Source organism: Nycticebus coucang, chromosome 14 (assembly GCF_027406575.1).
Source record: "Nycticebus coucang isolate mNycCou1 chromosome 14, mNycCou1.pri, whole genome shotgun sequence".
Taxonomy (NCBI): domain Eukaryota; kingdom Metazoa; phylum Chordata; class Mammalia; order Primates; family Lorisidae; genus Nycticebus; species Nycticebus coucang.
The window spans coordinates 27509903-27654081 of NC_069793.1; positions in this window are offsets into that span (position 1 = coordinate 27509903).

Here is a 144179-nt window from a genome sequence, read left to right on the forward strand (position 1 = left end):
CTATTTTTTTTGTTATCAACGAGGATGAGTCCTTTACATTTTTTTATTATGTATTATCCTGAATAATTTAGCAGTTTCATTTCAGAACATATCATTTTATCTTTGTGTCTTCCAATGAGAGGGGTGGGGAAGGAATTTGAGAGATAAAATCCACCAGTGAGAGTTTTGGGTGAATGCATTGCACTTATAGACTGTCCTTATTCCTAAATTTTTATTATTCCTGATGTTGTCAGTCCTGAATTTTAGCATTATTAAGCAAGTTTGTAAATTAACATCTTTTTTTAACATTTAAAAGAAAAGTTTATTTCTAGCTCTGAAAGGACAAAATCATTGAACAAAATCATCAAATGCAGCATTTAACGTCCATGTAACAATTAAATAATTGAATAGGATTAAGTTAAAAATAAAGAGCATGGTAAAATTTGAAAACACAACAGAAAAACACTACTTTCACTTAATCCCATCTCTATCTAAACAAGGAAAAAGAAGTCCCCTTGTTACTAACGTCTTCATGATTCGGTCACCTTGTCTTTAAAAATGTGTTTAATGATAAGATAGCTTTGAGTATAAAATAAGCAGAGTATTCATGGTATGAATGAAGCGCTGATTAGAAAGAACTAGTAAAAAGGATATGCTGAGAACACAGGAGAGGGGAAGACCAAGAAATATGTCAAAGGAAGCAACAAGTGCCAGAGCCCCAGGGTCCTGGTGTCTTCTTATTTGTTGTGTCAGATAAGAAGGTAGAAAGGATTTAGATTAGATGGTGGGGATTTAGATCCTTTTTAAGATTGGAGATAGGGAATTAAATTAATCTTTTTTTTTTGGAAAATGAGAGGAAGGTCAACTGCTAATATAGATACAGAAAATAGTTGTGGTAAGAGGACTCAGGAGAGTGGAGAGGCTTAAAATAGTAGCTATGGAGAATGGGAAAGAAATATATAGGAGGCGGCGTCTGTGGCTCAGTGAGTAGGGCACCGGCGGCCCCATATGCCAAGGGTGGGGGGTTCAAACCCAGCCCCGGCCAAACTGCAACAAAAAATAGCCGGGCGTAATGGCAGGCGCCTGTAGTCCCAGCTGCTTGGGAGGCTGAGGCAAGAGAATCGGGTAAGCCCAAGAGTTAGAGGTTGCTGTGAGCCGTGTGACGCCACGGCACTCTACCCGAAGGCGGTACAGTGAGACTCTGTCTCTATAAAAAAAAAAAAAAAAGGAAAAAAAAATAATTAAATAAAATAATAAAAAAAAAAGAAAGAAATATATAGGTAAGCATAACAATTTCCAACAGTGTTAGCATCCTAGTTAAGAATTGCAATTGTGGTAGATTGCATTAAATCTCCCAGTACTGCACTCTATTTTAACAAGATCATGCTCTTACACACTTGAGCAGGTAACACAGCCATACTCTCCCATGGTGGGTGGCAGGTACTACCTGGGCCTGGCTGGTGACGCCGTTCAGCTTTGGCTAATAAAATGTTAGGAAAAGTGAGGTAAGCAGAGGCTGGATGCACATTGTCTTTTCCCTTCCTTGTTAAAAGAAAAGACTTAAATAGCACTGGTCCCAACAGGATGAGCCTTGCAGAGCAGCTCTGAATCCAACTCAGAGCCTGTAGCCAGACTCAGTTATCCTGAGGCCAGAGCCGGAGCCAGCAGCCTGCTGACTTCTCACCTACATCAGCCAAGTTGTGCTCAGCTTGCAAAGCTAGGAATATTAAAAATGAAGAATTACTATGCAATCCAAAATTAAGGTGGTTTGCTAAGCAGGATTATTGCAGCAATAACTGACTAATAAAGAAACCATGAATAGGCACCAGTACCCAAATATGTAGTTACTTTATTCAAGAGTGTTTATGAGGCATGGCATAGAAATGGGAAAGGAGAGATGGGTTGATTCAAGGTTGTGGTTTTCATGAATGAGGGACATGGGGACAATTGATAAGAGAATGAGTCAAGTTATAAACAAATCTCTTTCCCCTTTAGTATAGAAAAGAAGTACTAGGTATTTGGTTACCTGTTCTAGTAAGTGTTCCTGACCTATTAACTAAAAAAAAAAAAAAAAAAAAAAAACTTTGGAATTAAAAAAAAAAACACTCAACATCAACTTAGTTTTCATATTTCTCTCAAAGTTATAGTTCTAAAATATAAAACTAATCATGGAATTTTCTTTTTTGCAGTTTTTGGCCAGGGCTAGGTTTGAACCCATCACCTCTGACATACAGGGCCAGCGCCCTACTCCTTTGAGCCACAGGCACCACCTGTAATCATGAAATTTTCTATCAACTTGTTGTACCTGGGACTAACCTCCAAATCTCTGTCATACTTAGTCACTGCTAACTGAACTGCTTGACACTCCTTTGACCTCCCCCTCAGACATTCTTTCATATGATCTATGTGAGAGCATCTTCCTGATGGCTCCAATGCTTTTATTTATTTATTTTTTCTTGGTATTCATTTTCCACATCAAACCATTTTCTACTAAACATATAGATGTAAGCGTAATCACACACACACATACGGACAGAGACTCCTAGAGAACCCTCAATTCCAATATCACCAATTTATGCAACACATCAACATTAAACTTGGATAAGCCAGCCTGGTTTTATCATTTATTAAAATACTGAATTACTTACATACTTCTTGGTAAATATACAACACCTTAAACTTTCTGAATGTCCTGTCACCCTGGCTATCCTGGCCCCTCCATGAAGCTATCTGTTCCCTGTGATCAATGTAGCAAGTGGAGGGTCAATTCTTGCCAAAATTGGAGGCATCCAGGTGCTTCTTCAGCTCAAGGACCAGCATCTTCACTGGTCAGTCTCTGTACTTGGTTCTTTGTTAATAGCATTTAAAAAATCTTTCTGAAAGCTTGCAATTATGAATTGAGCTGCAATAAACACTCTGGTGCAAATGTCCTTGTCGTAAAATGATTTTTGTTCTTCTGGGTTAGATGGTAATGGGATTGCAGGATCAAAGGGAAGACTGACTTTTAAGTCTTTAAGAATTCTCTGTACTTCTTTCCATAAAGGATGTAGTAGTTTACAATCCCACCAGCAATGTAAAATTGTTCCCTCCCCTCCACATCCACGCCAGGATCAGTCTAAGTATACCATGGAGAACTATTCAGCCATAGAAGAAGATGGAGACTTTACATCTTTTGTGTTTACCTGGATGGAGTTGAAACACATTATTCCTAGTAAAGTATCTCAAGAATGGAAGAAAAAGTGCCAATGTACTCAATACTCCTATGAAATCAACTACATGCCCACATGAATGATAAAACACAAATATAGTCTAGCAAGGGGCAGGAGAGAGCAGGGAGCTGGGAGGGGAGGAAGGAGGGTGACTGGTGGGATCTCACCTAATGCGCACAGTGTGAGGGTGCTCAGCACACCCCGTGGGTGAAGGGCTCACTACAACTTGAACTTTACCTTATATTTGAAAGCAATGTAACCTAAACATTTGTGCTGTCATATTAATTTGAAATTTTAAAAAATCAGTGAAGAAAAAGATGACACTTATTAAATGCTAATAATAATTGAAAAAAAAAACTTTTCTGATTCTTTGTCAGACACAGTGATTTTCTGGTTCCACTCCAATATTGGGAGGTGTCTAGAGCTCGGGAATTGCATAAATGAAAATATATAAAATGGAAATAGTTATGACTTCGAGGAAGGATTTTCCAAGTGATCTGAAAAAGAAGAAACTTCAGGAATATGAATTATGAACCTGTCATTGTGATATGAAAAGGATGTGTCTCTCACTCCCTGACAAGGGGTTAGTGGCGATGCTGCGTACAGTCTTTGATCAAACACACGTGATCCCTAGTTATAGGAAGACACTGCCTGTTCAGTTTAAAAAATCGACAGTTGCTTTAGAACATATAAAGTTAATGAGAAGAGTGGGTAAAGCTGATCAGTACTGTGGATGGTACAGATTTACAAGGTCCCACAAATGGTGGAAAAAACTGTTCTCTGGCTGATGAAATTTGCAGTTGTGAACAGCTATATCCTTTACTCCTTACATAAGGAGAGTGGAGAAAAAAACGCAGACACACCTGTCTTACAGAAGAAATTTCATCACTCAGCTTGTGAGCAGTGTGAGGAACAGAAATTTAAGAAAGAGGGGAACACCATCATCTTCTGACACTGAGGGAAGGCTAAAGGGGAAGATGCATTTTATAATGCAAAATGAAATAACATCCACAAAGGATTGTATGGTTTGCAGAAGAAAAAATGAGCTGGGCAGCGCCTGTGGCTCAGTCGGTAAGGCCCCGGCCCCATATACCGAGGGTGGTGGGTTCAAACCCGGCCCCCGTCAAACTGCAACCAAAAAATAGCCGGGCGTTGTGGCGGGCGCCTGTAGTCCCAGCTACTCGGGAGGCTGAGGCAAGAGAATCGCTTAAGCCCAGGAGTTGGAGGTTGCTGTGAGCTGTGTGAGGCCACAGCACTCTACCGAGGGCCATAAAGTGAGACTCTGTCTCTAAAAAAAAAAAAAAAGAAAAAATGAGAAAGGTGAAAGGAGAGAAATCATTTCGACTGTGAGACGTGCAAGAGGAAGCCTGGACGTCATCGTGGAGATTGCTTCAAGAAGTATCACATTCAAAAATTTATAGACAAGAACATTTTAATTATTTCATGTAACCTAAAATAGATACTAAAATCATCAGGTGAGTTCATATTTATATTTTTCTCTTTTAAAACTGTGGGATAATTATAAGTGATCCACCATCTCTTTCCTGCCCAAAATAAATAAGAGCTGGGGAGTACGCGCAAGTGGCAGAAAAATTGGATTGGAAGGGGGTTTATATCACACTGTAAATAACCTGGCAAATACTGCTAACATTTTCAAACTTGAAAATCTGTGCTTCTGTCTATCCTGGGAACATGTTTGCTTTTTAAAATTAAGATAGGGTCTTCCTATTTTTTTTTACCCCAAGTATACAGTAAAAGTTAACTTTTTTAAATATTAAAAATGAAAGAGTCAAAGAAGTCAAAATTTATCCTTAACTGCCAACAGAATAGATCTATAGTGTCCCAAGTAAAATTTAGAAATATCAACACATAAATTTCAAAATATTTGCCCTCCATTATGTTTTTTTAAATTATCTAAAAGTAAGGGTGCCATGGTTCATGCTTATAATTTCATAACACTGGAAGGCCTAAGCTGGAGGATTTATTTATTTTTATTTTTTTTGCAGTTTTTGGCCGGGGCCAGGGGCCAGGTTTGAACCCACCACCTCTGGTATATGGGGCCACTGTCCTACTCCTCAAGCCACAGGCACTGCCCAGCTGGAGGATTTCTTGAAGCCAGAAGTTTAAGATCAGCCTAGGCAACATAATGAGACTCCATTTCTATTAAAAAAAAAAAAAAAAAATGTATCCCAGGCCTGACTCAGGTACTTGGAAAACTTGAGTTAGAAGGATCACCTGTGATAAAGAGTTTAAGGCTGGAGTGAGCGACAATCCTGCCAGTGCACTCCAGCATGGGTGACAGAGTGAGACCTTCTGTCAAGAAAAAAAAAATTACATATAGAAGTGCATATGTAAATTTTCAAAGTTACCCAATAAAAATCAAATATCTAATTTGCATTCTACTACAGGGCTGGTCGGTGGTGCATTTTAATTTGGAAATAAATTGGTTTTATCTGTGTCCCAGGTTTTTCTGAAGATGGATGGAAGTTCCAGAGAGCAAGATTTATGAAGACGGGGGAGAGAGCCTGGATAACTGTCCTATTCCATTCAGCCTGGAGTTTAGGTCATGGCCATTTGACCAAGTTAGGAACCTCCTATCATCTTCATGTAATATTTTGAAAGCTGCCTGTTTAAGAGAAACACATAGAAAACCTTTAGTGTCTGAAATCCTTAGGAAAACCACTTGTACAATCTACTACACAGGGAGTTACTGACAATTTCAATCCACCAAACTCACTGCAAAGCATATGCTTCAAATTCAAATAAACTTCCATGTCCTTCAGCTGTCCGAAAATGGCCACTCCAAATAATTGCCTTGTGTATAATTCTAGTTTTATTGTGTAGCTATATTAAAGAGTTTATAGATTTACATATTGAAGCTTTAGCCTCAGGCTTTAGTGACTTATCGCTATGTCACGGCTCATATCCTTTCTTTAATACTGTGTTTCCTAGAGATACAACTGATCAAGTCACAAGCTGTATGTCACAGCTGTCACTGTCCAGGACGCTCAGAATCCAGGGCTCAGGTTCATTCTTCAAGGACTTTCTGCTATGACTAGGGTGCCATCATTGCTTTTTCTGCTTTCTGCTATGACTAGGGTGCCATCATTGCTTTTTCTGCTTTCTGCTATGACTAGGGTGCCATCATTGCTTTTTCTGCTTTCTGCTATGACTAGGGTGCCATCATTGCTTTTTCTGCTTTCTGCTATGACTAGGGTGCCATCATTGCTTTTGCTGTCACAATTTTCCAACATAATGAACATAAGTTTTCTGAATCATAGCTTTATTATTATTTTCAACTTCACTCAGCAGAAACTGATATCTGAAGTCCAGAACCCCAAATTTGGAAAAACTAAACAGTAAGTTATCTAAAAAAAAAAAAAAATCTCTTTAGATCACATTCACACACTTCTGTCAATGACACATTGCAATTTACTTATGCTGTGCTTGAATTTTCAGTTTATTATTTATTATTCTTTTGCTCTGGGGAGCAGGACATTAATACTTGTGTGTGTTAGTGTGTATTAGGAGTGTGGTATGTAGAGAAAGAGAAAGTAAAGACTTCTTGAGAAATTAAGACTACAGGATGAATGAGACTGAGACATGAGGGTGAACATTTAGGGGAAATTATAGTTTTACAAAGACAAGTTTATAACAAGCAACCAAAAAGGGCAAAGATGCTGTAACAATAGAGAGCGTATGTAGAAGCAAGGGCACATGGAAGAAATAGCCATGTTCACAGACAGGCCCTGAATTGCCAGGAGGAAAGCGACCATGCACAGAAAAGTCCGTGTGTTGGAGGAAGAGTCTGTCAATGTCTGTTCTTCTTCTTTTTTTTTTTTTTCAGTTTTTGGCCGGGGCTGGGTTTGAACCTGCCACCTCCGGTATATGGGGTCAGCGCCTTACTCCTTTGAGCCACAGGTGCCACCCAATATCCATTCTTTTAAAGAAAACTTATCTTCTAACAATCTGATAATCCCTGTCCCTCAAGCTGCACCCCTGAGATGGGCAGCAGATTAAATTTCAAATGGTGAGCCATAGCAGAAAAACAAAGCCAGAGGTGGGGCAAAACTGGTGCACATCTCTTTTACCAGGAATTTGAACAGAGGTGGAGTCTTGATCTCAGTTGCTGTAACTGGTAGAACTATTTTCAGCTATACTGAACACTTAAGAAGAAGAAATTGGTCGACAGAGAAAGGCAAAAAAATGGAACAGACAGAAGCAGAGAAAAATTAAAAAGTGCCCCATGAAAGATAAGGGGAGTTCCTTGTTCTGGCTCAAGGATGCTTTTTCTATAATTGTTTTCTGTGAAAATTCTTATATTTTTATAATAAAAGGTTGTACAATAAAGCAAGGAAGAATATAAATAGTGTTAATCTTTGAATAGCTAAAAAACAAACTTGTGTTCCTCTGTGATTCATTTTCCTGAAAGAAACACACACACACACACCCTGATAGAACATGTTTAGTGTTTTAGAAAAGAATTAAGTGAACAGACCTTCACTTCTGATTTCCTGTTGTATATACCACTTTCTACAGACAGGAGAATGTAATGCCTTTTCTTACCTATACTAAAAGACAGATTAACAAGAGAAAAGCACGTTTACTGAAACAAAGTTTTAAATGACATTAGAGCCTTCATAAGCAATGACCCAAAGACCCAGGGAAAGTTCTCTTTGTGCCTCAATGAAGCATAGACAGCCCTGTAGAGATGGGATTGAACAGAGGGTACGGTCTAATGGTAGTGGCCTGACGGGAGAAACCCAGAAAGAGATCTGTGTTCAAAGAGAAAAAAAAATGAGGAGAGAGGGACCTAAAAAGTCTTTTCGACTAGTTTTGGGGGAGAGGGGTCAGAAGATAGGAAGGCAGGAGACGTTTGGAAAGACTTGCTTCTGAGACTCCTTCTGAGGCTTCCCAACCACGTTTAAGGGCTGCCTATAGTATGCAGCACGCTAAGGTTCCCAACTTTGGGGCATCATTTTCTAAGCCCCCAAAACATCAAGAGAGAATATCTGGGGAATGGCTATGTGTGTCACAATCACCAAGACAGGTCTTTCTTTTAAATGTGAAATTGATCTATGTTATAACAATTAATCTTTCACTAGAAAAGCTAGTAAGTATGAATTAGTTCTGTGCTTTTATCCATTGAACGTACCTAATATTGAAGAAGCTCTAGCATTCTGACATGCGAAAACAATTAATTTGTAAATCGATTATAAACAAGATAAGTTTCCAAACTCTGAAAATCTCTCCCCTCCAAACCAGCTTGCTACTGACATGCTGCAGCCACAAGTAGCAGGCGCGGTGGCTCACGCCTGTAATCCCAGCACTGTGGGAGGCTGAGGAGGGAGGATTGCTTGAGCTCAGGAGTTCGAGGCTTATCTGAGTGAGAGTGAGACCCCGACTCATGGAAAAAAAATGGAAAAACCCAGCAGGGCGCCGCCGCGAGCACCTGTAATCCCAGCGGCTTCGGAGGCGGAGGCAGCGGGATGCCCACAGCCGGAGTCTGAGGTTGCAGTGAGCTAGACGCCATTGCCCTCTGCTCAGGGCGTAGGGTAGAACTGTGTCTCGACAAAAAAAAGGAAAAAAAAAGAAAAAAAAATGATCATCATTTTCTCTGGATTTTAAAAGATTACTCAAGGTGAGTTTAAAAAGTGATTAAGACATTTGGTTGAACTATTTTTAAAAATGTTTCTCAAACTGAAAACCACCATCTTGGCTTGAATCACACACAGAAATCCTCCAGAATAATTTATTTCTCAAAATAAAAATGCAGGATTTGATACTGTTGACACCACGATTATCAGAGAGAGGTACTGCATAAAGACAAGATTAAACAGATCCAGGTTTGAGTTGCTTTCATTCCAGTAAAATAGAAGCCTGCTTTTGTTCATCTTAGTTAGGGATGGAGGTTTGCTGATGTGTGTTCCCTCATCCCGCTTTCTTTTCCCCATGGCTGATATCATTGTCAATCATGGCCCTGGATTTCAAGGAGTCTAAGTGTTGCCTCAACATTCCATGAGCTTTTATGAAGCTACTGTTCAGCAGTGTAGGCAGAAGATATTAAGTGTTTGGTATTGACCCATGATGAATAATGAATAATTTTTTCATCATTTTTCTCTTGGGTATGGATTTCATGAGAATACATAATTTCCACCACTGAATCTAATAAAAAGGGCAAATAATAAATAGTTACCACTTAGTACATAGCAAATTTAACTCAAACATTATGCTAAGACCCTATCCTTTCTTTTATTAATCCTAAGAATGCTTTTATGAGATAGGTACTGATATGTCCATGTTTGCAAAGAAGGAAACCAAGACTTGGAGAAGTGAAATAACACTCTCAAGATTACTGAAAAAAATACCTGGCAGCCAATATTTGCTAGTAGTTTGTTCTGTAACTATCTTCACAATTACTCTAAACTGCCTTTCCGCCACTGCTGCACAGTCCGGTATTCAGAGCGGATTGCCCTTGGCCGAGAAACATGCATCGCAGTGGCCTCATTGTGTAGCACTGGGAAGGAGCACTTTCTCATTAATTAAAGAAAATTCCCTTTTGGCAAGAGCAGGCCCCACTGTAATGAAAATGGAGCACGCACAGTTCTCCAGTTTAATAGGGATACTTTCAGCTCTGAGGACCAGGAAGGAGGCCGCCCTGTGTTATTACTGATGGCCTCACTCAGTCACCGGAACAATCATCAAACACAGAGGGCCACGTTCTTGTTCTTCACTCTCCACTGCCAGAGTAGATACAGTGTCTTGGGTTCCTTTCAGCCACAGCTGATTCAAATAGTCATCAACTGCTATTGCCTGAAGAACAGTAGTTATGGGGCGGTGCCTGTGGCTAAAAGGAGTAGGGCACGGGCCCCATATGCTGGAGGTGGTGGGTTCAAACCCAGCCCTGGCCAAAAAAAAAAAAAGAAGAAGAACTATAGTTACTACTTGGTTCTCTTAAAAAGGTAATGGTGGTCCACATGTTAATCTTGCCACCTCTAAAATGCTTTATAGATTAATAAAGCATTAATTAATTAAAGAATTAATCTAATGCTTTATAGATTAATGACATCAGGTATCCTTGATTTGGACAAGGGTTTTATCAAATCCATGTGATTATTGTAAGATGTAACCCCCCAGTACGTCTGGAGTGCCAGCATTTCCTACTGCGTTCCCATTGCTGCTTTGAGACATCTTCATCTCGTGTGATTCTGTCATTGTTCTGTAGATGTCAGCAGGACATGAACCACATGGGCTCAGAACAGTGGCTTGCACGTGAAAGTCAACTTATTGATATGCAATAGAGACTATATTCTAGAATTACACAGTGAAAACCAAGAGACCAGGCTTCGGGATTCCTCCTAGTCTAAAAATAAACATGTAGATTTACACAGGACTGCACATGTCTTGGGGAATGCCAAAATGTAATTAACATATATTATGTGGTGCCATCTAGGTAATACTTCGTACTTCCTCAGTTACTCCCTATAAGAACCCAATATAGCGGGTACTATTATTGTCCCTGGATGAGAGAAATAAGTCCGTGAGATACAGGGCCGCCTGCTTAACTAGTGTCTGAGTTGAGATTTACAGCAATCTGATACACGGTTCTGAGCGTGAGAGATCGTGCGGGGCCCTTCTCAGTGTTCCAGATCTGCTCCTCTTTTTTCTACTTGGTTCCCCGTACAAATGCTAGTTTAGATACTAATCCTGAGCATCTCCATTTTGTAGGGGCACAGAGTCTGTCTTTTATTTGGATTGTTCTATATGAAAACCATGCTCCCGGGCAGCACCTGTGGCTCAGTGGGTAGGGCGCCAGCCCCATGTACCAAGGGTGGAGGGTTCAAATCCAGCCCCAGCCAAACTGTAACAAAAAAATAGCCGGGCGTTGTGGCGGGCGCCTGTAATCCCAGCTACTCTGGAGGCTGAAGAGAATCGCCTAAGCCCAGGAGTTGGAGGTTGCTGTGAGCTGTGTGATGCCGTGGCACTCTACCCAGGGTGATAATGTGAGACTCTGTCTCTACAAAACAAACAAACAAACAAACCATGCTCCTTTGTTTCACTTGAGGAAAACTGCATCATACTCCAAGGAAATCCCAACGGTTTTAGTGATTTTTATCCCTTCCACCCTACAAGAAAGAATCATTTGGGTAAGCAAAACTTTAAAAAGTCCAGAGCATTATCTGCTATTAATAACTTTCAATAGAGTTTTAATTGTAAAGAATTAGAACAAGGTAAAGGCTCTAAAAAGGAATAACTAGGAGTGAATTTCTACTATCAGCCACTATAATAATCTCAGTTGTGTGGTTTTACAGCTTCCCAGGATTACGTTGCAGTGCAGCACATGAGCTTTTATCTGAATGCTCTTCCATGGCCACATCAATCTCTTGACAGTACAGTACGGGAGATATTAGTTTGGGATCAAAAGGACATGGGTGTGGGGCCTAGTTCTGCTATTTAAATGCTAAATAAAAATATTTAGCATTTATAGTGAACTAAAAATATTATAACTCCTTGAAAAGAAGAAAAATAAAGAAAATTACAGTTCCCTACACTGAATGGTAACCACCACACACACACACACACACAGAAACCTGAAATACCACCAAAAAAGTCAATAAAAGTAAAATATTAACCTCTGATAAATTTCTAATGTCTAAGGCTCAAAAGGTAGATACACAGAACCATCATTTCACTTCCCAATTTAATATCCTCTTGTCCCATTCTCTACATACGCTTTCACTATTAGACTTATTTATACCATCTGCTCCTATTTCTTTCCTATAAAATTGTTTTGCATCTGTTTTTGGATCATGACATCTGATTTTTGCCTCCAAAATCCTTCCTAAGTAAAAAATATTATATGTCACCAAAAAATATTTTCCAAGTTGTAGGGGAAGAAGATTCTTACAAACAATACAATTAGACAACTTACTTTTAAATTACGACTTGAGCAAATTTCACAAGCCCCGTATCTTCTAGAAGCATGCCTGCAGTCTTAAATAATAGAAGCATAAAGTTGCTAAAGCTCGTAAGCAAGTCCAGTTTCAGCTGTATGAAACGCTAGAACAGTCATGTTGAAGATACAGACATAAAATGTTAATCACTGCAACTCACATGGAAATTATCCCACAGTACAATGAAAGAGCTTTAGAAATGAAGACTTCACATAAATGGAGGTGAGAGTTGTAGAACTAACAGCTCAATTGCACGTGAAATCCTTATGCAGTTGAAGGATAAAATGACATGTATCAAAACTTATAAGAAACTGACTTAACTATTAAATTTCAAGACTTTTATTTGGGGAGTTCCTTTAGGACACTACTTGTTACCTTGTTGTATTATAGTAAATTTGTTTCTCTTATATTAAGATACAAAATAGAAACTTAATTCTGTGACTCTGTTCACTCTCCCCCACCCATCCCTACTCCACTAACAGCCAAAATTCCAAAATTCAAAACACTAGAAACCATTGGTATTTTTTTCTCTCAAAATTCTTATTTGTTCTAATCTTTTGCATTCTGTTTTACTTGTGACATGCACGGACATTTTTCTAAAAATATTATGCATAATTATTATAATGGAGTGAAATAATAAAGAAAAACCTGTGACATGATTGTCAATATATAGCAGGCAATCGTGTCCACTTCATGCAGTTGTACTGAGGATTATGTGGTTTATTCATATTAAAATGTTTATTTCAAATTGTATATAAAACTAGCACATTGTACCCCACAATTGCATTAACGTACATAGCTGAGATTTAATTAAAAAAATAAAAAATGCTTAGATTATTTTGCACCTAATATCCATGCAAAATTTTTCAATGTTAGCATTTTTTCTTCATACAAGTTAAATAACTCTATTTGTTAAAGCCTAAAACATCAAAGCTTTATTTTTTGCATTGATTAAAATAATTTTATAGCCATAAAAAAATAATGTCATGGCACTCTTTAAAAGATAACAGAAAGAGATTAACTGATAGAATTAGGGAGCATTTCTATTGCTAAATTAGTTATCATGAAATAAGGTGCAGTTGCCTTTCCTACATCTTACAGAGGGGATTGAATTGTGATGCATATTTAAAAATTATTTTGTCTTTGTCATGAGTGATTCAGTGTTTTTCATTTGAGGGAATATTAATCAGCATCCTTTTTTCTCAATTCATGTATCATTCCAAATATATTAAGGATTTTTCCCTCATAATGTAAATATCATGTTATCTTCAGTCTCAACATTGTTTCCAAGTTCAATTTGAGGATGTTAACTGATAGATATTTATATTCTGCTGTCATGATACATGAAAGTGACTCAGAAAAAAGGGAAAGCTTTTGCCTTCCCAGATCTTAGATGCATTTTCTAGTATTTTGATTGTATTATCTTTCTATTGCTGCCAAAACTAATTATTACAAATTTAATGGCTTAAAATAATACAAATTTCTTACCCTTCAGTTATATATATATATCAGAATAATAATACCGGTCTTAAAATGGGGAGTAATTTAAAAATGGTAGCAAAGGTGATTTTCTTTCTGGAGGCTCTAGGGGAGAATCTGATTCCCTCCTTATCCAGATTGGTGACAGAATTCAATTTTTATTGGTTGCAGAACTATCATCCCTATTTTTCTACTTGCTGTCAGCTGGGGGTGGTATCCAGTTTCTAGAGAGGCTTCTTCATGTCTTGGTTGGAAGCCCCTTCCTCTATATTCAAAGCCAGAAGCAGCTCACGGAGTTCCTCTCACAGTTCAAATCATCTTCCTACCCTCTACATCCATCTTATCAAACATTCACAGACCTACCTGTCTCTCTCTTCCCCCTTTAAGGACACATGAATACCTTGGGCCCGTCCCAAGAATCCTATTTTTAAGTCTGGAAACTTAATTGCCTTTGCATGCATTTTTTTTTTTTAATCTTATGACATAGCCACAAGTTCCATTGATTATAACACAAATATATTTGGGGGAGCATTAAATCTACCTGCCATACTGTGAAGGATCTCCCAGACCTCTAGAAAGAAAAAATATGGTGCCTAAAAAAGGAGACAGAAAGTTTCACCCATAAAAGCTAAGTGAAGTAATGCATCACAAGAATCTAAGCAAAGAGTTTTGTGGGTTTGTCACATTTTGAAGACTATATTTAGAGCTCTGAGTTTGTCAACATTCTAAATCAGTTAACCAGTGTGCAGAATGCTTTATTACCAAAATGTTTTGTGTGTGATATAATCAGAGGCAAAGCTGTCTGATCCATCTAATGGCTATTTCAAGGAATAGTTTGAAAGAAACAACATTTATCAAGTTTTTTACGTTGTACAGGTATGGTTCTAAATGCCTTCTGCTTAATCCTTACTGTAATTCTAGAGGGAGGCTGTACTATTTTTAATGCCATTTGAAAAAATTAGGAAATGAAAGAACAGAAAGTTGATGCAATCCATGATGAGTGGAGCTGAGATTTTGATCTAGGGAGACTACCTCTGGATAAATTCTAGCCATTAGAACTTTCAGTAATGATGAAAATATTCATATCAGCATGATCCATTAAAGTAACCAATATATACAGATGGCAGTGGAGCAGTTGAAATGTAGCCACTGAGACTGGGGAATCATTAATATTATTATTATTATTTTCTGCTACAAGGTGTCCTTCTGTCTCCCAGATTGGAGTGCAGTAGTGGAATTCATAGCTCACTGTAACCTTGACCTCCTGGGCTCAAACAATCCTTCCATCTCAGCCTTCTGAGTAGCTGGGAGTATAAATGTGTACCACCAAGCCTGGATAATTTTTTTATTTTTTTAGTGGAGACAGGTCCTGCTATGTTGCCTATACTGCTCTTAAACTCCTAAGTTCAAGTAATCCACCTGCCTTGGCCTCCAGAAGTGTCAGAATTACAGGCATGAGCCATTCTAATTTTAATTATTTTTAATTTAAAGAGGCTTATGTGTCCAATGGCTGGCCTATTGGCTGGTGTAACGCTTACTTGCTTCACAGCAGAGCATTAAGAAAGCACTTTTCCTGACCCTTCCCTCATAACCATATGCCTGCAACTCAAGTTATGCTTTCCATGTCTGAGTTGAGAAATAAGACAATCCTAGCATTATAAATGTCTATATTTAACAGTTTATCTCTTGTTTTGATTTGTGGAATTAAAATAGAAAAGAAATCTGCTTGACAGATCCTTTTATCTTGTCTTTCACTTCTGTTTGGGTGAGAGAAATCACTTGTGGTTAATACGCAACTCTGTAACACAACACCATGATGAGAATTAGCATTTGTTTTTCTTTGCAAATGGAAATTGCCTTTCTTTTCTTTTCCCTTTTGGCTTTATTGTAGAATATTTCAAATGTACAAAGATGTAAAAAGAATAGCATATTGAAACACTATGCCAGCTTTAAAAATGATCAGTTCATGGCTATTCTTTTGTCTTCTGACTCCCATTCCTGAGCTAGAACATAGGATGTGCTTCAATTGATTGCAATTATTGTACTAATTGGTGCCCAAATGGTCTCAATTTTGTTTAGTAAGGAGGCCATACAATTGGCTGATGATTCCTTTCATTATCTGTGTTTTATTCTACCAACTGCATATTCAGGTTTACTTGTTTCATCTAACTTTGGGTTTTAGAGATTTTTAATGTAAATTAGTTTTATATTGATGAGAACAATTTAGAGTTCTAAAGTGAAATATAAAAAGAAAACATCAGAAAACAACTCGCATTTCTGTTTCCCTGTGTATTTTTCGTTTCCCCTTCAGATAACAGTTTTCATATTACAAGGCTTATATTTCCATTAAAGTATATAAATAAATATGCATATGTATTAATTTCTTCCACTCTTAGATAAAAATGTAGGTTAATAAACATTGCTTTATTCTCCTTCCTTCACTTAAGAATATTTCCTGGTAGTGATTTTGTTGTAATACATAGAGCTATTTCTCATTCCTCTCGCTATAGGTGACTATTTTTTTTATTGTGTCTATGAGCTGCTTTTTACTCAACAAGGTCCCAGTATTAATTGATATTTTGGGTTATGTTACAAATAGGTATTCTAGTTATGGTGTTCATAAACCTTCTCACATTTTTGCCAGTAGGAGACTCTTTTTCCTATATACCAGGACAAAATGGAAGAACTCTAATTCCTAATTGTTTGAAAAGGCAATTTTCTTCAGAACGCCTTGTCATTTTAGGTAATATGTGGGAATGTGATCATTCAGTACATTAAGATACACATACTCTACACACACACACATACAGAAGTTGTGGGTGATGTGTGCAAATCATTTCTAACTCTTGATCTCTTCCCTAGATTGTAAGCGAGAACTTCATATATAAGGTAGGCACTAGTGCTTTGATTTGGGAAGCTTCAAGACTATGGGACTGGCATGTTACTTTATATACTGGTCGTGTGGAGGTCAGGAAGTGATCTCTATCAATGCGTCCACCTCCCTCTGCACCATCACGTAAAGCAGAGAATGCTGGCCTCTCTTATTCAATCCCAGACATAGTGGGGCCATTTGCTTGAAGACAGGACAGGCCTTTGGAAAGGCCTCATGCATGAAGGAAATTGCCTGCATTGGTGTTCTCTTCTCTTCTCACTGTACTAGGAAAGTACCCACACCACGCACTTGGTATTACTTTCTCTTCTTTCTTTCTTTTTTTTTTTTTTTTGATATCTTTATCTGTCTCTCTCTAGAATCTACCTATCAGTGGTTCCCTCTAATATAGCGAAAAGCCAAGTTCATTCCTGCAAAGAAGGAAGCCTTTTCTTCTGCCACTTGGCAGCCTGTATGCAGCCTTGGTGGTAAATGTGATTTCCTCTACACTGTAGCTTTCTGGTCATACATCCTCTCATGTCAGCAGATGTCATGAATTGCTCTTTGCTCTGACTAAAGCCACTGAAGGATGAATAGCTTACGAAAAATCGTTGCTCTATGTGGTCTGCGTGACTTACCAAATTTGTCTATCTTGTATGGCTAGGGATCCAGGTCTCTGCACCAATGTATTACCTTAGGCCTCTAAGCCTAAGATACATCCCCTATGGATGTATCTTCCTCACAAATCCAAATAAGGTCATTATTCAGACCTTAGTGCTAGGAATACAAGAGACCAGTGTGCATAGGGAAAATCAGTGTTTAATTATTGGAATAAGACCATCAGTGCTTTTATTGTCTTCTGCAAAAAAATCATGCAAAGAATTTGGCTATTAGGCATAGGAAATTCCCTCTTCCCATCAGTAAAGAACTACAATTGGTGTATATTATGTGATTCGATTCCACAATAAATTATAAGTTATAAATTATATATTACATAAGTTATAAATTAGCCCTCCTTTACCTCCAGCTAGCTAATATATTCCTGAAAATCTTATATTACAGAAATATATCCTAGAAGATCAACTTTTATTTTATAATGATTAATTTATAACTTAGAAAAATATGTTCAGTGTTGTAGAAATTAGTGTTTATAATTTATGCTTCATTTAAAATCATGAATATTAAAACTAAATATAGTACATTGCATAACGGCATACCAGAGAACTGTTTCAGCTTCAGTCATTGGTTACATGTTACAGGTAACAAACTGAAGAAGCAGGCTCATGCCTAGAATCCCTGACCCAGGAATGAAAACTTTACTGAGGGTCTTTCCAAAATAAAAAGAAACAGGCAGCGTAGCATTAGTCATACCGTTAGATCAAAGAAATTCTATAAAATACAATTTCCTTATCTACTAAGTAAGAGAAAAAAAGGCTGCTTTGTTAACCAGTTTGATGAAAATATTTCAAATTGTATATAAAACCAGCACATTGTACCACATGATTGCATTAATGTACACAGCTATGATTTAACAACAACAACAAAAAAAATGCCTGCTTTAAAAGAGCAAAATATTAAATCTGCCACCATACCTGTGTGGAAGTTCTTTATACAGTATTATCATGAAAGGAAGGTCTGGAAAATGTAGGGTTTCCCGTTAGTGAAATAATGACTCTAATTTTCCTGCAGCTTTGGCTCTATGCCTACCAATAGAAAGAGGTGTGTGGACTGAAAGTAAGGAAAATCTAGGTAAAAAAAGAAAAAATAGCGACTACCATTTACTTACTCAACTTGAGCAAAGCATCAGCTCAAGTGAGAAACAGCATGGAAATCTCTATGTCAGTGCCTTAATTTATTTAAGTGTTTACTTTGCGGTAATAGCTGAACATTCCTTATAACAAGCACAGACAGCCATAGTAGTGATCATTACATAAGTGCCTATTATGTTGCCTCCATGTACCAATATTATCATTGTATGCAACCTTGCCTGCCCTGCTCATAGTCTTTACACAAGGGACTCTTTTCTCTCCAATATCCCCTTTGGTAGTCAAATTTTATATCATATCATAAATAAATGTCTATTCTTCTCAAATTTTATATCATATCATAAATAAATGTCTATTCTTCTCATGTCCTTAGTAAATGGGAAAAGTATGGTAGCCTCACCCAAATACAGCCAACCAATAACCTATACACATAATCTTATAATCCTTATAGAAAACAAAGTATGTTGTGCCCACCAGATTCTCTCTCTCTTATGAAATTGAGCTTAGAAACAGAATTAAAATTAAGCAATTATTAGGAGAATTGAAGCTGAAATATCACAATGAAAAATGATGCTAGAGGCTCAGTGCCCATAGCTCAGTGGGTAGGACCCCAGCCACGTACACCAGAGCTGGTGAGTTCCAACCCAGCCCACGCCCGGCAAACAACAATGGCAACTACAATAAAAAAATAGCCAGGCGTTGTAGCAGGTGCCTGTAGTCCCAGCTACTTGGGAGGCTAAGGCAAGAGAATCACTTAAGCTCAAGAGTTTGAGGTTGCTGTGAGCTGTGACGCCATGGCACTCTTCCGAGGGCAATGGTTAATATGACTTACTGGTCAACAAAGTGATAGATTATTAGTAATAAAACTCTTTCATTTATAAATGACATAAACCTCATTTAAATTGGCTAACACAATGAAAAAGTCCTTAGAGAAAGTCTAGCTTAGACAGGACTGAATCCAGGTCCTGAAACACTCATATCAGGACACCTTCTTGTGTGTGTGCTTCCCTAAGCGTTGACTTCATTCTCCAGCTGGTTCACAATGAGAACATCTAAATTGAGATTGAACAAGATGTCATCGCCCAGGGACAAACATGATGATGTTGCCATAACCAGCTTGAATGAGTGTTGGGCAGGAAAAAAAGCAGAGGTGACTTGTTTTAAATCAGTTGTGGTTATTTTTTAAAATTTATTATTGAACTATGTTGTTGAAGTATGATTGACATACTAAAAACTGTACATATTTAATGCATACATCTTGGTTAAGATATGCCCTTGAAATCTATGCTATAAATTTATGCATCATCTTCAAGAGTTTCCTTGTAACTTTTTGCCCATTATTACTTTGTCATAACAGCAATTAAAATAGGATTTACCCCCTTAGCATATTTGCAAATATACAATACAGTATAGCTAACTATAGGCGTGTTCTTGCGCAGTAGAACTCTATGACTTACTCATCTTGTAAAACCTAAACTTTATACTCTAAACAATATGATCCCATTGTCCCTTCTCCCCAGGCCCCGAAAGCCACCATTCTGCTCTTTGCTTTTAGGAGTTGGACTATTTTAGAGTCAACACCTAAGTGGCATCACATACTGTTTGTCCTTTTGAACTTGGCCTGTTGCATTAGCATAATGTCATCTAGGTCTCTCTATCGTGTTGCAAATGGCAGGATTTCCTTCATTTTGAAATCAGCATCTGGAAAATCTAATCTTCATTTCCCTGTTAATTGCAAGAATTATTTGTAAAATCCAATACATGGAAGTAACCTAAACTCCCATCAGAGGATGAATGAATAAAGAAAATGTAGCTTATGCAAAAAAAGGGATTATTATTTAGGCTTTTAAAAGAAAAAAATGGCTTTTTAAAAAGGTTACAAAGGCTATATGGCTGAATTGATGTTATATTTTTAAAAAATTACTACTCTGACTTATATTCAAGTGAACTATATTTCTATGTTATCATTATTTTTATTGTTGGGGATTCATTGAGGGTACAAAGAACCAGGTTACATTGATTGCATTTTTTAGGTAAAGTTCCTCTTGTAATTTTGTCTTGCCCCCAAAAGGTGTGGCACACACTGTGACCCCCCCAACTCCCCCTCTCCTTCCATTTCTCTCCTCTTCCCTTCCCCCACCCCCCACCATGTACTAGGTCATTAATTGTCCTCATATCAGAATTGAGTACATAGGATTCTTGCTTTCTCCATTCTTGTGATGCTTTACTAAGAATAATGTGTTCCACTTCCACCCAGGTTAATACAAAAGATGTAAAGTCTCCATCTTTTTGAATGCCTAAAATGGTATACATATACCACAGCTTGTTAATCCATTCCTGGGTTGGTGGGCATTTAGGTAGGCTGTTTCCACATTTTGGTGATTGTAAATTGGGCTGAGATAAACAGTCTAGTACAAGTGTCCTTAGGGTAAAAGGATTTTTTTTTTCTTCTGGGTAGATGCCCAGTAATGGGATTGCAGAATCAAATGGGAGGTCTAGTTTGAGTTCTTTGAGGGTTCTCCATACTTTTCTCCAAAAAGAATTAGTTCGCAGTCCCACCAGCAGTATCAAAGTGTTCCCTTCTCTCCACATCCGCACCAGCATCTGCAGTTTTGGGATTTTGTGATATGGGCCATTCTCACTGGGGTTAGATGATATCTCAAGGTGGATTTGATTTGCATTTCTCTAATAATTAGGGATGATGAGCATTTTTTCATATGTTTGTTAGCCATTTGTCTTCTGTTCAATTAATTTATAAATACTAATTGAATAAATATGATGTGCCTAATTCTTATCTAAACTCTGGGAATCCTGTGGTAAAGACAGAAATATAAATAATGAACAAGTAAATAAGCAAGACAGCTATGTGGAGAATTAAAATACAGTGGAAGGATAAAATGACGAAGCGATAACATTTTTATCGGGGTTATATCTTCTGAGGATTTGATGTTGAAGCTGAATCTTATCAAAAAGAAACCATTTACCTTATTCCAGGCATATGGAAGAAGTAAGGTAGCACTTGTTTATTTTATTTAACTCTTCTAGAGCCCTAGATACCATAAATAAAAAGTTGCTTCCACAATAGTTTGTACTCACCACATTATATGAAACCAAATTTTCATACAATTACCTAGTCATCATCTTTCTCCTCCATCTGAAAACGTAAGCTCCCCATTGATAAAGATCTTAGTTTTTCTTTTTGTGTCTGTCCATGTCTAACTCTTGGTATGTACTTGGAAGATGTTTGCAGAATGAAAGGCTAAATACAAAAAAAAATTGATACTATTGAAAACGCACTTCTCAAACTTTTCTTAAAACAAACAATTCAATTCTCTTTGTTTATTCCAAAAGGGAAATGCAATCAATGTTGTAAAGGATTGGCAATGCCATCATTGCGAGTGTTTGGGAAATCTTCCAAATCTCGATAAAAAAAAAAAAAATCAATCTTCCTTCATTATAGAGCAATATAATGAAAGTAACCAAATCTTTCTGGATGCAGAATTTTGCAATTTTAAAAATGTGCCTTTCTGGTCTGTTTCCATCAGCACAATTTAGATATCAAATTCATAAAGTGTCAATGGAGAAGTCTCAGAATGGTGACGTTTCTGGCATTTGCTCCTCGTTCCTGATTTTAATTTTGCTAATTTCAGCTCATCCTTGCTATTGCTATTTGAAATGGCTAGAAGTAACCATTGTGCAAGAATGAAAATGGTTACGCAATTTCTGGAGTATTTTTCCTCTTGAAATAAGTATTACTCATTGTGGAAAGTATATGGAAATAGGCTTAAAATACAGAGGGAGAAGGATTTACAGAGTTCAATTACACGAATGCAGAGATGGAAGGGAAACGGGTCACTGAAGGAGCTGCTTAAACCTATGTTAGTGACGTAGATGAAGCCCTGGGAAACAGGCTTTAGAGTGATGCTAGATCTAGTTTATTGTGGTTAGAGGTCATCTTTGGATGAACACTAACTAGGATGTGGGGAGGAACAATATGGGAGAGTAAAGATTAAAAAGAAGAGTTGACCTTGTATTGTATTGTTAAGAAAGGGAAGAGAAGCTTTTGGTTACGGAAAAAATTAATTGCATCATACTTAGGATTGAGAAGAGAAGAAAGTCTGACTGGGGAGTATAGGAAAAATGTGTGCATGTGGGAACGTTCACACATGCTGGCAAGGAATTCCCCAGGGATAAAAGAATAATAGGGAAGCACCATCCCTAGCAGCTCCACCTCTGCGTGGAAAGTTAAGCGAGAAGGTCGGCATCTGTGGCAGCTTACTCATGACAGAATGGTGACACGCTCGGTTGGGGATAGGGTACCACGCTGCCATTTGAGGAAGGGCTTCAGAAGCAAGTTTTTAAAAATGATTTTTGTTTATTATGGATGCATAATAGTTGTATATCTTGTGGGGTACCTGTGATGTTTTGATACAGGCATGCAATGTGAATTAATCCAGTCAGAGGAAATGAGGCATCCATCACCTCAGGAATCTAACACTTCTTTGCGATAGGAACATTCCAGTTCCACTCTTTTGCTTATTTTACAGTATCCCTAACTTATTGTCAACTATAGTCACCTTGTGATGCTATCATCTATCATTTCTTCAGTCTAACTATCTAACTATATTTCAGTCATTCATAATCCTCCCTTTATCCTCCTTCCCCTTCTGTGGTTTCTAACCTCTAGTAACTCTCATTCCTCTCTCTGTCTCCAGGAGATCAATTGTTTTTAATATGAGTGAGGACACATGAGATTTGCCTTTCTGTGCCTGACTTTTTGTACTTAACATACTGTTCTCCAGTTCCAACCACATCATTGCAAATGTCAGGATTTTACTCTTTTTTATGGCTGTTTAATCCTCCGGGTGTATAGGTACCACAATTTATTTTGTTGCAAATGACAGGGTTTCATTGTCTTTTGTGGCTGTATAATATTCCATTATGTATGTGGACCCTAATTTTTTCCCACTCATCTGTTGATGGCCACTCAGGTCAAGTCCATGTGTGACTATTGTCAGTGGTACTGCAGTAAACTGGGAGTACACACATCTTTTCATTATACAAGCAGCATGTTCTTCTATGTTGGGAAGGAGGACTGATTGTAACTATTGGCTGCAGTGGAAAGTTTCTTCTAATAAATACTGAGAAGACCATTATGAGAAAGGGAATACTATAAGAGCCAAACCTTTAGCAGAAAATTATGAAAGTGGGTCCAGTGCATACGAAGAGGGAGTAGTGAAAAATATAGCAAGCTGGGGGAGAATCTGTGTAGAATAAAAGAGGAAGCAACCATTGATGTCCATCTAATCCTCACGTTGGTGGAATGCAGCCCCTACCTGTGAGGGACAGACAGCAGGTGCAGGCTGGCAGCCTGGAAGAAAGCTCACAATGTAATGCCCTCGCCACAGAAGGGAAGCCAATTTGAGGCGGCCAGTGAACATTCATGAACCCCCAGCACTTAATCCACTTGGCAGGAAACTTGAGGTTAGAGACTTTTCCAGGCCTGTAGCATGGACACAACCTGGAACTAACAACCCAAGGTAACCTTTGTCCCCCTTAGCCTTATTAGCCTGGTCAAAGTCACACTCAACAGTGGCGTGAAAGTTTACAATCGCCATGGCAACCCCTGAGAGTGACTGTATAATGCTAGAAATGAGGAGGGCCCTAAGTTCTAAGAAATCTCCACCTATTTCTAAAAGTAATAAAGAATATTCCTCCCATTGGTTAGCATATCATTAGTTATAGATGTAAGAGTAGAGATGAGTTAATATTCCAGAGTCTTCCCCACTCAAGGACGTAGATCTATCTGTCTTTGGCGATGTACTTGGTTTTGCTTTTCTGCCCTTGTGATAAAGACTGTGTGAACTGCCCAAGTGCATCTATGTTTGATCTGTCCCCGACTTGGTCCCAGACTCTAATCTTTGCTTCTGGAAACCAAGGCCCAGGGAAGTCCAATCCATTCCTGACAACCCTTCACTACCTTGAGGATTCAGAGAGATGATTTATATGAAGTCCTAGCATGATAGGGACATAGCAACTACAAAATTGATGCAAATAGTCATATGAATGATTTCAGAGTTATAGTGCATATTTTAAAATTAACAGTATTTATATTTCTTCATCGCTGGACAATGATTGCTTCTGACTTACAAGTCCAGTGTGCCATTAGCAAAGCAGCAATTATGACAGTTTTTATAGAAAAAGAATCAATTCTGTAGCCTCAGATCTAGGACATTGTTTGGCCTGGCTTTGGTCTTGTTTGTTCGTGTCTGAATGCAAAAACCTATATACTTACTCTGTGCTAGAACATCTGCAAATGTATAGAACAGAGCATTTAATTTAACCAAAACGCATTTAATTACATAACAGTGCATATGCTGCTATAAATGAGGCACATTTGAGACTGGGATTCCAAATATCAACCACAGGGCTTGCTACTCAGCACATTTTTTTTTTTTTTTGAGGATTTTCTCCGTGAAATACAGACAAATTAAGTGTTTCAGGTGTTGTCCAACTTAGCAGGAGGAATTATAACAAGCAAACAAATAGCAGCAGCTTTAGACAGCTAACTCTCTTACGAAGACTCTTCTTTAGTCGGGAGAAGTTAGACGGTGACTTAATGACCACGTAACTACACAAAAGAAACAGGGTTGTGGAATATCTCCTCCTCCTCCATGCTCTTTAATTCCACCGTCCTACTGGTAATTTTAAAACCGTCCTTTTCTCTAGTAACTTCATTCTCATCATTCTTTATGCTTTTAGACTACCTGTATTATTCTGAGTTTTTGCTTGTTAGTTTTGTTTTGTTTTGTTTGGGTTGCCCTGGGTACTCTGCTGAAGAGAGTAATACTAGAGATTATGAATGTCTAAAGAGCTCAATATTATAAGGTATGATAAGAAAACACTTTAAGCCAGATAGGGTGGCTCAAACCTGTAATCCTAGCACTTTGGGAGGCTAAGCTGGGTGGATTGCTCAACTCAGAAGATCAAGACCAGCCTAAGCAAGAGCAAGACCCTTCTCTCTACTAAACTTTGGGCATTGTGGTGGGCATCAATAGTTTCAGCTACTTGGGAGGCTGAGGCAAGAGGACTGCTTGAGCCCAGGAGTTTAACGTTGCTGTGAGCTGTGACACCACAGCACTCTACTGAGAATGACAAAGTGATTCTCTGTCTCAAAAGAAAAAAAAAAAAAAAAACTTTTGTATTGTCCACCTCCATTTTCAAATGTCTTTTGTCAGATATTCTTTGTCCTTTCCTAGAAAGTGAATTAGATATAATTGTTAGCTTTCTAATGACAGAAGTCCCACAGTTTTCAGGTATCATAACAACTGTTTTATTTTCAATTATTAAAATAAGGCTTTTACTGTCTCAGACAATTTGAGGCTTTTCCCTGCTTTACCAGCTCACATTTGACCAGCACCGAGGAAAGTGAGGTGATGTGTTCTTTCTCTCTCCATTTTCCACCTCTCTTTTGCTCATCTATGTCTTCCAATTTGGGGATGAGAAAAGGACAGGGAAAATTAAACATTTGTTTAATAAGTAATTAAATAATTAATTTAAATTAATTATAGGTCTTTCTTTTCTTTTTTTTTTTTTATTGTTGGGGATTCATTGAGGGTACAATAAGCCAGGTTACACTGATTGCATTTGTTAGGTAAAGTCCCTCTTGCAATCATGTCTTGCCCCCAGAAGGTGTGGCACACACCAAGGCCCCACCCACCTCCCTCCTTCCTTCTCTCTGCTTTTCCTTCCCCCCCACCTTAATTGTTATTAATTGTCCTCATATCAAAATTGAGTACCTAGGATTCATGCTTCTCCATTCTTGTGATGCTTTACTAAGAATAATGTCTTCCACTTCCATCCAGGTTAATATGAAGGATGTAAAGTCTCCATTTTTTTTAATGGCTGAATAGTATTCCATGGTATACATATACCACAGCTTGTTAATCCATTCCTGGGTTGGTGGGCATTTAGGCTCTTTCCACATTTTGGCGATTGTAAACTGAGCTGCAATAAAGTCTAGTACAAGTGTCCTTATGATAAAAGGATTTTTTTTTTCTTTCTTTGTGGTCAAATAAACAATGTCCTGCCAAGTTAGTCACTTTGAAGCATTCCTCTGGGACCTTCCTTGCTAGGAAATATCCTCTGCACATCATTCTCTGATGTAGGCAATAGAAAGTCCAACAAGTTCTTCTGACTTCCCCTTGGCTACTGACTCCCAGTTGTACCCTCCAGTGAACACAGCCAGAGGCCACCTCATGTGAGGGCCTCTCCAAATGTTTCAAAACCAGCTACATTTTGCAATGCCCATGTGGCCATGCTGTCAATCAATGTAAGGAGGCTTGGTCCTATTTTTTGTTCTATTCTCTCCAACACCTGACATCAGAAGAGCTCCAGCCAGCCTCCCTTCCTACTTCTCCAGGGTAAAGTCAGACACAGTTCAGGAAGTCTGCGTTCCCACTAAGCTCTACCAAGAACTCTTTCCATACACGTTCAGGGAACAACATTGCAGAGCCTTTGAGTTTGTAATTCAGAAACCTTTCATCATTCTAGTAAGAGGTCTATGACTCCTCTTCTGGAAAACTTTCTCTCCATGTCTAAGAAGTTATTTTTCTGCCTTTCTCCCTGCCTAGGGGATGGAGAGTTTATTAATCTTTTGCTTCACAGAGAAAGGAGGGAAATTCCATAGTGCTTTTTACTCCTGGGAAGTCACTTTGAACAAAGTTCACATTCAATGAATTTCCAGCCTTCCTCGTGGGTTGTTCAGGTCATACTTACCAGCCCAGTAGAACTATGTCTTAACAAATCCTGAAAAGATGTGTGTGTTTTACTTCTCTTTAGAATGTGGGCATTTTTGAACACCTGTTTCAGAGTTGATCTCTCAAATAAAATCCCCAGAAATCAGCAATCATCTTCTGTCACATACAGTCACAGCTGTTTAATATTTTCCCGAATCTCACAATGTCTTGTAAAGATAGAATTCTTCCTTATAAAGTCAGTGTGGCTTGATATATTGGGCATTACAACAATACATAGGGTTTCAAGTTTATTTAGATGGTTTCACTGACAACAAATGGAAATATCTACAATCTATGTTTCTTTCTTTTTTTTTTTTTTGTCAGACAGATATTAGAAAGGGAGTACCTCAGGCTAGGCTCCCCAAAGCAGACAGTGAAGCAAGAAATGAGACATTAATAAGATACCAGGGGACATGGGGGAAGTGAACTAGATGCCAAGCAAGGTAAGCAGTGCTCCCAAGAAGGCAGCTCCAGCCTGATCCCGTGGGACCCAGTGGGCATGAGAGTGCAAGTTGTCACAATACTACTCCATCTGAGCTTTATATCTCTGGACTTGTCAGCTGCTAGTAGGGCTGAGTGGGATGATAAAACTCCCAAGCATTGCTAGCTCTTTGCACCTTCAGGATTTTAGAGGATTTGGTAAAAGCACTAACAGTGTCCTACTTCTTATAATGCTAAAAGGAAAAGTACAAGAAAATCCTTTTTCTGTTATGCTTATTAATTTGTATTGAATATTAATATGGATACCAAGGAGTCATATTTTGGAATGAAATTTCCTGAGCTGCTTCAACTAAAAGTTTATAGAGAGGCGGAGCAAGATGGCAGCCGAGTAACAGCTTCCTTGCATCTGGGCACCGTGAGTCTGGGGAGATAGGACTCCAGGCATCTCTGGCTGGTGGGATCTGCCTATCATCACCCCTGAGAGGATACAGGGAGTCAGCGAGAGACTTCTGGACCCCAAGAGGAGGACTAAAACAGTGGAAAACCGGCAAATGGTCGCGTGTGTTCAATCCGTCTAAACCCGCCCACAACTCATCAACTAACACAGAGAATGAAGAATGCCTTCCTGCTCTAAAATTCTGTGATTCTGTAAGTATTCCCAGGAGCTACTGTGTTTGTTTTTTTGTATGGTCACTATACACTAGACAGGTCTAGTATTTGGACTTCAAAATTATCTGCTTAGAAGTTTGTCCATTTGGAGGCGGAGCAAGATGGCAGCCGAGTAACAGCTTCCTTGCATCTGGGCACCGTGAGTCTGGGGAGATAGGACTCCAGGCGTCTCTGGCTGGTGGGAACTGCCTATCATCACTCCTATGAGGATACAGGGAGTCAGCGAGAGACTTCTGGACCCCAAGAGGAGGACTAAATCCGTGGAAAACCGGCAAGTGGTCGCGTGTGTTCAATCCGTCTAAACCCGCCCACAACTGTAAGTTCAGTAGCAGCGAGACTGCAAACCAGAAAGGCCTTACCTGTGAACTGTTTTGATGTCCTTGGACTTGGCACTGAGTTGAACTGCCTTGGGGAAGGCCTGAGCGGGAGTGCGAGAACTTTGGCCGTTGTCTAGGGCCCCAGTCTGACCCGCTGAGCCAGACAGAGCTAATAGTGTTTGGCGGTGGGTCACACGGATCCATTGTCAGCGATCTGCCCCGGCAAGCTCCGCCCTCAGGGTCGCAGAGCTAGAAACGGGTGGGAGCTGGTAACCCAGCAACCAAGTAGCCTAAGGGTGGGGTCTGAGCCGCCTTGCAGCCCTAACCCTCAGGGGCAGAGTGAGACCGGTTTTGGCACACTGAGTAAGTGGATAGCCACTTCAGCAGCGATTCCAGCAAGAAAGCTGGGAAAGCTTCTGCTCAACAAGTTTACAAGTTCGAAGTGCCTTTTAAGTAGGCTGAAGAGAGATTCAGGGTGTCTACCTGCTGGGGTTTGAGTAATCAGCAGCCTCCAATCGTATCTGAACTGTGACTAACATCTCATACCCCAGAAGACCACGTGTTGCCCAGACAATATTCAATAACATATACAAACTGCTTTGGTTTTGGTTGTGTATTTTTTTCTTTCTTTTTTTGCTTGGTTGTTTTTTTTGTTTGTTTATTTTGACGTTGCTGATATTCTTTTGTTTTTTTTAATTTCAATCTTTTCCACACAGATCCCTTTTTCTTTCTCAATTTTCCTAGTTTAATTATAATTTCCCATTGCTGCTTTTTTTAATAACTTCAACTTCATTTTTGCTAGTGTTTCTACCGATATAATTTGGTTTTTCACCCAATTTTATCCCTGTAAAGTTTTCTGTTTGCTTCTTTTGGTTTGATTTATAGCATTTTTGTCTTTCCTCTCTACTTGGTGGAGGTGGGGTACTGTGTCTGATCAGGTTAGCAAAGAGCTGCTGACCTCAAGGGAACCACGCAACTGGGCACCCCCAGAAGGTGGGGTTTTTTAAGGTTGTGTCAAAGTACCCTACTGTACACCTATATTGCCCTGTCTCCCTCTTTCTGTGCCTCTCTTCTTTTTGTCAATATTCGTTATACCCACCCCCTCTCCTTTCTCTATCTTTCTTTTTTTCTTATCACTCGGTCCTCCTTTCTTTCATCCCCTTTTTTTTTGCTCTTCAACCTTCTCACCCTTCTGGTCCTGTAACCTTTAGTCCACAGGCACAAGAACTTAAAGAGCAAGAGGAAGTGAAAGGAAAATTAGGGCAAGCAAACAGATAAAAGAAATCACTCATGAGGAAGAATCAGCAGAAAACTCCAGGCAACATGAAGAACCAGTCTAGAACAACCCCACCAAGGGACCATGAGGTAGCTACTGCAGATGATTCCACCAGTATAGAAATGTTAGGAATGACAGAAAGGGAATTTAGAATACACATGTTGAAAACAATGAAAGAAATGATGGAAACAATGAAGGAAATTGCTAATAAAGTGGAAAATAACCAAAAGGAAATCCAAAAACAGAATCAAATAAGAGATGAACGATATGAAGAATATAAAAAGGATATAGCAGACCTGAAGGAACTGAAACAGTCAATTAGGGAACTTAAAGATGCAATGGAAAGTATCAGCAACAGGTTAGACCATGCAGAAGAAAGAATTTCAGAGGTAGAAGACAAAGTTCTTGAGATAACTCAGACAGTAAAAGAGGCAGAAAAGAAGAGAGAGAAAGCAGAACGTTCACTGTCAGAATTATGGGACTTTATGAAGCGTTCCAACATACGAGTTATAGGAATTCCAGAAGGGGAAGAAGAATGCCCCAGAGGAATGGAAGCCATACTAGAGAATATTATAAAAGAAAATTTCCCAAACATCACCAAAGATTCTGACACACTGCTTTCAGAGGGATATCGGACCCCGGGTCGCCTCAACTCTAACCGAGCTTCTCCAAGACACATTGTGATGAACCTGTCCAAAGTCAAGACAAAAGAAAAGATTCTGCAAGCTGCCAGGAGTAAGCGCCAGTTGACCTACAGGGGCAAATCCATCAGAGTTACCACAGACTTCTCTAATGAAACTTTCCAAGCAAGAAGACAATGGTCATCTACCTTTAATCTACTTAAACAGAACAATTTTCAGCCCAGAATTCTGTACCCTGCTAAGCTAAGCTTCAAAATTGACGGAGAAATCAAATCATTTACGGATATACAAACATTGAGGAAATTCGCCACAACAAGACCAGCTCTACAGGAAATACTTCAACCTGTTCTGCACACTGACCACCACAATGGATCAGCAGCAAAGTAAGAACTCAGAAATCAAAGGACAGAACCTAACCTCCACACTGATGCAAAAGATAAAACTAAGAAATGGACTCTCACCAAATAAGACGAATAGAATACCACCACACTTATCCATTATCTCAATAAATGTTAATGGCTTGAATTCCCCACTGAAGAGACATAGATTGGTTGACTGGATTAAAAAACACAAGCCATCCATTTGCTGTCTGCAAGAAACACACCTGGCTTCAAAAGACAAATTAAAGCTCCGAGTCAAGGGTTGGAAGACAATTTTTCAGGCAAATGGAATTCAGAAGAAAAGAGGAGTTGCAATCTTATTTTCAGATACATGTGGATTTAAAGCAACTAAAGTCAAAAAAGACAAAGATGGTCACTTTATATTGGTCAAGGGAAAACTACAACAAGAAGACATTTCCATTCTAAATATTTATGCACCCAATTTAAATGCTCCCAGATTCTTGAAGCAGACCTTACTCAGTCTGAGCAATATGATATCTGATAATACCATCATAACAGGGGACTTTAACACACCTCTTACAGAGCTGGACAGATCCTCTAAACAGAAATTAAACAAAGATGTAAGAGATTTAAATGAGACCCTAGACCAACTATGCTTGATAGACGTATATAGAACACTCCACCCCAAAGATAAAGAATATACATTCTTCTCATCACCCCATGGAACATTCTCCAAAATTGATCATATCCTGGGACACAAAACAAATATCAACAGAATCAAAAGAATTGAAATTTTACCTTGTATCTTTTCAGACCATAAGGCACTAAAGATGGAACTCAACTCTAACAAAAATGCTCAACCCCACCCAAAGGCATGGAAATTAAACAATCTTCTGTTGAATAACAGATGGGTGAAGGAAGAAATAAAACAGGAAATCATTAACTTCCTTGAGCATAACAACAATGAAGACACAAGCTACCAAAACCTGTGGGATACTGCAAAAGCAGTTTTGAGAGGAAAATTCATCGCTTTAGATGCCTACATTCGAAAAACAGAAAGAGAGCACATCAACAATCTCACAAGAGATCTTATGGAATTGGAAAAAGAAGAACAATCTAAGCCTAAACCCAGTAGAAGAAAAGAAATATCCAAAATCAAATCAGAGATCAATGAAATTGAAAACAAAAGAATCATTCAGAAAATTAATGAAACAAGGAGTTGGTTTTTTGAAAAAATAAATAAAATAGATAAACCATTGGCCAGACTAACTAGAAATAGAAAAGTAAAATCTCTAATAACCTCAATCAGAAACGATAAAGGGGAAATAACAACTGATCCCACAGAGATACAAGAGATCATCTCTGAATACTACCAGAAACTCTATGCCCAGAAATTTGACAATGTGAAGGAAATGGATCAATATTTGGAATCACACCCTCTCCCTAGACTTAGCCAGGAAGAAATAGACCTCCTGAACAGACCAATTTCAAGCACTGAGATCAAAGAAACAATAAAAAAGCTTCCAACTAAAAAATGCCCTGGTCCAGATGGCTTCACTCCAGAATTCTATCAAACCTTCAAGGAAGAGCTTATTCCTGTACTGCAGAAATTATTCCAAAAAATTGAGGAAGAAGGAATCTTCCCCAACACATTCTATGAAGCAAACATCACCCTGATACCAAAACCAGGAAAAGACCCAAGCAAAAAGGAGAATTTCAGACCAATCTCACTCATGAATATAGATGGAAAAATTCTCAACAAAATCCTAGCCAATAGATTACAGCTTATCATCAAAAAAGTCATTCATCATGATCAAGTAGGCTTCATCCCAGGGATGCAAGGCTGGTTTAACATACGCAAGTCCATAAACGTTATCCACCATATTAACAGAGGCAAAAATAAAGATCACATGATCCTCTCAATAGATGCAGAAAAAGCATTTGATAAAATCCAGCATCCTTTTCTAATTAGAACACTGAAGAGTATAGGCATAGGTGGCACATTTCTAAAACTGATTGAAGCTATCTATGACAAACCCACAGCCAATATTTTACTGAATGGAGTAAAACTGAAAGCTTTTCCTCTTAGAACTGGAACCAGACAAGGTTGTCCTCTGTCACCTTTACTATTCAACATAGTGCTGGAAGTTCTAGCCAATACAATTAGGCAAGACAAGGAAATAAAGGGAATCCAAATGGGAGCAGAGGAGGTCAAACTCTCCCTCTTTGCTGACGACATGATCTTATACTTAGAGAACCCCAAAGAGTCAACCACAAGACTCCTAGAAGTCATCAGAAAATACAGTAATGTTTCAGGATATAAAATCAATGTCCACAAGTCAGTAGCCTTTGTATACACCAATAACAGTCAAGATGAGAAGCTAATTAAGGACACAACTCCCTTCACCATAGTTTCAAAGAAAATGAAATACCTAGGAATATACCTAACGAAGGAGGTGAAGGACCTCTATAAAGAAAACTATGAAATCCTCAGAAAGGAAATAGCAGAGGATATTAACAAATGGAAGAACATACCATGCTCATGGATGGGAAGAATCAACATTGTTAAAATGTCTATACTTCCCAAAGCAATCTACCTATTCAATGCCATTCCTATCAAAGTACCTACATCATACCTTCAAGATTTGGAAAAAATGATTCTGCGTTTTGTATGGAACCGGAAAAAACCCCGTATAGCTAAGGCAGTTCTTAGTAACAAAAATAAAGCTGGGGGCATCAGCATACCAGATTTTAGTCTGTACTACAAAGCCATAGTGCTCAAGACAGCATGGTACTGGCACAAAAACAGAGACATAGACACTTGGAATCGAATTGAACACCAAGAAATGAAACTAACATCTTACAACCACCTAATCTTTGATAAACCAAACAAGAACTTACCTTGGGGGAAAGACTCCCTATTCAATAAATGGTGTTGGGAGAACTGGATGTCTACATGTAAAAGACTGAAACTGGACCCACACCTTTCCCCACTCACAAAAATTGATTCAAGATGGATAAAGGACTTAAATTTAAGGCATGAAACAATAAAAATCCTCAAAGAAAGCATAGGAAAAACACTGGAAGATATTGGCCTGGGGGAAGACTTCATGAAGAAGACTGCCATGACAATGGCAACAACAACAAAAATAAACAAATGGGACTTCATTAAACTGAAAAGCTTCTGTACAGCTAAGGAGACAATAACCAAAGCAAAGAGACAACCTACACAATGGGAACGGATATTTGCATATTTTCAATCAGACGAAAGCTTGATAACCAGGATCTATAGAGAACTCAAATTAATCCACATGAAAAAAGCCAACAATCCCTTATATCAATGGGCAAGAGACATGAATCGAAAATACGACAGACGAATGGCTAACAAACACATGAAAAAATGTTCATCATCTCTATATATTAGAGAAATGCAAATCAAAACAACCCTGAGATATCATCTAACCCCAGTGAGAATGGCCCACATCACAAAATCTCAAAACTGCAGATGCTGGCGTGGATGTGGAGAGAAGGGAACACTTTTACACTGCTGGTGGGACTGCAAACTAGTACAACCTTTCTGGAAGGAAGTATGGAGAAACCTCAAAGCACTCAACCTAGACCTCCCATTCGATCCTGCAATCCCATTACTGGGCATCTACCCAGAAGGAAAAAAATCCTTTTATCATAAGGACACTTGTACTAGACTGTTTATTGCAGCTCAATTTACCATTGCCAAAATGTGGAAACAGCCTAAATGCCCACCAACCCAGGAATGGATTAACAAGCTGTGGTATATGTATACCATGGAATACTATTCAGCCATTAAAAAAAATGGAGACTTTACATCCTTCGTATTAACCTGGATGGAAGTGGAAGACATTATTCTTAGTAAAGCATCACAAAAATGGAGAAGCATGAATCCTATGTACTCAATCTTGATATGAGGACAATTAATGACAATTAAGGTTATGGGGGGGGAAGCAGAAAGAGGGATGGAGGGAGGAGGGTGGGGCCTTAGTGTGTGTCACATTTTATGGGGGCAAGACATGATTGCAAGAGGGACTTTACCTAACAATTGCAATCAGTGTAACTGGCTTATTGTACCCTCAATGAATCCCCAACAATAAAAAAAAAGAAAAAAAATATTAATATGGAAGAAATAAAGTAGAAAAGAAATTGGATATATTTTAAGAATGAGTGCATCATAAGATACTATGTTATAATATTGGCAATTGTACGTACTTTTCATGGAAGTTTCTCTCTGAGTTAGGGCCAAACAGGGACAATTATCCACCCACCCTCGTGAAAGAACAAACATTCTCAGAACATCCCCATTGATTCTGATATCCCAAATCTACCTTATTCAAAAGCCTAATCAACCATAGCCAAGAGAAGGAGAATCTCAGAACTAATATCACACTAAAAAAAAAAAAAAATACTGTAGGACTTATAGATTGTGGTTTTGAGGGGGCAAAGAACTAGGAGAGACCATAGAAAGTTGATCAACAAGAAAATTTTTCACAGTGAAGCCATGAAAAAGGTGTAGAGAGGAGGTTCAGGAGAATAAGTCAAAATAAGAAGAGTAGGTAGTTGTTGGTAAGGTGACAGGAAGGAGGAGAAAAAAACTAGAAACATAGGCCAGAATATTTTATTGATTTTTAAATTCATTTCAAAGGCCGAGTGGAGGTTGCAGACCAGGCAAAGAATAAGAATCCTTGTATGTTTACTTCAGGCAGTAAACTCAATTTTCAATAAAATACCTACAAACGACTGTTTTTGTCAAAGTTAGAATATTAACAATAATGCATGCAAATACCAGGCATTTTTTTGTCTAATTCCATCATATAAAGAAGTGACTTAGTCACCCAGGGCATAGTATCTGATGACTAAAATCAATACGGTAATGCTTTTGATAGGAAAAAGAGAGAATATCATGTTTTAAGAATGTATTGAAGAAGGGGGGGTTAATTTGATAAAAAAAAATTAAGAGAGACATTCAGAGAGCTATGAAATCAAACTTACAAATTAGAACAGTAAATATTCAAATTCAGAACACCCATCAAAGAAAAATGAGCAAAAGAATGTGGTAAAGTGCGAAGATTCCTAAGTGAAGATTTAATCATTTGGGCTCTGCTATCAACCAGCCTTGTGACCACTTCTTGGTCTTTCAGTTTATTTTTGTGCAAAATGAAAGAATGTATAGAATGAACTAGATGTGGAGGTCCTTTCCGGCTTGATCATTCTATGTGAAGAGAAGACTTTTCTGTGAGGGAAAGACCGGTGGTCAGGAGTGTCTCTTTTGTAACATCCAGACTAATTGAAGGTGATTCAGAAGCACAAAAGACGTGTGGCTTATTAACGATCCTAAGTCTGGACACCATGCTGCGTTTTCTTTTTCATGTTTTTGAAAAGTGTTTAATTCTCTTCTTGGGTACTCCCAGGACAATAAATTTATATCAAGATGTTGGAATCATATTTAATAAACCTAATGAAGTATAAGGAGGCTCCAGATTTCAGTTTTGATGTGGATAATTGACTTGATGGAATGTGTAAGCACAGGAATGACACATGTGGAGAAGTCGCTCCTTGATCGTCCTTCACGTGTCTGCAATACCTACGATTTGAAAGCCCTTGATGCTGATTTCACTTATTTATTTTTAATGCAGATGCCAAATATAATGTATCTTTCCCATCTTATATCCTAAATAACAGCATTACTAATCTTCACAGGGCAACAGGCAAAAATGCTTGATAGCATGTCCTGTTTCTAGAAGCAGCACAGAGTGCTTTCCTACTTAATTGAGACTCCAACAGGAACACATGTTTGTGTGGCTTTGCAAGGTAGAAGAGCTGGAGAAAATGGATTCATTTCTGCTTGTACCCAATGGTGAATGAAGAAAACCAGTACCTTCCCTATAATGTTGAGCAAAAGAATGGATTAAAAAGTGAATCCATTTCAAATTCAGTCTGTTTGGCAACCTTTAATTCGTAATTAACTGGTGTTCCAGGGTAGATTAATTACATGGTACTAACCATGCAATTGCAGGTGAATTTATTTATTATTTATTCCGCAGCATCTAAGTGGAGCTCACCATACACGTTAATTATTTTTGGATGCACTAAATGTAATTTCCTTATAAAAGGTAGGAAGCTGTAATTACCAAGTACTTATAGTTAACAAGTATGTATTTCTCAGACTGAAGCAGCAAGGTGCAGTGCAGATAACAATATCTTAAAGCCAAACTTGTGTTTAAATCTTTGAATTCTATTTTTCCCACATTATTATGGTAGTCAGTAAGAGTAGAGTTGTTGTACTGATTAAATGGAACAATCTCCTCTATGTTATATACAGCATGAGAGTAGCTATACAATGGTTGTTCACCATTGTCAAAACACACCACTCTGATTTTTTTTTTTTTTTTGAGACAGAGTCTCACTATGTCACCCTCTGTAGAGTGCTATAACATCATAGCTCACAACAACCTCAAACTCTTGGGCTTAAGTGAATCTCTTGCCTCAGCCTCCTGAGTAGCTGGGACTATAGGCATCTGCCACAACGCCCAGCTATTTTTCTTTTGTTGCCGTTGTCATTGGTGATTAGCAGGTCCTGGCTGCTAATCACCAATGAACCCTCCAGCTTTGGTGTATGTGGCCGTCGCCCTAAACACTGAGCTACAGGCACCGAGCCGCCACTCTGATTTGTAATTTTACTATTCTGTTTCTTCTGCCTGAGAGAATATTTATGTGTTTCTCCAACTGTTATGTTTTTGCTATCTTTTTTTGCTGTTAAGATCGAGGCCAGGGATCAGCAAACTTATGGTCAGTGGGGTCACATGTACTATCCTCACTTTCCCCTCACTGACCAGTCATATTACTATAGTTTTATTGGCACACAGCCACACTCATTCACGGATGTACTGTTCACAGATCTCATCACACTACAACAGTAGAGTTGAACAGTTGTGAGCAAAACCCACAAGGCCCACAAAGCCCAGCGTACTTTTCCTCTCTGGCCCTTTACAGAAAAATTTGGCCATTTTTTCTTTTTTTTTGCAGTTTTTTTTATTTTTTTCCCCTTTGGCCCAGGCTGGGCTTGAACCCGCCACCCCTAGTATATGGGGCTGGCGTCCTACTCCTTTGAGCCACAGGCGCCACCCAAAACTTTGCCAATTTTTAGCAGAACCTCAGATAAAGGTATATCCTCTGTGATGCTTTTCCTGACCAACACCAGGCGTATTTCTGCATCCCTGGTGTTGCAGGCTAGCTGTGTATTAACATGAGCACCTAGATGTGAAGATTGCTTTGTAGTCTTCCCTTTCCCCCATCTGTTCAACATAATATCTGACACTCAAATATTTTTGTTTAAGTTTTAAAATCAATTATTGAATGTAGAATCTCCTAAAACAAATATAGATGGCTCTCCCTGTCGGGATAGGTTCCCCATCCGTGCATTCAATCAACTGTGGATTGCAGAAGGTAGTTGGGGTCCAGCACAGTGGCTCACACCTGTAATCCTAGCACTCCACTCCAGGAGGCTGAGGCAGATGGATTACTTGAGCTCAGGAATTAGAGACCAGCCTGAGCAGGAGCGAGACCCCATTTCTACTAAAAATATGAAAAGGAGTGTTATGACAGGTGTCTGTAGTCTCAGCTACTCGGGAGGCTGAGGCAGGAGGATCTCTTGAATCCAAGAGTTTGAGATTTCTATGATCTATGATACCACGGTACTCCACCCAGAGCTACAGAGTGAGATTCTGTCTCAAAAAAAAAAAAAAAGAAAAGAAAAGAAAGAAAAGAAAATGTAGTTGGGCCTAGGATTACATCTGTACTAAACATTCACAGACATTTTTCTTATCATTATTCTCTAAACACTACAATATAGCACCTACTTACATAACATTTGCATTGTACTAGGTAATATAAGTAATAAAGGTAAATTAATGCACACAGGAGGATATGTGTAGGTTATATGTAAATACTATGACATTTTACGTAAGGGACTTGGGCAACCCTGGATTTGGTATCATATTGGTAAGTCCTAGAACCAATTTGCCATGGATACCAAGGGACGGTATACAAATTGGATGCTATTATAGCCTGAACAAAAATTAATTTATATGGGAAAAATGCACATACATACACAAAATCCAATTTCAAAAAGTTCAGAAAGCTAATGTACAAATGTATTTCTCAGAACAAAGAAGCAGACCTCTGACAAAGGATCCAACAAAATTCAATATTGATCCCTGCAGTGAGCTTCACGTCTTCCATGACCTATTCCAGGTTTGTTTCACAGTTTTGTAGGTATGTGGCTATGTGCAGCTTTTACAGCATAGGATAACATTTGTTTAGTTAGACTAAAATCGGATGTCAGAAACAGTATTTTATACACTAGACTCCTGCCCATTCCTTCCTATTCTTTTCTGGACTCTGTAGCTTAATCTACCTTGTGTACAGAACATCACTATTCAAACTATAACTAATGATTAACTCTCTGTTATCATTGTGAATGTATAGAATATGTATTTAAATTATTCCTAATCTACAGCGTTTTTAATTTGGAGCGGAAAATATATGAAATTAAATGTAGAGTTACAAAACTCCAATTATTTAAATTTTCTCATGTGAAACAATATCTGTTTTTCCCCATTTTGACTATTGTTAATTACCAATGTTAGATCTCACATCGGGTGGAAGACAGATAAATAATAAAACTGGCTTAGTTACTAGCTGCATGGTCATTAGTGTATTTCTGTCCAGTAACCAGTATGATCTGTGTAAGACATGCTCCCAAACCAAATTAACAGTCAGCTTTTAATTTTGTCAGCTTTTACTTCCTTGATTGGGTAATGCCCGGATCAGAAATATGTTTGTAGGTATTGACAGTTTCTTTTAGCTTTAATTTTCCTTTCATCTGTATAATCTGTGAGGGTATTGTAACTTTGCTCTTTATTTAGGTCTTAAAAATAGTGGTCACCACTGGGTTTTAGCTTTTAAGGATTTACAGACTTATTTCAAGTCTGCTCTTTTTTATATGTGGATAAATTAGGCCACTATCATTGTCATGTCCTTTTTTTCACTCTTTAGTATCTTCTATGAAAAAGTTTATATCTGTAAGAGATTAACATCACCATTGCCCAGGCGTTGATCCACCTGCTACGATATGTGTGCTGTCCCCATGTAAAACATTGCTCTCCCAAGATTCCTGGAACATCATACTAATGCCCTGTTGTATTAAAGCCTTAGGACACAGATACAGCCGAAGTGAGATTTCCAAACATAATTGCTATAAAAATGGAGGTTATGATCAAGAGTATAGACTACATAATGCACTGAGGTGTAACAATGGAAACAGAAAAATCATGTGGTTATTAAGGTCCTGAACAGCCAGGATCCTTGTGTTCACTGCTTAATTATTAGCACCTAATTATGATGCAATGCCATTTCATAGGTGCTGAGTGGCCTATTCCTAAGAGCAATGAACTGCTATCAATAAAATATGAATGTATAGTGATGTAATTAAAAACACTCAAGAAAGGAACGTTTGCTCTATCACTGATGATAGTATTTATTTATTTACTTATCAATCTACTTATTTTTGCTGTTGAGTATTCATTCTCATTTTTTTCTCTAGCAAAAGCACTTTCCGGTCCTGTTTGAGCAACTCTCTCTCCATCGCTGAACTACGGTACTTTGAGGGTTTTGTCTAACCGTCAAAGCATCTTATTTTCTCATAGTCAAGGAACAGCAGATGGCCCAAGCCAGTTCAGTTATGTCCTCTTTCTCTTGAGTTTGGAAACTTGAATGTAAAGTTGAGCAACACATGCTTTTGTTGTAAACACCCAGGGCTGACTTATCTCCTGAGGAGATGACATTTAGCTCACACACCAGTACCAACAGGTCTACCTAAAAGAAGCACTTTGCTATTCTATCTGAATTCTGTGAGTAATGCCACATCCTTCCAATGAATTGCCTTTTATTTTTTTTTCATTAAATGATAGCTGTGTACATTAATGCAATCCTGGAGTACAATGTGCTGATTTTATATACAATTTGAAATATTTTCATCAAACTGGTTAACATAGCCTTCATGGCATTGTCTTAGTTATTGTGTTAAGACATTTATATTCTACATGTAAATTTCACATGTACCCTTGTAAGATGCACCGTAGGTGTGGTCCCACCAATTACTGTCCTTCCACCCATCCTCCCCCTTCCCTCCCTCCTTCTCCCCTTTCCCCTTTTTCTTGAGCTATAATTGGTTTCATAGTAAGACTGAGTACATTGGACATTTTCTTCCATTCTTGAGATACTTTATTAAGAAGAATATGTTCCAGCTCCATCCATGTAAATATGAAAAAGGTAAAGTCTCCATCTTTCTTTAAGGCTGCATAATATTCCATGGGTGCATATACCACAATTTATTAATCCATTCTTGGGTCGATGGGCACTTGGGATTCTTCCATGACTTAGCAATTATGAATTGGGCTGAAATAAACATTCCGGTACAAATATCTTTGTTATAATGTGATTTTTGGTCTTCTGGATATATACCTAATAGAGGAAATTGTAGGATCGAATGGCAGGTCTATTTTTAGATCTCTAAGTGTTCTCCAAACATCTTTCCAAAAGGAATGGATTAGTTTGCATTCCCACCAGCAGTGTAGAGTGTTCCCTTTCCTCCAAATCCGTGCCAACATCTCTGGTTTGGGGATTTTGTGATGTGGGCTAATCTTACAAGAGTTAGATGATATCTCAAAGTAGTTTTGATTTGCATTTCTTTGATGATTAAGGATGATGAGCATTTTTTCATATGTCTGCAGGCCGTGCATCTGTCTTCTCCAGAGAAGTGTCTCTTTCAAGTTCCTTGCCTACCCTGAGATGGGATCATGTTATGTCTCCAACAAAGATTTAATAACCAGAATCCACAGAGAACTCAAATGTATTATCAAGAAAAATGAATTGCCTTTTAGATCAACCAATTCAGAGTAAGATCTGTTCCCTTGAAAACAATGCACTAAATTTCAAGCCAGTTCTGCACCCTGGAGAACCAGGAAAACTTGTGATATAAGTTGGTCTGAGCATCAAAAGGAATGACAAAGGGGTTTGTAGGGGTAGAAGGGAGTTGAGAGGGGGCAATGATGGTGTAAGTCTCAGCCTGGAGATCTCTGATGAACAAGGTCAGGAGAAGATGATGTCCTAGTTTAAACAGAGCAAGAAAATTTGTCCTTCTTCCATCTTTTTCTTCATTGAGGGGCCTTTTGTTTTCTGTCCTTAGGCTCTTCATGCTACTATAATAAACTGCTAGAAACTCTGTGACTTATAAACAACAGAAGTCTATTTCACAAATATGGAGGCCAAGATATACAAGATTCAGGCACCAGCAAATTTGATACTTGATGAGGGTCCACTTTCTGATTCACAGAGGGCTATCTGTTCCTTATAACCTCACAGGATGTAAGGGGTTAGAGGTTCTCTCTTGATCTCTTTCATAAGGGCACTAATTTCATTTTTGAGGGCTCTGCCTTCATGAACTTCATGAACCTGCCTTCTCTGCCTTCATGAACCGTTCACCTACCACAGCCCCCACCTAATATCATCATTTTGGAAAGCAGGGGGACATGAACATTCATATCATAGCAGTACTGTGATAAGAACTGTATATTATAAACCTATTCAGTGCACTTTGAATGCATCTTATATACTTAAATCCTTAATATGATACAATCTTCTACAGACAATTCAAAGGAATAATAAACAAAGAAGGTGAGTAGGAAACAAATCCTTGTTAATTCCTGAGCTATAGCCATGTAGTGGAAGCTGGCTTTTAAATATCTTATGATTGGTGCACAAGGTGTGTAAAAAAGAATGCAGCAGATTCAAATCATGATATGATTTGCAAATGACTTGCAAAAAATCATTTGGGAGTAGTCCAGGCATTAATATTAAAATGGCTTGGATATTACTTACTATTTGTACAAGTGTCTTATTGCTACAGTTACCAAACTGCCAAAAACAGTAAAGTAAAACAACACAGTTTAGTTCTTTCATGGATATGGAGGTCATTATTTTCCACTAGGCTAATATTACAGTGTTGACAGGTCTGGTTCCTTCCAGAGGCTTTGTGCAGAAAATCCATTTTCTTGCCTATTTCTAGTGGCCACCTATATTTTATGGTCCTTGGTCTCACAAACCCATACAAGGTGTGAGGGGGGAGAGTTGACCTGAGTGGAAATGGCAGGAAATGGGGAAATGGACAAAGAAAGACAGGATCCAAGAGACAGGATGGTGTCCACAGGGCTGATGGAGCTGATGGCTGCAGCCAGCACCTGAACCCTGGCAACAGCTTTATTTATACAGTATCTTAACAAGGTTGCATAAATCTTAACACGTGGGGTAGAGATCAACCTTAAGGAGGAAAAACTGTGCTTGCCAATAACAAGGAAAGTATGCATGGGCTACATGACTTTTGGCAGGTGGAAAGAATGTTGTTAAAGTAGCAGAAGTGGCGGGGGTCCCTCTCTGAGCATTTCCCAGGCCGTGAGAGCCTTGCCGCCCGCAGCCTGCTTCCCACACCCTGGCCCTTCCTTGGTCTTCAAATTGCATCTCTCCCATCGTGTTTTCTGTCATTGCATCACCTTCTCCTCTGACTTCTGCAAGCCTGAATGAGGACAATCGTGATGATATTGGGCCCACCTGGGGCATTTCCCCTTTGCAGTAACATTTTTTTAATCACACCTGCAAAGTCCCTTGTGCAGTAGAAGGAGACATTCACAGGCTCCAGAGATTATTATATGCACATAATTTGGAGATCATTTATTTAGCTAACCATAATATTTTAAATTATCTAAACTTGATCCTGCATATTACCTTGTTCCCAGAAACACCTTATCAGTGCCAATAAAGTTTTTTTTTATTTTATTATTATTATTATTATTGTTTTTTTTTTACCTTAAAGCAGTGTTTTAGTTGTCTGTTTTTCCAAAAGCATTTACTGGACAACTCTGATGAATAGCCAACTATAAATAGATTAAGGTAAAATCTGAGCATATTTTTTTCTTTCTTTTATATAATATAAAAGCAGAAGTACATGTTTTAACACTCTAAATATTTTCACTTTTTAATTGGTAAAATAAAGCCAGCATTTAAAGCAGTAACTTTCAGTAAGGTTGCATTCAAAGTTCAGTGCATATGGCATTTAAGAAGTCATGATTAAATACATGATGTTTCAATGTTTTCTGAACTTACAGAATAATCTTGTGTGATGTTATTATCTGACACAACAAACATTGTACCTCTGATAGGCAGCATGTAAAGCATTCATTTCTAAATATTGACTTTGGGTTTCATGCTTCATGATAAGATTTGGAATGAGGAAAAACATGATAATGTATATAGTTTTGCACAAACTGTCTGTCCTATCCTTCCCTCAGTTTTTCTTTTCAAATAATGGTAGAAAAGATGATGATAAGTCAATCTCCTTGAGAAATAATGATTAGGTAGCAAATCAATACACACATATGTCCACACACATATACACGTGCACACACACACAAACATAAACCCTGGCTTACGCAATTCAAAAATATAGAAACCAATGACCTATAGTTTGGATAAATTGAATTAGTTTTAAAACTCAGAATTAGCATTAACATTTATAATTCTATAATTTTTTATAATTTACAAAATACCTATACATCCATTAATTAGGTTTTCCTCTCCCAGAAGTAAGCACATGAAGAAAATAATAATTCATTATTATTCCTGGTTTGTGGGATGATAAATTGAAGGAAGAATTGTTAGATGACTTATCAAAGGTACACCAGTTGATGTGCTGTAGCCGTGTCGTCCTAGGCTTGTTCTAAATCCTTCACCACCTTCAGAACATTCCATTCATCATTTTGCACTAAAATGTAGGTCTTTCCTGATTCCTCCGCACGATTCCCTGGTTCTACCTGTCCCGGTAAGGGCAGGTGATAGGGAGATATGCTAATGTGTCCTCCTTGCTCCTTTTCTGTTGCTTTTAGCCCATTTTTTCCTCCTTAAACTAGAGCCTCCAGCTTTGAATCTCATGTCTTCAAGAAAAGAAACAATCATCTATTTCGAGCGCTTTAGGAAGGTCAAAAAATATAATGAAAGGGATACGATAGGACAATTGATCTGTAGTTTGGCCGCATGGAAGTCAGTTACACCTATGCATTGCAGAATTCTGGATAGGAAACCTATTTATAATTTGCATAAAAGGTAATGAAGACAAGGGTAAATACCTGTTTCAAGATAATTACTAGAAAAAAATATGGAGAAATATGAAAGATGTTAGAGCAGAGATCCTCAAACGTTTTAAACAGGGGGCCAGTTCACTGTCCCTCGGACCGTTGGAGGGCCAGACTATAGTTTAAAAAAGAAACTATGAACAAATTCCTATGCACACTGCACGTACCTTATTTTGAAGTAAAAAAACAAAATGGGAACAAATACAATCACACCGCCTCATGTGGCCCGTGGACCATAGTTTGAGGACCCCTGTTTGAGGACCCCTGTTTAGAGGGTAAGGGATGAGGTCAACATCATTTTGAATTTAATGATGGTATACAGAAATAATGGTTCCATGTGACACCTTTATACCCAAAATCCCAATATGCTACTCGGTGAAATGTCTGGATAATAATTAGAGGTCAGTACTTAATCAATTTAACATATATCAATCCTAGAAAGTGACACAACTCTATTAAATTATTCCTTGGTGACATATTTTGGCAATTTTGTCCAGAGCTGACTCTCTAACAGTAAAGTACTAAGGAAGGTGAAAACCCTTATAGTATATTGTCGGTAGGAATGAAAACAGCGCAGCAATAATGGAAAACAGTAGAAAATTTCCTTAAAACATTAAAAATATGGAGCACATTGCAAGTACAAAATGGTTCTATCATGTGTAGAACACAAATGTCCTAATGCTATAATTGGGTAAATGAGATGAAAGCTATGCTGATTAGTATGATGTAAGCACTCCAATTTGTACAAATAATCAACACACTGAAATGGGCATAAATGTATTTATGATCTATGTACAAAAGACTTAATAAAAAAAGAAAAAAGATGAAAAAACAAGATAAAATTACACAAAATTCACACACAAAAAAGAAAAAAGATAAAAAAAAACCCATTAAAAATAAAACTACCATAGGAACTAGCAATCCCATTTCTGGTAAATATCCAAAGAAAATGAGCAGACTATCTTGAAGAGACAGCTCACCTGCATGTCCATTATGTCATCATTCACAATACCCAAAATACAGAAACAATCTCAGTGTCTATCAGGGTAAGAAGGGATAAAGAAAATATGTTTATAGAAACAATGGGAGAGCACTTAGACTTGTTGGGGTGGGAACTTGTGGCCTTAAGGGTGCATGTGGCCTTCTAGGTCCTTAAGTGCAGCATTATGGCTAAATCCACATTTGACAGAATAAATCCTTTCCTGAAAGGGCAACAAGCAGAGAAAGATGAAGCTTTTCTTGCCTCTTTTTGTGCTTAAAAAAAGACCAACCTTAAAAGCAGAGGGCCGTAGGTTCCCCACCCCGTATTTCATGATCTCATATGTCCAACTCAAAGAAACAGAATAGAAGAACAGTCTGGAAAGTATCCAGCTACATAATGTGAAAAAAAGAGACATACATAGCTGGGTACTTTCTGGGTAACCCTTACATAGACCCCCATGTTACCAGCACAGGGGAAAATGGGAAGATGGTGGTCCAAGGGTAGGAACATACGGTTGTAAGATGAGGAAGGCCTGGAGACCTAATGTGCGGCATGGTGATTACAGTTAATAATAATGTCCTATATATTTTATATTTGCTAAGAGAGTAGATCTTAAGTATTCTCATCACAAAAAAGACTAACTATGGAAGATTATTAGTTTGTTAATTAGCTTAAGATAATCATTTCACAATGAACACACAGATCAAAACATTATGTCATAGACTTTGAATACACATAATTTTTATTTGCAAATTATGCTTCAGAAAGGATGAGAAAAAAACACTATGAAAAATGCAAATCAAAAATGTTCCCAATATAAAAAATGATACATATTTAAGATGATGGATATGCTAATTACCCTGATCTAATCACTATATTATGTGTACTGATAGTATATTGTTGTTTCCATTTAAAAAGTAAATTAAAAACATGAAAAAGTATAAAAACAAAGAAAATTATAGATTCATATTCCAAATGAAAATAGCCATAAAAACTCTTAACATAATATTTGCAAATTCAGCTCAGAAATACATAAAAATAATAAAATATTATGGCAAAGTGGTATTTATCCAATGAATAGAAGTTTAACTTACTCTTTGAAAATAAATCAATATAATTTCTCACATTAAAATAATAAAGAAGAATACTATGTTAAACTTAGTACATTTGGAAAAGTATTTTATAAATTCAGCACCCACTTTAAATAAAAATCCTTTAGAAAAATAGATATATAGGGGATGTCTTAGTCTATTCTATGCTGATATAACTGACTGGATAATTTATAATGAATAGAAATTTGTTTGTTTCATGGCTGGCAAGTCCAAGATTGAGGGTCTTTGAGGGTCTTCTGGCTGGATCATAACATGGCAGAAGACACCACAAGCGTGAGAGAGAGCAAGATAGCAAACTCAAACTCACAGCCTCAAATCCTTTTGTAATCAGCATTAATCCATCTGTAGCCTCTACTCATTAGGCAATTAGAAGGATATATCAAGAAAGATAACTTTGGCAGCGTCCATAGCTCAGAGGGTAGGGCACCGGCCACATACACAGAGGCTGGCCCTTTGAACTAAGCCTGGGCCAGCTAAAACAACAGTGAAAACTGCAACAACAACAACAAAATAGCCGGGCGTTGTGGCAGGTGCCTGTAGTCCCAGCTACTTGGGAGGCTGAGGCAAGAGAATCACTTAAAGCCCAAGAGTTAGAGGTTGCTGTGAGCTGTGATGGCACAGTACTCTACTGAGGGCGACATAGTGAGACTCTGTCTCAAAGAAAAAAAAAAAAGAAAAAAGAAAAGAAAGCCTTAATTTTAAACAATTAAAAGCTAGTGTTGATATTGTTTTCAGGTGTAATTCATAACAATTTCAGTATGGGATTTATATTTGGAAGATGAGGATAGGAATGAGATATGTAAGGGATAAAAGAGAAGCTTTAATTTTATCAGTATGTTACTGCAGACAATAAAAAACAGATAACAACACATAATAATATATGATACAAATATTTGTGACCTAGGTGGTCAGGGCATTTGTTCTGGTGAAATTATTCTCAGTAATTTTCCATATTTTAAAATAAACTACATATGTGGGAGGAGGCAGAGAGAAAGAAACATTAATAATCTGAGCTTCATAGTCACAGTGGTGTTAGGTCTGGCGGAGGGTAGACAGGTGGAAAGGAAATGGCTTAGGGCAGAGAGCAAGAAGCAAATTGCTGTTTCAGATGAGAATTGTTCCTCCCTGGGGGAACACACATAGTAAGGAGTTCCCAGTGACCTTTAACTGACCTAGGGCTCATTACCATCTAATTAGCATATCATGGGCGGAACTTTCATGAAGGATTCTCTGGAAGACACATTGCACATGTGTAGAAAGGGAAACTGTTACAGCCAAAAAAAGTATGCATATTTTAAAAAAGAAAAAAACTATGGGGTGGCGCCTGTGGCTCAGTGAGTAGGGCGCCGGTCCCATATGCTGAGGGTGGTGGGTTCAAACCCAGCCCCAGCCAAACTGCAACAAAAAAATAGCCGGGCGTTGCGGCGGGCGCCTGTAGTCCCAGCTGCTCCGGAGGCTGCGGCAAGAGAATCGTGTAAGCCCAAGAGTTAGAGGTTGCTGTGAGCCGTGTGATGACACGGCACTCTACCCGAGGGCGGTACAGTGAGACTGTCTGTACAAAAAAAAAAGAAAAGAAAGATATAACACTCAACTTATGTTTGGTTTCTGCAATTACAAGAGATACAAGATACAATATTGACGATAACAAACATTATGGGCATATATTGAGTATTACAATTTTAATAATTCTTTTTTCCTTTCTTAAAATATGTGTACTTTGGGGCATCCTCTGTATAACCAACATGTTATATAATCCCAACCTGTCGATCACCACAAAAGGCAAGAAAGGTAGCCAACCCTGCCAGGAGAAAGGCGGGACAAACCAATGAGCACGTAACAGGCAGCGGGTGCTCAGACTGTAGGGTCTTTCTCTGCTGATGGAGAGTGACCCATCCCCCTCCGTCTGCAGCTTATTTTGGCTCTCTGCCCCCTTTGTGCAGCTTCCTGCTTCACTTTCACATCATATGACGTCTTTCCTTTTCCTCTGATTAATTTTGTGTATTGCTCTGTGTCTGTGATCACTGAGTCATTGGCTCAACTGGGCACCACTACTTATTCTGGACACTGGGAACCAGGGGACCAGGGAACATCCAGACAAACTTAACAACAGGGTCCTTGGAGGTTTGGCAAGTATTGCTCTTCTCTCTTTTTGTTTGCAGAATCAGGAAAAGAAGCAGTCACAAAAATGAAACTGCCTTCCTCCTCCAAACTGTAAGAATCCTATGTGTAACAATGTTATTGCACTCCCTTTTTTTATCCACAACTTAGATTCTAAATAATAGTAATTACTTACAACAAAATTACAATGGTGAAAAGTTTGCAATATATGCTTAAGCCACAACCTATTTTAAAACTCAGGCACTTCTTCTAATTATTCTTACTGTTGATACAGAATTATATGATAGCCAAGGTTCAAGTAATTATGTATACAAGACACTTTGTAATTATTAATTTTTAAGTGTTATAAATTATATGTTAATATTTTAAACATTTATGATTATAATTTATTGATATATAACAATATATTTAGTGAAATAATTTATAATTATAATAATTATTTGCATAATGGGTAAAATATTACACATATTTAATTATTATATTTATTAATAAATGATGAAAAAGTTTCAATTTCATGCAAAGTACTCAGCAGATATTATAGTGATCCATTCTGGTCATTACTAGAAGGATTGGGGTTGAAGCTGAGAAAAATGCATGTAAAACTGTGTTCCCTTGAACAAAAATAACTCCATATGGTAAAATACTGATAAAGGGAGTTCTATTGAAGGTTATTCCTGTTCCCAGAAATTAGCACAATAAAGAGTTTATATTAAAATTGAGATAATAGAATTCCAAATTTTCCTCTTTTAATTTTACAGTTGAAAAACCCCTTAGAGATTGTTTAGCTCTTGTGTTGTTGATGTGTAAAACGAGAATTAGAAAGTTCAGATGATTTTTCTCCAAGGTCATCTGGTACATTTGTGGCAGAACTGGGTCTGGAACACATGTCTTCATCTTTCTGTGCCTTTCCACACTGCCAAAGAGAATTTTACAAACTAGAATATTTTAGAACACAATACAATGGCTTAGTTGGTAGCTACATGCATGATGTACATTTCAGAACACATTAAGAATATTAATGTAATTATTAGGAAAAAAGGCTTTATTGAAGCCTAAGCTTTATTTTCCCCCATTTACTGCATAATCTCAGTTCTTAGAGAGAGAAAAATAAGGCTCAGTCAACAACTTGTAACTAGTACAGACTCCATAACTATTTGTATAATGGCCTAGCTCTACATTAGTTAATTCTCCACAACTATAAGTTGTCAATCTCTGGAAAGGATCAGAAAACCTATCTCCTCTCAAGTACTCTTATTTAATGTTCTCAACATCTGTTATCAACCAAGGGCAATAGAGGGAGAAAGTACTTGGTGTATACTTCCCTGTGAAGGCCCTCAAGGCACAGACTAGAATAAATATGTTTGTTCTCAAACTGATGACATTTCCCTGTTCGATTTTATCTGGTGTTTCATTTAGCTCAACTATCTTTCTTCTTTACCTCTTCCTGGGAGTTAGCTGAATGAAGTTTGCTAAGGACAGGAAGTTTGCTAGTACTGTCATGATATAATGACATAAATTGTTTCGGCACATGGTGATTTGACTACACAATCTGCTTACAATCTTCCAAGAGCCATGCATATGTTCCCATTGTTACCACAAGAATTGTGAGTATTTTCATTTGTGTCTTGACTTACGAATAAGCGAGAAAAGTATTGAGTTTAGAGCAAGATTGTCTTGGGTGTCAGGCATCAATTTGTCATTAAAATAAAGATTATAAAACCAATTATATCAGGTAGAATTATATATAGTTACTAGTAACAGAAACCTAAACAGTAATAGAAGCTTAAGCATGATTGAAGTTTATACTTTCTTTCAAATAAAACTTTGAGCAAGTGGCTGAGGATTGATATGGTGGTTAATGTATTTTAAAAAACAGCCCTTTTAGTTTTCTGCCCCGTGGATTGTGGCTTCTATCTCATAATTAAGGAAAGCAGAATTTTGATGTAGAAGCCAAAAAAAGGGGGAGGGGGGAATAAACACAGAGTGGTAATGGATGCTGACTCAAAAAAATTGATATACAGCACAAAAACTTATGTCTCCTTGGCCAGAATTAATTATGTGGCTGTACCTAGCTGCACAGGAGACTAGAAAACAGAATTTCTATTGTAGATGGCCCAACCAAAAGTCTGGATTCTATCATCACAGGAAAAGAGAGGAATATATCGGGAGATAACTACCATCTCTGCCATGTCTACCTCGGACAATATTGCTAGTTTTCCACAGATATCTGGACTATATTCTCAGACCCCTTGCATTTCAATGTTACTATTTCATTCCGTTTTCTTCTTGGTCTGTAAGATAACGAGTATTCTCTCTCCAAGAGCACACTGTGCTCTCTCTTCCAACGGGCAGTGTGAGCCTTGCCTTCGAGCTTGCTAAAACCTTTGGGCATCTACCTTTTGTACAAGTGAGAAAAATAATTTAGGGAATTTCAAAACCAGACCTTGGACTTATATCTTTAAAAAGAAAAAATATGTAATTTACGGAATAGAGTAGGGAAAATGGAAGAGAATTGAATCCCTGCAAAACAATATAAAGAGAAAATACCTTCTGATCTGATTCACTTATGTGGGACTAGTATGTTAGAGAGACACATAATATGTGTTAATGTTAGAGAGACATATATTTTCCATATATTATAGCAGTTAAGCCTCACCTTTAGTGATATATTTATCTCACAGCACCGATGGGCATTCCAGAAAAAAGAGTTCCAAAACTACTTTGAAGGGTAGACTAGGTGCCGGCATTGGAGCACAGCTTCCCAAGGGGAGGACTTGGAAGGTGATTGTACTGATTTTAGCAATATTCAGCAATGAGGTATTTAGCACTTTTTTAGGGTGAGTTTGTGAATTTGATTGCCCAACCTCAGTATGTATGTCTGTTGTGAATTTGATTGCCCAACCTCACTATGCATGTTCCTATATAATACAAATATATAGATATTGGATAATCCATTTTATATATGTGCACATGCACAAGTGTAGATACGCAAAATACAGAAGGAAAACTGCAGGAATCAGTGGAAACTTCTAAAACTGATTGCTGTAAAGATAATGGGTGGAAATATCAGTGTGTGTACACTTCATGTTTTAGTCTTCTTGCTTTAGTGGTGTTGGAATCATTCACAATGTGAAAATGTGTTAATACTTTTTAATGGGAAAACAATTAAGAGAACTTTGCATTGGTAAATTGCTTAAGAATCACTGTCTACACTTTTTACTTTCTTTCTTTCTTTTTTTTTTTTTGGTAGTACTTGCCGTAATTGCAAAGTTAAAGCATCTATAGTAAGCAATGTGAAATTGGACAAGTTCATAAAATTAACATTCTTCTCTTGCCAGCCTACTGTTTAGTTTTGGCACCTGATCTGTATAGCATTCTCTCTCATGCTTTCTGTAATGTTTAAATGCTGAGTGTCTGAAGTTCTCTTTCCTTGCTTACTGGAAAGTGACATGAAGAATCCACTCTCTCTTGCAAATCTGGCATGTCAATTTTCAGGGAGGGTTTGTGCAGTCAACACTTGACACAATTTATTTCTTTCTAAATCGTGAGACTCATCGTCTCTCCCAGGCCCAGGCTTCAATATTTGCACACTTCTTTTATGGCCTTCAAAATCTTGACAGGCATCGGGATTCAGAACGTTCCACCAATGTGTCAAACTGTATCAGTACCTCTGTCTTCCTAAGCGATTGAGACTATCTTTTAGAATGAGTTCCCAAAGAATGATGCACTCAGCTCAATCACACAAGAATTCTTTCCCCAAGAGTTTAAAACTTCGTGGTAATTAAAACTAGAAATGACTTAGGTCAGCCGATCGTTTTTCCCTTCCACCTTTCACCTTATAACCACTGTTCTCCATAAAATTGGTCACTCACATGATTTCCCCTATTTCAATATAACATGGTAGTTGGTAAATATTTCTATCAAAAAGCTATTCTATGTATATTCTACTTTTATTTAACTTTAAAAAATGCATTATCTGTTGGGGGGTCTCAGAGACCCCAGTACTAGTTAGGGCTTTCTCTGGCTGCCATTAGCAAGCAGCCCTCAGAAACTTCAGAAAACTTATAAACCTCAAGTTCTTTGCCTTGGCCAGCACAAAAAGAAGAAATCAAGCAGCAGTCAAGCCAGTGCACAAAGCGGAAGTCAACACAGCAGTGACAGGCAATTAGCCAGCTTTTATTTCATTTAAGTGAATAGGTTAATAAAACACACCTAAATTTATAAGCAGATAGAACATACCTGAGAGAAAAGTGTGGGCCTCTTTCTTGCAAATGAGGAAGGGCACCTTTATGATTTCCCCACAGACTATTTATTTTCCCTGCCCTAGTTTTGCTCTGCCTATTTCTAATGTTTATGCATTTCTAAGTTCATGTTTATATATTTCTAATGTTATGTAACTCCTATCCCCTAATGGGTCCCACGATTCCATATATAATTGTACGCACGGGTCGTGGCAAATGTAAATGATATTGCAATGAAGGACTCCAAATCACCACCTCTCAGAGGACTCCACCTCCGAATTTTCGGGTGCCCTACTTAGAACTGCCCATGTTCGTTGTCATCAGAAATGGTCAGAAATCACAGATGCCCTCATGGTGCGACATTCAGCTTCTGTGGTCTGCTGTGTTGTCATCTCTGGGGGCTTGTGGTCTAATAGAAGTGCTTTTAGCTCTAACTAAAAACCTTGGGTTGGGAAGCTTCCTTTGCCTTAGCAATTGTCTGCTTTTTCCTTCTCACCTTGTTCCTTATCTGTCCCTGACATTACCAACTCACTTATCCAGAATCTCACTGTCAGAATCTCTATGCTCTAAAGAAAGATTGACATTTCAGGTCCTGGGTCTGTCACTTCTTAACTGTGCAATTTTTTGCAAATTGTTTAACTTCTCTGTGATTTTTTTCCTCATCAGTGAAATGAGGATCATAATGACGCCCATATCATTAGATCATGTAAGAATTAAGTGATGTATTTTTAAAATTACCATCAACATCTTTATGGTTATCATCATTAATAGCATCTCCCAAGAGTTGAAATCATTTTCCTCATTCCCATAAACTAGTAGTAGCTTTCAGTGAACTGGTTTATTTTCTTTTGTCTTTAAGGACTTTACCTCTTTCAAGCTGGGCTAAACCACTAACAATTAATTTTTTTTAAATAAATGAATAATGGCTGTAACGTTAGAAGAAATGAACCCCAAACTTAAAAAAGCCATTCCATGAGTTTAGGTGAGTTCACTACCCATTATTTGGATTTATTACACAATACCTATAATTTTATTAATATTAATATGCTTGTTATTTAATTAATACTGACCTGCCTTAGATGCCACAAGTAGGTTCTTTTCAAATACTTGTTAAGTGAATGGTAATTATTATTTTTTTTATTTTATTTTTTTTTGTAGAGACAGAGTCTCACTTTATGGCCCTCGGTAGAGTGCCGTGGCCTCACACAGCTCACAGCAACCTCCAACTCCTGGGCTTAAGCGATTCTCTTGCCTCAGCCTCCCGAGTAGCTGGGACTACAGGCGCCCGCCATAATGCCCGGCTATTTTTTTGGTTGTAGTTTGGCCGGGGCCGGGTTTGAACCTGCCACCCTCGGTATATGGGGCCGGCACCTTACCAACTGAGCCACAGGCGCCACCCGAATGGTAATTATTTTTAAGAATATATATTTTAGGCTTGGCTTGGTGGTTCACACCTGTAATCTTAGCACTCTGGGAGTCCGAGGTGGGTGGATTGCCTGAGCGCTGGAGTTTGAGACCAGCCTGAGCAAAAGCGAGACCCCCATCTCTAAAAATAGCTGAGCATTGTGGCAGGCGCCTATAATCCCAGCTACTTGGGAGGCTGAGGCAAGAGGATCTTTTGAGCCCAAGAGTTTGAGGTTGCTATAAGTTATGATACCATGGCACAGTATACAGGGCCACATTGAGACTCTGTCCCCCCCAAACAAAAAAAAGAATACATGTTATATATTATTTTCATTAAATATTGAAGCACTAGGATTTATTCAACAATTTATGCACCTCAAGTACATTCTCTATATATATTTTCTATGACTGGGTTACTATGCAGGGCCTTTTATGCTTTATGTTCTATTGTTTAGAAAGCAATTTTTACTAAGAGAAGGAGCTCCAATCACTAGTAGCAAAAAGGAAATGAAATTCAGATGCCTCCATCTAGCCCAGGCTACCAGTTCTTTAAGAGTGTTAACCAAGCTTCACTCACACGCTTCCACTTTTGTAGCTTCTTTTTGTAATTTCTTTTCCATTTGATGTTTATTTTAAAGTGACTCTGTTCAGGCTCGGCACCCGTAGCTCAGTGGTTAGGGTACATACACCGAGGCTGGCAAGTTCGAGCCTGGCCTGGGCCTGCTAAACAACAATGACAACTGCAACGGAAAAATAGCGTGGTGTTGTGGTGGGCACCTGTAGCCCAGCCACTCAGGAGGCCAAGGTCAGAGAATCTCTTAAGCCCAAGAGTTTGAGGTTGCTGTGAGCTGTGATGCCACGGTACTCTGCCGAGGGTGACAGAGTGAGATTCTGTCTCAAATAAATAAATAAATAAATAAATAAATAAAAATTAAAAAAAAATAAAGTGATTCCATTCAAAATGAAGATAAGAATCTGGAACGTGAGACATCATGATTCTTTCTTTCTGCACAATCCTCTTCCAAGGGTAATGAAGGAACCTCAAGGAGCAGAGAAGGCTGCCATGGGGAGCTGAGAGGGGCGTGCACTGCAGACTGAGACAGGACTACGGGTGGATGTCTAAAGAACAGCAAGACCCAGTGTGGCCAAGCTAGCAAGAATGCTCAGAAAACAGATGAGAAAAAGCATCCAGGAGCCAGATTACAGAGGGAGGGTCATGTGGGGTATGTCAGACAATGGGTTTACTCTGACTGAGATGGGAGGCTACTGGAAAAGTCCCAATAGGGTGCGGCATTATCCTTTTAGCATTTTAGGCTCTTTCTGGCTGTTGAGTCCAGAAGAGACTTGAAGGGACCTGAACATAGAAGAAGGAATATTGGAATGCTATGGAGGTTATCTCTTCTTCTTTCTGCTTGTTTAACGTTTGTTGATACCCATCTCCCCTGTTCTATATTAAAACAGGCTTAAAGTCAGGGACCATTTCAGAGTCACTTCTTGTATCTATTGTAATGATTTTAATCCTCAAAAAAACATTTTTTTCTTTCATTTTTTAAATAATGCATCCCAATATTTGGAAGTCTAGTAAGAAAGGAGCATCCAGCAAAAGATCTGTAGAGAGAGTCATAGCAAGAAACAGAAGGAAACCAGGGCGGCTGATACCAGGGCAACTAAGAATGGGAGGGCTGCTGTATCAGATGCCACCGAGGGGTTTCCATTGAATTCAACAACCTGGGGATCGCCAGAGCCCTGGGAAAGAACAAACCAGTTTCAATGGGGATAGGGGGCCAGAATATGCAGCACGGTGAGTGAGGCACAGACACAGCCAGAGCAGCCCACCTCTGATCTCCATCACTACTGGGATTTTACATACAGAGAATGTTCCACAGTACTCTGTTTCAAAATTCCTAGCTTGGTGCCAAGTCCTCCAACATATTTCTTAGAAGAATCATAATTGTGAAAACAATTGAATTCCATGGATTTTAATGTACTATAATAAGGCAAACATTAATCATTGCTTTATTTTTAATTATGATCCTTTGTTGAATTATGGAAATGAATAAAAAATTTCCCAAATTGGACATACGACAAAATCAAAAGAGTTGGCAAGGCAACGTAGGCTGTCACCAATGCACCACAGTAATATAAAGGGGACTATTTATTAAATGGCCACTTGAACACATGGCCCTATAGAAAAATGCACTTTTGTTATCCATGTTGGCAATCTTTCATCAGCAATATATTTACAACAGACTAAGAGGATTTGGCAAAGCTTCCAATGAGCTGAATTTGCATATATGACATGCATATGCTGTTTAAAATTGGCAAAGCATTTACGTTATTGTATGATCTTGCTCAATAGAAATAAGTGACAAGAAACACATGCAACTTCTCAACTATCTTTCCTCTGATCAAAAATATGTTTCATTCTTTTGTAAAAAGGAAGGTACCCAGCCTCATCTATTACTTCCAAATTGTTATGCGTAACTTTGATCGATCATATTGTCTGCTTGTAAATACCCAGGCAATGAGAGAGACACACAACGTAAGCTTCATGATGGTAAACAGTATTGAATAAGTGGAAACTACAGACTTCACAGTGCCATGCAGGGACACTGTATGGAATATTAGATAAAGTATAACAAGCCTTTTCCATGGGGAAAATTAAACAATTTGGTTTGTTAAAATCATCATTATATGACTATCTGTTTTTCCTCCTTTTGATTACGCCTTAACACAACACGCCTATAATTTTCTAAATAAAAAAAGAAATGAGAAATTATATAATGAACAATTTCATTGTAATGAATAATTCAGTGAGTTTCTCAGATCCTATAACTTACTTGTCCTTTGCCTTTCACAGCGCTCTAAAAAAAAGTATCCATTGGTCATCTAGTGTTTAATGATTCTTTTTTTTTTTCCATTTTGATGCAAAATCCTAGAAAAAAAAAATGTAGAAAAGCCTGAAAAAAATGATAGCCTTATGAAGAAATTCTAGGAAGCAGGGAATTTTGTTTCTTCAGAAAAGCTAAACTCAATAAATTTACTTAGTTTCAATAATACCTATGTCTTCTCTATTTCTAAACTCGTTTTTACCTAATGACATAAAATAAGAGGAAAACAAATGAGCTTGACATTTTTGACTATTATACTTTTTAATTTAAATCCCGATTGTCAAAAGATGGAGTTGCTTATTTAAATATTATTGGTGCACATCAACTCTCCTCTGTAACTACAACATTTGGAAACCACATTAACTGTTACAGAATGACTTAAGTAATGACTTAAGTAATTAAACAAATATTTAAGTTCATGCATTTTTTAGTCTGTAATGGAGAATACAGCTATGAAAACCTTGACTGTCCAATGATGTCAAAGTCTCATCTGGAAAGTTGTGAAGGCTGGAGTGACTTGAAAAGGGAGCTAGAATTGTCTGAATGTGTCCAATAGTCAATGCTAAGGCTGTTAACTAGAACTGTCTTGGGGCTTCTCTCTGATTCCTGCACTTCCTCAAAATATGGTACAATCAAGATAGTTTTTATATCATGGTTCATGTCTCCAAAGATAATTTTTCCAGCTTGCAAGCCAAAAATCATATTACTTTTGATAATTAGTCTTAGAAGTCACATTGCATCATTTTTCCAAATTCAATTTATTACAAATTAATCACAAGCCAGCCCACATTTGAGAAGAGTAATTAGATACCAAATCTGAATGGCAGAGTGATAATGTTCAAAAGAATACATGGGTGGGATGCAAGATAATGTATGGCCATATTTAGAAAATACAATCTACCCACTTACTTTTACATTTCAAATATCAAGTCAGATGTTCTTAAGTGAAGGTGTTAAGCAACAGTAGTAATCAGAACAGACAATATGAGTTTGAAATGAGATACTGCAGTGGGATTTCTACTTTGCTTATGGCTAAGGACTCAAGTATGAAAATTAAGAATACTTAGAACCCATATATTCTGGAAAGATTTGGGATACTACCGAAGACTTGCCAAGGAGTAAACAAAAACTACTTTTACCACCTTTAACTCAAAACTCACCTCCAAACTATAAAATGAGATAAACAGTGTTCAAAGCAAAATTGTAATTTAAATCACTTTTGTGGCCCATTGAACTGAATGGACTCTCAGAGCTGCTTCTGCTAGAATAAGAGAGGAGATTTACATTTTCTTAAAATATAAATTGAGGATTCCAGACCTTTATAAATTTCAAAGGCAAATTGATCAATATGTACTCCAAAAATCTCTGCCTTGCAGACTCCTACTTAGTTGAAACCATTCCCTCACTTCGTCCATATTAGTTCTCCTAAATGATGTCCTCACACCTCCATGTGCCTCACTCCGATCCCTCATCAGAGCATGCAGGGCAGTTTTCAACAAATAGGATTAGCCCATTCTTCTGCTTAAAATTCCTCAATGGCTACCCCTAAAGGGACTCTTCCAGCTGGGTTCTGGCTCTGTCTGGGCCCTTGCTTCCTTTCGTGCTTTTAACTTCTTCCACTCCCACCTGTCACATGCCCACAAATGGGACTCCACTTCCCATTCATTATGAACTCCCATCACTCTTTGAACCTCTATAATTTTTCTCAAGCCTTATGACTTTGGATATGTTATCCCATCTACTCTATACACCCCATTACTTTATCAACTCAGTAGAATGGTTGGTACCCTATAACATTACACTGACTTCCCTGCTGTGTCACTTGTCTTTTTTTTTTTTTTTTTCCTAAGACATAGTCTCAAGCTATGGTCCTGGGTAGAGTGCTGTGGTGTTACAGCTCACTGTAACCTCCAACTCCTGTGCTTAAACAATTCTCTTGCCTCAGCCTCCCAAGTAGCTGGGACTATAGGCACCCACCACAACACCCAGCTAAGTGTCACTTGTCCTTATGAAAATTATTTTTAATATCTGTTTTTGTTCTTTATAAGGTAAATAGTGACAATGTCTATGTTGACTATTACATGATCTAAAATAGTATCCAACACAAAATAAGAACTTTATAATTATTGAAAGAATATTATTTTTAAAAATAATATTATTTTTAAAAGTTTTTCACTTTACTTTTCAATTTCTTTCTAGTGGGGTGGCAGAATTTCCAACATGCAGATTTATGTCATTATATGCTTTTAGAATATTTACCTCCTTTTTTTAAAGGCTTTTTATGGGGAGAAAAATTAAAATGAAGCATGAGAGCTACCCCTGGTGTGTTGAAAGCAATTCCACATGGATGAATCTGTGTGGAGATAAATGCTATTACCTTGCCCAGGTGTGTAGTTTTCTTATTCATTCTGTCCTAGAGTCTTATCAGCCTTTTGCTTAAAAATGTTTCATCCCATTGTGACTTTCCTTGTTTAGAGTTGTTAGGCTTTTATTCTCTAATGTCCTTTTGTAAATTCATATGAAATTACATGTTTTGGTTATAGTGCTCTCTCATTCTGTCTCTCTCTCTCTCTCTTTCTCACTTTCAATCTTTAAAACTCTGAATGCGAGTCTTATATTCTAGCATGAACACAAGTGAAACAAGCTAATATTTTAAAATGAAGAAAATTGTATGATGTTTGTCAAGGGCACTAAAAGCTTTACCTTGAATATTTCTTAGGGCAAAAAGCAAATCCCAGGCATATAAAAAGGACTTGAACATCAAAATATGTAACATTAAATGCATTTGTGAATTGAACGGTTCCTGGAGTTTAGTAGAAAGTGATGTTTCACTTAGTCTAGTTAACAGCACAATCCTTCCACAGCTATAATGATTTCTAAAGCAGGAGCAGGAACAACGAGCACACCGGGACACTTCAGCAGGTGTCCGGCAGTGGAAAAGCCAAAAGTCTTCCTTTTACCTAAGCAAAACCATTTATAATTAGAGAATGTGAGTATGTCCAAGTTCAGGATGTATGAGGAAGAAATTTGATGTTATCAACTTTTAAGGAAGAAGTTTAATAATAGAAGAATATCGTATGTTTATAAAATGGAACTCATCTGTCAAATATTTTCCCCCACTCAGAAGAAAACAAAAAGAAAAACAGCTATAATTGAGGCATTTAGTATTCATTTTAAATGATGAAAACATCCTCCATGTATTAAAAGATTTCCATTTCTTAATGACACTCGTTTGTATTGTTGAGTGATTAGTTCCTTTGGGGGAGCCAGTTGTTAATAAGCAAGGTTCCATGTTAAGATGTTAGTTCATAAATTATATGAGAAACTCTGGCTAATTTCCTTCAGTTGTGGAGACCACCGTTAATTTATATTTGGGATAACAGAATGATGAAAATGCTTATATAAATAAGTAATCACTTCTTTATGACACAAGGAGAACGATTAATTAATAGTGTAGATACAAAAGCGCTTCTAATTAAACTTTTCTACGATTCTTACAAAGCACACAAGATGTAAAGCACAGAAATATTTTTAGATTTTGTGTGGGGGGGGAAGAAAAGATGTTTCCTGTTTTACAACTTATGAGTCTTTTTCTAGGACATTTCTTTAATTTAAAAAAAAAAAAATTCTTCATGTATACATGGAGATCTTTTTAAACTGTTAAATTCCTGAGGTACATTGGTCTCTCTAAGATTCTGATGCAAAAAATCTAGTATTCTAGATATACTCCATGATCTGTATTTTTAAAATACCTGCTGAGTGATTTCTAGAAATATTTATGGTTGATAATCACTGCTCTATTCAACATAATCTCTTCTCTTTTATACCAGTCACTCCCAAAGTTGTACTATCATCCCTGTGTAGGCAATCCCCTCATCTACCTTTCTTGTTTTGCTATCTAAGCAGAAATTCAAGTCAGTACTTCCAACTTCATGTTTGATTTTTTCATGTGGGTGTCCTGCTGCACCCAAGTTCATATTGAACAACAAACCCATAGAATGACTGTCAAAGAGACAGGGCTTAAATAGCAGAGGTCTGGGGCGGCGTCTGGGGCTCAGTGGGAAGGGCGCCAGCCCCATATACCATACCGATGGTGGTGGGTTCAAACCCAGCCCCAGGCCAAATTGCAACAAAAAAATAGCCGGAAGTTGTGGCGGGCGCCTGTCATCCCAGCTACTGGGGAGGCTGAGGCAAGAGAATCATCTAAGCCCAGGAGTTGGAGGTTGCTGTGAGCTGTGTGAGGCCACAGCACTCTACTGAGGGCAATAAAGTGAGACTCTGTCTCTTAAAAAAAAAAAATAGCAGAGGTCTGTGTTTAGTGGAATTCAATGATTTTTTAGCCTTGATTTCTTACCAGTTTGTTTCCTTTGGTTTTGTTTACAACACTCTCTAAGAGCTGACTTTCACCTTGAGTCTTTTGTGATAACCCACATGTTAAAAATTTCAAGGTGGTTTTTTGAGAATTTTCATTCTAATTCATAGAACTGGAATTATTTTCTTTACGTATATTTTCTGGAAAGGTTTTAAGTATTGGAGATTGGACATTGGAATTTATATTTCTGAAATCAATTGATATAATTACTGACAAAATGTCAATTTCTTAACATGAAATGGGCATTGAAATACTGATAAGTTTGCATGTTCAAAGTCAGTGAGTTTATCAATTGTGATTGCTGAACAAAAATTTTGATTGCAAACTCATACTTTCTCTGATTTAAATATTTATGTTGGCTATTATGAAATGTGTGCTTGTAAGAAAACAAAGCTTTGATGAGATAGGTCTATAAAAACTTGTGACAATGTGGGGAAAAAAAACTTAATGAATAAGAGTCTTTGTAAAAGCTTTTCATGAGGACTTTTATTTAAATGTAACCTTGCCTACAACTGTGACATTGAAAAATGAACTCATAAAAATGTCCAACAATTTTGCAAGCCAAATATGATAACTTATCCAAAGAAAAACACAATTACCAAGCTGAGGATGAGGGAGTAACTTCTCTCTTTGTCTGTCTAGGCTGTATTGTTCTCCAAGACCCAATTCAAACATACCTTCTCTATAATGTCTCACTGGATTCCATAATCAAGATATGGTTTTCCACTCCTTTGAAGCACAACCCACAGAATGTTGTTTTATGGCACTATGGTATTCCATATGGTCATCATGTCATCTTACTTTCCCATCTTTGAAGACATTATTTCCTTCACTATTTAAAGATTCAGTTTGTGGAATAGATACGTAAACACCCAAGTCACAGGTCACTTAGATACTCAGATACCCAAGTCACATCAGAGGTACTCAAATACCCAAGATAATGCAGCAAATTTCACTAGCACTCAATCTGTGTCTCTTCCAATCTTTTCAAGTTGAAGCACGTGAACCTTTGTCAGTTTCCGTAGTAGACTCAATCTCATCAGTAAAACAAAAAAGTAGTGAAAGCAATGTTAGCTAGAAGAAGGTCAGGAAGCCTACTGTGGGAAAATCTTGCCACTCTTGGCTCACAAATCACAGATCAAGTTCAAGTTTCAACATGCTCTTTTTTCTCTATTACTGTGTTGGCCATTATCATAGCTACACCAGAAACCCTTTAGTTTCTGACTTCTGGACAAATTTTCCATGTCAAGTATGAAACTGAGTTATCAGAGACGTAGCCCAATTCCCAGCAAGATCAGACCTCATGGGAATCCTTGTTAATCCCAATTAAGGAATAAGTAAAAAGAACAAATCTGACTGATAGAGAATGGGGTACAATCAGTTTCTCATTCCACCAATTTGTTTCTTGTTTCTTCTTCCCCAAGCCTTCCCACCACCCACTCTCCAGTCACATTCCTGCTATGAAGACACAGTCTGTATGGACTTCCTTCCCTTCCCTTTATTTGAAATTTGGCTGTTTAGGGATGTTCTTTCCTAGAATATCATAGAAGCATTTTAGAATAATAGATTGATTTTGATTACAGATTCCTATCTTAAGAAGGCAATTAATGTAAAAATAATAAAATATGATCTAAGGCAGGTAGTAGATATTAACTCATTTTAAAAATATATCCGTGTTTTAGATACTAACATTTGTACATTTTATAAATGAGGAAATCATAACAGAGATTAGTTTAGAGCCTTGCCCAGTGTTACAAAACTGCTAAATGAAATACCCCTAAACAAGATATATAAGGTCCAAAATCTAAATTTTATCTGGAAGCAATTTTTTTATAAACTGGGGAAAAGCTGAACGTGATGTGTCATACTATTTGAGAATCACTCATTATTTCTCTTATACCTGTATCTGATTCATCAGTAAACTGTGTCACTTTTTTAGGGAAGTCTCAGAGATGAGATTATATAATTGTTTATGCAATGCCCATCCCAGGGCATTCTCCATCCTTTTTATTTTCTGCCTAGAATGTATTATAATATAATATGCTATAAAATGGCCTTATGTATTTTGTTTGTATGTACCATCTTCAATTCAGCAATCCCATCCATGTCCCTAATATAACATAAGCTCCATGAATGGCTTTGTTATGGTAGTAGATTTTTTATTTTCTTGTTATTTTTTACTAATTTATTCAATTATCTAAATATGCATGCCACAGAATACTATCTGGCACATAGGAGATAAAATATACTTGTTGAATTGATACATTTTTTAATTACTCATTAATTACTCAATAAGCAACAGAATAATTTTTCCTTCAAATTTATGTTTGTATAGACATAAATTTAGGATAAAAGGACAAAAATAAATAATGTATACCAATAATATTTCTCACATACATTTACAAAAATTCTGTCTTTTTCTCCTGTATAGTGGCAAAGTAATATTTTGTTATTTTGGAAAGAGGGTGAGAGCATTGGAGCATTGGAGTCTCCATTGGAGTTGCTTGCTCTTTTCTTTTCATATTGAATCAACACTCTTGTAGAATGAAAGGTACAGATTCTGAAAGTTCAAATATTCTGAAAGCATTTTTGCAACTGCAGTTATATAAAGCATTGCATACCTATGGCTCATTAAAGTTGATTTGTTGGTTTCCAAGTGTGCCATAATTGCAATGGGTGTAGGTGCTAGAAACACAGCTAGTTACTGTCCCAACTGAACCATTCCCTAAGGAAACTTAAATAATTCATGTTTTTTTAAAAATATTCCTTTCCTCATAGTTTGGCCAGGCCACCAGGACTGACAATTAAGTGCATGGACTTGCCACTGTGCAGTTACATGAGCACACTGTACAACAACTCAATAAGGTTTCATAATGTAGGCTTGCCAGACTCAGGGTTGTGTTTCTGTTGACATGGGGTTGTTTCTTGCAAAATGATGTTCATTATTGTTACTGCATGTCAACATGAGAATATTAGAGCTTGAATTAGAGCAATGAAAAAACATTAAATTCTTGTTAAACTTTGCAAGAGTGGAAGTGAAATTAGGGACATGTTAATCTAAGTTTATGGGGATAATGTGATGAAGAAAATAGAAGTATAAATGGATTAAATGTTTTTCTTAGGGGAGAGAAAGCATCACTGCTGAAGGGAGATCAAGGCAGCCAATTAAGAGCAGAACCAATGAAGAAAGGTCAGGGTGGCCAGCAATGCACAAAACTGAAGAAAACAGTGAAAAACTTCTTTGAATTGTACAAAAAAATCATCAGCTGACTGTGAAAAGCATAGAAGACTGAGTAACTATTGATGGAGAAATGGTTAGGAACATCTTAACTGAAAATCTTGGCTAACAACTCATGGCTCTTGCATCACAACAATGCACCAGCTCAAACGTCACTCTCTACGAGGAAATTTTTAGCCAGTTACACAAATAACCATATTGATAGTTTTTCTAGTTTATTTTCCTAGAGGAATGTCATACTCTCTCATGTAATGTATGTAACTTCTTTGGTGCTGCATTATGTACAATTATAAGGCAAACCAAAGAATGCTAAAACTATCCAAAATGGAAAGTTGTGGATTGATTAGGAAAATTACCTATGATATCTTGGGGCAATTCTGACTGAATGGGAGATTTCACTAAAAAATAAGATGTTCTGAATTACATTGTACCCTTGGCAATAAAAGTTCAAGTTTAAACTAAAAGTGTTCTAATTAAAAATATATGTGTTCTTCACAGTGCAATCCACCTCAGAAACTCCAGAGATGATTTCTTTGACTAATGTACTATGGCAGATGGCATATTAAGAATCAAATATTATATTTAAATGAATAAAACTACCATGGATCATTTACTCAAAACTTTATTTAGGCTTAAAACCATTTTGATTTTCTTAGTAGGAGACATAAAGAAAAGAATATTGACTTACAAAATGTTATTGATTTTTAAAATAACTCTTTCATATTAAAAAAATTTTATTTATAAGTAAATTCTTGAGAAAAACAATATATCCAAAGTTCTAGTACCTTAAATGTTTTTTATTTTCTCATTAACCTCATTTGTCTCATACAAAAGTATTTTATATAATTTAATGATTCAGTTTCACACTGTTTACATTTTAGTCTCTTCCCTTGATATTTATTATAAATATGTTTTGACATTGTAAGCAGTCTTCACATCAGAATAATGTTTCTACAGTTTTAAATATCATAATATATATAATCTTCTATTTAAAAATCACTCCTAATTTGTCATTTCTATAATCAGAATATGAATGATTACCATTTCTATGACTGCAATTTTCCGTAGATAAGTTATTAAGTAAAGTCAAAAGAATGGAAATAAACAGACATCACATTTAAATTCAATGTCTATCTATATATGAGAACATCTGGGGTACTACAGGTTAGATTTTTCTCACTAACAGTCCAGTCATAAGTTCTCTGTATAGGTTCTTTCTGTAAGTTCTCTGAAAATTCTAAAAAATGGAAAGAATTTATTCTCCTTACAAATGCTTATGGATCAAATTAAGATATATTAGAGAAATGCAAATCAAAACAACCCTGAGATACCATCTAACCCCAGTGAGAATGGCCCACATCACAAAATCTCAAAACTGCAGATGCTGGCATGGATGTGGAGAGAAGGGAACACTTTTACACTGCTGGTGGGACTGCAAACTAGTACAACCTTTCTGGAAGGAAGTATGGAGAAACCTCAAAGCACTCAAGCTAGACCTCCCATTTGATCCTGCAATCCCATTACTGGGCATCTACCCAGAAGGGAAAAAATCCTTTTATCATAAGGACACTTGTACTAGACTGTTTATTGCAGCTCAATTTATAATCACCAAAATGTGGAAACAGCCTAAATGTCCACCAACCCAGGAATGGATTAACAAGCTGTGGTATACCATGGAATACTATTCAGCTATTAAAAAAAATGGAGACTTTACATCCTTCATATTAACCTGGATGGAAATGGAAGACATTATTCTCAGTAAAGCATCACAAGAATGGAGAAGCATGAATCCCATGTACTCAATTTTGATATGAGGACAATTAATGACAATTAAGGTTGGGGGGGGGAGGAAAAGCAAAGAAAGGAGGGATGGAGGGAGTGGGGTGGAGCCTTGGTGTGTGTCACACTTTGTGGGGGCAAGACATGATTACAAGAGGGACTTTGCCTAACAATTGCAATCAGTGTAACCTGGCTTATTGTACCCTCAATGAATCCCCAACAATAAAGAAAAAAAAAAGATTGTAAGGACTTATATAGGCAAACTATTCTACCTTTTCTTTCAGTCAGATAAACAGAAATAAAATCCCAAATAAAGAGTCAGAGTAGTTTCTAACACCACTCAACATTAGGGTGGTTGTGGAACATTTAGATCAGATAACACATGCAAAACTCTTTGAAGAATGCCTGCCACATAACAGACACTCGATAAATATTTACTACTATTATTGCTCTTTGAAATCTATGTCTATTCAAAGGTAGAAATATCCTGCATGGATTCCATACTCATTCCCCCAAGCCTTGCATTCTCAGTATGTGATTTTGGAACAATGAAAGATTCTGGGTGATATTTTCTCCAACAAAATCATGCATCACTGGGCCCAGAAGTCAATCACAGAAATAATATTTGTCTTTTGTCTTTCTACCCACAGTTAATGAAAATATAATACAAATTCATTAATCTTGAACTACCATAAGCTCCAAATTGCAGAATCAGCAAGACCACAATTAGATTTTTACATTTCAGGTAAAATTATAAAACTTAATCTTATTGACTAGAGGACAAAAAAATAAAAGGATAACAAAGCTCAAATCAAATGATTAATCCTTAAATGAATACAGATTTGAGATGATTATAAGATAGTTTCAAAGTAAATGAATTATAAGGTTTTAGCCATAAAATGGTAATAATATTCAGGTTCCATAAGTTTTTAAAGTTTTTTAGTAGGGTTGAATATTATTAATATCCTGGCAATGGCAGACTCTTCTCCCTGTAGAGTGTGAACAAACCAAGATGATAAAACTCAATCAAGAATCCAGAATCACAACATGGGTTCTGCTAATTTGCTTTCATAGTACATTTTAGTTGTTTTTTAAGCATCTTGCATTCAACAATAAGTACCCACTATTACACATCACTCTGGGATGTCAGTTGTACAATGACTATGAATTATTTGTAGAAAAGAAGAGTGAGTGCTGTGATTTTTTTAAAGATGCAATTGATTAACAGGTTCACATCTACTATATTCCAGGAAGCCTGAGAGAGAGACAGGGTTTGAAGATAAAAGCATGAATTATGTAATTACTAAATTAGCCCCTCTTCTCACTCACTGAATAGTAATCCTTGTTTCCAATCAGTTTTTAGCATGACTTTAAGGACTAAAAAAATGCTTTCATTTTCAGATTGCGATGTGAATAGCAATGTAACCATTCCAGAGATTTAATAGGAAAAAAAGTTGTTTCCCTAATGTATTCTTATGTAAAGCATGAACATAATATAATGAGACCATTGTGTTCTATATCAGCTTGGAAATCCTCACAAGGCCTTCTCAAAGGCATTCCAGATAGAACAAGTCCAGCTAACATTTTTAAACAATCTTTCCTAAAGGCAATACAGTGTGATGATTAAGAGCATTGAGTCTGGGAGGTGCCTATGGCTCAAAGGAGTAGGCGCCAGCCCCATATACCAGAGGTGGTGGGTTCAAAGCCGGCCCTGGCCAAAAACTGAAAAAAAAAAAAAAAAAAGAGCATTGAGTCTATAGGCTCTGGAGTCTGACTGCAGGTGTTCCTAAGTTAGTTCTGTTATTATCCAGTTTTGATCCAATATGGCCTTTAGTCCAGGTTGGAAGGGACTCTGCCCTGTGCTTAGTGTTCAGAGGGACCCTCAAATCACAAAAAATGAAATGCATAGACATTGTTTTTATTTTTGGCCTCCTAAGAACCTGTTTTGAAAAGTCAGAAATGGAGGATATATAGAAGAAAGAGGTAAAAGCCAACTGGACTCCACAAACCAAATAAATCCCAGGCTGACAAGGCATGTGGGAAGAAATCAAAACTGCTGACCCTAGGAAATCAGGATATCAGATAAAGTTTCCTTTATACCAGGGAAACTTTGCTTAAAGATCGATGCTCTGTATCTCCTGCAGTGGGGTCTGAGCAGTCTAGGTTCTTCAGACATCTGTACTACTTTCCATCATCTGCCCTTTGGTATAGTTTTAAGTGGTAAATAGTTTTGACCTGAAAATCCTGAGATGTGAAAGTGAGGCACTGGAGAGAACTTTGCCAGGAGCTTGGCTTGATCAGTCCCTATCCCAGGTGGAGGTAGGTACAGTGGTATCCTGGACACATCATGGGTCAGAGCCAAACTCTGACCCTTGCCTTGCCTTATCTCAGCTGATCGTTCATTCCACTCAAGCTGTACATCAAGAAACAAGTTGTGGTTGGCCTGTTGGTGGCAAGGCTGTGCAAAACTTTGTGTCTGGCAGAGGAAGCAACTTCAATTATAAAATTTAAATATTTTAACACTTAGGGCATTTTTGTCAACTAATAAATCTTATAAATCATTTTTTTCCTTGTCTTCATGACTGAGACAGTTTTACCACAAAATTTAAAATCACAGGAACTATTGTGTCCACACAGTGAATCCTCTCTTTTAAAAGGGGTTTAGCTAAATAGAATTATAAATTTTCTTCTATATGAATATATAGTGTATGATGCACTGCTATTTTTTTTTCCTTTGTAGACTCAGAATGTGAAAGCTAACATTCCTATTCTTGCCCTCATCCCCACCAATGTGAGGAGAAGGTCCAGTGTGATCTCAGTGAAGTTGCTTAACCTTTCTCTTTGCTTCATTTTCCTCGTCTGTAAAATGAGTATGAAAACAACAGAACATAACATACCATACGGTGTTCATGTGAGGATCGTATGCATTAATACTGGCAAAGTGCTTGAATGGTGTTTGCCACCTGGCAAACATTAGATATACATCTGTTATATTTGTTGGTGTAAGTATTTTGCATACTTTATCTCATTAAATTCTTTTTTTTTTATGGGATAGATATTGCTATTTTCTTCCAACGTATATATAAGTGTGAAAACTGAGACCCACATTGTATATCAAATCAATACACTATACCCCATAAATGTACACAGTTATGATTTAATAAAAAATTATAAATTAGGTAAGAAAGTGGACCACACTTAAGGAGATAACAGTCTATTAAAGAAGACAAAATCTGTGAAGCATAGACAGAAAGATGCTTCCTTCCTCTCTACTTAGACTTCCAGCCTCAACAAATATGAGAAATAAATATTTGTTATATAAGTTTAATTCACCAAAATTGCTATGGTAAGTTGTTATAGCAGCCTGAACTAAGACAGATAGGATCTACCTCCATCTCTCCTTCTTGACACTCATTCCTCTCTTTCAATTATGATTTTAAAATGTTGTACAATGGCCAGGAGCTTGTGGGACACTCTGTGTTCCTCTGTACTCATTCGTTAGAGTACCTGACCAAAGACTGGCTAGAAACTCCTCTTCTAAAGGGGTGCCTCGGGAACAGGTGCCACTGTCAGGCCCCTAAGCCTCATTCTACCCTGAGATAAAATTAAAATTGAAGGAAGTTGTTCCTTTCTAAAGTTGATAAATTCAGTTTTCCAAGAATGTAACTAACAGGGAAAAGGCCATTTCATGAGAAAAAGAAATAACTAGTACAGGAGACGGTCAATTCACAGTATCCCTCCCTTCTATCTCCATCACCTGTCCAGAAATACAGTCTCTGCCTTGTCCTGCCAATTTCTGTATCTCAAGGAACACAGACTATGTTTCACCTCCCCAACTTAATCACTGGAGATTCAAGACAGTTCCTATTATAAATTATAAATTTTGTGCCTGGTTAATACTATATAGAAGTGACAAAAATATAAAATGAAAAATAAACATGGGAAGGAATGAATACAAAATGCATTAATATAAATAGCCTGAGAATTACGGTTGATATTTATTTATCTAATGAATTCAAATGTTAATGCTATCGCTTTAACTTGATCAAACACTATTTGAATATCCTTTCATTAGATATCAAGGTAAAAGTTGTCTGTTATGTTCTGGGGAGTGGATTTCCTTAAAAGAGATTCTTGAATAGGTAAATTTAAATTTATAATTCACAATAGTAGCTATAAGAGTACAATTCAGACTACTCTATTACCACAAACAGGCCTGCAGAGCATGTTATAGTATGCAACCTGAGGTATGTTCATCGGCAACTTATGATGAGTTTTTGGATATTTGTAAAGAACTCATCTTTGCTTTCTTGAAAAGTTTGGCTTCTTTAGACTTAGTGTTAAAATGGCCCTTGCTCAATACATTGACTGTCAAACAGGCTTTCCTTTCTCTTGACTTATAATTACACTTTGCTACCAAAATCATGTCCAAAGAGCTTTTATCTTTTTCTCCCCAACCATGCAAGTCTCCCAATATAGATGTTAAAGAGTAGATAAAAATAAAAATAAAAAAAAGAAGAAACGTGTATGTGTGTATATTTCTCTTACTTCAAGTATTTTGCAAATATACATCTTCTGATAATCCTTCTTTGCAAAATGTTTTGTTTCAATTTGGCAAATATCCCTGAAGACTCTCACTATGGATAAAATCATTGCTCTAGCCTTGTCAGGTCAACTAATTATTTTTTTTCTTCACTTTTCTTGAGCTGGTAAGATAAAGTATTAATTTCAAATCCTGAGCTCTTCCCTGTATCCATCAGGTGGTACCCTGTAGTGTTTTCTCTGTACCTTATATTATTCACTTACGAGACATGTATGATTTATCACCTAAATGAGGACAATATTCTTTTAACTGATCCCCAAGATATAACACTTTTACATTGTGCTCCCCACATAGTGCGTTACAGTGAAAAAAGTATGTTGTGCCGATCCATTGCTAAAAATACATCACTATTTTCCTCTCCCTCTCTTTCTTTTCCTCCTTTTAATAATGATACAATCTTTTAAACTCAGAATGAAAGATCTGAAATTATATGGTTATGGCTTCTTTGTCTCCTCTCTTACTCAAAATTGGACTCATTACATGTTCTGTGTGGTAGATTGAGAGAACAGATACACCTAATTTCCCATACGTTTGTGTACCATACATTTGTATACGTATACAGACTTTGAACTTAGCCATATGACTTTCTTTGGCCAATGGGACAAAAACAAGTGATGAAGGCAGAGCCTTTAAAAGTGTTTGTACATTTCTCCTTCCATTCTTAGATTCCTAAAATATATCAAAGAATAAGACTCCATTAATGTGGAGTCTTAAAGAAGACTTAAAGAAGACATTAAAAGAATGTCTTAAAGAAGACATTAAAAGAATTAATGTCTTTTTCAGAAAGGGAATTAAAATATGGATGATAAAGACAACAAAAGGAATGGACAAGAAAATGGAAAGACAGAACCAAAAGTCAGATGATAGATATGTAGAATATAGAAAGCATATGGCAGAGCTTATGGAAATGAAGGAGACAATCAGTAAAGATGCAGTAGGAAGTATCAAAAATAGGTTAGACCATGGAGAAGAAAGAACCTCAGAGCTAGAGGATCATACTTTCAAGTTAATCCCGGTAGTTAAAGAGGCAGAAATGAAGAGAGAGAAAGCAGAACAAGTGCTTAAAGAACTGTGAGACTCCATGAAGCATTCAAACATACGAATAATAGTAATCCTTGAAGGGGAAGAAGATTGTTCCAAAGGAATGGAAACCCTACTGGAGACTATCATAAATGAAAACTTCCCAAGTTTTACTAAAGATCCAAACACACTCATTTCAGATGGATATCGAACCCCAGGTCCTTTAAATTCAAACAGAGCCTCTCCAAGACACATTGTAATGAATGTGCCTAAAGTCAAGATGAAAGAAAAAAATTCTGCAAGCAGCCAGGAGTAAGAGCCATTAGGCACTGGAGACAGAGCCATTAGGATGACAGCAGACTTTTCAAATAAAACCTTCCAAGCCAGAAGAGCATGGTCATCCACCTTCGACATTCTTAAACAAAACAATTTTCAGCCCAGAATTCTGTATCCTGCTAAAATAAGCTACAAAATTGATGGAGGAATCAAACTTTTTGCAGCTATACAAACACTGAGGAAGTTCGCCACAACAATACCAGTTCTACAGGAAATATTTAGACGTATTCTACACAATGACCATCACAATGGACTACCAGCAAAGTAAGCATCTAGATGCTAAAGGTTAAAACTTAGCTTTCACAATGATGCAAAGGATAAAACTACACAACGGACTTTAACAAAATAAGATGCATGGCACTCCACCACACTTACATGTTCTAGTCAATGGACTAAATTCACCACTGAAGAGGTACAGGCTGGCTGACTGGATAAAAAAGCACAAGTCATGCATATGCTGTCTCCAGGAGACACATCAAGCCCTGAAGGACAAATCAAGACTCAGTGTTAAGGTATAGATAACAGTATTTCTAGCAAATGGAAATCAGAAGAAAAGAGGGATTGCAATCTTATTTATTTTCAGTTATAAGCAGATTTAAAGCAACTAAAGTTAAGAAAGACAAAAATGGACACTTTATACTGGTCAAAGGAAGAATACAAGAAGAAGACATTTCAATTTTAAATATTTATGCACCCAATTTAAATGCTCCCAGATTTATGAAAACAGGCCTGGATGCATCTGAGCAATATGATATCCCATTACATCATCAAAGCCAGGAACTTTAATATCCCTCTGATAGAACTGGACAGATCCTCTAAACAGAAACTAAAAAAAGATACAAAGGACTTAAATGGGACCCTAGAACAAATGGTGTTAATAGACATACATGGAACACATCATTCCAAAGCTAAATAGTATACATTCTTCTCATCAGCCCATGGTATGTACTCCAAAACAGACCACATCCTAGGACACATATCAAACCTCAGCAAAATTAAAGGAATAGATATTATACCTTAAATCTTCTCAGACCACAAGGCAATAAAGATAGAACTCAACTCCAACAAAATGGTTCATCCCCACACAAAGACTTGGAAATTAAACAACCTTATGTAAATGATAGTTGAGTTCAGGAAGAGATAAAAGAGGAAATTGTTAAATTCTTCAAACATAACAATGATAAAAACACAAGTTGTCAAAATTGGTGGGAAACTGTAAAAGCAATCTTAAGAGGGAAATTTATCACAGTCGATGCTAACATTCAAAAAATGGAAAGAGAGAACATCAACAAATTCATGAACCATCTTATGAAATTGGAAAAAGAAGAACTAATTCCAAACCCATCAGAAGAAAAGAAATAATAAAAATGAAATAAAAGATTAATGAAATTTAAAACAAAAGAATCATTTAAAAAATTAAGAAAACAAAAAGTTGGTTTCTCATGAGTGCTTTGCTAATTATCTTGTAGATATTTTTCACCTCTTTGGTTAAGTATATTTTATTTTCTTACAGGTTTTATAAATGGTATCAAGTTCCTCATTTGCTTCTCAGCTTGGCTATTTTTAGTATATTGAAATGCTACTGTTTAGGGTACATTAATTTTGAAATGTAAGACTTTACTGAATGTATTTATCAATTCTATTAGTCTTTTGGGCAAGTCTTTAAGGGTTTCCAGATAAAATCAAATCATCGGTCAATAGAGATTGGTTGACATTTTCTTTTCTGATTTGAATGTCTAGTTTTTTGTTTTGTTTTGTTTTGTTTTGTTTTCTCTGCTTGATTTCTCTGGACAGGATTTCTAATACTATGTTGAACAGAAATAATGAAAGTGGGCATCCTTTTCTTGTTTCAGGTCTTAGCGGAAATTCTCTTAACAGGAATGAGTTGGCTGTGGATCTGTCATACATGATTGTTGTTATTACGAAATATGTTCTTTCTATGCCAAATTTGTTGAGGACTTTTACCATGAAAGAGTGCTGGATATTCTCAAGTGCTTTTTCTACATCCATGTTCATTTATCCAATCATATTTTTTTTTTGTTTCTGTTTATGTGGTGTATCACATTTATGGATTTGTGTATTCAAACCATCCTTTTCTCCCTGGGATGAAACATAATTGATCATGGTGAATTACCTTTTTGATGTGCTGTTTTATTCTGTTTCCTAGTATTTTGTTGAAGGTTTTTGTATCAATGTGCATGAAGAATATTTGTAGCTTTCTTTTTTTGCTTTATCCTTTCCTGGCTTTGGTACCAGAATGATGTGGGCATCATAGAATGAATTCTCCTTGATGTTATGGAACAGTGTCTGTCAGACAGGTACCAGTTCCTTGTTGATGTGGTATAATTTGGCTCTGAGTTTGTCTGGTCCTGAGCTTTTTATATGGGAGGATTTTTTTTATTATTGATTTGATTTTGCCACCCATTACCGGTCTATTCAGAATTTCTATTTCTTCCTAATTCAAGCTTGTGAAGTTGTCTCTTTCCCAGAATGTATCTGTTACTTCAGAGTCTAGATTTTCTAGTCTAGGCACAGAAGTGTTCATAATAGTCTTGGATCATCTTTTATATTTCTGGTGTATTAGTTGTAATGGCTCCTCCTCTTTCATTTCTGACTGAACTTCTTTGAATCTTTTCTTGGTCAGTATAATTAGTAGTCTCTTGATTTTGTTTATCTTTTCAAAGAATGAACTTTTCTTTTACTGATCCTTTGTATTGGGTATTGGTTTCAATGTCATTTCATTCTGCTTTTATTTCTTATCTTCTGCAAGCTTTGGGTTTGCCTTGATTTATTTATTTTTTCTATTTTTGTGAGGTGTGACATTATGCTGTTAATTTATGATATCCTCTCTCTCTCTCACTCCTTTTTTTTTTTTTTTCAGTTTTTGTCCGGGACTGGGTTTGAACCCACCACTCCGGCATATGGGACCAGCACCCTACTCCATTGAGCCACAGGTGCCATCCTGATTTTTCTCTCTTTTTGATGTAGATATTTAGTGCCATGAACTTCTCTCTTAGCACTGCTTTTCCTATATCCCAGAGATTTTCCTATATATGTCACCATTATCAATTACATTTTTTTATTTCTGTCTTGATTTTGTTGTTCAGCCCAAGACTATTCAGTAGGAAATTGTTTAATTTCCATGTTTTTGTATACTTTGAGAGTTCTTCTTGGAATGGATTTCTAGTTTTTTTCTACTGCGGTCTGAAAAGATACATGGTAACATTTGATTTGCTTTTAATTTTATGAGACTTGTTTGGTGGACTAACATTGTAGAAAGTGTTCCACGTGCTGATGAGAAGTATGTATATTTTTCAGTTTGAGGATAGAATGTTCTGTAAATGTCTGTTGGATCCATTTGTTCTAGAGTCCTATTTAATTAAGTCTTTTGTTTCTTTGCTGATTTTATGCCTCAATGATATGTCTAGGTCTTTCAGTGGAATGTAGAAATTCCCCACTATTAGTACATTGTTCTTTATTTTATTTATTCAACACAGTAGTATTTGGTTTATGAATCAGGGTGCTCCAGTGTTAAGTGCATATATATTTAGTATTGTTATAGCTTCTTGTTGAATTGATCTCTTTTTCATGAAATAATGACTATATCTGTTTTTTTTACTATTGTTTATTTAAAGTCTATTTTATATAAGAATAGCTACTTCTGCTCACATTTGTTTTCTGTTTGTGTAATATATTTTTTCCAGCCTTGATTCTATATGACTCTTTGCAAGTTAAATGTGTTTCTTGGAGACAGCAGATATCTGGGTTATTGTTTCTTAATCCGTTCTGTCAATCTATGTATTTTAAGTGGGACATTTAAACCACTCACATTCAATATTAATATTGATGTGAGTAATTGCTCCCATCAATCCATGGTATGCTTTTTTATTCAATGTCACAGATACCTGAAATACTCAATGAATGTTTAGTTAAACAACTATTTATGTATATATAACATTAGGTTTTTTATATTATTATACCTATACTCTTTTTACTAAAAGTAACATGATTATGGTCACGGCTAAACTTCATTGAAATGTTTGTTTCTGCAGTGTTTTGATCAACAAAGTAACTAACTCTTCTAAGCTTGTTTCTTCTTTTTTAAAAATGAATACAATAAAACAAATATTTTACAAGATTATAAAGACGTGGTAATACACATAAAGTATTTAAAACTAAGAAATTTTTAACTATTATCATAAATTTGGTACTTGCTAAAATTATCTTTTGCAACTTCTTCAGTAAGGTTAAAATAATATTGTGAAGACAAAGTGACCAAGAATATTAATAATAATTGTCAGTTATTCAATTAAAAAAATCATTGGCTATGGGCATATAGAAGTAGGTAATATCTAATTAACTTTCTGTGTTAAAACATACTTCAAGGAAAATAATAAATTTGTAATTTGTAGGCATTAATAACTAGCTAAATAGGCAGTGCCTGCATATTAAAGCAGTGCCTCCTTACAGCAATCAGACAAATAAGCCAACACTTGGCTTAGATGGATTATTAATGTCATGTCAGTTATGAACAATTATCTATAATTGGAAAACAAGTGTTTATCATATTTGCAGCATTAACTTCACCAGCCTGATGCTCATCTCACAAAAGCCAAACAAATAATAGATATACTGTGAGCAGTTTTCCAAATTTCTTGCCATCTGTAATTTGTTTATAGGTCTAACATGCCACCAATAATTTGATTAGTTTAAATTTTATAGTACAGCATCTGCTGATAGCATTCTTTTATCCTAATTATAATTATTGGAGCTTCTTTTGACTTTGCCATTGTGTAATTACAACATATTGGTTTTTCAAACTTATATAAGTAATTGTGATTGTTCTTCTCTATTCATGGATTCTTCAAAAACAAATTGGGAGGTAATTGAATGATGCTATTATCTTACAATAAAAACTTAGAGAATGTCAAAATAGAAAGTAATTGTGTATGCATGTGTGCGTTCATACCTACACATGTATAATAACATGTATAAAGGTAAAAATACTTATGTGTATATCTACAGAGTGGCCATAAAGTTAGTGCGCAATTTAAAATATTTGACTACTTTAAATTGTACATGAATTTTATGAACTGCCTGTATATCCATATTTAACTTAATTTACAAACCTTGATTTGCAATATTTATGTGTTATATCAGCTTTTTGCTATGAAAAGGGAGAATATCAACCCAAACATGACAATTAACATTTGCTTCTCAAAATAGTGTAGTAATTTAATTTATTGCTTACATTCATTGTTAGGGGTATTTTGATCTCTTTGATAATGTTGTTATATGTTTGTTTTATGAGGAGTTTATTTTATGATTATTTCTCTTAAGTTAATTGAGCAGTTATTGAAGCAAAAGATTTCAGGGTCATTCCAGTCACGTGCTTGTAGATGTAAAGCACAGTCTGGCCTCAAACACATAAGCTGAACTTGCAATGTGTCTTGATGGACTTGTATCAGGTCATAAGTGTGTGAATACCTGGGCATAATAGTCTCACTGGAAGAGCTCTAAAGTTTAATATTGTGTGGTGTTAGTGAATGTGATATTTTGAGCAAAAATAAGTCAATCTGAAATATTTTTCTAATTATGTGATAACATAGTTAATAACTCTTAAATTCGATGCCCTGCACTGTAATGTAGAGGTAATAAAATATCTTTTGCAGAGTTTGTGAGGAATAGAGTTAGCACATACTGTGTGCCCATTAGAGAGTGCTCAGTAGGGAACAGGTGTTGAAGGGGTGTAGTTTTTCAGATGATGAATTAAGATCTGGAAAACAATATCGCATCATTTTGAGAATTAGTTATATGAAGACCCAGACAGTTCTAATTTACTAGCTTTAATAATTAACAAACCCCAAAGTTAAATGCATATATTGTATAAATTATGTTTCATCATATACACCTCCATTTATCCATCTTTTGGTCTTGTCATTTAGCTGTACTTCAGCAACTTTGGTCTTGCCCATGGATTCAAATGATTTGCTAATAAAAATGACCAACACTAGTAACTGTTTAATATACACTAAATCTATTACCTGCATTAACTTAATTATCCCTTATAACAAATCTCTGTGGTATTTTTATCATTATAGCCATCGTGTAAATGTAATTGAAGCTCCTACAAGTTAAATAACAAGCATAAATTAGTGCAGCAGTTCTCAGCCTGTGGGTCACAACCCCTTTGGACCGTATTAAAGGTTAGTGGCATTAGGAAGGTTGAGAGCCACTGGGTTAGTGCAACTATGATTAGAACTCCAGAAATACAAATTTAAACTCTAAAGAGAGCAAAGAAACAGCAGTGGTCAAAGCAGGATATACTCAACACAGGCACAGTGTGGTACAAAGGTCATGGGTGGACTGAACTGAGAAACTAACTCACAGAAGGTTCTGATAACAAATAAGCAAATAATAAATAAATACATGTGTTCTAGAAGCAGTAAATTCCATTTGATAAGTATTTACATGTGCAAAGGCATGATGAGGAGATAAAGCTGGAGCTCTAGGTTTTGGTTTGGAAGATGGTGGGTCTTACATCAGGAAGACAAATTGTTTTACACAATCAAAAACAAGTACAGGTTATCTCTACCATGTCCTTTGTTGGGTCTTTGCCATTCCTATTGGTTTTTACAGTCAAGTACTGAATGGTTTGTCTAACGATGAATATAATATAGACGAAAACAGAATTTTTCTTCAAGGTAGCCAAAAATGGTTATCTCAAAATTCTCAAGTTGGTATCACAACTAATGATTAAATGAATATATATGGATTAATTATAGGAAGACAGGAAAGATTAGAGAAGCTAAAACCTATGGCAAGGCCAACATACTGGAACAGAGAAAAAATTTCACACTAAGCAATGGGAACAGATCTACTAAGGAAGGTAGACAATTGTAATGATTGAGCAAATTCAGGGTTATGGCGACTACCACCCCCTTCCACTCATAGCAGACATCACTTATCAATCATGATCCTTGTTTCTCCCATAGGCCATAAAGTGATTTCAATTCCTTTAAAACCAGTGAAATCGGCAGCCATGACTAAGTGATAGAGGTTGATTTGGATGAAAGCTAGTAGCTCCCTAGAGTATAAAATATTTAATTTAATAAATGTTTACTGAACACTTTCACAGTGCCAGTTCATTTTTAATTCAAACTTGCTGTAGAAAATAGGTCAAAGAAAATAAGTTCCTTCAGTTTCCAGGGAAACTAAGGATATAAATAGTCATTGTTGTTAATAACATACCAGATAAAAAAAACAATGTGACAACTAAACATTTTTTTTTCAAAAGTAAATTTTATATGAGACTTACATATCACATGCAAACTATTTCTGCAATTAGAGGTAATCTAAAACAAAACTCCAAGAAAGATAAAGAAATAGAGGCAAAATTTATAAGCCAAATCTAGAAATTTATATTTAACAATAATCAATCTCAGTGGTGTAGCAAATATGATGTTTTTCCACCCCCAATTATTGTGATCACCCCTATAGTTTATTCCTTTAGGTATAAATAAGAAATAACTATAACATTAATACACCTTGAAATGGTCAGACATTGGAAACTCTGTATCTGTTTGTGAGAAAATAGCTTGAATCCTTGCTTTACCCAGAAAAATATGTTATCTTTGTCTCATATAGATACTAAAATGACAAAACCATTCCCCAAGGTCAGATCTGAAATAGCAGCTATGTTGTCTTGATTCCTTTGAGTATTGACATTAGGACATGAAACACCTGAAAACCCAAGTCCAAATTCTGGTTATTCTTAGAATAACCTTAGAAAAGTTACTTTACCTTCCTGCACATTAGTTCTATCATCATGAACCATTGTTAGCACACTGACTCTATAAAAAATATGTTAAATATTAAATAAGGCATAATTAAAATGATTCACATAATGCAAAGGATATAACTGAACCTCAATAAATGTTTGAATCTACTATGGAATTGTACTTCTCATCCAGAAATGTTATCAGAATTGTGCCTAGAATTTGACATTGAATGAGGAGAAGATTGAGCATCCAGTTGCTCCTTCACTGCAGAGAAATGTTAATGGAAGAAAGAAACTAGGAAGGGGTATTTAAATTCAAAAGCTAAATAGGAGTTTACTCCTCAAAAAAGCCAATGGTTTGACTTTTGGAACAGGTTAGTTCAAAAAGAAAGCACAAGAACAAAAATGGTCGGTCATTAAAAACTTTATCAGAGGAAAGGACAGTGTGACAATCATTCTGTTTCCTCTCCCTCTGAGAAAATATCCCAGATAAAAATAAAGAAGGTAGTTGCCTTTGTGTCTGCAGGAATGAATCCAACTTGAGTGCAACTTTCTGAACTGACTTCCCCATCAACCATCTGCACCAGGACAAACCTGCTGTTGCTGTGTGAAAGGGCAATAAGAGAAAAGTGTCCTCCATATGTTTCAGACTCCGTATAGTCATACGTGATGATAGCCATTTTCACAAAAGTAAGGCTGGGGAGGGTCTACTTGGGAAAGATGTACATAAGGAAGACTGTGAGTTCAGCTGTGGAAAAGTAAAAATATATGAAATTGACATGCCGCATGTCCTTTTATATGATTTAATGCTTTGAAATGCTGTAGAGAAGAAATGCCAATAAAGTACTTCCTTGCTGTGATAGAGAAGAATATTAAAAAAAAAAATCCTCAGTCTCTTGAACTTGGTACTAGTATGTCATCCTCCCTTTTTGGAAAGCTGTATAGGAAGATTTTGAATGTATGGACTCTGCTGAATGTCATACATATTTAAGTCATGAATCACCTAAAGATGGGGATAAGTTCTGACAAATGCGTTGTTAGGCATCAGTCGTGAAACATCATAGAATGTATTTAACGCAAACCCAGATGGTATATATATATATAGCCTCTTGTTTCTAGGCTATAAACCTGTACATTATGAAACTGTACTTAATACTGTAGGCGACTTTAATAAAATATTAAGTATTGGTATATTTGAATATACCATTTAAATACAGAAAATGTATAGTAAAAATAGATAGTATAATTGTATGGAATCACCATCATATATGCAGTCCATTGGTAAGCAAATGCTGTTATGCAATGCATGACTGCATTTGTGTGTTTTATATTAGATATATATGTAACTTTCTAACTATTACTTAATGACTTTGGAACTTATATTGAGTAAAGTCACATAATAAGCAAGTTTTCAACCAGATAGTCCTTCCTTATTTCAATAACTCTAAGTGCCTAACATACGGTTATTACAGGTGATCAGACCACACAAAACACTAACATAGAACATTTCAGATACTAAAAAATGTAAATCTATATAATTATTTAACCCATTTATACTAGGTCATAATTCTTTCTATTTCCCCAAATATCTTACATGGAAGAAAGCAGAGACGAGCAAACCCTGTTTTTCTGATGGTTATGAAGCACAAGAAAAAAGATTAATTTTTTTTTCACAGCAGTAATTACTCACATAACTAATATTGTGCTGATTTCTCTCCATTTAGGGACTCTCACACTGATAAATATGAGTGAGCTCCTAGATTATCCATAGATTACTGTACAATATACAATAAATTTTTATATATAAGTAATGCATATTCATTCTCTTGGGGAAAAGGTCTATAGCTTTTATCATAGTCTTAAAAATGTGATACCCACTAAAGATAAAAACAAACAGCTATTCCCTTTGATTCAATTTGCTTTTGACTGTTTCTCAAACCCAAAATGTATTTCTATGAAAAATGAGAACTATTGGTGGTGCCTGTGGCTCAAAGGGGTAGAGTGCCAGCCCCATATGCCGGAGGTGGTGGGTTCAAACACAGCCTTGGCCAAAAACTGCAAAAAAAAAAAAAAAGAGAGAGAGAACTATTGGAGGCACAGTGGAATAGGGTATAGGGGAGTTCAAGTCTTTAATTTTCTACTTTAGATTTTAGTAATGGTAGTGATTTAATGTTATACTTAATGTGAAGGTAGTTTTCTGTGGTCTTTCCAGGAACAGTAATTTAGGCAAATATTTCTAAAGAGTTGTTGGCATATACATATAATATATACATATATTTTATGATATTAAGAATATCAACAATGGGCTTGGCACCTATAGCTCAGAGAGTAGGGCGTCGGCCACATACACCCAGGCTGGTGGGTTAGAACCTGGCCCAGGCCAGCTAAACAACAATGACAACTGCAATCAAAAAATAGCCAGGCATTGTGGCGGGCGCCTGTAGTCCCAGCTACTTGGGACGCTGAGGCAAGAGAATCGTTAAACCCAAGAGTTTGATGTTGTTGTGAGCTATGACACCACAGCACTCTACCAGGGCAACATAGTAAAACTCTGTCTCAAAAAAAAGAACATCAACAATGCAAGAGTATTACCCTTTTGGCTGAAAAATCAATATGGCTACCCCAAATATCAGTACTCAATATTATGGATTTTGCTTCTACGCAGAGACAGCATGCCTTCATTTTAAGTCAGGTAATCTCAAACACATCTTTATTTTTGGCTATTAATATATTAACTTTTACACCTGATCTTATCTATAGGTAAATAGAAAGATTAAGTTCAGCAAAGAAATTTCCCTGAAAATTTCAGTATATTTCCTTTAACTCTTACAGTCTGATTGTAGTGAGGTGAAATCTTGGTCCTTTTATTTGTTCCTCTTGCTCCTTTTCCTTCATTGGAAGAAGAATGGCTCATCCAGTAGGTCTGTGTTCCCAGGGGGCAGATTCCTGTGAAGGTCACTCACAATGTGCAATTCAGCCGATTGTCTCTGGAGTCACCAGACCTGTTCCTGGGCAGTCTTCTGGGTTCGTTTTCATCCAAACTCCAGGCATATCATGTATAGCCTGTCTCTCTAAACCCAGATCAATCTAGGTTCCACCTCTTCCAGAATTCTTCCTTGCAATTAATAACATAAATCCACAGACAAAGCATATACCCCAAGACCTGTATTTGGAAACAGGGGTACACATACCTTATGTGATCTGGAAGGCAGGAGAGCCAATAATAAAGCTTATGTTTCACCCCATTAGATTTGCTTCTTTGTGAAAGCTAGCAAAAATATGACTGGAATCTCAAATAAAACATCCAACAAAAAATCTTGAATTCCTTAATATTCTATTTATAGAATATTCTTTCTCAAAATCTAAAGAAAAAGAAAAAATAGAACCTGCTAAGCATGATCTTGAAAGCCTAGGTATTGTATTCTGGATGAAATACATGACATGGGAATCATTGTAAATATCTTTAATGAACTTCTCTAAAAAGTTTAGATTTAGAAGCCACAGACCGAAGCCCAACCACATTATTTATATAAGCCCAACCACAGGACATAGAAGCAAGTCAGTGCAGTGGAAAGGCAGCAGGCCTACAAGCTTTAAACAGTTGTTTGTTTGTTTTTTTTAACAAACAAACAAAAAACAGTTAACAAAATCAGCTTCAGCCCACAGCCTTCATGTTGAATTGGCCAGATCTATCCTTTTCTCAGATGATCACAGAATCTAGATTTGTCACAATCCTCAGGGCAAAGCTTTGAGCCACAGGAACTAAATTTTTATACAGTCCATACTTTGTGCCAGGGAAAAATGTTTAACCCAGGTTATATGTGCTTCAGGGAGGGTAAAAAGAAAAGCTACTCTATATATTTTTGAGAAAGAAAGTCTATAAACCAGGAGAAAGTTCTGCCTCCTAAAGAGAAAATAACTATAAAACAATCTATTTTGAAAAAAGTAATGGCTCTTCCTGTAAAAGTTTGTCAACTAATTGGTGCATGTAAATATTCTGCAGCCCAATTGCTAGTATCTATTATGTAGTGTTTATCAAGAAATATAAAGGAATATGACTAGCAAGAGCCCCACAAACTGATGTTTTGACTGTTGATTTCAATAGATGAAACATTTGCAATAATGTAGGTCACAGACATTAATTTCTGTTCAATTGACATTTACTTTTGTTTACAACTTAAAGCTCCTTGAGACATTAATTTCTGTTCAATTGACATTTGCTTTTGTTTACAACTTGGAAAAATAGCAAGTCCTACATTGTATAAAAAAAGGGCTCCCATTTCTGAAGTGGATTTTTTCTTTCAGTGCTGTGAGACAGAGGATGTGAAAAAAGTTCCCAAGAATTATCAAGCAACTAATAGGCATCCAATTGTCATGGTAATTAATGAGGTAGGCATTGGATGTGGCCTTAGCTGACATCTGAAAATATAACTAAATTAAATCCAGCAAGAAAATACATATTTATTGGGATTTTGAGTAGAGCAGGAAAAAAAATTATTTGAGCTGAGGTTATATAATGGGTATTGTTACCTAAATACTGATTCAAGCTGGTGGATAGAAGGAAAGTATACATATTATCCACTTGCATTTCAAGCAACTGGCCCTGAATCATAGTTCTAATAGACAAAGCAGAATGTGCCAAAGCAATTCCTAAGTGTCTGTTCAATGTCCATACCCTTCCAATTCCTTTTCTCTGTGTGGATTGTGAGTTTTTTGATTTCCCTTGAATTTTATCAAGGCCACTCATTTCTCTAGACCAGTGGTTCTCAACCTTCCTAATGCTGCGGCCCTTTAATACAGTTCTATTACAAATCTGAGAGCGTGGTTCTCCACCTGTTGTGACCCACAGGTTGAGAACCACTGCTCGAGATCATCTAGGTAGGTGTTCTTGTCCAAGATTTGGCTATTGAGTGACCCCTGCTATGGTGGTAGCTCATTTTTCACACTATTATCCTCCGAAGGACTTCTTCTGGCTGCTATGAATAATATCATCTCACCTAGTCTATTGGTCATATTCACATTCCCTGGACTAAGGTAAGATTGCCTTATCGATGATAAGCTACTAGACATGACACATTATTTATTTCCACTTGTGATTATAGACCTTTTTGGTATTCTGTTATTATTTAGTACCTAATGCAAAAGAGATTTTAGATGAAAGTCCAAAATTAATCAATAGGTAGAGATGTATGAAAGTCTGCATAGAAATGGATTCTAAGGGCATCAAAGTTCAGTGAGGAAGGCCCAGAGGCTCACATCTGTAATACTAGCACTCTGTGAGGCTGAGTCATTAAAGACCAGCCTGAGCTAGAGTGAGAGCCCATCTCTATTAAACATAGAAAACATTATCCGGGTGTGGTGGTGCAGGCCTATAGGACTGGTTATAGCTAAGGCAAAAGGATCACTTGAGCCCATGAGTCTGAGGTTGCAGTGAGCTACCATGACACTACTGTGGGACAACAGAGCAAGACTCTATCACCAAAATAATAATAACAACAACAACTTCAGTGAGATACATTCTAAGGCATTTATTGATTAATACCAGCTAAAAATGATAGAGGGTACAGATTTTCTCTTTGTCTGTAAGTGGAGTTTTATCTATATTATAAATATATATTGTTCAGTTTGCCTTCCCTCCCTCCCTTCCTTCTTTCCTTTCTTTCTTCATCCTTTTATTCTTTTCTTTCATTTCAATAGATTTTTGGGGGCATGAGTGGTTCTTTATTACATGTGTGATATGTATAGTGGTGAAGTCATGGTTTTCAGACAACCTAGTATCTGAATGGCGTGCCTCGTGCCCTGTAGTTGATCCCTCATCCTCTTTGACCTTCCTTCTGAATCTACAAGATCCATTCTACCATTTGACCACATACATGGTACGCCAATGTATACTTATAATTAGGACCCCACATGTAGTATTTGTTTTACCATTCTTGAGTTACTTTACTTAGTAATAATGGCCTCCAGTTCCACCCAAGCTGTTATGAAAGATACTATTTCATTCTTATTTATGGCTGAGTAGTATTCCAAGGTACATATATCACATTTTCATTATCTATTCATTAGTTGATGGCACTTTGGCTGATTCTATACCTTTGCAATTGTGAGTTGTCCTGTAATTAACATATGAGTGTAGGTGTCTTTTTGATATAATAACTTTTATTTTCTTTTGGGTACTCAGAAATTGTTGGATAAAATGGTAGCTATACTATTAGTTCTTTGAGGAATCTCTGTACTGTTTTCCATAAGGGTTGTACTAATTTAAATTCCCACCAACAGTGTGTAATGTTCATTTTCACCACACCCCCATGTACATTAATGTAATCATGGGGCACCATACACTGGTTTTATATACAATTTGAAATATTTTCATCAAACTTGTTAACATAGCCTGCCTGGCATTTTCTTAGTTATTGTGTTAAGACATTTATATTCTACATTTAGTAAGTTTCACATGTACCCTTGTAAGATGCACCGTAGGTGTGTTTCCACCAATTACCTTCCCCCGCCCATCTTCCCCTCTCCCCTCCTAAGAACCTATTCTTAAGTTATAATTGGGTTATAGCTTTCATATTAAAGCTGGATACATGTTTATTGCAGCCCAATTCATAATTGCTAAATCATGGAAGAAACCCAAGTGCCCATCAAACCATGAATGGATTAATAAATTATGGTATATGTACACCATGGAATATTATGCAGCCTTAAAGAAAGATGGAGACTTTACCTCTTTCATGTTTACATGGATGGAGTTGGAACATATTCTTCTTAGCAAAGTATATCAAGAATGGATTTCAGTCATTTTTAACAGGAACCATGGCTGCTTTCTTACCTTGTTCTCTAATAATGCTGTGTAAAAAAACAAACCCAAAATTCCAGTGGCTCATGACAACACATTTTATTTCACACAAATCATGAGTTGGAAGATTTTTGATCCCATGTTGGATCATGGGAGTTTGAGAAGTGACAATTCATTTCTTGAGGACATGCTCAGGACTGGCATCCTGTTGTTGCTCTCTAAATTCCACTGGTAAAGGAAGTCAACAAAGTGAGCCCAACATAAATGGAATAAAAATGCACATCCCAATTAGGATGAACCACGGAAAGGGTAAAGAGGAAAGGAAGAAAGTTTGAGTACTAACACAATCTCACAATAGATACTAAATGTAATTCCTCAAACTGAGCACTATCATTGAGAGAGAGAGAGATCTAAATATGGCCATATGATGGAAACACTAAACACTTAAGCCTATCAAGGTCATAGAGTAAGACAACCAGAAGAAAGGCAGGATTTAAAAAGAAATTTGTGTAAAGGTGATAGATACACCAATAAACCAAATATGTCCATATAGTTGCCTGAACATGATACGCTGTTATATATATATTTCTGTCTTCTACCTGATATTCTCTACAGTTGAGATTCTCCTCTGCAAATCCCTGCAAGGCATACTCATCTCTCTGTTTTAACAGTTTCTAATATAAATGTTCCATTTATAACAGAATGTGTATATCACTGTAACACATTCATTGTAATTTATTAGAAGTTTGAATGATACAATGTTTACCAGCACTGTGGGTTCTCTGATAGTGAACATCAGGGTACATTCACCTCTGTACATTGAAACTTAGTTTCTGGACATAGGAATAAACTTGCTTAGTCTAAATGACCTTTAATCTTCCTCCCACCCTAATATTATGCACAAGGCATTGTGCTATTAAAATTCGGAATGGGGGTTAATAAAATATAAATGGGTCTCCAGTCTTAACAATGTTAATCAAGAAAATTATTTTTGTTTCTGCATTTAAACAGCATTTGCTCTGACCTTTAGCTCCCCAACTTTGATTTATCATCTTTCAAGTCCTCTTTCCATTCACTATTTAGTTGTACTCAGTCATTAGACCATTGTTGATTCTGGCCATCATTGCACGGCAATATTTTGGCAGACAAACGACTTCTATGTATAGCCAGGTGTTCACCTTAGCACCCTTACCCCTGGAAAGTACTGATTCAGATATTTCTCACACATGTGAATTGGCCACTCCATCTGAGCCAGCTTCCATGAACTTAATTATAATGTTTATTTCAAAATTCAAAAGCTAACTGGTTTAAGAGAACATGCATAAAAGTCCAGATACTGCTTCTCCTGCCATTTCCTGCAGCATCCTCCCTAACAAAATATCACTGTAAATAAATTAGTGTTTCTTCATCATCATTTTATCTTGATTTATGGGATGTGGAAATGGAATACAACTCATTATGTCTAAAGATCTGATTGACTTAAATGGCAAAAGATCTTTGTGTTTGCCCATCAGATGGAGACAAAAGTGCTTAACCTAAAATCCATGGGTCATGATCATCAAGGTCCATGAATGACCTTGAATTTTTTCATGTCTTTATTTGAAGCACATTGCACTTAGACATCAAAGATATTGTGTAATAAAATAAAATTGTAAATGAGACCTCAGACACTTTCCTTTAATTTCACCTTTTCTAAATCTAAAAGATTTGCTTTAATTTCTCAAAGCAGAATGTTTTTGAATACACTAAAGTCATTCACTTGCTTTAATTTTTCCTGTTGTTCCATTTTTTTCTATCATACCAACCAATTAATCATAATTCTATGCTTATTCTCTGTAACAATGTGATCGGGACCTGAGGATTGATTATATAATGTCTAGATAATCTATACTTTCGGAACACAACACTATCATTCAACTCTTGGTATTTAATCAAGAGAAATAAAAACATATTTCTATAAAGCTTGCATTCAAATATTTATAGAAATTTTATTTGACATATCCCCAATAGGAAACAACTAAAATTTCTATCAACTGGTGAATGAATAAACAAATCATAAGTTATCCATACAGTGGAAAACTATCTATCAGTAAAAATGAATGGGCTTCCAGAATATCCAAACCAGTCTTGAAAAAGAAGAACACAGTTGGAGTATTCACACTTATCAGTTCTATATATGGCATAAAAATAGGCATATAGGTCAAAGGAACAGAACTGAGATTTCAGAAGTAATTGCATATATTTATAAGCAACTGTTTTCTGATAATGGCATCAAGATAATTTAATGGTATAAGAATGGTCTTCTCAATAAATGACACTAAAGCTATTAGATATCCACATGCACGTGAACTAAGCTGGACCTTTGTCTCCTCCTATATCCATAATTAAACACAAAATGGGTCAAAGATCTAACTGTATGGGACAAAATTTTAAAACTATTAGAAGAAAATAGGTATACATATTTGTAATCAGAATTAGGTAATAATTTCATAGTATGAAACTTAAATCACAATCAAATAAATAGTTAAATCGAACCCCACTAAATTTAATACATTTTCTTTTTTGCTTCAAAGAATACTATCAAGAAAGATAAAGGAAAACCCATGAAATGAGAGATAATACTACTAAATCGTATATCTGATAAAGGCCTAGTGTCTATTAAAAAAAAATTTTTTTTTTTAGTCTCTTCTGTCGTCCTGGATAGTGTGCTGTGGCATCATCATGGTTCACACCAACTTCATACTCTTGAGCTTGAGCAATCCTCCTGCCTCAGCCTTACAGGTAGGTGGCACCCAAAATGATCCCTAACTAATTTTTCTATTTTTAGTAGAGATGGGATCTTGCTCTTGCTCAAGCTAGTCTCAAACTCATCAGCTCAAGGGATCCACCTGCCTCAGCCTCCCAGGGGGCTAAGGTTACAGAGTGAGCCATGGAACCCAGATAGTGTCTATAAAATATTAAGAGCTCTTACAGGTCTAAGAGAAAAAGGCAAACAACCCATTATAAAAATGGTTACAGAATTAGAAAATATATTTCCAAAAAGACATACAAATAGCCAATAAGTACATGAAAAGATAATTAATACCACAGTCATTTAAAATAATAATGAGATACCACTTCACTCATAACATTAGAATAGATATAATAAAAAAAGACAAAGACAAGTTTAGGTAAAGATGTGGAAAAATCACAATCTTCATCCATTGCTGAATGGAATATGAAATGGTATAGACAATTTGGAAAACAGTTTAGCAATTCCTCAAAAAAACTAAACATAGAGTTGCCATATGACCCAACAATTTCACTTCTAGGAAAACTGAATATACACTTTTACAACAATTTGTACAAAGATGTTCATAACAACATTATTCTGAATAACTCAAAACTGAAAAGAACCCTAGTTCCCATCAACTGATAAACAGATAAACAAAGTGTGGTATAATCAAATAATTGAATAGTATTCAGCCATCTACAAGATAAAATGTAGCACACCAATATGATGTGTGCTACAATGGGGATGAACCTTAAAAATGTTATACTCAGTGGAAGACGCTACACACAAAGGGTCTCATATTGTATAATCAGTTTATATGTCCAGCATACACAAATTCATACAGACAGAATGTAAATTAGTGTTTGCAAGGGGCTGGAGAAGGAGCAAATGAGACTGATTGCTGATGAGTATTTCACAATACTTCCAAGATGGATGTATTCCATCTTCCGGGGAAATGGAATTATTGTGGAATTAGATAGTGGTGATGATTGTACTTGTAAATATAATGAAACTACAAAATTGCATGCTTTAAAAGAGTGAATTTTTTGATATATGAATTACATTAAATATCATCCCAGTAATATAAAAAATGCTCTAATAAACAACTTTTGGGAATCTCAAAATAATTTATGATGAGTGAAAGAACTTAGAAAAAAACAATGCATACTATTTGATTTCATTTATGTATTTTAGACAATTCAAACGTATCTGTGGTGGTAGGAACCACATAGAACAGTTGCCTGATGAGAGAGGTGACAGGAAGGTGGAATATAAAAGGGGCTGGAGGTAATTTTTGGAGGAGATGAATATATTTATTATCTTGTTATGATAATGGTTCTATCGTTATTTACATATACCAAAACTTATCACACTGTATACTTTATATCTGTGAACTTTATGACATGTGGGGACTTAAAATAGTTTATGGAAAAGTAAAATTAAAAAAATTTAAATAAAGGCTCGGTACCTGTAGCTCAGTGGCTAGGGAACCAGCCACATACACTGGAGCTGGTGGGTTCAAATCCTACCTGGGCCTGCCAAACAACAATGACAGCTACAACCAATAATAGCTGGGTGTTGTGGCGGACGCCTGTAGTCCCAGCTACTTGAGAGACTGAGGCAAGAGAATCACTTCAGCCCAAGAGTTGGAGGTTGCTGTGAGCTCTGACACTACAGCACTCTACCCAGGGCAACAGCTTGCAACTCTGTCTCAAAAAAAAAAAAAATAGATTAAAATTAAACATATAAATTTTATTTCTCAACATAAGCTCCATCAAGTTCAAGACACTTTTGTAAATGATCTTACCAGCCATTTAGTTCCTTACTAAAGAACTGTGGCTCTAGGGAACTTGACCATGTAAATGTAATATTTCATACATTATTAACTGAAGAAAGTGGGTGCCCTTTAGAGATTATATAAGATTAGCAGGAAAAAAAAATAAGTCAGAAGGACACAAATCAAGACTGTAAGGTAGATGTCTAATGAATAGCCAAAATTGTACGTAAAAATAAATAAATCTGGGACATCACTCTATCTGACTTCAAATTATACTACAAGACTATAATAACTAAAACAACATGATACAGGTATAAATGTAGAGATATAGACCAATGGAACAGAATATAGAATATAGAATCCAGAAATATAAACATATAGCTACGATCAACTGAATTTTGACAAAAAAGACAGCACATACACTGGAGAAAGGGCACCCTATGCAATTAATGATGCTGTGAAAATTGGATAGCCATATGCAGAAGAATCAAACCAAGCCTTTCTCTTGCCATATACAAAAATTAACCCAAGATGGATTAAGACTTAAATGTAAGACCTGAAACCATAAAAATTCTTGAAGAAATCATATGAAAATCTTGTCCATACGTTGGCATAGACAAAGAATTTTCGACTAAGACTCCAAAGGTAAATGTAGCAACAATAAAAATACACAAATAAGACTTAATCAAATTAAAAATTCTGCACAGTGAAGGAAATAATCAACAGAGTAAACAGACAACCTACAGAAGGGGAGAAAATATTCACAAACAATACACCCAACAAAGGACTAACATCTAGACTCTATAAAAACTCAAACAAATAAGCAAGAAAAAAAACCAAATAAGTGCATTGAAATGGGCCTAAGACATGAACAGAGACTTTTCAAAAGAAGGTAGACAAGTGGCCAACAGAAATATGAAAAAATGTTCTGCATCAAAAATCAAGGATATGTGAATTAAAACCACAATGAGATACCACCTCACCCCTGTCAGAATGGCCATTATTTAAAAATCAAAGGACATGGATGATGGCTTGGATGCAGTGAAAAGGAACAATAATATACCACTGGTGGGACTGTTAATTAGTAAAACTCCTATAGACAATAGTATGAAGATTCCACAAAGACATAAAAGTAGACTTGCTCAATCCAGCTATCCCACTACTGGGTATCTAACCAAAGGAAAAGATGTCCTCATATCAAAAAGACACCTGTGTGTGAATATTTATTACAGAAAAATTCACAATCGACCTACAGTTGGGTTTTTAAAAAGAGATCTTGAGAACTTATGCACCATGTTTAGCTAAACTGTTCTACACAGTATTTATGTTCACAGGCTTAACACCCAGGAATTCAACCAACCAAATTAGAACATGTATTTTAAAAACAATAAAAGGCCCTAGCTCAGTGGGTAGGGTGCCGGCCACATAAACGAGGCTGGTGGGTTTGAATCAGCCCAGGCCAGCTAAAAAAACAATGACAACTGCAACAACAACAACAAAAATAGCTGGGCATTGTGGTGAGTGCCTGTAGTCCCAGCTATTTGGGAGGCTGAGGCAAGAGAATCACTTAAGCCCAAGAGTTGGAGGTTGCTGTGAGCTATGACGCCACAGTACTCTACCCAGGGTGACAGCTTGAGACTTTGTCTCAAAATAAATAAATAAATAAATAAAAATAAAAAGATACCACATTACAAAAATGATATAAATAATGAATAATATGTTGTAACAACTTTTGCACAACATTAACATTGTATTTAGTGTAAATAATCTAGAGATGATTTAAATTATAGGGGAAGATACGTGCAGGCTATTTGTAACTAACCACTTTTTGTCAGGGATTGAGCATCAGCAGATTTGGGTGTCTATAGGAGGGTTGAGGGAGCAGTCCCTCAGACACTATATTTGTTCCCAGATTTATAAAAAATGTTGTCTCAGCTGAGGTTCTTTGTAGCTGGAATGTTTTTCTGGGGCATTTTGCATGTCAGGATCTATCTCATCTTTCAGAGGAATTTTTGATCATGCTTTGTTAGTGCCTCTTCCATCCCAAATTATGTTATATTGCCTCTGGGTATTTTCCTCATGGTATTTTTTTTTCTTTTTAATTTGCTTTGAAGCTGACTCCTCCAACTAAGAGTCTAAGTTTCATGAAGGGATATATACCTTATGTATCTTATTCTTTGCTAAATGTCCAATGCCCAAAACAAAGTCTAGCATACAATAGACATTTGATAAACATTTATCAGTGAATAGATACATGAATTAATTTAAATATAAAGACTTTGAAAGTAAGGCTTGCTGTATTCGTCAAATCCTATAAAATTCTGGCTGCTCATACCTATAAAAAAAAGTTAGGATCATATTTAGCTCCCAATAAAGGAATTATGAAGATCTTTTCCTCTGCAATACTGTGACCATACATTCATTCCATTCTAATAGTTCAACATTTTTTGAACATCCACAATGGTCCAAATTTTTTTTATTAGGCCATGAAGAGAGAAAAATGAATTAAATTAGATTATTCTACCTGTTTACAGGACAAAGAACATGAAATGAAATCTGAAGAAGATATATCTAGGTATTGCTTCCAAAGGGCTTAGTGCAAGAGGAGAGTGATGTAAGTGATTAAACTGAAGTTTGAGAATCGTCTGTGAATTTTAATTCTCTCTCCCACTCCTGTCTCCTACTGCCCTGGATAATTGAAAGTTGGCCATATTGCTAGGTAACGCTTCACTCCCTATATAACTTGGCACTTGGAAAATGTTTGGCAAGAAAAGCATGAACAGCAAGGTTTTTCATCTGGGGCGGGCGAAGGGGGATAAAAATTTCCTCTTGATGATATGTTTGCTTTTTCAACATATTTACAAGATAGATTTTTTCAACCTAGTTTTAAAAACTTTCATTTATGTATGTATATATATGATTCAAATATATAACACACACATATATGTGTTTATATATGTTCAGTTGCTATATATGTGTCCATTTATGTATGTGTAGTATTTATACGATTCATGTATATATATAATGTGTGCGCATATATGTTCTGCTGCTCTACCCACCAAGCTGTGTGAGGAGAGAAGGGTGTTGAAGAGGAAGATCCCATCTCACATCTTCAGCTGCTGCCATTCCCCTTATGGGGGGGTTCTGAGAATAATTCATACTTTCCTCCAAAACATGTCTACCCCAGAAGTTATGCTCAACCTGCATTTAATAATATATTTGAAGACAGAAACTAACAAACCAAAATATCGCTTTGAGAGAGTGTGTGAGCTTGTGCTGGGATATCTCCATCTGCCTTGTGGTACTTTGGTAGAGAGAATGTAGATTTTTTCAAGTGTTTAAGCGCCAATGTCCTCCTTTGTTTCTTTTCACTGCTTTTCCCCAACTGAGTCGCTTGGGGAGTCCACACTTTGTTACTTTGCCACAGTCACTGCACACTTTCTAAACCACGGCTCCTCAGACAATCATTCTAAAACTCGAGCACGTGAGTAGATCTGCTGTGTGCTTGCTTTCCATTCTAGCAGCCATTGCCAAACAATCTCCCAGGAAAGTAGCTGCATGGCCTCTTAAGTCCCCCTGTGAACCCCTGGGCCCAGGCAGAGCAGAGATACTTTTCCAGCATGAGAGAGAAGCTGGCAATTTAGTACTTGGCTGAGCAGAATCCATTTGGGCTGTCAATACAATTATCAGTATTTCCTGATATGTCAGTGGGTAGAAAGGTCTTAGGTTTTATATAAGGGATGATTTAAGATACATGTCTGTTGAATGCAGGCGCCTGGGTTGGAAAAATAAATCACACTGTATCAGGAGTGAGCCATCAGGATTAACAATTCAAAATTTTAATACCCTCAGCTACGTGTCTCTGTGTGTGTGTGTTTTCATTTGTCCTGGTAATCTTTTGTGGGAAGTAATAGAACCCCTACTTTTTAGAACCCTTACATTTTAACACCCCTTCAAATTCTTTTGCTTCTTAAAAGTCTTTTCAGGGGAGCAGGCTGTTTTTGAATCTAAAGTTGCCATTAGTTACCTTAATATTGGAGAAGTTTGCATTATTTATGAGCTATTCTCAGTAAGTGATTTCTGCATATTCAGATGGCATTTCCTGATTATTTTTATACAAGGAAATAGATATCCAACATACATGATGAAATCCTTTTTACTCAATTTCATCAGAAACTCACATGGGTATCCTACTACATACTAGGTAATTTGTGTCAATACTGGTGTCGAACTTTCAGAGAATACTAAGAACATTCTAGTACTAATTAGAAGCAGCTCTTCACTCCTTCGGCATCCTGTCTATCTCTTTTGCAGAACTTTGGATAACAGCAATTAATTATTTGTGTGGCTTTTGCTGACTAAGCCCTGCATGGGTGTTACCATGCTAAGTGCTTTCCAAATATTATATAATATAATCTTTACAATAACTCTGTGAGCTAAATACGTTCATTAAACCAATGACATGATAAATGTATCCAGCAATGTAAGACAGCTTGCTCAAGGTCACATATTTTCTAATTGGCGCCATATGATTAACAAGGGTTATGTGATTTCAATAGGCATGATCTTAACCACTATGCAAAACTCGCTTCCCAGTTGATGAGCAAATTTTATATTACTTTTTAAAATGCATCTTTAATTGCTCTTTAGAAGTAGTTAATTGAAGAGAGAAAGACAGCTGTCCACATCTCGGTATAGACTCCCCGACACCGATAAAGAGATAACTGAAAAATGCAAATACATTCAAGAAAGCGTAAAAGAGCATAGCCACAAATGATAGGAGCAGGTTGCAGGTTGGGGGTGTGGGTGGTGGATATTCAAGCATAACTGTAATATTAAATGTGTTTAATCTGATTGAAGGGTTAGAAAATCCACTGGCCATGATCTGAACCATATAGTAGGCAGAGCTTTTAAGTAGGATCCAAGAAACTAAAGCTGCATTTCAAGGGAGGCTAGATAATTTAAATCTGTAGCCATTAGTCACAGTTATTTAACTTTGACATTGCTTTGAATTCTAGAGTAAACGTCACTGAAAATTTTGGCATTGAAATGTTACTATTGTAAGTGATAGACGCCCTGATTAGCTGACATTTCCTATACTGCATTATGTCTTTAAATGATTCTTTACTTCTTTCTGCTTCTTTATTTTCTGAGTCCTATTCTACGGTGCAATTGTATTTCTCCACCTGAGAAGGGAACGAAGGAGGAAACTCTTCATTTGAAAAGATACAAATAAATTTACTCAGACAAATAAAGGAGAAGCACTTTACTAGATATTTGCTGATTATGGCTGCCTGTGACTCCTGTTTCATTTAGAGAACAGCACCACCCCTTTCCCATGGGGATTTGGTAGGATTATTAATTCCAATTACGACTCCCTGGTCACAGTGATAGAGAAATTCCAGGACTCAGCTACTCATAGTATATGCTATCCCCATGGAAGTAATGACTTATAGGGGTGCATATTGGATCCAAACAGGACCACAGTCCTCCAGATTGAAGTAGATTTAGTGAGGATGAAGCTTTCTTTCTATCACAGTATCCAAACTGAGAGTGCGTTAGCCATTCCCCAAATCATTTTTGCTCCATCACATGGAGGATGCTGACTCCAAGATGAAGGAGAGAAGGTATCACACAGAGAAAAGCAGAGCTAAAACAAGAAGACAGACAAGAGTCTCACTAGTGTTGTTTGACCATACAAATTTAGTTTTCCTACAGGCAGACCCATGCTTGTATTTTCCAGATAGGAAGACTGCTAATTCTCTTTGATGATTAAGTTAATTCAACTGATTTTCTGACACTTTAAAGATTCCTAATTAATGCCAACAAAATTTAAATGAAGTACGTGGAGAAAGGGATCTTACTACTTCATGGCAATTATACTGTTGAACAATCATTTCTCAGACTATATTCTGGGATGTTAATCAGTGTCCTATGCAGAAAATGTCCTATTGGATTAGAAGGTTGAGATTAACACACCTCGATTAACACACCTCGCAAATGAAGGACTTGGCTCAAAAGCAAACTGATTCTTTTATTACGAGGCTTCAAAGAAATTTAAATTGGTGATGTAATTTGTTCTCAAAGTATTTACTGTAGTTTTTCTTGCCTTAATAATATTTATATTCACATAAACTGATGAAATATGAGAGTAAAAATGGTTACTATTTCAATAAAAAATAAGTTTTTGAAAAGGAAGTATAGAAAGATAAAGAGGAAAGGTAAGAAAAAAATGATCTACAAAGATTTATGTATATAAAATAATCTATCAACTATAATTTCCAATGTCGTCAGGTATATATACATATAAACTTTAATTTTATTGTTGTTTCTAGATTTATAAATATGTTCTTATTTTTTGAAGTTAACCGCAGCATAAAGAAGGTATAAAATTATTATTCTAAATTCTGCCACTGAGAAATAAAAACTGCCAATAAAAACTGCCAATGTTCAGTATACTTCATTTAAGATGTTGAGATATATTTGTGTGTTTGTGTGTGTTTGTGTGTGTGTACTTTTAGATACACATATATCTCATATTTATAGCATCCTCCATTCTAAAGCATGTGGAGGTAGAAGGTAGAGCGAGAAACCTAAGCTCACAATAAAAAATGTAACAAAAATGCCAGAATACATTTCAATAACAATGTCTGTGAAAACCCCTTACAGATTGACCCCTGACATGAGACTATTTTAAATAAACTGCATATAACCCTCTAATCCAGATTATTACTTTCCAAATACACAGGTTCATTCACTTGGCAGATGTTAACAGAGCCAAGTTTGTTATAGCAAGGGGATTTTTATTACTTGGCACCAGTAAAGAGCACACGGTGGCTAGTTCCCAAAGTGATGTGTCCCCAAACAAGGAATTTTGGCTGGTTTTATTGTCAGTGGGCAATGAAGGATAATCTGATAGGAAATCTTTCAGTGGGATGATGGCAAGACTAGTTCCCAAAGTGATGTGTCCCCAAACAAGGAATTTTGGCTGGTTTTATTGTCAGTGGGCAATGAAGGATAATCTGATAGGAAATCTTTCAGTGGGATGATGGCAAGACTAGTTCCCAAAGTGATGTGTCCCCAAACCAGGAATTTTGGCTGGTTTTATTGTCAGTGGGCAATGAAGGATAATCTGATAGGAAATCTTTCAGTGGGATGATGGCAAGACTAGTTCCCAAAGTGATGTGTCCCCAAACCAGGAATTTTGGCTGGTTTTATTGTCAGTGGGCAATGAAGGATAATCTGACAGGAAATCTTTCAGTGGGATGATGGCAAGACTAGTTCCCAAAGTGATGTGTCCCCAAACCAGGAATTTTGGCTGGTTTTATTGTCAGTGGGCAATGAAGGATAATCTGATAGGAAATCTTTCAGTGGGATGATGGCAAGACTAGTTCCCAAAGTGATGTGTCCCCAAACCAGGAATTTTGGCTGGTTTTATTGTCAGTGGGCAATGAAGGATAATCTGATAGGAAATCTTTCAGTGGGATGATGGCAAGACTAGTTCCCAAAGTGATGTGTCCCCAAACAAGGAATTTTGGCTGGTTTTATTGTCAGTGGGCAATGAAGGATAATCTGATAGGAAATCTTTCAGTGGGATGATGGCAAGACTAGTTCCCAAAGTGATGTGTCCCCAAACAAGGAATTTTGGCTGGTTTTATTGTCAGTGGGCAATGAAGGATAATCTGATAGGAAATCTTTCAGTGGGATGATGGCAAGACTAGTTCCCAAAGTGATGTGTCCCCAAACCAGGAATTTTGGCTGGTTTTATTGTCAGTGGGCAATGAAGGATAATCTGATAGGAAATCTTTCAGTGGGATGATGGCAAGACTAGTTCCCAAAGTGATGTGTCCCCAAACCAGGAATTTTGGCTGGTTTTATTGTCAGTGGGCAATGAAGGATAATCTGACAGGAAATCTTTCAGTGGGATGATGGCAAGACTAGTTCCCAAAGTGATGTGTCCCCAAACCAGGAATTTTGGCTGGTTTTATTGTCAGTGGGCAATGAAGGATAATCTGACAGGAAATCTTTCAGTGGGATGATGGCAAGACTAGTTCCCAAAGTGATGTGTCCCCAAACCAGGAATTTTGGCTGGTTTTATTGTCAGTGGGCAATGAAGGATAATCTGATAGGAAATCTTTCAGTGGGATGATGGCAAGACTAGTTCCCAAAGTGATGTGTCCCCAAACCAGGAATTTTGGCTGGTTTTATTGTCAGTGGGCAATGAAGGATAATCTGACAGGAAATCTTTCAGTGGGATGATGGCAAGACTAGATGATGCCAGGGCTCAGTCTGATTGGATCCTAGATCCTGGGTTCTGCCACGTGGTGTCTACTTCTTCATTCAGTCCCCCCTCCGCAGTCTAAGCACCTAGTTTCTGCCCATGGTTGTAGGCTTGATTATCTCAGGATATTCTATGACCTGGGGATCCCCTGGCATATGAAGAAGACTCACAACTTTGTTACATAAAAGCTGAGACAAGAGGCCAGGGTGCAGTGGCTCACACTTACAATCCTAGCAATGTGGGAGGTTGAGGCCGGTTGATAGAAAAACTGAGGCAAGAGGATCGCTTGCTTGAGCTATGATAACGCATGGCACTCTCCCCAAAGCAACAGTTCCAAACTGTCTAAAAAAAAAAGCTGAGACAGATTAATCTAATGAGATCACAAGATGTTGACCAGAAGACATATGACCTATCAATTTTCTTCCTTTCATCTGGGATAAAACTGAACTAATGGTCAATTGATTCTGTTGCATAAGCAGCATTTAGGATGGCACCTTCGTTATCTGGTATATTATCTAACAATTGGTGAACATTCTCTGACTTTTTGAACAGAGGGGTCCTCTTTGACCGTGTGTAGATCATTATAAGATTATCTGCAATAATTAAGTTTAAAATAAATAGTAATAAATTCACTGATGGTAGTTTGTTGTTCACACAATATTTGAAAGAAAAAAAATCTTAACAAATAATAGAATCAGTGGTGAAAAATGAAATCCATATAAAAGGGTGTCTTAGAAAATTATTTTAGCACCAAAATGTTTCCTTCATTAAAGATATGGCTCTCTCTCAGCTCTGCCAAAAAATAACAGTGTTTTGATGTCAATGTATGTCTCTGAATCTCAGTTTCATGATAACTTCTAGATGCAAAATGTATAGGAAAATGTAGCTTCTGATTGGACAAGTATAAACTCAGGTAAAACTTAAGTTATATTATTACTTAAAGGTAAAAAGAATGGAGATTGGAGTACCAATAGCAATGTCTGTCATGAATAGCAATGTCTGTCACAGACAGCTACAAAAATAACCTTTTATAGTTAAATAAAAATGAAATCTATAAATGCAAATATTTTAAGGATATAATACCTTATCAGTATACACTTTTACTTTTTTTTTTTTTTTTTTTGTAGAGACAGAGTCTCACTGTACCACCCTCGGGTAGAGTGCCGTGGCGTCACAAGGCTCACAGCAACCTCTAACTCTTGGGCTTACGCAATTCTCTTGCCTCAGCCTCCCAAGCAGCTGGGACTATAGGCGCCTGTCACAACGCCCGGCTATTTTTTTGTTGCAGTTTGGCCGGGGCTAGGCCTGAACCCGCCACCCTCGGCATATGGGGCCGGCACCCTACTCACTGAGCCACAGGCGCCGCCCTATACACTTTTACTTTAGACCTCTTTAAAATTTTCATGCAGAAATTAATAGCTTTTTTAAAATTACTACTTCAGACTAATAATATTCTAGTTGAAAGAAGTTTAGTGAAATACTTGATTTTACCAGAATTGTTGCAATAGTTCCATTTAAGCAACTTATGAAGCAATTAGAGATACAGGTGAAGGTATTTAAAATGCATGTTAGTTTTTATTCTGCTCCATTTAAATAAAGAGTCATTTTGTTGAAGTGAGATGATTATCTCTAAGATATTGTTCTTTCATCAAATTTCCCAATTTAACCCACTTCTGAGTTCTTGCAGAGTTTGAGTAAAGAGCATGATAATTAAATTGCTCTAGCTAATGATATCCCCTGATGGGGAGTCAGGAAAGCAAAGCAAAGTTTGGAGCAGCTGAAGGTAAAATTTGGCCCAGCATAAACCTCCTTTTTTGTAAGAGATGAAAGGGGAAAAAACCAACAAAAACAATAAATTACTTCTTGAACTAATGTGCTTTAAAGATGGAAAAAAAAATCCCGCTGATGGCAAATTTTCTCAGAATCTATGCTTCCACAGTATGTGGTGCAAACTTTGACATTTTATTCTTTTAAACATGTTTGGGATTACATTTGAACAAAGAATCCAGGAGAACTCAACTTTTCAAGTAAAGATATAGTAGTTGATTGAAATACTAACTAATCCATTTCAAAAGCAGATCTCATGCATTCTAAAAGTAAATTTTGATACAGCAACCCAACTTTTTCATTGGTTAAACTAAATAAGATTTAAAAAAAAAAAAAAAAAGAATGGCAGGAATCATGGCTATGGCTAAGTGAAGATGTTGGAAAATACTGTCTCCTACAACAATTATAAAACCAAACAAATAGAACAAAACAAAACAAGGAAACAATTTTTGTGCTCCAAAAATAAGCCAAAGGCAAGAAACAATCTTAAAAGTAATAATGGCTTAAAAATTGCTGAGTAAAAAGAGTATAAATATATGACATTTTGGCCTGGGTATGCTCCCACATTCTCTCCCACAAGCCGAGCCTGGTTGTTCTGCCAGAATGGATTAAACCACGAGGAATGGCAGATTCTCTGCAGCAGGCAAAAAGAATTTACCTTATTTGGAGTGGCAGGTGGCAAGTGTCCAGCAACATTGCCAGGGGATGTGGTTTCTCAGATACAGTTGAGTGGGGAAAATCAACATAATAAATTTACTAACTTGATATTTTGTGGTTGGGGAAAAAGTACATTCCTGATAAGGCTGACATTGATAACATAAGCTGAAGAGACCACAGAAAGTCAGTCTATTCACACACTCCTGGTCTCCTGGTTAATCCTGAGAGGCATCCTTGTGCATGGAGACTTGAGAGTGCCTGATGGAGCACACTTAAAAATGATTAGAGCTTTGGCTTTGTGCCTGGAGCTCAGTGGCTAGGGTGCCAGCCACATACACCAGAGCAGGCCCGTTTGAACCCCAGCCTGCAAACAATAATGACAGCTACAACCAAAAAATAGCCGAGCATGGTGGCAGGTATCTGTAGTCCCAGCTACTTGTGAGGCTGAGGCAAGGAATCATTTAAGCCCAAGAGTTTAAGGTTGCTGTGAGCTGTGACACCATAGCACTCTACCAAGGGAGACATAATAAGACTCTGTCTCCAAAAAAAAAAAAAAAAAAGTGACTGGAATTTTGAACACTCTCTTGTACTACTAACAGTCTTATTAGAAGAGATTGGAAGCCTTTCTGGCTGAAGAATATCAGCACATCAGTCCAATCATTGTAAGACTAGTAAGCTTCTCAGACACAGGGTCAACTACCAAGTAGTGAGGCCTAAATATCAAATTAATGTTACAGTTGTAATGGAATATAGACTCTTAGCCCACATTTTATGGAATACAGAATTTAGAGATTTAGCTGAGGCATATTAACTAGGCAAAAATAAATCAATAAAAAGTAAAAAAAATACCTTTCCAATAAAAAATATTATAATCTAGAATTGCTATGATATTTATATTCCCCAGTTTTCAACAAAACATTAAGTAATATGTAAAAAAAAAAAAAAAAAAAAAACAGAGAAAGGTGGCCTATATTCAGGGAAAACAAACAATAAATAGAAATTTTCTCTTAGTATTTCCAGATATCGGATTAAGCAGAGAAAGGCATCAAAACCATTATTATAAGTATATTCAAAAGACAAGAAGAAACTATGTCAAAAGAATTAAAGGACAATATAAAGCAATTCATCATCAGAGTTCCCACATAAAGATGAAGAAATTATGAACCTTGTAAAATCTAGAGTTTCACAGTACAAAATGTGAAATGACAAAATAATTAAAATAATTCAAAAGCAGAAGAAAAAAATAATGGTACTTGAAGAAAGATCAGTAGAAATTAGCCAATGTAAAAAATAAAGAAGAAAAATGATTGAAAGAATAAGAATAGAGAGCTATGCAACATCAAACATACATTTGTATAATAGGAGAGAAAAAGAGAGGACAAAGTATTTGAAAAATTAATGACTAAAAACTACCAAATGTGATTAAAACAATAATCTACATAACCAATAAACTCAACAAACCTAAGTTCTATAAAGTACTTATAATACTATAAAGACAAGAAGATCTACACTCGGACCCATCATATTTAAGTTGTTGAAAGACAGTGGCAAAACAAAACTGTGAAAACATTGAAAACAAAGTGCTAAAAGACCTGTCTTATAAAAAATATTAAAAGAAGATCTTCAGACTGACAAGAAATAATATTATAATTGAAATTCACAGGCATAAACAATTATAAGAATATAGGAAATGGTAACTATAAGAGTTAATATAGGTATAAATAATATAAATTTATTTTCTATAAATTTCTATAAATAAATATCTTCCTCATTTTTTTCTCTTAATTTCTATAGAGGACATAGAAATATATAAAGTGATGACACTTGGAATAGGGGTTCATAATACATATAAATACATGATGATAAGAGGTAAAAAGAAGGAGAGAAAGAATGAATGCATATTGGAACCAGGTTTGATTATTTAACCAAGTTTTATTTTGTATTAATCTGAAGTGGATTATGATAAATTAAATATTTAAAAAATAAAGTGCGTATTATATCTTTAAAATAGCCATTCAGAAAATAACCAAAAAATAAATTCGAACAGACCAACAGAAGAGTGGATACTCTACACTAAAAATATCTGTTTAGCTTAAAAGAGTGCAACCAAAAGGAAACAGAGATGCAATTAAAAAAAAAAAACAGGATTTAGTTCTGGCACAGTCGCCCATGCCTGCAATTCTAGCACTCTGAGCAGTGGAGATGGGAGGTCTGCTTTAGCTTAGAAATTCAGGCCCAGCCTGAGCAACAGCTAGCGCTAAAAATAGAGAAATTAGCCAGGCATTGTAGCTGGCACCTGTAGTCCCAGCTATGCGGGAAGCTGAGGCAGTTCAAAGTTGCTCTGAGCTATGATGAGGCCACAGCACTCAACCTCAGGGTGACCGAGTGAGATCCTGTCTAAAAAACACAATAAACAGAAACAAACGAACGAAAAAAAACAGGATGTATCTAGAAAACAAATTATGAAATAACAAAGGTAATTCCAATCATATCGATAATTACATTGACTAGGAACATTCTAAACATTATAGTCAAACGGCATAGATTGTTAGACAGGATTTTAAAAAGTTAAAAACAAACTATAAATTGTCTACAAGGTATTCACCTAAATTAAATGACAAAAATAGATTTTAATAGGAACAGAAATCATGCCAACTGTAAACATAATAGAGCTGGAGGGCTATATTACTATCAGATTAAATAAAGTGTAAGGTAAGTTATGTTATTAGAGACAAATAGGGAATTCATAATGATAAATAAACAATTCAATAATAACAACTAGAAATGGATACTCTACTTTCAGTACTTGATAGAACATGAATTAAATAATCATAAATGATATAGAAGATATGTAAAACAGTATAAGCATACCTGATATTATTTCTATAATATTCTACACCAAAGGACAAAAAAATCCACATTTGTTAAAACATACATGTATCATTCTCCAGCATAAACTGTATTCTAGGCAATGAAACAAGGTTTAATAAATTAAAAACTATCAAAATCACACATAGTATGCTATTTGATTACAAGGGAAATAAATTAAACCTTGATAATAGAAAGAAATACAAGTATTTCAAAATATTATTAATTTTAAACAACACTGTTATAAATAACCTATGAGTGAGATGAGAAATCACAGGCAAAAATAGAAAAAATCTTAAAACGAATGAAAACAAAAATCATAACATGCATATCATAATTTATGTGAAGTAGCTAAAACAGTGTTTAGATGGAAGTTGATAGCCCTTATGGCCATAGAATAAAATAAGAATGCTCTCAAATAATAACCTGGGCTCTACCTTAGGAAGCTAAATAGTCAGGAGTAAATTAGACCCACAACAAATTGAAGAAAGGGAATAGGAAAGATTAAAGAAGACATCAATCAAATATCTCACAGAAAACCAATTAAGAAAGTCAATAAAACTCACTTTGCTATTCAATAAATTCATAAAACACAAATTGCCAAGAATAATAATGAAAAGGGGATATCACTAATAGCACTGAAGAAATAAAAATAGATTATAAAAGATTATTATGAATAGTTCAATGCTCCAAAATCATACAAGCAAGATGAAAAATTCCTGGAAGACAAAAATTATTAAAACGTATTTAAGAAGAAATAGAAAATCTGAGTACAGATGCTTATTAACTTACTATAGAGTTATGTCCCTATAAACCCATTGTGAAGTTGAAGACTCATTAAGTTGTACCATCGTATGTCAGGGACCATCTGTATACTAATAAAACATGAAGAAATTAAATTGATAGTTGAAAACATTCCTACATAGAAAAGCTCAGGCCTGAGTAAATCCTCTCAAAAAAAAAAAAAAATTATTATAGGCTTGGAGCCTGTAGCTCAGTGAGTAGGGTGCTGGCCCCATACACTGAGGCTGGCGGGTTCGATGGCCAGGGCCTGCTAAACAACAGTGACAATTGCAACCAAAAAGTAGCCAGGCGTTGTGGTGAGCATCTGCAGTCCCACCTGGAGGCTAAGACAAGAGAATTGCTTGAGCCCAAGAGTTTGAGGTTGCTGTGAGCTGTGACACTACAGCGCTCTACTGAGAGTGACATAGTGAGACTCTGTCTCAAAAAAAAGAAAATTATTATAAGTTCTTTATGAAATGTAAAAGGAGGAACCACTTGCCATTTTTTTTGAGTCTAGAATTATTCTGATACTCAACCCAACTAAAGATTACCAAAGAAAAGAAAACTATAGACCAATATCTCTCACAAACATACAGGAAAAGTTCTTGACTAAAATATTAGTAAACCAAAATGAGTAACATTTAAAAATATCATACATAATAACCAAGTGGTATTTATCTCAAAATGAAAGTTGTTTTAACATATGAAAATGTAATAATGGAATATAGTAATATATACGGTATACACACATATATAACTAGAATGAAATACAAAACCATCTAAAGACTATCTCATTAGAAAGAGAAAAAGTATTAGAAAACATACTTATAACCCAACACACATTCATTATTTTTAAAAAATAATAATTATTATTCATAATTCTGGAAATTATGGATAATAAATAGCAAACTGCTTCAACCTGATTAAGGGCTTTTTATAAAATACCCCCATTTATATCATCCTTAGTAGTGAAAGTGAATGCTTTCCCCTAAATATCAAGAAAAGTCAAAAATAAGCATTCTTACTACTTCCACTCAATCTTGTGCTAGAGATTCTTACCATGGCTATCAAGAAAAAAGAAATAAAAAGCAGATGACATAATCTTCTATATAGAAAATCTTGTAGACTCTACTGACATAATATTAGAACTAGTAAACAAGTTTATTCAGATTGCCAGATATGAGATGAAATAGTATAGATAAAAACAAATTCTATACTAGCAGTGGACAATACAAACATAAAATTAAGAAAACAATTCGAGGGCGGCGCCTGTGGCTCAAGGAGTAGGGCGCCGGTCCTATATGCTGGAGGTGGTGGGTTCAAACCCAGCCCCGGCCAAAAAAAAGAAAACAATTCGATATAAAATTGCATCTAAAATCAAATACTCTAGAATACATTTAACATTCAATAAAGTACATAATTTGTACACTGAAAACTATAGAACATTGTCAAAAGAAATTTTAAAAAGATCCAAATAAATGGAAAAACAATCATGTTCCAGATTAGATTTCTAATAGACATAAATGTAAGAGTTCGAACCATATAAAAAAAAAAAAATCCAGAATTCTTCTTAAAAATAAGAAGAGAAAGAATTATTATCTTGATTGGGACAAAGAATTCTTACTCTCAAACACAATTTATAAGAAAAAATATTGATCAATTAGACTTCATCAAAGTTAAAAATTATTGTGATCCAAAGGACATCATTAAAAAAATAAAAAGTAAAGTTACAGCTTAGAAGAAAATACTTGAAAATCTTGCATCTAAAACAAGACATATCCAGATGCAGAAGAACTCTGAAAACTATGTGCTAATAAAACAACCCTATTTGCAAACAACAAAAAGGTTTAAATAGATATTTCAGCAAGGGAGATATGTGAATGGCTAATAAACATATGAAAAGATGCTTACATTATTAATTTTTTTGAAAAATAGAAATTAAATAAACAAACACTACACACCTACTAATAGCTATAAGGAAAATGTCATACAACATCATGTGTCAGAGAGAATATAGAAAAACTGGAGACATATGTTGCTATGTTGCTAGAGGGAAGATAAAAATGGTACAGCTACTTTGGAAAATGTTTCTTAAAAAAATAAACATGCATTTATTATGTCACCCAGCAATTTTACCCCTAAGAATCCAGCCCATCAAAATGAAAAGACAGTTCAGCATAAAAACATGTGTGTGAATGTTTCTACCATTAATTGTTTCTAGCAGAAATTAGCAGCAACCCAAATACTTATCAACTAGCCAACAGATAAACAAAATGTGATATATCCATAAAATGGAATATTATTCAGACTTAAAAAAGATTAAACCACCTATAAATGTTACAATTTGGATAACCTCAATAACAGGATGCCAAGTGTTAGAAGACAGATCGTACACACACATATATAATTCTACATACATTTTCAAGAAAAGGCAGGTTTCTAGAAAACAATTAAAAAAAAAAATCTGTGGTGTCCCAGGGCTAGATGTTGGAACCAGCATTAACTTTGGGGGCAAGAGGTAGTAACAGAATGGTCTAGATTACAGTGAGGGTTGCACACTCTAATTTTATTTAAATTGTTAAGTTATGTTTTTAAAAGTTAGTGGGAAAACCGGTTATTAATGTTTTCTATTTATACTTACAAACTGTTCTTACCCCCATGGAATTCTTTTGCCCACCACTTAAGGAGATGCAGTGTAGTGCAAGTGTCAGGATGGTGCATTTATGATTGATGTGGAAGTAGGAAAAGTTTGATAACTATGTTTTGTGGGTTTTCTTGCAGTTTGTTTCTGTGTTACTTTAGAAATTACGTTTGTGTTACATTTCCTTTTTCCACAGCTCACAGCAACCTCCAACTCCTGGGCTTAAGTGATTCTCTTGCCTCAGCCTCACAAGTAGCTGGGACCACAGGTGCCCGGCTATTTTTTGGTTGTAGTTGTCGTCGTTTGGCAGGTTCGGGCTGGATTCTAATCCGGTGTATGTGGCTGGCTTGAGCTACAGGCACCGAACCTTGTGTTACATTTCATATTGCTTTGTATTGTCCGAATTTTGTGAACCTTGTGTGAATAAACAGAGAATTTAAACTGATACATATATATATATATAAAAAATCTATCTATATATATAAATAATATATAGAATTTATATATATAGAAAATATATAATATTCTAAAAATATATATATATATATTTGCAGTTTTTGGTCAGGGCTGGATTTGAATCCACCACCTCCGGTATATGAGGCTGGCGCCCTACTCCTTTGAGCCACAGGTGCTGCCCTAAACTGATATTTTTAAACTCCTGTGTTTTTATACTTCACAGTCCTTTTGAAGAAGATGTATTACAATCCTATGTTAAGATGGCTCAGTGCCTGTAGCTCAAGTGGCTGGGGTGTCAGCCACCTACACCAGAGCTGGCAGGTTCAAATTCAGCCCAGTCCTGCCAAACAACAATGACAGCTGCAGCCAAAAAATAGCCAGGCATTGTGGCAGGTGCCTGTAGTCCCAGCTACTTGGGAAGCTGAGAAAAAAATAATAATTATTATTATATATATATATATTTACAAACTGATCATTAACTGAAACAATTTACTGTAGAAGTAAATCAAAATTTTCACCCCCATATTTTCACCAGCAGTCAGAATTCTGGAGAAGTAGAGGGCTACAGCTAGCTCAGGCATGCAGTGGCCTCAGTTTATTACTTACAAGCTTATATACTGTCAATAACACTAAGTTTTGTACGTGCACTTGATTATAATAAGCCAGTTGACAGTCAATGGTTTATAAGATAAGAGTACAAAGAAGCCATATGGAACAACCACAAAAACTTATTCAGCCATCAGCCATTCGTCTATAAACAACAGGTGTAACCTTTAACTATGCAAATTGACTTATCTTGTTTTCCACTCCCCAGACCCCTTTCAGAAAATTCCAGAGAGAGCCAGACTCTGCTTGCAGAGTCTGCCTCCCATATGACTAGCTTGATAATCAGTTTGGAGGGTCTTAGATGAACATCCCTTCATATGGACTTGGAGAAAGCTTCTTCAAACATAAGTCAATGGCATTCAAAGTTACGTTGAGGGTACAAAGGTGGTGCAGGGAATCTTTGTCAGTGGACAGAGAAGTGACCGATTCAACAGAAAATTTCCATTTCATTACAACTGTGCTTGGCTTTTTTAGTCCATTTACCTCTTGTTCTTCTTCTGTCAGTGATCTAATTTGTAGATGAGATTAAAAAAAAAAAAAAGGCAATGTAACGCTGTGAACAACCCTGGAGCAATGGACACAGAAGTCATTTTAAATCCCTTTAATGCTACCATTTAGTAGTGTAGGAACATTGAGAAAGCTACTTGACATCTTTCAGCCCTGGATTTCCCCTGTAGAAATGGGGATGATAATGGTATTTGTCTCCTTCATACAGTCCTATGATTAAATGCGATATTATATATAAAGAACAGCATACTTTTTGACATGCCACAATATACCTGAAACATGGCAACTTTTTATCTCTTTTTGGACTGCAACCTCTTTAAACTATGAGGATATCATTCATTCCTCTGCAACTAAAATCACCGTTGAATAATCTCTCTGCTTTTGCCTTTCTCCTCCGTGGACTATGGTTCACTGAGAAGTTGTTTCTAACTTGTAAATTAGATTATGTCACTCAGATGCTATAAGCTTCATTGATTTCCTACAAATCCTCGTGTGATTTGACTCTCTGGCCTCTTTCCTCCCAGTTTCTCCCTTGGTCACTGACCCAACCTGACTTACAATTCTTCAAACTCAAGGAATTTATTTCATCATAAAGCATCTGCCTCTCCTGTTTACTTTTCTGGAATATTCTTTTTTTGTTTTTAATTGTTGGTGATTCAATGAATCAGGTTACATGACAAAGAACCAGGTTACACTAATTGCATTTGTCAAGCAAAGTCCTTCTTATAAATGTATTCCTCCCCCAAGAAGTGTGCCAAACACCATGACTCCCTCACCCCCTCCCTCCTTTCTTCTCTCTGCTCTCCCCTTCCCCCACCCTCCACTGTGATGATTGATGACAATCATCAATTGTCCTCATATCAAAATTGAGTACATTGGATTCTTGCTTCTACATTCTTGTGATGCTTTACTAAGAAGAATGGGTTCCACCTCCATCCAAGTTATTATAAAAGATGTAAAGTCTCCATCTTTTTTAGTGGACGAATTATATTCCATGGTATACATATAACACAGCTTGCTAATCCATTCCTGGATTGGTGGGCATTTAGGTTGTTTCCACATTTTGGCGATTGTAAATTGAGCTGCAATAAACAGTCTAGTGCAAATGTCCTTATGATAAAAGGATTCTTTTCTTCTGGGTAGATGCTCAGTAATGGGATTGCAGGATCTAAGAGAACTCAAATTAATCAACATAAAAAGAGCAAATAATTGGGCGGCACCTGTGGCTCAGTCGGTAAGGCGCTGGCCCCATATACCAAGGGTGGCGGGTTCAAACCTGGCCCTGGCCAAACTGCAACCAAAAAATAGCTGGGCATTGTGGCGGGCGCCTATAGTCCCAGCTACTCGGGAGGCTGAGGCAAGAGAATTGCTTAAGCCCAGGAGTTGGAGGTTGCTGTGAGCTGTGTGATGCCACGGCACTCTACCGAGGACCATAAAGTGAGACTCTGTCTCTACAAAAAAAAAAAAAAAAAAAAAAAGAGCCAATAATCCTTTGTATCAATGAACAAGAGAGATGAATAGAACCTTCTGTAAAGAAGACAGAAGAATGGCTAGCAAACATGAAAAAAATGCTCATTGACCCTAATTATCAGAGGAATGCAAATCAAAACCACTCTGAGATATTACCTAACCCCAGTGGGAATGGCCCACTTCACAAAATCTCAAAGCTGCAGATGCTGGCATGGATGTGGAGAGAAGGGAACATTTTTACGTTGCTGGTGGGACTGCAAACTACTACAACCTTTTTGGAAGGAAGTATGGAGAATCCTCAAAAAAGACTTCCCATTTGATTCTGGAATATTCTTAGCTCAGTGAGTCAACTTATTTCCTCTCTTCACTCAAGATAAATAAACCTTCTCTAAGGGACTCAAGAAAGTCCCTTAGAGAATCTACCATAGCAAACTCTATCACTTTATATTCCTTCAACTTACTATATGTTTACTACTGAAGAGTATTTATAAATGCTCCTAGCTGCTTATAATTTCACTCTCTTCCAGATTATAAGCAACTTGGAGGAAGGACCTTTGTATCTTTATTTCACTGTTGTTTTCTCGGAAACTACAACAGTGTCAGGCACATACTAGGCTCTCAATAAATATTTGCCTAATACATGAATGAATGACAAATAATGAACACTCCAAACATATAAATATCAATGTAATTGAATAAGTTCCTAGGTAATTTGACTTACCATTAATTAAAAAAACATAGCATTACAATAGATTTGCTAATCAAAATAAAGAAACTAAATTAAAATCTTCAGCTCCATTAATGGTCTTTTTTTTAAAGACCATGGAGTATGTCCATGTTCTTTCTTGGAATTGCCCTCTTCTCCTCCCTTCTTTTCCCACTCACCTCCCCCTGTCCTTAAAAAAAAAAAAAAAGACAAAACAAAAGAAAACAAATACAAAAAGTTCCATTCCAATTGGATAAATTTGGATCATACAAACATTTCTTTGAAAATTAAATGGAAAATAAATTCAATATTTTGTATATAAATTCATTATTGATTTACTACCATCTTTCTATTTCTGCTTCAGTATTAAACTCAGTATAATTTATCTCTCTTAGGGGCCTCATGGATTTGTAAGACCTCTGCACATAATACTGCTTTCCTAAGAGAACAGGGATTTATCACTGTGAACAATTAATCATGGCTTCCTGGACATGCTTTGCAGACCCAGTCTTCTCAGAGCCATTTATCTCCTTTCTTATAAATTGCCTTATTATACGACTTAACTGTTTGCATCCTGAACTCTCTATTACTTTTTATATTTACTCTGTAACTTTAGTAAAGCCCTTCCATAAAACAATGTGTGGACAGAAAAATTGAATCTCATAAAACGCTATGGGATCAGGGTTGTAAGGTAAGTGAAATAACTGGGAAACAAGCCCTTGGTTTGTATAGATTCTGATTCTCGGCTATAGGGTTTAAATCTTTCTAAGACCCAGTTGATTTAGGAGCCATTTAGTGAGGGCTAGTGGCTTACACACTCATGGTGATAATTCTAGTTTCCATTATTAGATAGAATCTCTTGGAAAGTTATTGTCTTTTTATTGGCTCCATTCCAGGAGAATTAGCTGGGAGAATAGAAAGCATTTAAAGCCATGCTCTGCTTTTGTGTCTCCCTACGTGGGAGTATTTCCGTGTTCTTTCTTGGAATTGCCCTCTCTCCTCCCTTCTTTTTCCACTCACCTCTTGTTTGTAGCGTAGGATGAAGTAAAATGACTTATTGAACTACATCTGAATTTATAATAGGATTTTGCTTAATCCCTTGTTCAATTTAATTGAACTTTTTGGAGGTGGAACTAGAGTTTGTGGAGAAGTCAAATAAACTCTGCCTTTATACATGTTATTTTACCACCCACTAGCAAGTACTTCTTCACCAAATTAAGACAGAAAGGCACTAATAAAAAGAAACCTTGCAAAAGTGTGAAAATGCTCCAATAATTTGATCTAAAGAAAGTATCAGGGAATATGTCACATCCCCAGATCACAACTATTCCACATGGAAGAATAAAGTCATGAGGTCATATAAGAATAACATTATTGTATGCTACCGCACAGAAAAGAAGAAAGATCAAAACACAAGGTCAAGAACAAATTCCCACTTCTCCCATGTTAGTCTGTGTTTCCTTTTTTTATAAAGTATAAAGGATGAACTTGTTCTCAAGGATTACTTCTTGCTCTAAAATTTACTTATTCAAGATGAAAACATCTGTCAAGCCCAGATTACCCAGGCTGGACATCATAAACCCCCAAGATGGACTGCGAGAAGATCTTCTTCATTTGTTCAGGAGTTCAACACCACCTTTTTGTTTCTGGGTGAATAAAAATTCTTAGATCTTTATTTTCTTCTCCATATTTTGTATCTCAAGAGAAAGGCACTAAAACAAGAAAATATGATTCTAACCAATGGCCCACACAGAGAAGTAAGCAAATAATAGTTCGGTTAATGTTCACAAATGAATATGCCTTAAAATCCAAATCAATTGCTCCTATTTTTATAAACTATATGAGTTACCGGAAGTATTTTATAGAAAAGAGAAATTACAGTGGTGACAGAATAAGAGTTAATCACAACTGTTCATTGCGATTTTATGATAAGCAATATACTAGTTTAAGTATTAAGTCCTTACGTTGTATTTGACTTGAAAAGTACATTTGAAATGACTCAAGAATCATATTAACTTATGTATATCTGTTTTAAAAAATTATTGAAGGTTAAATGACATGGCAAGATCAGTGTGTTACCAGGCAGAGAAATGTCTGGCTGTGAAAACAGACCTCTGAGCTATTATGTCACAGGGAGAAAAAACCTGGAAACTGAATTCTAACAGACTTGAATTCACCACTTACTTTCTATGTAATATGTTTATAATTTCTTAAACATCAATGTTTTTCATCTGAGGATGGGAGATTATATAATTTACCACAGAGCATTAGTTATCAATAATAAATTACACAACACAGATTAAGCCTAATATCTTTCACATAACAAGAAAACCATAAATGATGATTTTATTATCATTATTATCATCCTGGTCTTTATCATTTTATTCTTTAGCACTTTGGTAAACTTACCAAAACCTAGGGCTTGCTTCTCAAATTCTAAGATTTAAGAACCACATTTTGTTACCATACCAAGATTTTTATGCCTCTTAGGAGTGGATTCAATTTAACTGGAATCTGTGAAAGACTGACATATAAGCCTCACTTTCAATTACTTTATTTTCAATAATAACTATGATTCTTATACAAAGAATTATCTCTCTAGAGACATCAAGACCTGGGGAGTCAGTTTATAATCCTGTAGTTGAAGAGTAAACATGATTTCAGAAAAAGGAGTGTCAATTACATAGTCCATGTACATAGTGGCAACAGGATATGGTGGTATGATGCTTCTGTTCTGTTTCTGCAACAAAGATACTTTCCCCCCCCAATAAAGACCATTCTGTGAGAAAAGCCATATTTTTATCATCTGATGTTTAACATCATTTGGCAAAATTCTAGCTCTTGAAGTTTCTTTTTCTGGTGTCTTGGCTGATAACATTTATATAGCATTTCTCTATCAGCTTATTTGTTACTTCTTATGTTACTATAGAATTCCTATATTTCTTCAGGCATTTACACCCGGATCACAATGATTAGAGCTTCACGTGTTCTAAATCTCTTCTCCGAGAAACTCAGGTAGTCTCTTGGTTTCCCTCAAGAAATGGCTAACCCCATCTACTGTATGAAAATTTCTGTCCTAGTAATTTTTACTCAGATTCTAAAAGAAGATATTATTCAACAAAATTATTGAACATATATTAATTATTCCACAATTATTTATTGAGTATCTTTCATGAATTTGGCACTGTTTAGGTGCTGAGGATACCGTGAAAGATAACCCAATCTTTGAGAAGCTTATTATTTAGAAGACTAAAAAGTAACATAGGAACATCTGATTTGACCTATAATAACAGAATAATAATATTCTAAGAGATTTAATAGTAGCCCGATCTAGACTGGAAGTAATATTCAGCATAAGTAGACCCTAGCCATTCAGAACGGGAGAATGTCAGCCGTAAGTAATTGGTTAGGACATCCCAGGTGATACCAGGTAAATATCAGCCCTAATCCTTTATGAAATTCAAGAAAATCCTCCTGAGAAAGCATCTCATAAACAGAATCCCATCAGAGGAACAGATTTTTAACAAACAAAAAGCAAGCGAAGAATGTTGTAAATAGAATAGCATGCTAAAAGTTCTAGAGGCCGAGCATTAGATAGCCTGTTTGAAAAACTAAAATATGTTCCTCATTACTAAGAAAAAAAAAAAAAATCATGCAAGAGAAAGAATAATTGCAAATATGGGGACCATGAATCAGTCCAGATATGCATCATAAAGACCTTATAAATTCAGAAATAGTTTTAAATGAAGGATAAACAATGGCATAAAAATTTTTGGAGGAAAGATGACCTATTTCAGGTTATTGCTAGATGATGGCCGTCAGAATGCAGAAAACGGATGGCTATGGGAATTGCATAAGGGCATGTGTATAAGATAGACAAAATTTAAATGAATCGGAAGTGAAGGGTGAGGTAGATTGTTGAGATATTCATAGATAAAAATGTTAATTCCTACAGTTTTGGTAGGCCTATGGCAACATGAGCAAAGGAGAAGCAGCTTTGAATGGGTGAGAAATTAATTTGGTTTTTGAAACAGCAAATGTGACATATTTGCCAGCCACCCAAGAAGATTTCACCAGAAGGTTGAATATGTACATCAGGAACTCAAGATGCAAGTATAATTCAGAGACGAAGTATAGAAGTATGGATTTCAAAGCTACGTTTTTGTTTTTGTTTTTTTTTTTTTTTGCAGTTTTTGGCCGGGGCTGGGTTTGAACCCACCACCTCTGGCATATGGGGCCGGCGCCATACTCCTTTGAGCCACAGGCACTGCCCTAAAGCTACATTCTTTAATTCAAGTGGGAATACAAAGAGGCAGTCCCAGATCATGTAGTTTACTCAGCTGTATAAGCTAGGATATTTGAATGTTTTTTTGGTGAGAGAAAATCTAAGAAGGCCTTTTGTAATCTTTTGTAAACAAAAAGACTAACAGTAATAAAAAAAAATCATGAATTCCAAGTACTACACAACAATAAATATAATTCAAGATACAGTTAATTTCTTTTCATTGACTCTTTAGACTTTGAGAACAATATAATCCTTACATTACATATAAGAAAACTGAAACTGAGAGAAATTAACTTGTTTCTTGTGAAACAGAGAATACTTTGCAACTAGCCAGACTCAAGGAATATCATTAAAATGCACTGTCTCTTCACAGTGAGTCAGCGGTAGTGGTTTTATTCCTGCTGTGGGATAAAAACATGAGCGGCACCTAAGAACTTCTCTCTTCAATCAAGGGTAACGTAACATAACTATCGTTACTGAAATTACACTTTCCTAATTCAACGCACAAGACGCAAGAACATTGAGTGAAATGAAAATATCCTCTCTCCAATCTAGGGAGCAGGAATTCTCAGCTTGAAAAGCAAAATTTCTATTTGTTTTCTGACTCAGGTGTAAGATGAGGCATGTTGGGAGAGACAAGTAAAAGTAAAGTCAAATTCTGCTAAACAGGCTTTGCTGTGGGTCTCCTAGAAATCCCTGACAGCACGCAGAGGGGTGCTTTCCTACCTGCTCCCCTTCCCATGTTATTCAGAATCCCCACCCCTCCCACACCTTGCCCCAAACAGCTGTTTGCATGTTCCTGGTATAAAAAAGTGTTTTCTTCGGAGTGTCACTTCTCCTTCAGATCGTGGTTTTTGAGTTTATTCCACTCGGAATTTCTCTGAAGAGGTTCCATCAGACCTCCAGGTGCTCCTTTAGTTAGTGTTTTAAATGGTTTCAGCCTGGCTCTCTCGCCAGGTCACATCACACATATCCTGGTGAAACACTCCCACCTCCTTGTCCGTGGCATCACTGTAAATTTACATAGTCTACTGCTCAGTGTCAACCTGCATCTCTCCCTCTCCCCCCTTCCCTTTCCCTCTTCTCTCACCTTATTTCCCATTGACCTTTATATTCCTCAATAAAAGTCCACTGTGCTACTATCTTCTAATTATAGGAAACACCAACCAAACACTCCAAGGGGTCCCATCATACCCTCCCTCATTGGAATTGAGGTTGAGGGGAGAAGCTTTCACCCATCTTGTTTGCAATGGGAAAGACTCAGAGCATACTATGCAACTTTCTCTAAAGAAAGCCCTCATATATTCTGCCTGAGCCTCCTATTTCTTGTTGTGTTTATGTCCGTAGGGGCTTAAAAAATCTAAAACTTCTTTTCAGATATTTTCTTTGGAAACTTCATATCACTCTGCCATATCCCTTTGGAATTATATGTTTGGTTTGTTTTAAAATTGACCTTCTATTGAATTCACATCACTGTATTGGGCCTGGGATTTAACCCAGAACAGTCTGACTTGAAAGGTCTTATCTGTTAATATTTGGAGGCCAACTTTAAATAACAATATTCTAACATTGCCTGAAGATGTCTCCAAACATGTCAACTGTCTCCCAACCCCTCCCAATGTCCATTGACCACCATCTTGCCTCTTTGACTTCTTTGAAAGCTCTAACAGAGTGAACGGTATTCTTGCCATGCTCTCTTGGGATGCTCTAGAGGAGAATTCTCTGAAGGAGAATCTATTTTAGCTCAATTGTAGCTCTTAAATATTAGCTTTTAAAAACCTACTAACATGTCTTTCCTCTTTCATTTCAGGCTCTGCATCCAGGAAGTTTGCTGGTGGGAATGTCTCTGTAACAAAGGATCTTTCCACACCCCATCATGGAATATAACACTTGTTTTTCTCCTCAGTCAGACTTTGTATAATCAGCAACCATGTTAATATCAGAAATGTTCACAGGCACTACATATGTACGTGTATATATATATATATATATAATTTTTTCAATAGATTTGGCTACTAAGCATAATTTGTTCTTTTCTCCCTTTAATGTAAATTTAATCATAAACCAACAGATCAGAAGGGCCTACATTTACAGATAGTTTGACAATTCTGATAATTCTAAATTTATTTGGATATATTACAAAATGAAAAAGAATGGTAGCTTGGTGCATGCAAAAGATTTTATCTGAGAATGAGAAGAATAATAATGCCAGCTCAGACGCCTGCACAGATTGTTGATAAATATATATAATAGTTGTAAAATATAAAGGGTAATTTATTACTTTTACCAACCTCCACTCTTTACTTCATAATGCACAGAAAAGCATTAGTTACATTCATCAAGAAAATGTGCATACTCCAAAGATACATAGTTGGAACCACACTTTATTGTTAATAGTTCTTTATTTATCAGTATTGAAATTTCTATTTATAAAGTTAGTGAGATATCATAATGAGGAACAGTGCTATTTTACTGATTCACAACATTTTTTAGTAAACTACTGAATATTTACATAATCTATTGCTTAATATAAACATGTTCTTCTGTATTCTTAAATGTGTTTTAATATATCTGAAATAAGACAGATTTTAAGAAAGCAAAAGATATAAATATCGTCTTTACCTTTTATCTTTAATTGCTTGGCACTTTTATTTATCTTGCATTTTCCTATATTTCACTTGGTGCATTTGATTCAAATAACTACAATGACATGAAACCACAGGAAGTCTCTATACTCAGTCCATGCTAGCCTGTGAATAGGTTCTCTTTCAACTTCACTGAAATAACCACTCCTGAATCTTGGTACAAAGACACGAGCCTAAACTATATACAGATTACTCCTTCTTATGTGAAATGCTCCTCCATATTTCAAGTAAAGCCTGAATCCCTCCATTATTCCTCTCATAATTATTGAAAAAACACAATTACCACATGTATGAAAAAGAAATCATAAAACCGAGAGCAAGGTAAGTCAATAACAGATGCAATAAAAAATGGGCCAGAGGTTGAAATAGCCTTTTTAGGGCAGAGTAGTCATGTCAAGACATATACAAGATGTGATATACAGTAAACATTGTGAAATCTTAGTAAATGTTTGTTTGATAATAAATAAATTCATCTCATAATGCTTATCAGTAGAAAATGGCAACATTTTAAATATCTGATTTCAAAACAGGCAATATTTTTCCATAATATTTGAGATTATATAACAAATTACTGACATATGGAATTTGCAAGCCACATAAAGTGTGAAAGTACTAAACCAAGGTACATATTCACTAACAGTCTTTGATCATCAGCATCCATTCCAGGAAAAGTCTTATAATGAATCTAACCACTCTAAGGCTACTACCACTGAATAAAAATTCTTTTAACTAGGAAAAATAAAAGAACAAGTAAATTCATGCATAAGCATAAGCATAATTACAGTTTACAAAGCTCTTCAGATTATATCCCACCTTATAGTTTTTCATAAAAGTTGTTATTTTTTTCAGCTTCTAGTCTTACTTCCAAATATGAACAGAGGAGCAGAATAATCCCCAAAATAAGACCATGGTATCTAGAGAAGACATTGCGGGACTCATATTTCCTAGAGCCCTATAATAAAATGCTCTTTGTAGGTCAGTGGAATCCTTGTCCCAGATTCCTGTGCCTTCATTATGCATTTTGTACTACTAAATAATCAATTACTTAATTCCAGTAGTATCTATTTTATGGACCTCAGATATAGAAAATTGATTTTATAATATTCCATCAATGGCATACTATCATCTTCAACAAAAGCTTTTTTTTTTTTTTTTTTGCTAACTTCTGCTTTTTTTTTTTTTTTAAATTCAGGTTAATGTGAAGATAGAAACAACTAGGTTACAATGTTTGCATTTGTTAGAGTCCCTCCTGGAGTTGTGTCCTATGCCCAAGAGGTGTGCCATATAGCCTTACACTGTGCTCATTAACTGGGAGTACACCAATGCCTTTCCCTCCACCCCCATTGCCCCCAATTTGAATTGAACAAGTCTTTCTCTTATATGGGCATGTATTAGATTGTCTACTGGCTTCATAATAGTATTGAGTACATTGGATACTTGTTTTCCATCATTAAGAGTTTTTCCCAAACTTTCTTCTAGGATTTTAATCCTTTCATCTCTTTGATTTAAATCTTGTATCCATCTTAAATCAATTTTTGTAAGTGGTAAAAGGTATAGGTCCAGTTTTGGACTTTTACATGTGATTTATTAAATGATTCTTGTCCCCACTGTTTATTTTGTTTGGTTTAGCAAAGATCAGATGGCTGTAAGTGACTAGTTTCATCTCTTGGTTTTCTATTCTGTTCCATATGTCTATGTCTCTATTTTTGTGACAAGGCCATGCTGTTTTGATCATTTTGGACTTGTAATATAACCTAAAATCTGGTAGAATGATGCTTCAAGCTTTTTTTTCATTACTAAAAATTGCCTTGGCTATATAGATTTTTTTCCGGTTCCATGCAAAACAACTATTTTTTTCCAGTTCTTCAAAATATGATGTTGGTATTTTAATGGATATTGCATTTAATCTGTAGATTGCTTTGGGTCAAACGACTTTTTGACAATATTGATTCTTCCCAGCCAAGAGCATAATGTGTTGTTCCAATTGTTAGTGTGACTGAGGGAGTCATAATTCTCTTTGAAAAGATCTTTCATCTCTTTTCTTAGGTGTATTTCCAAGTATTGCATTTTTTTGATGCTACGTGAAGGAAATTGTTTGATTTGTTTCTCAGGTTGATTGTTATTAGCATATACACAGGCTACTGATTTGTGGACATAGATTTTATACCCCAAGATGTTACTGTATTTCTTGCTCACATCCAGGAGTCTTGTAGTTTAGTCTCTGGGGTTTTCTAAGTATGATGTCATTATTATTGGCAAAAAGTGAAAGTCTGATGTCCTCTTCTCCCATTTGGTTGTTCTTTATGTTCTTCTCTTGCCTGATTGCATTGACTATAACTAAGAACCATGTTGAATAGTAGTGGTGATAGAGGATATCCTTGTCTGGTTCTAGTTGCATGTGAAAAAGCTTTCAGTTTTACTTCATTCAATATGATATTAGTTGTGGGTTTATCATAGATGGTTTCAATCATCTTAAGAAATGTGCCATCTATGCACTAGTTTCTAAAGTGTCCTTGTTATAAATAATACTGAGTTTTATCAGATGCTTTTTTCTGTATCTATGGAGAGAATCATGTGGTCTTTGCTTTTGCTTCTCTTTATATGGTGAATTACATTTATGGATTTGTATATGTTAAATCAGCCTTGCATCCCTGGGATGAAGCCTACTTGATCATGGTGTATAATTTTTTAAAAAATGTAGCTGTAATCTATTGGTTACTCAAATTATTGAGTGATTTTGCATTGATATTCATTAGTGAAATTATCTGTATTTCTCCTTTTTAGTTGGGTCCGTTTCTGGTTTTGGTATCAGGATGATTGCTTCATAGAACGTGTTGGGGCAGGTTCCTTTCTTTCAGTGTTTTGGAATCAGTTCTGCAGTATAATTAGAAGCTCTTCTTTGAAATTTTGATAGAACTCTGGTGTAAAGCTATTTGGTCCCGGGTTTTTGTTGTTGCTGTTGTTGTTGGAAATTTTTTATTTTTTCTTCAATCTCAGTGCTTGATATTGGTCTGTTAAAGAGATCTATTTCTTCCTGGTTAAGGCTAGGAAGATAGTATGATTCCAGGTATTGGTCCATTTCCTCTGCATTGTCAAGTTTCTGGGCTTAGAGTTTCTTATAGTAGTCATAGATAATCTCTTGTATCTCTGTGGTATCTGTTGCTATTTTCCTTTTTTCATTTCTGACTGAGGTTATTAGAGATTTTACGTTTCTGTTTCTAGTTAACATGGACAAAGGTTTATCAATTTTATTTATCTCTTTGAAGAACCAACTTTCTGTTTCATTAATTTTCTGAACGATTCCTTTGTTTTCAATTTCATTTATTTCTTTTCTTTTCTTTTTTTTTTTTTTTTTATGTTGAGACAGAGCCTCAAGCTGTTGCCCTGGGTAGAGTGCTGTAGCATCACAGCTCACAGCAACATTGAACTCCTGGGCTCAAGCGATTCTCCTGCCTCCACCTCCCAAGTAGCTGGGACTACAGGCACACGCCACAATGACTGGCTATTTTTTAGTTGCAGCCGCATTGTTGTTTGGCAGGCTTGGGCTGGATTTGAACCCACCAGCTCAGGTGTATGTGGCTGGTGCCTTAGCTGCTTCAGCTACAGGCACCGAGCCTTATTTCTAATTTAATTTGTTATTTCTTTTCTTTTACTAGGTTTAGGATTCAATTGCTCTTCCTTTTCCATTTCCTTACGATGATTCATTAGGTTGTTGATATGCTTTCTTTCCGTTTTTTAGGATATAGGCATTTAATGTTATAAATTTCCCTCGTAGAACTGACTTTGCAGTATCCCATACCTTTGAGTAGCTTGTAGCTTCATGTTTGAGGAATTTTATAATTTCCTTTTTTATATATTCCTTAACCCAGCCGTCATTCAGCAAAAGTTTATTTAGTTTCTATGGCTTTGTGTGGATGAAAATTTTTGTGGCAATTGAGTTCCATCTTCATTGCCTTGTGTTCTAAGATAATACAAGGTATAATTTCAATTCTTTTAATTTTGGAGGGCCAGTTTATTTGTGCCCTAGGATTTAACCTATTTTGGAATATGTTCCATGGGCTGACAGGAAGAATATATATTCCTTAGTTTAGGGATGGTTTGTTCTGTATTTCTCTATTAAGCCAAATTAATTGTTTCTAGGGTCATGTTTAAGTCACTTGTATCTTTGTTTAATTTCTGTTTAGAGGATCTGTCCATTTCTCTCAGAGGTGTATTAAAGTCCCCAGCTATTATGGTTTTATAGGATATTATATTGCTCAGACTAATTAAGGTCTGTTTCATAAATCTGGAAGCATTTAAGATGAGTGCATAAATATTTAGAATTGAAATGTTCTCTTGCTATACTGTCCCCTTGAGTAGTATGAAGTGACAATCTCTGTCTTTCTTAACTTTAGATGCTTTAAATCCACTTGTATAAAAAAATAAGTTTGTGGCCTCCCTTTACTTCACATTTCCATTTGCCTGAAATATTGTTTCCCAACACTTCACCTGAACCCTATGACTCTCCAATGGGGAATTCAAGCCATTTGTTCAGAGAGTTGTTAAGTGTGGTGGAATTCTATTCATCTTATTTTGAGAAAATCATTGCTTAGCTTTATCCTTTGTGCCATTGTGGAAACTAGGTTTTGTTCTTTAGTGTCTGGGTGTTTACTTTGCTGGTGGTCCATTGTGATGCTCAAAGATGAGACTAAGTCTAAGTATTTCCTGTAGAGCTGGTCTTATTGTAGAAAACTTGTTCAATTTTGCATGCCAGTAAAAGATTTGACTTCTCTACCAACTTTGAAACTTAGTTTAGTAGGATACAGAATTCTGGGCTGAAAATTGTTTTGTTTAAGACAGTTAAATGTACGTCATCATTGTCTTCTGACTTGAATTCTTTTAGCTATGAAGTCCACTGTCATTCTGATTGATCTGCCCCTATATGTCAGTTGGTTCTTACTCCTAGCTACTTGCAGAATTTTGTCTTTCATCTTGAATTTGGACAGGTTCATTACAATGTATCTTGGAGATGCTCTGTTTGTGTTAAGACAACCCATGTTCAAGATCCCTCTAAAAGAAGTTTGTCAGAATCTTTAGTGATACTTGGAAAATTCTCATTTATGATATCCTCCAGTAGGGGTTCCATTCCTTTGGGACATACTTCTTCTCTTTCAGGGATACTTATCAATCATATTATGAACTCTTCATGTAGTCCCACAATTCTCTGAGCTAGCACTCTGCTTTCTTTCTCTTCTTTTCTGCCTTTTTAACTAACTATATTAGCTCAAGAGCATTATTCTCTAGCTCTGATGGTCTAATCTGTCATTGGTACTTTCAACTGCATCTTTAAGGTACCTGATTGACTCCTTCAATTCCTTAAGCTCTGCTATATCTTTTCTATCTTCTTTTTATCTTTCATCCATTAGACATCAGGTGTCACTCTCATGTTTGGAGATGCAGAACACACAAAATGGTTTTGCTGTATAAGATGAGGCTGGAAGCCATTATCCAGTTGCCAAGGAGAGGTGGTCCTGTCTTTCTGATTTATTTTCCCTCAATCAGTGCTTGGTCATTTATCTAGCATTAAGTCCCCACAGGATTTGGATCCTGAAGCTTTCACAAGATTCCTTAGAGGGCTTACCTTGACCTTTCAAATAGCTCTCCCTGGGCACAATGTGGCTTTCACTTGGGGGCTAGAGGCATTCAAGTTAGTGCAAAAAGGCTGCCCAAGCTCAGCAGGTGCACCAGAGCCAACCATGCACTAGGACCCTGTGGACTTTTCCTCCTGGGTGGCCCTCCCACAATGGAGGTGCTCTATTAGTAGCTAAGCTACCTGGTGTATTCAATCCTGGCTGCTAGAGACTGTTCTAGTTTACTTTCTCAATTAAGCCAAACCACAGGAGTTCAAGTGAGCAGCCTAGTCTATGAACAAAAAAACTGCAGGACATATCTTTCCTGTCTCTAGCCCTCCACTGTAGAACTGACCAGCTTCTGCCCATGTGCAGGCACTTGTTTTTTATGCTGGTCTTCCTCAGCTCTTGACCTCCTCATTGGCTACTGGAGTCCCCTAGTGTTTCCCTGTGCCCCTGGAGTGGTGTTTTTGTGCAGAATCACCTAGCCACAGGTGGCTAGAGTCCGCTTTCCTCTGTCTCACTGCAAGTGAGTGATAAGGAGATGTCTCTTGTCCACCATCTTAAGTAGGACTTTTCATTCTTAATATCCAGTTCCCTCGGTAGTCATTAGCATAAATTTTATACATGTTTTTCTAATCTACCTCTCATTCTGTGTGTTTGTGTGTATACATAACCATTTCCCAGGAATTACTCTATGTGCCAGAATATGAACTGAGTGCTTTTCTTCTCTTTATTTTGTATTGTTTCTTCTGCTATGTAAGTACTTATGTAATATGAAGCTATGTCAAATAATTTCATTTAATAAGAAATTTTCTTTTTTTTTAAACAGCCTCTATGTTAATCAATCTTAGTGGAAAATGATTATGACAATACTATGAAGAAATGATACAAAATGAAAAGATAAATAAATTTTATAGAGATTCAGACATTGTTCCAGGAGTATCATCTCACAAATTTAAGTGTTCAATGTTATGGGAGAAAAAAAAAAAAAGCCTTTGAAAGTTCATGTAAAATTTAAGCATTTTAAAATATGTATATGGATTAAGACCTAAATATGAAAGTAGAAAAATATAAAGTTAACTAACAAGAATTTAAGAGAATAACTTTATGACCATGGTATAGGAAGTTTTTCAACATGACTAATAAAATCACATATTATTAAAATAAAAACATAAATATTCAACTACTTCAAAATATTTTTATTTAAGTTCAAAGATGGGCACAATAGAAATTTTAACAGGAAGGAGATAATTGTGCAATATCTGCAAATAATATAGTTGAAGATACAAGAAAGTGTTTAAATCAACTGTAAGGTAAAACACAATAGAAAAAGCAAAAAGGAAATGGGAATAAAAAATCCAGTAGAGGATTAATGATGTTGAGCAGTTTTTCTTATGTTTGTTGGTGATGTGTTTATCTCTTTTTTGAAAAACTTCTCGTCATGTCTCTTGACTACTTTTTAATAGGGTTATTTTCTATTTGCTTGCTGATTTGCTTGAGTTTGTTATAGATTCTGTACCTTAGCCTTGTGTGGGATGTATAGCTTGCAAATACTTTCTCCCATTCTGCAGGATATTCATGTACTCAGATGATTATTTCCTTCACAATGTAGAAGTTGTTAATTTAATTAAGTCTAAATTATTTATTTTTGTTATTGATGTTTTTGCCTTGTGTTCTTAAGCATAAATTCTTTGCCTAGAAGTGTTTTATTTACATTTTCTTCCTGAATTTTTATGATTCTTATACCTCAGGCTTAAACATGGATGGTGGGACTGCAACTTGATGCAACCCATATGAAAAGAGGTACGGAGATTTCTCAGAAAATGTAAAGTAGACCTACTGTTCAATCTAGCAATCCCACTACTGGATATATAGCCAAAGAAAAAGATGTTATTTCATCCAAAAGATACCACACTAAAATATTTATTGCAGCACAATTCACAATTGCAAAGACATAGAATCAAGACGTAGAATCAATCAACCAAATGCCCATCAAGTCATGAGTGGATTAATAAAATATGGTATATGTATAGCATGGAGTACTATTTAGACATAAAAAGATTAATTAATGTCTTTTGCAGAAATTTGGAAAGAATTAGAGATCATTATCCTAAGGAAAGTATATCAAGAATGAAAATACAACCACTCATATGTACTCTGTGATAAATTTGAACTAACCAATGGGCATGTAAGTGCATAGAAGGAGGTAAAAATTATTGAAAATCAAGCAGGAGAGAGGGGAAGGAAGGTGGGGGTTGAAACCCATCTAATGGGTAGAATGAACACTATTCAGGTGATAAGCATATTTATAACCCTGACTCAAGCCATATAACAAAATAATTCATACCCCCTTAGTATTTGGAAATTATGGAAGAAAAAGAAAAAAATGTAGACTTACCATGCATTCCAGCATTAATACTACTGGGTATCACTCAAAGGAAAAGAAGTGATTTTATCAAAAAAGACATCTGTACCCAATCTGTAGATCAATATTTATCTAAAATTAGAGAGAGGGGGAGAAAGGAAAGAGAGAATGGAGAACACAGAGAAAAACTAAGAAAATAGAACAAAACAAAGGATACTTGGGAGTTTAAGAGAGTACAAACCAAAAAAGAGAGGATGAATTGAACTATTTTCTTTATGAATAAAGAATAAGAGAATAATGAGTACTTAAGACTTAGAATTGAATGTAAAAGATACCCTACAACTTCAGGGGAAGCAAAATTACTGGTGTTCTGAAAACTGTTAGATGGTTCAGAAAGTACCAGTATGTCAATAAATACCTGATGTTCTGGAAACAATGGAAAATTGAAAATTGTTTTATGAATTACAACAGTGAAGATCTTGAAGGTTCTGCTACATTTTTCCTTTATCATATAGTTGTAATTGTCAGACTTAGGGCTTTAAATAAATGAGTTATTTTGTAACTAAATTAAAATGTTAAAGCAATTTTTATGACTCACTTTAATTATTTTATAATAGCATATGTAGAACTCACTATACATAGAACACAGTATAAACCATATATGTTTATACATAAAGGACACATGTGTCTATATGCATATAAAACAAAAAGTCAAATTCTAAAAATTACACATATAATATAATGTTTGGTTAAATTAATTCAAGCTGAGGCTTTTTCTCTTGAATGTGTAACAGTCTTGAATACCAGAGGTGTTAAGAAGTATTGCTTATCTGATGCCTTAATAAAATATACGTTGCCTGTCATGGCTTCACCAGACCAATAAGAAATAAGAAATTGTAAAAGTGATTAAAAAGTCTACAGCATTAAAATTGACAAAAAATAAACTTTATCAAGGATTTTCTTTTTGGCACTGCAATTTCACTGACAAGAAAACAGGTTCGTTCTTTAGGGCTAAGTAACTTTCCCTGAAATCCCACATGGTGAGGAGAGTATCTAAGATTTATATTTAGTTCTAGCTATCTACATCTAAACTCATGTTTCATCCACTAAATCTGGAGTCATCAGACCTTTTATCTAAAGGGCCATATATTAAATATTTAAGCTTTGCAGCCCACATTGTATCACAACCACACAACTCTGTCCTTACAGAGCAATAGGAGCCTTAGACAGCTCACAAAGGAATATGCATGGGTATGTTCCATTAAATGCCATTAGTGTATATAATGTGGATTTCATAACATGTTCACACCATGAAATATTATTCTTCCCTCATTTTTTCCATATTTTGGAATGTAACAAATATTCTTTGATTGCATCCTGTATAAAAGAAGGTGGCAAGGATGGATCATAATTTTTCAATCTTTGCACTAAACTAGGCTAATTTAGGCAATCAGAATGTGATGAAGATTTCATTTCATTAGTGAAATGTGAGAATTAGGTAATTTTACTTTAGGAGTACAGACTGAGGTGATTTTATGACATCAAAATAGATATGCAGCAGACAAACTGAAATGCAGAAGCAGAATTCAAAATAAGTGTTAGTAATAGTAAAGATTTGAAAGCCATCCCCATAAGGTTATAGCTCAGGCTGAGAGAGGATATCCTAGATTGGAAATAGCTGGCTCTATGTAGTAAAAGGACAGAAAGGGGCAAGAGAAAGTGAAATGCACATGGGTTGTCAGTGAAAAAGACAGAATTACGATAAACAATTCATAGGACATAAAGGAGACAGTTTCATGAAAGAAAAGGAGCAGTGCTAATAATAATCCAGAATAAAAAGGAAAAATCCATGGTTTTATTTAGCAACAAAGTAGTTCAACAATGACCTTTGAAATAATAGACATTGTAGAAAGTTTAGTGTGAGAAGCAGTTTACAGGTGTTTAAACAGGAGGCAGAGGTAGAAGAATTATAATAAACTTTTGCACTATATTTAGAAACTGCTAAGGTTGAGGTGTTGTAGGTGGGGGTTTCCATGAAATTTATCTATTCATTAGATTTTTTTCTCATGTAATTACAACATTTGTTTTAGTGTATTTTAACACATGTGGCATATCCATAATTTGCATATACCACTTCCAACTTTAAATGACTTGTCAGTTCAAATTCTTCCTTTTATGATGTTTTTGTGTAAGTAGCATTAATACCTTCAAAGAAAGAGAAGTTAGAGATAGTCAAAGCAAGGAATGTGGAAATATACTCTCTCTAGAGTAAAGAAAGTCTTCAATAAGAAATATAATCTACGAATTTGGGCGGAAATCGTTTCTGATTTGGGATCTCAGAAAGAAACATAAGGCATACATTGAAAAGACATTAATTTAAGAAATAGGTGTGGGAAGGATTAAGAGAACACACAAGGCATTGTTAGCAAAAGCAAGACTACAGGCTAAAAGGGAAAGTGGAAGAAATAGTTTTCGCTCTTTCTACAATATAGAAATCGTAGGCTATATAGAAGGCTAAAGGGAAGCTTCAATCATGGAGCAATGCAGCGCCTACTGAAGATTCATCCTTCCTGAAAAAGTGTTTTTGGTTTTGTTTTTTAAATCTTAAAAGATTTGCCACTTCTTAGGCATTTAACAAAAACAGGATCTTTATAAAAAGTTGACTGATACTGCATTTTCAGATAGCTGAAAATATTTTAACTCAATTCCTGACTTCATCTGATCGGAGTTCATTTCAAAATGCTATTGTAAACATGCATTCAGTTTATTTTCTACAATAATAGTAGTATAATAGTAAGAGTAAGAATAAATGCATACTACCTTCACTATTTTACACAACGTGATTTTCTCCAACAACTAAAGCTCTCTATCAGCTATATCACATATTTATATCCAATTGTAATACCTTAATTGATTCAATTTAAAAATATTAACTCCAACATTTTCACATATGGTTTGAGAAGAAAAACTGCACTTTATTAAACTTTGTTTTTCTTTTTACATATTTTCTCTATTTAACTACCTTGGATAAGATTCATTCATCAAGCCACTAAATGCCTCTCCATATGTACCTGATATCTAGCTGGTCACCACTAAGGATATAAATTAGATGGCAATATTCCTGGTATACAATGCCTACTTTATAAGGAGTAAAGTCATCTCCCCCCAAATATATTAGAATTCAAGAGAGAGAAAGACTGAAGAAAAAGAGATAAACTGGCAGCTTCATGAAAGCTGTGACATCCGAGTTCAGTGTTTATAAATGTAAGATTTGGAAATGCAGAGTGACAGGACATTTTCTAATTACAGGGAGCAGAGAGGAGTCCTCCCCTCAACGGTGATAAGTGGAAGTAAGCCTTACCCTGGTCCCTGGGGACAAGTGTAAATTAAAATAAACCAGCAATGATGCAGTCCTCAAGATTAATTGCCCTCTGGGGAAATAACAACCTATCTACCAGATTACATAATAATAGGCAAGGTAACAAAATCAAACTTTTACTAATGCTGAATAAGCACTTGTCCCTAATAGACTGTAACCACAGAATTTACAGTGAATCATAAAACACACTGTGTGATCATCTTCCCAATCAATCCCTTCTACACCTTTTGAATTTGACATATTTTCATCCTGTTTGGAAAAGTGACAGTTTGGATTATTCTCCTGAAGTTTTAAGAGAAACGGAATGAGAGAATTAATATTGAAAAAAAAAAAAGTTTCAAGTTCCTCCTAAACAGGTACCACCTAGGTGTCACTACTTAGGTCTTATAATACTAAAAGAAAGTCTGATGTCTGAAAAAAAGAACATAACAGAAGCTTGAGAAAGATGTAAGTCACAGACTTGGTTAAATGATTCTTATTCTTTGATAGCTAACTTATATTCTCACCAATACAGAAGTAAATGTTCTTAAAAATGCATAAAAATGCGTACTTGGTATTACTTCAATTTGAATTTTTTTTTAATTTTTTGTTATTACAATTTCATTGATTTTTTTTTCACAACAATATGCACCTGGTGTGCTGTGGTGTCTGGTGCAGGCAGGTTCTGAATGTCTGTTTCAGCTCTGGAGCTCCTCACATAACTGACCAACCCAACTGTTGCAGGTGTATCACAGTTAACTTTCTTCCTTGACTAGACCTGCTTCTCTTCCCCTCAAAACATGTTATTCTCAAGAATACTCACCAATAATCTTCAGGGGTGCAAATATCCAAGTCTTAGAACCTGTGTTACAGAAAAACCAACCTACAATAGCTGTCCCTTCTCTCCAAACTAATCTCTAGACTCAATATAATCATCATGGAATCCAAACTGATTTTTGTTGAAATTGCAAAGTTAATTCTAAAAATTTGAATGTAAATGCTTAGGATCAATAATATCCAGATTTGAAGAAGGAAAATTTGGAAAACTTATACTACCTGATTTCAATGGTTACTCCATAAACCATAGTCATCAAGATTAGGTGGGTACTGGTGGAAGGCTACACATGCAGATCAATTGAATAGAACAGAGAGACTAGAAAAAGAACCACACAGAGAGTGGATTAATTTTTGACTAAAGCAATTCAAATATAATATTTTCAACACAAAGAGTCTAGATCCACGGAGTATGCTATTTTCATAGAAAACATGAAGTGCAAATTCTCCAAACACACATCACTGGAGTTGAAAACAAGCATGGCTACCCCAGGTTGCCGAACCCATGGATTCTACTTATTTAGGAAACATCATCATGTGATAGCAATTGAATTAGAGTGTGTACTCCATCCTGGTTACGACAAAAGATCCCCATGTGGGGACCTCAGCTGTGTTTTTCAAAGACCATTTCATCAGTCTCTCAGTGTGCACCTATACTTCTGTGGAGTTTTATAGATAGATCCAGTGGACCCATGGGTGCTGGGTGACCACTGCCTCACTCTCTTGGCTCTTATGAAGACCAGCCTCCAAGATAAGACCCACTGGCTTTCATTTCCATTTATTCATGCTCTTGTAGAGTCTTCTTTAACAATGAATCCTGCTAACCTATATCACTTGTAGGATATTATGGAAATGATAGCGTGTGGCTTCCAGAGCTAGTCCATACAACATGTCTCTTTGATCTTTCTCCTTAACCGATCATTTGCTCTAAAGGAAGCCAGTTGCCTTGTCTTAAAGAAGCTCAGATAGGTCTCTACTCAGTTGATGTGGTAAGGAACTGAGAGCCTTACAATCAGCACTGACTTGACAGGTATGTGAATGAGCTATCATGGAAATGTATCTTCCAGATGCTACCAATCCTTAAAATGATAACAGACCTTTCTAACAAGTTAAATATAACTTTAGCTGGAAGAACTACCCAGATAAGTCACTCTCAGACTCCTGACTTAATGTAACTACATAAGAAAATAAATGTTTATTATTTAAAGTCACTAAATTTGGACTCATTCTTAAGCAGCAACAGATAACTAATATAGCTATAAAGTGGTTCTTTAGTCTAATGCATTTTTAAATGTAACCCTTATGTTAACAGAGTTTATTCTGTAAATCCTCAGAAAATGGTACAAAATAAGACCTGGTAAGAAGGAAGGAAAACCCCGATCCCAATTTATGTGATGATTCTAGTCAAGATGAATCATTGCCCTTTCCCCATGGCAATCCAATGATCCTCCTGCAAAGAATTGTGTATTACTTGGAACTCTGTGTAGGCGTCTGTTGCTGGCACTTGGACATTTGACTGTGGGAATAGCTACTTGAGCCTTGGATCCCATGCTATTGGGCCAATGTACTGGGTAGCCATAAAGTTCATGTGCAGTTTAAAATAGTGTGTCATTTAAAATTTCACATTACAGCATGGTACTGGCACACAAATAGAGCAGTAGATTTATGGAACAGAATAGAAAACCAAGAGATGAACCCAGCTGCTCATTGTCATTTGATCTTTGACAAGCCTATCAAAAATATTCAGTGGGGAAAAGACTCCCTATTTAACAAATGGTGCTGGGTGAACTGGCTGGCGACCTATAGAGGATTGAAACTAGACCCCCACCTTTCGCCATTAACAAAAATGGGTTATCACTGGATAAAAGATTTAAACTTAAGACTTGAAACTATAAAAATACTAGAAGAGAGTGCAGGGAAAACACTTGAAGAAATTGGCCTGGGAGAATATTTTATGAGGAGGACCCCCCAGGCAACTGAAGCAACACCAAAAATACGTTACTGGGATCTGATCAAACTAAAAAGCTTTTGCGCAGCCAAGAGCACAGTAAGTAAAGCAAACAGACAACCTTCAGAGTGGGACAAGATTTTTGCATGTTATGCTTCTGACAAAGGTCTGATAACTAGAATCTACAGAGAACTCAAATTAATCAATAAGAAAAGAATAAATAACCCCACTTCTATGTAGGCAAGGACTTGAACAGAAACTTCTCTGATGAAGACAGGCACATAGCCCTACAAACACATGAAAAAATGCTCATCATTCTTAATCATCAGACAAATGTAAATCAAAACCACTTTGAGATATCATCTAACCCCAGTAAGATTAGCCCACATCACACAATCCCCAAACTACAGATGTTGGCATGGATGCAGAGAGAAGGGAACACTTCTATACTGTTGGTGGGAATGCAAGCTAATGTGACCTTTTTGGAAAGAAGTTGGAGAACACTCAAGGAACTAAAAGTAGACCTACCATTCAATCCTGCAATTCCTCTACTAGGTATATACCCAGATGATCAAAAACTATTTTACAACAAAGACATTTGCACCAGAATGTTTATTGTAGCCCAATTCATAATAGCCAAGACATAGAAACAGCCCAAGGGCCCAGTGACTCATGAATGGATTAACAAATTGTGGTATATGTACACCATGGAATACTATGCAGCCATAAAAAAGATGGAGACTTCACATCTTTTATGTTTACCTGGATGGAACTGGAACATATTCTTCTTAGTACAGTATCTCAAGAATTGGGGAAAAAGTATTTAATGTACTCAATACTACTATGAAATCAATATATAACCACCTACACACTCATACGAATGGCAAAACATAACTATAGTCCAGAAAGTAGAAGGGAAGAAGACAGAGAGGGGAGGGGAAAGGGGAGTTTGAGAGGAGGGAGGGTATTTGGGGGAACCTCACCTAATGTGCATGATGCAATGGTACATTTCAAAACTATTAAGAAATGAGTATAATTGTGAGGGATGTGTTACTTAGTTCAGTGTAAACATTTCACATTGTATATCAAAGCAGTACCCTGAACCTCATAAATACATCAATGTACAAGTTATGATTTAATAAAAAAAATAAAATTGCACATGAACTTCATGGCCACCCTATAGTATCCATTCCTGCCATCACAGCTGTTCTTTTCATGTGCCATGGTGCTAACACAGAGGTGACAGGGAAAGAAGCTGTCTAATGTTAACTAGCTGGGTTACCCTCCTTACATGAGGATTTCACCCCTACTTAGTGGCCATGTTCTCTGGAGTGTACATGCAATACAAATCTGTTCACTCTTTTTGCCACTCTTGCCTCATGCCTCTCTCCTTTATCTCCTTGCCCCTATTTTCCAATTCCGTCCTGGACAATTTAGCTAAACTCTTTATAATTCCAAATGTGTATATATTCCAATTTTAGGCTACTGTTTTTCCAACAGAAGTATAACAAATTTAAAATTTATTACCTAAATCTCTGCCCTCTGGGAGAATTTCTCCCACCACCATCTTTCAGGGTCACTTCCATGAATGGCCTATTATGGGACAGCAGTCCTTTTTATTTGCTTGAATTTATGTGTCAAACTCTCAGAAGAGCAAAACTCAACTTTTCTTGTCTTCCTCTATTAGATAATTTTAAAAGACCCTCCCTTGCGGCTATCGGGGTGAGCTGAGAGAAAGGTGGTAATGCAAGCTTGAGAAATGCCATGAGTATCAGGCTCACCACATCATGCCGCTTACTATGGCTCTGGCTCTGCTCAGCTTCGTCCTTACTCACATCTCACAGTCAGGTGTGGCTGGGCCTGCCCAGCATGATAACCTGGTGGTTTGACAAAACCAAAGACATGATAAGCCACTCCAGCCACATGACCTTTTGATCAGGGGCTCTTTGTCCACCATAATCCAATAGCATGCAAATTGTTAATTTTAGACTGGTGTACTTGCTATAGGTTAGGTGGCCTAATTCCAGTAGTCCAGGTGTCTAGTGGTCTCTATGTTATTTTCCTATTCAGGTTTGCCATATATCCACAGAGGAACTTTTCTCAACACAGATAACTCAGATATTTCAGCAGCTGGTGTGCATCAGAGTTAAAGCAGAGGTCCTTCCTGCTCTGGGCCCCACTCGAAGCTGGAATGTTTCCCTGTTACTCAACATGGAATATTCCCCAGAGTTGGCTACGATACCTCTATAATTCAAGTAAATATTGTAGTTTTTGTACTTTTTTTTAGTGATGTAATGTGAAAAGTACATCTTTCCTATGAAAGAAATATCCCAATTTTGTATAGGTTGCCCAATACCACTGAACCAATATATTTATATAGCAGACTAGTCTGATGTTCATCCAAGCAGACAATATATCTTTGGACTATGTTATATTTTGACTCATGTTATGGCCCAGTATATGGCATACCCTGGTGCACCACACTGCAGGTGTGCTTGGAAGGAGCATACATTTTTCAACTATTCGGTTTAGTGTAATTTAAGATTATTTTATTCAAGTCATATAATCACATGTTCAATTCTTTTACTTTACTATTGGTCTTTCTTTGTTGTTTTCTTGTTTAAGTGTTCTATTTATTACTAAATAAGGTGTTAATCTCTACAACTATGAATGTGGATTTGTGTGTTTTTCTCTTTAGTTTTGTCAACGTTTTTAAAATTGTTCTTATAGGCTTGGCACCTGTAGCACAGTGTTTATGGTGCTGGCCACATACACCCAGGCCGGAGGGTTTGAACCCAGCCTGGGACAGCTAAAGAACAATGACAACTGCAACAACAATAACAACAACAACAACAAAAACTAGCTGGACATTGTGGAGGGCACCTGTAGTCCCAGCTACTTAGGAGGCTGAGGCAAGAGAATCGCTTAAGCCCAAGAATTTGAGGTTGCTGTGAGCTGTGATGCTACAGCACTCTACTGAGGGTGTCATAGTGAGACTTTGTCTAAAGAAAAAAAAATTTTTTTCTTATAGATCTGTTATTAGCCTCATTGACATTTTAAATTTACATATCTTCTTGAAGATTAACCATTTTGTGATTTTGAAAGGTTCCTATTTAACTCTTACATGTGTAATACTTTTGATCTTTAAGATAATTTTGTCTAATACATGCAGTACGCAGACTGTATTTCCTATATTTGGTGTTTGTTTGCAATGTATTTCCATCCTTTTACATTAAATTCACTTGTGTGTTTCTGTTTAAAGTGTGGACTCCTTAAATGAGACCAAAATATAGTTAGGTCTTGCTTTTTTTATTCAGCCTGACCATTTCTGCCCTTTAATATGAATGTTTAACACACTTACATTTGATTTCATCATCTATAAAGTTTGTTTCAAGTCCACTATTTTACACTGTGTTCTTTAACAGTACTGTTTTCAGTTTTCTCTATTTCCTTCCCAGACTTTTTTTAGCATGAAATACATTTCATTCATCTGTCTACTTTACAGACGTATTTAGCTTTATCTCTTTGCATTTAGTAGTTTTCACAGGGGTACTGATAAGCTTCACAACTTACCAAGCTTCCTAAATCAATACAGTGTAATTATAAGCAAAATGTCAGAACAATGGTAAAATTCCATTTATCCATTATCCTCAGTGCTGTCATTTTCAAATACTTTATAATTGTTTATGAAATAAATTCTTTAAGTAGTCACTTGATTACTTTTGCTTTAAGTAGTCACTTGATTTTGGAAAATTGAAAGACAAATGCATTTTACATTTACCCATGTATTTATCGTTTCTTATATTCTTCATGCCTTCTGATAAATCTAAGTTTCCATCTGCCGTCATTTCTCTTCAGTCTCAAACACTGCTTCAACACATTCTGAAATGAGGGTAAGCCAGTGATAAGTTTTCTCAAGTGTAATTTATCAGAAATGTCTCTAACCTCTGTTTTGAAGGAGATTCCATGGGTTGGGTTAGGTTGATAGTTGTTTTATACTAAGTACTTTAATGATGTTGGTCCATAGTCTTTTGCCTTCCTTGTTTTTGATGAGAACTCAGCAATTCTTAAGAGTGATCTGCTATATTTAATGTGTTTTTACCTCTGCTTTCAAGATTTTCTCCGTGTTTTCAGTTTTCAGTAGTGCTTTTATGTTTGTGCTTATCCTTCTGAGATTAGGAATCAGTGAATATTTGTATATAAGTTGATAGATTTTGTTTTTAATTTAGAAAAATGTATTACCTCTCTCATCTCTTTCTAGGGACTTACATTATGCTGTTAGGTTGTTTGGAGTAACCCCAAGTCACTGATACTTTCTTTTCCAACATTTTTCCTGGTGTTCATCAGATTGCACAATTTTGAATCTGCCTCAAGTTTAATATCCCTTTCTTTTCCTAATTGTGGTTCTAATAAATTCATCTTGTAATTGTATCATATGTTGTGTTTCTGGACTCTAGAATTTCTACTTGGTTCTTTATATAGTTTCTATTACCATTTGGAGATGCTGTTCACCCTTTATGACCAATCGCTTTTTTCCTGTTAGGTCTTTAAACCTATTAATAACAACTCCCTGAAAGTCTTTCCATGTTAATACCTTTTTGAAAATTGAATAATGGATCATATGTCCCTACTTTGTTGGTTATCTACTATTTTTTTTTAAATTTTATGATTGTGTTATATATTGAAAGAAGGCTAATTTATACCTTCTTTTAAAAAGTATTTTGACTATTTTGGCAGATAGTTAGATTGCTGGCAGGTCTTTTTGCTCCTGCCAGGCTTGGTTTCTTTTGTTATTAGAGCACATTATTTCAGTTTAGAACTTGGTCTTTAACATAGTGAGGGACACTCGCTACAAAGGTGTGTCCTACATTGCTGCCCATGATACTCAGTGAGGTCATGAGACTTTCAGCCTCATGGAGCTGGGCAGGGGAGGACCGGCAAGAAGGCATCCCTGCTGGTCTGAGGGCATTTCAACTTGCACATGGGCAGCCTTGGGAATTTCACCTTGTGCGTGGGCAGCCTAGCCCTCAGCCAAAGGTCCTCAATTATGACCACAAGGAATTTTCAAGTGCTCCCCTGTGTAGTTCTCTTTTTTCTATGCATGCTCCAGCTCCTTAAGTAACCTAAAACTCTAATTTTTTTTTATTCTCAGCTTGGGAAATTAAGGTTACTTAGCTTTCACCTTAGTGTTTTATTGCAGGAAAATGCTCCTAGTTGATCTCTGCTTTTAAGAAGTCAACATATCCTTCAAGGCTGATTTTCAATGCTAGAAAACATTTTTTTATCCCTACTGTCAAGGGTTACCAACACATCCAGATATATTCTCTTTGTACAAATGTCAGTAACCCTGAGCTAGTACCTGGCCTTGTATATCCTCTATTTAGAGTAAGGTCTTCTAAGGCAGGTGTTGTCTGTGACTGCAAAAAGGAGGGAGGATGAAATTACATTTGGAGAGCTCACAGAATTTTGGCTGTACTAGTTTCTTTTTCTAATGTACATTCTTTTAGAAATTTATCTAACCTCACTAAGCATCAAATCTTAAATTAATAAAAGGTATTTAAGACCAAACACCTTTTTATCTATCAAGTTCTCATGAGGATAAAGTGAGATAATACACACGAGTGATTTTTTTTTTTTTTTTTTGGAATGAGGTCTCCCTTTGCTCAGGCTGGTTTCAAACTTCTGAGCTTGGGAAATCCACTCATCTCAGCCTCTCAGAATGTTATGTGAGCCACTGCACCCCATGAATGAAATTTTAAGTTCATAAAGAGTCAATAAATATATCAGTTATAATATTGTGAATCAACATCACCTTCATAATCATTATTTTAAGATTTCCTAAAGTAAAATTTTGAAGTTTTATGGTGAGGTTGTTTGTTTGTGTTAATGGTGGTGATAAAATGTCTTCTCTTTGGAATATTTAAATGCAAACAAAATTTATGATACTTAAGGGTGTTGATTACTACTAAAATAAATTCCATTTTGCCTTTTACATTAAAAAAATTAAATCTTGAAGAAAATTAGAAAATCAAAAAGTTGAATAACTGAATGTCCTCAAACTGGTAAAGAATCAGAGATATCAACTAATAAAATGTGACATTTGACACATCTGCAGTACTGCTCCCATACAAGAGCAATCAATGATAGAAAATGACATTTTATTTTGAATATCTGTCATGAAGCAGATTTTCTGTTGTTGTCATTAGTATAATTCTCTCCTCCACAAACTTCTATGCATAGGATTGCTACCCTATATTATGTTTATAATATTTGGGGTTCACAACAATGTAATTCCAGTGAAATTAGAAAATTTTAAGCCAGGCAAAGTGGCTGGTAATGAATGAAAAAAGGTAATGAAACTTGGGTGTTATAAGCAAATTAAATGCTTTCTTAATGTACTAGAAAACAAGGGTACTTCAATTCATTAACAGAGGAATTTTTAGAGGATTTGCTTCACAGAAAAACAAAACAAAATATAACCCCTAAAATTTCATATATTTTACTTTCAATAGTAGCTCTTAAATGGCTATATTTTATATACTGATTCTTCATTGTAACAACAGAGTATAGCTCCACTAGAGAAAAGCAAATGGAAATAATGGAATGTTTTGTGGCAAAATATTTTATAAAAGTTAATATAGGATGAGTAATAAGTTTACTAAACACATTGAACTTGGTAGGATAAAGTCAGAAAACAATTTTGTATTTCCACGATCAGGGCCTTCGCGTATGCTCGGTGAGGTCTCCATTCCCTGTTCCTAGATGATATCTTTGACAGATAAATTGCTTTTCTGTAAGCTCTGGGTATTAGAAGAGTGTCATTCTTCAAGATTAAGAAGTCAAGTATAATCCAAATCAATACTGGTCTCTCATACAATTTAAACACTTCCTCCCTATTCCAGTTCAGGATTTACCAAATGCTTGGGAACCAGCAAAAGAAAAAAATTTAGCATGATCTCTCTCCACTCAACAGACTTTGTGAGGGAAAGGAGAGGAGAGAAAGGGAGCAGAAAGAAATGAGTAAATCCTTTCCCCGATGTCAAGTATACTTCTCTGGTGATTGCTGGGTCAGAGATCCAAATATTGGGTCTTTGTTGAATGTACATTGGGAGATTCCTGGAGACTGTTCACAGTAGCCTTTGCTCTCCAATGTTTGGACATAGATGCCACACTACATGGCTAACCTCATTCAAATGCCATCTGCTTTCCATCCAGGTTTCCCTCACTGCAATGCCTCAGGTCTTTTCACTATAACTCAATTCCATCTATGAAGCCTGCAGCAGAAACACACACATGTGGGCTTGCTCACACACGTGCACATACATTTCTTGTCCATCCAAAATCTCAAAGAACAGACCTTTCCACTGTTGTCTTCTATTGCTCCTCTGCTGTTATCACATCAACTGTAATTTCTTTTAAGCTTTTCAGGATGAAGTACTCTTAGATTTGCCCTAAAGAATTGTCTTTCACTTAGCTATAGCAGATGCAGTCTTAATAATTTCTTCAGTTTCTTCAGCTTGGACAACAAACAGTTGTAGTGTGAGTTACTAGTCTCTCCATTGCAGGTAACCCTAACTTTATCAGTGTTTCTTTTGGCCCTAATAACTGAGATAAGAAAAGCCATATCCTTTCACTAATAGAAAGGGGAGGGAAGTCCACAAAGCCCCCGCCTTTTATTTTTTATCCCTCTGAAAATCTTTGGTAATGGTCCTCTATTATACCCTAATATTATAGGTACAAGGTGGATGTTTTCCATGGAGTGAATTTGGCTTCCTTTTCATTAGTCCTTCATAACTGTTTCTAGCCACTTTTGTTAAAATGGGAGAAGATTCCCAACAATCTACTCAATTTTTCATTCTATTGCACCTATAAAGGGTGCACCATAAAGTCCATGTGCAATTTAAACTATTAAACTTTTTAATTGCCCATGTACTTTATGGACACTGTATATACAAGCTACTACTGCTGTTTCTAGTTTGCTAGAACCAGAGACAGATTTGCCATAAAGTTAATGATGCTGGAACTTCAGGTTTCTTTATTTGCGTAGGCCCCACATTCCAGGGCATTATATCTAATTGTCTATATGTAATTTTGTATTATTTTTCTTAAAGTCATCCCCTAAATTGTACACAACTGAGGTCTACAAAGCTTTGTTTCATATTTACCTATAGAGACAGCAACGTCTAAAATTCTGTTGGCTCAAGTGTTTTATCTATCTCTTTATCTATCTCTTATCAACCGCCCTCCCCAAACCTCTACCCATATTTACATTTAACTCTGGATTCTATGGCATGATCTAGTGTAATCACCATTGTAGGAGCTGAATTAAGCACACCCTACTTTACTCTGATACAAATTTAGCTAGATGTACCAACACATTAGGATTTCAGTGACTTCAGAGATTTGGTGTGCCATCTCAAATAGGAAACTATTCCCACTGAATTATTCTACACAAATGTAAACCCAGTTTGGAGGTTTAGAAGGAAAAGTTGGCACAGTTGGTATTTTATTGACCTACCTAATATTGTAGGTGCTCAATAAAGTTGTTCACTAAATTAGGTAACATATAAGAGAATCATTGGGAAATTGACCATAAGGTATAAAATTAAAAAGACATAGATATTCGTTCTATAAATTTTAAATGTCTGCATGCTCTTTTGAAACTGAGGAAATTACGAGAGTGGACCTGTTGCTACCTGACCTCAGCTACCCCTTCACGCCCCACATTCCTCCACAGCTTTATGGGTCACACATACCAAAGAAGTTTGACTTTGACAACAACAACAAAATTTGGTAGGGAGTGCCTGAGCATTATGTGAAAAAGGCATCTTCCACTCCAGCTCCCCCTGGAGTCAGTCTGAAAGCACATCATGGTCCGTTAGTGATGCTGCCTTAGGTGCTAGAATGAAAGTGAGGACATGTCATCCATCTGCCACTCCTGTGTGAGGATAAGCAGATGTGCTCCTTGGTAAGTATTATCATCATTATGTTGTCCTTCATCAATGTATCAACATACACCCTACAATCTATCTTGGCATTTTTTGCGAATACATTTTGTACAATCATCTAAAATAAATACAAAATCCCCACATTTTGTGTATTCCTTTTAAAACAAATGCAACACTCAGTGGCATATCGTGGGAAGCAATGACTGGAATGAGAATCACTGAAAGAGCTTTGTTCCCTCCCATTTCTAATTCCTCTGCCTCAATGTATAAAATGCAATATGATGTATTATTTATCAACGGCAGTGCAGGGCTGCTGTGCAAATGTCACTCAATGAGATTTCCATACATATTTGGCTGTACATCAAAGTCTTTTTATGTGGTCTGTGATTATCCAACATTATGGAAATGTGAGTCATAAGAGTTAAGGCAAATAAGAAACCTTCAGTCCAGAGGTAGAAAGGAAGGAGAGATTTTCCCCATAACAAAGGGGTTGGAAAGAGCCCAGGGGAGGAGAAAAGGTTTCTTCTTGCTGCACACCTGAGGGGACAGAGACTGGCAAAGCGAGTCAGCAGGTATGAATCACAGCAGCCAAACTCTGCAGATGCTGCTGCCTCTTTCTCACCATCAGCACAGCAGAGCCTAGCTGCCTCCTGATGCCAAAGCAGGAGCAAGACAAACTCCTCAGATATCTCCTGAGAACGGAGACAAATTGGTGTGCCATCTATTCCAGTTAATGGAATTTTTCTTTGCTTTGAATATTTCAGTGTCCAAAGCACTTGATAGGAATAAAAGAAACTAACAGAGTTAAGATATTTGCGTGGCCCTGGGGTTAAGGATGAGAGCTAACCTGGAATTAACTCACCTGGAGTTGCAGCAGACTTTTGCTTTGGAGGCGTGGTCAGAGGGTAAACACAGACTCACAGAATTGAATTAAAAAGTTATGATGAGTTCTGCATCCACCCAACCCCAGTAAGAGCTGTGCCTGCTATGCCTCCACACGTCCTGACCAGAAACTCCAGGAGCCGCGCAACCCCACATCCTCCCTCCTGTAATCTCCCTGCTTCCACACCAGCCTGCTGGTCTGGCCAGTGACTTTGGTAGCCACGCACCCTCTGGAGACCTCCCTGTCTCTGCACAGAGCCCTT